Raw genomic sequence first — 144,179 nt, 5'->3', positions numbered from 1 at the left:
TTCTCAGGTTTTGTCTGCACATCTTAGGGACTAGAACACAATGGGCTCTTGTTCCCTCTGGTCCTCCTCAGCACAGCGCTGCAGTAATCGTCCTGCAGTGTAAGTTGGATCATGTTTCTTTTCTCTTTAAGACCCTGTGAATGGGTGACGGGCACTGGGTGTTATTCTGTATGTTAGTAAATTGAACACCAATAAAAAATAAATTAAAAAAAAAAATAAGACCCTGAATGGGTCCTAAAAGCCCTCGGAGTAAAAGACAACATTGTGCAAAGACCTCAAAACCTCCTTGCTCTCTCCATGGACGGTACCCAGCATACTCAGATTTTGCCCCCACCCCCCACTTTCTATCCCCCTTCTTGTCCCTAATGTTTCCTGTAGCTGTTATGACTATGTAAAATGCTATCTGTTTATTTATGTATCTCACTGTCTCTTGCACCCGTTAGGCTGTAAACTCCATGAAGGAAGAGATTTGTATCTGTTTTGTTTATGCTGTGTTACCCAATACCTAGAATTTTCACTGGCATATAATTGGTTTCAATAAATGTTTGCTGAATGCATGAACAATGTTAGTCTCTACCCTTCTTCCATGATTCCCTGAGGCAGGGCTGGCGCCCCCTCCTCTGAGTTTCCATATCATCTTGTCTGAGGTATATGTTTTTCCATCGTACCACACAGCTGTGTCTTTTTGATAAGACTTGTGGGCTCCTCCTTAATGACAGGGTGGGTATGTTCCACTTTGGTGTCCCCAGAATCACCCAATAGGTGACACAGAGGAGTGGGTCAGAACGTGATTTATCCCTTAAAGAGTTGTGATCAAGAGGTGGTAGTGAGGGGTAATGCTTGGCTAAAGGCTCTTTTCCTGTGTTCAAGCCCTGGAAGATTAGATTCAATTTAATGAATATCCACTGTGTCATTTCTATGGGTCAGACACTGGCCAAGGACATGAAAATTCATAAGACAAAGGCCTTGAGTCTACTATTGGGAGATAGAAAAAGCAGGCCATGGTGATGAATGCCACACTTGAGGTAGGCTGGGGAGGTGCAAATCACAGAAAAGGAAAATCTAACCCATTCTGTGATGGTGATGAAGGTTTCTGATCTCAAAGAGGCCTAAGGTGTTTCTGAGAGTTCTTTCACTTTGAGGAAACGGTGGAAGAAGGAGGAGTACAGAAGCACGCATGAGAAAAAAGCATGAGCAAAGGTGTAGAAGCATGGATGGTGATGTGTGCAAATACCTGTTGGGTTCTGTGTAAATCTAAGATGTGGGGCAGGGATGGAAGAGAGAGAGGAGGCCACAGAGAGGTAGGTACAGGCCAGGTAAGGAGCCATTCAAAGAAACTGGTCAAGGAAGAGGGATTCTCAGGCTGAGGGCCAACAAACTGTCTCTAATCTCTGGAGGATCATTCCAGAAGGGAGGATTGCTGCACGTGCTCCCTGAATGCAGAGCTGGCACCAAATGGCCTGAAGAACAAGCAGGATCTTTTTAATAATCAGCTAGGTCTGAGGGTTGGCTGCCTGCTGAGAAGTGAGAACCTCATACTAAAGTTTTCTAAGCACTGGCAAGGCATGGAAGCTTTAGTTAGCATTTCCTAAAATGCGTTCAGATCACCAACATTGGAATCATCTGGGGGAACTTGTGAATAAAGAAGATACTTGGGTCTGTCCTTAGATCAATTGAATTGGAATCCTTGGGGGCAGGGTTTAGGAATCTACATTCTACAAAGCTCCTCATGATTTTTGAGAACCACAGCTGTAGTCAGTACCATCTTGAATAGAGAGCTGGACTAGATAACTCAGAAGGTTCCTTCCAAGCCTTTGGCTCTTACTGTCCATGGAAGGGTGCTCAAGGAGGGAGAAAGCTAGAATGTATGGAGGAAGATGGGATGGGGGTCTACGGGGGTCCTTGCACACCTTTGTTCATAAGGCCCTTCTCTGTGTCAATAACTTTTCACTTTCCTTGTCCCCACCTTAGTCTGTTCAAGCTACTGTAGTCAGAATAGCACAGATTGTGTGGCTTAAACACAACAGAAATTCTCACAGTTCTGGAGACTAGAGAGTTCAAGTTCTGGGTGCCAGCCTAGCTGAATGAGCGGTTGGTGTCTGGTGAGAACTCGCTTCCTGGTTCATGAACTGCTGCCTTTTAATTGTGTCCTCACATGGTACAAGGGCAAAGGGGGTTCCTGGGGTCTCTCATTAGGGCACTAAGTCCTTAGCACCTCCCAAAGACCCTGCCTTCAAAAACCATCACAACATTGAGGATTAGGTTTCAACATCTCAAATTTGGGAGGACACAAGTATTCTGTCTATAGCATTCCTTTATTTATAGTCTGAATGTCTAGGTGGTCAGCCCTATAAAAAACAAAACAAAACAAGGGTGGCTCAGTCTGTTAAGCATGTCTGACTCTTGATTTCGGCTCAGGTCATGATCTCAGAGTCATGGGGCTGAACCCTGGGTAGGGCTCTGTGCTGAGCATAGAGCCTGCTTAAGATTTTCTCTCCCTCTCCCTCTGCCCCATCCCCATTCCCCCACTCAAAAAAAAAAAACCCTACTGATTTTGTCTCATTTCCCCTAAACTATTTCAATCCATTTGTGCAATGAGATCTGCTGAAATGCACCAAAAATGGAATTAGGCTAATTTGGCAGAGTGTAATTCAGAGCTCAGAACAAGAGGAAAAGAGGTTCTTCAAACACGATGACCACTCAGCCAAAACTGGTTGGTGGAACTAATCCAGTGTAACAGTATGAATGGTTGCAGGATGCCAAAAATAACCACTCATGGTGGTCCTTACCACTTTCAACTTCCTCCGGATCTGGAGGGCCAGCAAATTAAATCCTCCACCCTTCACCCAAAAGGGGGTTGTCTCACGTTAGGGCTTGAGTGCTTTGTGTATCTCCCTTAAATTTTGTTAGCTTCTCAGTGTGGATTTGAGCGATGAGTTTCTCTTATGAAGTCAAGGCACACACCTTATTACGAGAACTTCAGACTTGGTATTCAATTTGTCAACCCAAATGATACAGCCCCTGAACTTGTTTAGAAAACATTTTACAAAGACTAAATTACACTCTTGCCATCTTCTTCCCAGTCTCTGGGGAAAATAAAACCAACCTAGGTTAGCAGTCTTTGTGTGTTCGTTTTTGGTTGTGCTGCTAGATGCTACAATGGGCTCCAGCTGGGAAGCTGCACTCATTCAGTGAGAATTTATTGTTTATTTCATATTATTTTTTGCTGTCTCCATTATTGTATGGTAAACATTCTTCTCCCAGCATTGCTCCAAGACTGGAGAATGCACCACTGAAGTTTCAGTCACACCTGTTTTCTATTAGTTGCTGTCCATTATTTTAATTCTCTGCCTATTGTGTGTGTTCTGAAAATGTAAGTAAATCAATGTCTTCATTCAAAAATGAGACCCTGAGTAGCATTTCACGAGTAAAATCTGTATTATCCACATCAAATGTAATGAAGACTTCCAATGAATAACTCTTGATTATCAGGTGCACACATCCCTAGGAATCCAAGAAGTGGAATAATTAGGAGCAAAAGAAGGTTTCCAAACCACAGCTTTCACAGAGCAACCATGCTAAGTGATTGGGTAAAAGAATGAGAATTCTTCAAAAGTGCTCTCTGGAGAGTGAATGGGAAATCATCAGAAAACATATTTCTGAGAGGAAAAGCAGAGGAACAGAGAGTGCTTCCTTAGGGGGTAAGAGATTGGTTCCAGTCTCATTTGTGTGAGTAATGGGTATGATGAGGTGAGCCACTGCCCCTTCTGGAAAGCTTCCCCTCCCCATTTCTTTTTCTGTGAAAATGAAAGGCTCCCATTTGCCCATTTCAGATAAAAGAAAACATCTGCCAAAAACATCAAACCATCGAAGAGAGTAATTCATACAGCCTCATGTACATCTATGGCGATGTGATGTTTATTTTGTTAAATTAGATATTTGAACTAAGTTGTGTCTATTTGACAAACAGCTTGTTTTGTTTTTCAGAAAAAAAAAAACAAAACAAAAATAAAAGCCAGTTAGGATCCATAGAAGTAAACAGTAAGCAGTCATGTACTTATGCTCACCAGGCTCCTGATCTGAACCACAGAACACAGACACACAGGTTTGAGCGACTATTTTCTTAATTCTTCAAAGAACAGAACATAGCTAGGACCCTTCTAAATGATCAGAAGAGAGTTTAATTTGTGGCGTAGGATGGATGCCTTCAGGCGTTAGAGATGAATTCTCTTTTGGAGCCCAGGCTTAGATTTCTGCTACTTGTTCAGCAAATGTTAGAATATACCTTTGAAGTTTTTAACCTTTTGAGCATATAGATAAGTGCTTTTCGACCTTTTTCATGTCAAAGCACAGGTAGAAAGTGATGATATTGTATGGCACACTGTGGGAAAGAGCATACTGAATGGGGCCAAGGGTCAGGGGTCAGGGGCCAAGGGTCTGGGAGCCACATGGATCCCAGGTTCAGAGGACTTAAGAGACAGAATTTTGGCACACCACCGACCCTTATGCAAGATGCTAGGTACTCAGGCACCTAGGCTAGGAAGCTCTGTTATAGACTGAAAAGGGGTTTAGCACATTCAAAAAGAGAAAGTCTAGATTTTCTGGAAAAACACAGATGGAATGATCAAGAAAGTTACATTTGAGCCATGTGATATGCTGTGATCTTCTTATATGGCTGTACTTTGGGGCACTTTGGTTTGCTCCTGCCTATGGTAAAATATCCTCCAAAGACCTAGGTGAATATTTTCTACTTGGACATGAATCTGCTATATTCAACAGAATGGGCTAGAAGACACATCTGCTTCTTGGGGACTCTCAGGATTAGTGCTGCTTTTCCGAGACAGTGTGGTCCTGAATGCAAAATCTGCTGTTGCACTCTCTCCCATTCACATGTACTGGGGGCAATATCACAGGGCCAAGACTTTCTTCGATTCTTTGGAGAATTATGATTTTATTAAACCCAAGGTCTAGCATTCCCAAGTGCTTGGCGTGGTAGACTCTCGACTGGTGCAGGGAAGAGTTTCTTATTTAGCTCACCTTCTTTCATCTTAGTCTTGGCCATGGCAGCTCAGTCCCTTGAGTCCTTAAAGCTTTTTTTGTTTTAAGCCCAAGACGATATACCAGTTGAATGACAGAGTCAGGCCTAGAACCAGTGTTTCTGACTTTGAGTACAGGGCTCTTCTCACTATATTAACCACCACTTCAGAAGATAGCTTCCATGAGGGTACATGCACTCCAGGAGGTGGGGTTGTGAACACAAACAACATTAAGTCTGTGTGTGTGTGTGTGTGTGTGTGTGTATGTGTGATCATAGTGGTTGATTCTATTGATTTCTGGATGTTGAAAAAGCCAGAGACAATCTTCAACATGCATGCAAATCCTTACTATTCTTTTCTCCCCAAACTTGGTTTACACTGTGATAGATTAAATCCATTGTTCATAATTATTCATCCTTCTTAGATTTATTTATTTTTTAAAGATTTTATTTATTTATTCACGAGAGACAGAGAGAGAGGCAGAGACACAGGCAGAGGGAGAAGAAGGCTCCATGCAGGGAGCCTGATGTGGGACTCGATCCCGGGACTCCAGGATCACGCACGCCCCGGGGCCAAAAGCAGGCGCTGAACTGCTGAGCCAACCAGGGATCCCCTCATCCTTCTTAGATTTATATATTTAGGGCCTTTTCCATGTGCCTTTGCAGCAGCTCCCACTAAAGAGTAGGCCTTGCATGTTTCTGCTCATCTCCTGTGCTCTGGTGACACACATTGGAAGTATTTTCCCCAAATGGGTGCTTCCGTTTCAGCCTGGATCCTAGAAAGAACACACATCGAGTAGATATCAACCCAACTTACAGCCTGGGACAAAGCTATCTGGTTGAGACTGGCCCAAAGCAGCAAATTCATAGTTAGCCCACAGAATCCTAGATGTGAAAATAAATGTTTATTGTTTTCATTTACTGAGTTTGGGGTGGTTTGTTATGCAGCTTTATTGCAGCAATATATAGCTGACTAATCCAAACATAAAAACTTGGTGTTCATCAAATGCCTTATTTGGGAGTATCAAGAAGAAAAAAAATGGGATTTTTTTCAATGTAGACTAACATTTTGTCTTTATATTTTAAGGGAAAAGAAACTTGTGCCTGTCTCATAGAGCATAACACTTTGTCTTTAATATTCTATAACGTGTTTCTTTGCTATAAGAGAAAGGGCTGTCAGGAAATTGCAAAAGGCCTTCTCGGTAGGCCTTTACATAGCAAGAGATTTGGGGAAGGGGCAAAGGAACAAAGGTAATCTGTGAGGAGGATGCCACCATCCTTTCTTGGGCCAATATGAAGATGATGTTGATGAGTATGGCTGTAGAATGCTTTCCACCAGATGCCGGGACCAGAAGCCTGTACACTTTAAGCTAGAAAGATTTGGTTGGAGTTCTGGGCCTACCTAAAAGCATCTGCTTTATTCTGTCAGTACTTCCCTGATTCCTTCCCTTGAGCCATAAACATGATGGACTCTCCTATACTTTAAAAATGATCCTCTGGACTCCAGTGTTCATTGCTAGTTACCATCCCAATCTCTCACCTCTTTTTCACGGCTAGTGTTCTGGAAACAGTATTTTGGGCATGCTGCCTCTACTTCCTCACCTCCTATTCACTCTCTAGCTCCTCATGGCTAGAACTCAACTCCCCTTTCCCCCACCACTGACACAGCCTTTCTGAAGGCTACCTATGACTCTCTATTTCCTAGTGTTCCAATTTCCACATGACTGGTCCTCTAGGGAGTTTAAAGCTGTTTGTTATGCCTTCATTTTTATTTTATTTTATTTTTGATGAAGGATTCTTAGTTACTGTTGAGTCACAGATCTCTTTGCATTTCTGATTAAGTCTGTGGATCCTTTCTCCACAAAAATGTACTTACTGACAACTGAAACTTTGAATGTCGTTTCAGGAGAGGGCTCATGGTTAACAATTTTTTTCCTTCTCTGGCAACTCACCCCTGCCTATATACCTTCTTTCTCTTCTTCATGGGATCCCTCCTGTGCCTATATCTGAAATATGGCTTCATTCAGGGAAGAGACCATTTCCAGCCTCTTTCCTCATTCCAGAAATTCTACCTATGTAACTCCCTCTACTCTCAGGTTCTGGATGCTGAAAACCCCAAATCCATAGGTGTTTTAATTCCTAAAAGAGGGGCCCTCATCTGCTTGGTGTCTCTCCATCCTATATGAAATGCCTTCTATTATCTGGGACTACCTACCTCTTCCCTCCTTATCTCTAGATTGTTCTCTACTAGCACTGAATACTCATCAATCCCCTACTACAACCCACAAGCACAATCTCTTTGCTCTTGTGCTCACTAGTTCTTCATCCACTTTACTTCTCTGCCTAATTTTAACTAGTTCTACAAGGATTCAGACATACCTCTTAAACTCTCTGAGTGCCATGCCCAATCTGGGAAAGTACTCATTTCCATGCTCTTAAGGATTCTGTGAATATCTCTCATTATGCACTCACAGTGGTTTGAGGGGTGAAGAGGTGGCAAGGAAATGGACTCAGCACGCACAGATTACTGTTTCTAGAGGATGACTGTAATATATCTGCTTCCCTCAATAGGCAGTGAGCTTCGTGAGGATAGCTACTCATGCTTTCTTCACCTTTGTAAATTCAGTCACTGGGCAAATGAAAATGAGTCATGGATGTACCATTTGTGCTGCTGGAGCAAATCTCACCTGATACCCTCCCTCTCTGTGGGATTTTCAGTTGCATGAGCTGACATACATTCTCTCTGTCGTTTGAACAGCGTTTTGTACAAATTGCAATTGAGATCCTTCTAGCTGACAGCATATTTCAGTACCATTCTCCTGACACCTGAACACCACCCTTTCTATCCTGGGTTTGACTTGATCTCCCTTGTCTTAACAGTGGGAGGTTTAAGGTTCTTATGGTTTGTTGGGCTGATGGCTAGAAAGGTTATATTCTATATCTCAAGGTGAAAGTTCTAAAAACATATGGCTTTTATTTGCTAGCTAACTTGTAAATTATCTCTCCCACATTTCTGAATGTAAGCATAATATTTAAGCAGATAATCCTTCAAAGAAAAACAGTGTCACCAATAGTTAAAGAATAAGTCAAAGTTCTTAGTAGGCACACAAGGCAATAAAAATGTTTGGATACTAATCTAAAACTTATTTAGAAAGAAAGAGAATAATGGAGCTAGGCATTTTGGCAACTGTGTTCCAGGCTGGGTTCTGGCAAACAATGGGCTTATCTACAGAAGAGAGAGGCACTGGTTCCCATGTGTCCCTAGTACTACTGCTCCACTAATTTGGGTGACTTAGGGGATGCTACGTCCCCTACTGGGCCTTGTTTTCCTCTTCTGTGAAATGAAGGAAGAGAAGCATATGATCTCCCAGGCCTTTTCTGGCTCTAAAAGTCCATGATGTATGGTGGTTTGAATTCAATTGATTATTTTCCAGACTCATCCGTGTATGCCGGCTCAGCCCCAGCTCTCTCTATGCAGCCTTTCTGACAGTGATAAGTTGCAAAGTCATATAGAAGGGAGTTTTCTGTCTTCAATTCGAGAGACATATCTAGCTCTATTACTTGGGATAACTCAATTCAATTCACATTTGATTCAATGTTGACTGAATAGTTACTTCAGCCAAATTACAAAGGAGTCTCCTGCTTTCCCTTGTGAACCTTGGGAAGCCTGATGATTTTCCACTCTCTCTCCTTCAATCAACAAACATTTATTGATTGTCTACTGTAGCCTAGGTATTGAGCATTAAAGATAAATCAGATGGGACATTTGCCTTTTGAAGGTATACCAAATAGTGCTTTAAATAAAAGCAGGCTCTGGAGTCAGACTTACCTGGATTAGGTTCTCACCTCTCGTATTTGCTAACTGGGTGACCTAGGAAAAGCAATTCATTTATTCAAGTTTGGTTTCCTACTTCATAAAAGTCAGGATGATAGTAGTATCTATTTTGTTGTGGTGTGTTTTAAGATTCAATATAGAGAGGCTGGCCCATTGTAAGTGCTCAATATAGAGGTGGTTTAGTAGTTCAAGGGCTATAAGACATATAAGAAGGCCAATACTTGATGAAAGTTTATGTAGACATGCTTCGCTTTTGCTTAACTTATGGGGAGATGACATTTACTTCATTTTTGGAAAGATGACCAGGCTGAGATATGTTTTGGGGCCTTACAGGTAGGAAAGGGGTTGAAACTGGATTCTAGGCTAAAGACTTGGGAACATGAGGGTTGGCAGGATGCACAAAATTGGGGGTGAGTAGGTGTCAGTGATAACGGGGGCTCAGAGAATCTCTGGCACTCCTTGGAGATCAGACCAGAAATACAGGATATAGCCAGAATCTCAAGAGTTCTGAACCCCATGGCAGAGAATTCTTCAGTTGAGAGGGGGACATTGAAGATTTTTAGGAGAAGTGACATCACACCTCTATTTCAGAATTTGCATTTTGGCAGGAGAGCAGGTCTGAAGTAGGGACCAGCCAGGAAGCTCACATAGTATTCCAGATGAGACATCACGAAGGCTGTATCCAAGTTACTAAGCAGTGGGGATAGAGAATGGGGGCGGGTGGGATGTGAGATGTGTTTCAGAGGTAGAGATGATAACTTTTGGTGGTCTACCAAGTACAGGAAGTAAAAGAAGAAATGAAAATGATTCTGAGATGTTTAACTTGTACAACCTGGTGAATGGTGATACCATCAACTGAGATAGGGAATTTGAGATGCCTGGTGAGTTATAGGACGATGAGGAGAGACAAATTTCTTTTTTTTTTTTTTAAGATTTTATTTATTTATTCATGAAAGACACACAGAGAGAGAGAGAGAGAGAGGCAGAGACACAGACAGAGGGAGAAGCAGGTTCCATGCAGGGAGCCTGATATGGGACTCGATCCTGGGTCTCTAGGATCAGGCCCTGGGCTGAAGGAAGCACTAAACCACTGAGCCACCTGGGCTGCCCCGAGAGACAAATTTCTTATGTGGTCTAAATGTATTTGTGAAATCTCTCCTTTCTCCCTCCCTTCTTCCTTCCTTCCATCTTCCCTTCCTCTTTTCTTCCTTTCTTTGTTCCTTCCAGACTTTCTTTCTTCTTCCTTGCAGTTCCATAAATATTTAACACATACTCTAGGTTATGCCAGGATCTGGACATACATTGCAGGTAAAACAGTCTTAGGAACAGTGACTGGGGATCTCATCACTTAGTGGAGGAGAAAGCCATGTGGGACCATGAGGAAAGAAACAGAATAATAGCAGTAGGGAAAGAACCAACTTCCCCTACCTACCAGTGAACCAAAAAGGTGACATTGATGCCAGGACCTCAAGGACAGAAAGAGCCAGCCCTTGGAGATGAGGGAGCAGCGTCTTCTAGGCAAAGGGACCGGCATTTGTAAAAGGCTCTGAGGGTCCCAGGAAGTAGAAAGAGACCAGAGTGACAGGTGAATAGTTGGTGAAAAAGTGTGAGGTGAGTCTAAGGAAGAAGGCCAGGGACATAACATGCTGGAATACAGAGAATGTTATGAATGTTAGTATACAAATAAAAATACTTAAGCATGGACATGCCGTCACCAGGTATTTATTCATTCATTCACTCATTCATTCATTCATTTATTTACTTATTTATTTAAAGATTTTATTTATTTATTTATTTATTTATTTATTTATTTATTTATTTAAAGATTTTATTTATTTATTTATTTGAGGTGGGGGAAGAGAGAAAGAGCAAGCATGAGCAGGGGAGAGGCGAGGGAGAAGGTGACTCCCCGCTGAGCAGGGAGCCCGATGCGGAACTCCATCCCAGGACTCCGAGATCATGACCTGAGCTGAAGGCAGATGCTTAACTGACTGAGCCACCCAGGTGCCCCGCTATTGTTAGGTTTAAAATCTAAAAGAAAAGTCTATGTGCTATGTGGAGGGAAAGTGCATTCAGAGGCAGTGTTTGGAAAGCTGTTCCCTTTTAGAGATGACACCATCCTGGAGGTGGTGCTCATAGGACTTCGTCATGAAGTGGATGTGGGTGGGTGTGGGAAAGAAGGAGGAATCAAACACGACTCCTAGACTTCCAGCTGAGCAGATAGGAACGGGCACCATTTAATACTGTGATGATGGTAAAGAAGGAACAAGAAAAGAAATAAAGACTATGGGTTTAGACATGCCATGTTTGATATCTGTGAGGTATCAAAAGATGATGCCAAGTAGGCCGTTGGGCATGTGGATTTGGAGCTCAAAGAGGAGGTCAGTGTTGAATATAAAATCTGGGGAGTCATCAGCCATCACTCATGTAACAATATTTTTAAGTGCTTTACTGGTTTTTGATCGGTGCCGGGAGTAAATCAGCCTACGAGACAGACGAGCCACCAGCCCTCATGCAGTTCACCTTCTAGCAGCAATGGAGCAACAGAGATAGACAATAAGTAAGCAAATAAAATAATCACTGAATTTGATCATCAATGAGATAGAACAAGCATGGGAAGCTGTGTGACCCCCCTGAGCAGAGAAGGCCCTTATTAGGAGGTTGATACTTGAGGACAGGCGGTGAAGATTTGGGGAAGGAGCATTTTAGGAGGAGGGGACGCAAAGTTGAAAAGCCAGGAGCTGGAGAAGGACTTGGCCTACAAGGAACCTATAGAAGTCCTCTGCTGCTGGATCAGGAGAGGTGAAAAGACAGAGAACAAGCTTGGTGGCCTCTGCCACTTACATGAGATAGAAGGAGAGAGAGACCAGATGGCTCGCTGATGCCCAGTGGGCAACTGGACCCCAAGCCTGGAAACGGAATGAGGTTGTGTGCTAGAGCTGGGGACTTGGGAACACAGGTGCTACTGCGGTGGTGGTGTCTGCAGGGAAACAGACACACTTACCTTTGCAAAAAGTGTGGAGTGGAAAGAGGAAAGGACCAAGCATAGACCCTCGGGAGAGAATGAACAAGCCCTGACAGAGGCCCAGAATGAGCAGTGTGACAGGCAGGAAGTAGGGAACAGAGAGGCGGGCCATGGGAAGGGGTCACATTAGGAAGGACGAGGTGGGCAGCATCTCAGAGGTCAAGTGCAAGGCAGGGAGAGATGGAGCAGTCCGAAATGCCCTGACCTGGTTGGTTGGATGCTGGGGCTGCAGGGAGCTGGCAGGAGCTCGGAGGGCGGGAAGCAGATGCAGCATGCAGGAACTGTTGTTAGAAAACATTCGCAGTGAGAAAGATGGCCTGGGTCTAGTTGTTTAAGAAGGAGAAAGGATTGTGGGGGGTTTCTTTGTTTTGAAGAATTTCTTCCTTCCCTTCGAATGGACTGTGTGCCAAATCTGGGCCCCAATGCTGAGGCAGCAAGTTTTCTCAGCTTTTTGGATCATGGGGCTGCTGAGGTCAAGACAGGCCACTCCCCACTTGGCCCCAAACCCCTGCGTTTGGCTCATGCAAAGAACAAACAAATCAACCGGGCAAGCAAGGCTGCTCTTTGATCCAGTGTATTTTCTGAACTTTAAACCAGGGGGATCCCTGGGTGGCTCAGCGGTTTAACACCTGCCTTCAGCCTAGGGCCTGATCCTGGAGTCCCGGGATCAAGTCCCATGTCGGGCTCCCTGCATGGAGCCTGCTTCTCCCTCTGCCTGTGTCTCTGCCCCCCACCCCCCTCTGTCTCTCTCATTCTCTCTCATGAATGGATGAATAAAATCCTAAAAAAAAAAAATTAAACCATGCTTGCTCTAAGTGGGCTGGTCGGTCCCGTCACTACCTGTGTGATTTCCAATCCACATGCTGGAGATTTCCTCTTAAAACCTTATGCGCAGTAGGTGCGCGATCCATCCTTGTGGTCTGGTTGGGTGGGCGCGATGCACAGAGAACCCCGCGGCTCCCACAGCTGAGCCAGGACGGTCTCATCAGGTGACATGCGTGTTCCCTAACCACTCATGCCGTGTGCGTGGGTGCTGGGGGGTCCCCACCGGAGAGCCTCCGTGTAGGCTGGATGTGTCACCGACTGTCCTTTTCAAGCCTGAGAAATGTCCCGTGCCAACCCCTCACCCTTGTAATTGCATTTAAAAACAGATAATGCTTTAAAAAGTCAAATAGTAGCAAGTAGCAGGTACTGGGGAAGCGGAAATACAGTGTAGCCAGTGTGTGTATGTCTCCTCTGAGACTCAAGATGTCAAACTGTGTTACTTCGGTTATTGCTTTACAGTATTTCAAATCGCGTTACATTACATCACGCCACTCCGGAATATGAAGTGAGCCCCAAACTGTCGGATAATGGGCAAACACAAGGGTTGCCTGACAGTGTGAATTATCCTTGAGTGGTTTGGCACAAAGTAATCACAGCACTCTTTAGGGAGAGGGGAAACCCCCCAGAGCTAGACACTCTGGACTGAGCAGCAGTGTAATCAGATTCACTGACCCACGCCAGCCGCCGCCAGCAGGCCGGCCGGCCCAGTGGCCCTGTCGCGCTCCGCGAGCCACGGCGGGCACACCTGCATCTGCAGATAGAGAAGCTGGACCCATCGAGGTCTTTCCCGATTAATAGAGCTGTTGCTCACCCGGCAAGGGAAATTAGTGACAGGTGGAAATGACCATTTAATTCATCCTGCAAGGCTACACTTTCTTAGCAGGCTGGTAACAGCCTGATTCACCGACCCTGTCATGTCGTCACAGAAAAGTGGCACCACTTTCTGAGGACAGAATGATTCACTGCTTCGAGGAGGTGGCTTTATTTTACAAACAGGCATTGCACAAACGTGTGTGTGTGTGCGCGCGCATGTGCGCCTGTGCACATCTACTTTTTTTTTCTTTGTAAGTGCTTTTTATAATCGGAATTGCATCTCTATTAAAACTGCAAACACTGAGCATTTAGAAAGTGAGCTGTAATGGCAACGGTGGATGGTGGTGATTGGGGTGAGGATGTCGAGAGGAGAAGTCAGCTGGTAGCTGGGGGCGATTGTGTCCTAGAGGCCTGCTCTTCACTCTTGGGGGAGGATCAAGGAAAGTCTGGTGCTTTTAAGTCAAACCAGAAGGGGCACTTTTTTAAAAAAAAGATTTTATTTATTTATTCATGAGAATACACAGAGAGGAGAGAGAGAGAGAGGCAGAGACACAGGCAGAGGGAGAAGCAGGATCCATGCAGGGAGCTCGACGTGGGACTCGATCCCAGGTCTCCAGGATCATGCCCTGGCCTGAAGGAGAAGGGGCACTTTGAAGGCACGTTGAGGCCAATCAACAGTGTGAAGGACCAGGATTTTTCATTAGGAGCTGCTGGGGTTGGAGTCAGACAACATAACCAGGTCCCACGGTGAGGCTGCAGCTGGGGGATGGTCCGTAGGGTCACTCTCTGAGAGCGATCAGAATCGGGTATGAACAATGAGATGCCACCTCACACCAGTGAGAATGGAGAAAATTAATAAGACAAGAAACAACAGATGTTGGAGGGGATATGGAGAAGGGGGACCCTCTTGCATTTCCCCCTGTTAGTGGGAATGTAAACTGGTGCAGCCACTCTGGAAAACTGTGTGGAGGCTCCTCAAGAAGTTAAAAATAGAGCTACACTACGACCCAGCAATTGCCCTGCTGGGGATTTACCCCAAAGATACAGATGCAGTGAAACGCCGGGATACCTGCATCCCAGTGTTCATAGCAGCAATGTCCACAACAGCCAAACTGTGGAAGGAGCCTCAGTGCCCATCGACAGATGAATGGATAAAGAAGATGTGGTCTATGTATACAATGGAATATTCCTCAGCCATTAGAAACGACAAATACCCACCATTAGCTTCCACGTGGATGGAACTGGAGGGTATTATGCTGAGTAAAGTAAGTCAATTAGAAAAGGACAATCATCATATGATTTCACTCATATGGGGAATATAATAAATAGTGAAAGGGATTATAGGGGAAAGGAGGGGAACTGAGAGGGAAAAATTAGAGAGGGAGACACACCACGAGAGACTCCTAACTCTGGGAAACAAACAAAAGGTTGCAGAAGGGGAGGTGGGTTGGGGGATGGGGTAGCTGGACGATGGGCACTGAAGAGGGCATTTGATGGGATGAGCACTGGGTGTTATATGTTGGCAAATCGAACTTAAATAAAAACAAGTGAAGAAAAAAAAGTATTGGGTATGAATGAGGAGAGGGTCAGGGAAGGAGGTCAGAAGGATGGGAGAATCATGGATGAGTCCAAAGCTGAGATACAGTCCTCTTTTGCCTCCATATTTGTGTCCAACAACTTCCTGCCCAGTGTTCTGTCATCCAGCAGGTGTGTCTCCCCTCTGTCCTGTCCTTCCCCCACATGCTGCCATTTGTTTCCTTAAGACGTGTCCTTTACCACATTTCTTGACCACCCAAATTGGAGCTTTCTTCAAAGCAGGGCTTTGAAGTCACTATCTTGATTTCTGAGCCCACCCTGACTTCTCCATCTTGTGAGCCCCTCTCCTGAATGTTTCTTGGCTTCACACAGCAATTCTTGGTAGTCTGAGCAGTTCCCACATGTCTCAGGGGACCCTACCGAGGTTCAAAAGCCATTTGTCATGGCCTCTTCTTGAGAATCAAGATCCTGAAACCAGGAACATCCAATGGCACAGGCAGGTCCTATTCAAACAGACATCCAGCTTTGGGGGGAAGAAGAGGAGAGTATGGCAAAAGCATCATGGTTGACCAACCCAGAGGCTTCCAAAACCGAGTGTTTCAGTTTCCATCTCCAGCAAAGGGGAGTAGAGGGAACGCATGAAATTTCAGAGAGACACAGCTGTCAACAGTGGGATTTTTTTCCTTGCTCAGGGTGGCTTCTCTTTCCTCATACCACCATGCTTTTCCTGGTTCCTGAGTATTCTTTCTCACCAGACCTCCAAGTCCCTGTGGCTCAGTCAGTCCATTGAATAAGGGATCCCAGGGGATCTGTCTCTGAGCACCTTCCCCAGGGGTGGTGGCACTTAACAGTATATCTCTGGGTCCTCCAGGGACCTACTGCAGGACATTGCTTTCAGGAGAGGCCTATTTAACCTTCCTGAGAAATAAGTCCCTTGATGGTTGAACAGCCACCCATGGAAGGCCTGAAAGAACCCATGGGTTCTTCCCTCCGGCCCTGCCTCCTGGCATGTGGCTATTTCCAATCTTGGATCACCTTTGTTAGAACTCAATAACCCCAGAGGACAGCCAGACCCAGAGATCAATTGATTGATCAGTCTATCATCTAGTTATCTATCACCTTTCTATCAATGATCTATCAATGATCTATCTATCTATCTATCTATCTATCTATCTATCTATCTATGCAAATTAGCTAATGAAATCATGGAGACTAGCAAATCCAAAATCTGTAGTGCAGGCCAGCAGGCTAGAGACTTGGCTTAGAGTTGATGTTGCAGTCTTGAGTCCAAATTCAACAGGGCAGCAGTCTGGAAACTCAAGGAGAATTTCTACGTCACTGTCTCAAGGCAGTGTCCCTTCTGCTTTGAGGAAACTCACTCTCTGCTGTTAAAGCCTTCAACTGACTGCATGAGGCCCATCTACATTATAGAGGGTAATTTGCTTTACTCAAAGTCAACTGATTTAAATGTTAATCACATCAAAAAGTACCTTCAGGGCAACATCTAAACTGGTGTTTGACCCTGTAGCTGGACACTGGAAACCTAGCCACATCAACACATAAAATTGTGTATCACATAAGGGAAAGGTCATATTGGGTAGAAGCTTTTATTTATTTATTTTTATTTTTATTATTTTTTTTGGAGGGGGAGAGAGAGAGTGTGTATATGTGTGAGTAGGGACAGGAAGGAGGGGCAGTGGGAGAGAGAGAGAGAGAGAGAGAGTCTCAGCAGACTACCTGCTGAGTAGGAGCCCAAAGCAGGGCTTGATCTGACAACGTTGAGATCATGTCCTGAGCCTAAATAAAGAGTTGGATGCTCAATTGACTGAGCCCCCCAGATGCCCCCCCCCCCCTCCGGTCTATTTTTCTTAAGGGAATGTCTGCTAGTAGTTAGGGACTGCGTGTGCTCATCTTCTTTATTGACTTCTCAGAAAGCTGTGTGCTTCTCTTCCTTTGCCACCATGTGTGGCCTGGGCTGACAATATGGGAGAATTATGGATTAGTTATAGGACTATAGATTCTTAGTCATTTCTCCGATATCTCACTGCTGGATAATGTCATGTCTCAAGATGTGGCTGAGTGTGGATTAAATGTGTGTACTTGTGGCAGCCTAAGTAGATCAGAATCCGGAAGTACATCCCACCTGTTGGACGGTCATGAATCAATGAACTAGCTCAGTGACTGATTATTGAATGCCAACACTGTCTCAGCATGGTAACTGCAAGTGCTATAAAGAATTCCAGGCCAGCAGGTGAGATAAGGGTAAGATGAAAGTCAGTTGGTGGTACACCAGGGAAGCAGTCTGTATCTGTCTACCCAACACCATGTGCCAGGGCTGCTCTAATCAGGAAGAAAGGGAGAGCATGTCAAGATGCTAGGGATGGACAGAAATCAAGGCCTCTAGATGGTGAGCAGCAGAGAGATCTATAAGAAGGCGGTAGGCCTTTGGACACTGTTCTGAGTTGAATTGCATTCCCCACGAGTTCATGCTGAAGTCCTTGCCCTCAGTATCTCAGAATATGACCTTATTAAGGAAGAGGGTTGTTACAAATGGAGTTAGGATCATACTTGAGTAGAGGGGATCCAAAATCCAATATGAATAGTGTCTTTACAAAAAAGGGAAAACTTGGCCACACACACCAGATGAAAGCAAAACCTATAGCACAAGGCATGCCAGAGATTACCAGTGCACCACCAGAAGCTGGTGGAGAGACAGAACAGATATGTCCTTCATAGCCCTCAGAAGGAGCCAACCCTGCTGACACCTTGGTCTTGGACTTCGTGCCTCCAGAACTATGAGACAACAAATGCATGTTGTTTAAGCCTCTTGATTTATGGTACTTTGTTACAGCAGCCCTAGAAATAGACACCTGCCCAACCAATTCCTGCCGCTGAAGTAGGGTAGTCTGAAAATATGCTAAGAGTCTGGCTCTAGAGAGATAAGTAGTATGTCACCAAGAACCTAGACACCAGTGGTGAGGGTTCTGGTGCCTTGGGACATGTATGCTGGTCTTGAAGAGCCAAGCTTCCTGGAGTCAGAAACTGAGGCAGAGCTGAGTCTCTGAGAAGGAACCAATTGCATCTGTAGCCCGCAAGGCCGGTGCTCTGCCCATATTTCCTTTTCTGGCTCTGTGTGGCTTTCTCTAGGTTTTGCTTCACACTAGCAGCCTTTGTCTGCTGATTACCCTCAGGCAACTGGAGCTTCACCCAGAAGCCCCAGCCTAGAAAGTGTCCATTCTCCCATGGCTGCCTCTCATCAATGCCTTGAAGAAGAACAAATGCTGGCATGAATTATGCTCCAGGTGTATCAGCTCCCTACTGCTGCTATAACAAATACGTGTGAGTGTGGTGGGTTTCAAACAACAGGATCTAAATGTAACCAGCCTCCTCTTCCTCAGCTGTGTTACTGTCCCAGATAAGGTAGCCCAAGAATAGACTAGACCAGGAAGTATTTGGTGGAACACGTGCTCCCTGGGAAACTGATGAGGGAGGGGCCGAAGCAGGTAGGGAAAGGGAAGAAGCCAGGTATGGGTTAATTTCCAGTGAACTACCAATATTGTCCAAACCTCATGCGAGGCCTGGTGAGGTAGGCAGAAGAATGGCTCTCATGGGGATCTTGGCCCAACCCCTGGACCCGTGTGACCTTATTTGGAAAGAAGGTCTTTCCAGATGTGATTAAATTAAGGAATTTGAGATTATCCTGGATTATTTGGGTGAGTCACAAATGCTATCCTAACCATCCTTACAAGAGGGGGTGCTAGGGGAGAGTCAGCAAGCACTGAGGAAAAAGAGGGGAGCAGGGAGATGAATGATGTGGCCCCAAGCCAAGGAATGCTGGCAGCAACCAGAAGGTGGAAGAGGCAGGGAATGGATTCTCCTCCAGAGCCTCTGTAGGCAGCAAATCACCTTGATTTTGGCTCAGGGGTGCTGATTTTGGACTCCCGGCCTCCACAATTGTGAGAGAAAACATTTCCGTCATTTTGAGTCAGCTCATCTGTGATAATTCGTTACAGCAGCCTCCAGAAATGGGTCTAGTGTCCACACTTGGCTCTGCTTTCCTTTCCTGGAGCACAGCCAGGCTTGCCAGGGGCAGGCCCTGTGCATATATGATACATGACTCTTCAGAGCCAGAGGGGAAGCTGATTGTAATTCCACCTTTGGAAGCACAGAAATTCAATCAGAGGGTTTTGTCATTTCTATACAGACCTCTCTCTGGTGTTAAATGTACTTATTCATGGGGATCCCTGGGTGGCTTAGCGGTTTGGCGCCTGCCTTTGGCCCAGGGCACGATCCTGGAGTCCCAGGATTGAGTCCCGCGTCAGGCTCCTTCCATGGAGCCTGCTTCTCCCTCTGCCTGTGTCTCTGTGTCTCTCTCTCTCTCTCTCTGTGTGCGTCTATCATAAATAAATAAATAAATCTTAAAAAATACATACTTATTCACTAATAAGTAAAATGATAGCAGATGTTATGAGATGATTTCCCGTCCAATGGCCTTAGACACATTGTGGATTCTTGCCACTGTTTCTTTTCTCATCCACAGGAGACCCAGGCTATGTAAGTGAGGAATGTATCGGTGCCAGTTATTGGACACCCACTTGGCTTAATAGAAAAGAAATATTGTTTGATTTAAGTGTGCTTTTAGAGAATTATGCCAAAGAGAATGTTGTCAATCAACAAAACGAAATCTTTTTTTTTTCTTTTTTTTTTTTAATTAATGAACAGCATATTCCCATTTCTGGGCCCATGCTGACAAACTGTGGGTATGAGTGATAGAAAAGATCAGAGAAAAATAATATAAAGTAGCTAGCTCAGGGATCAGGGTAAAATGTGATTGTTCAAGTGCCCACTTAGTATTTAATTAACTAAATCTAGGCCACAATGTACCCAACATTGGTTTTATTCTTAGGCAAATAGTATGGTTTGAAGGGCCACAACACAGTAACAACTCTACCTTTTGCTGTGGCCCTGTTTTCAGATGTCTGTCTAACCTTGGGTGAAATCACTGCAGAATCAGGAGCTCCTTTCAGGAAGGGGAGGAAGACCCCAAACTTGACATAATCGTTTACCAGATTAATGATGTAGGTCTGGAAGTGCTCTACTAACACATCATCTCTCCTACTCAAGGTTTCCCTCCTCCAGACCAGGGAACTGGGTCTGATTCACCTTTGTTCTCTTCCAGACACACGGCCTGGCACTTAGAAAGTTCTCAGCAAACATTTGGCTTCAAATGTGGGTTCAGTTCAGTTCACTAAACACAGAGCAACCCAAAGATTCTGGTGTTGTCAGAGTAGACAGTGGTTTTGGGGTGGGTAATAATATCTACCTCTGGTCGCTGGTGTTTTGCACAAATTTGATTTGCAAATGAGCGAGAGTTTGCTTTGTGAGTTCGATCGTTTTATTGAGGACTCCGTGAAAGAAGCTCTAGCCTTTCCAGGCTAGTCAGACCTCAGCAGTATCCAGTTTCCTGGGTCTGATATCTGCCTGGAATACTTGAGAGCAGAAGCCTGCCTACTGATGGCGGGCAGGGCGGAAGGCAGAGCACTTCTTACAAGGACTCCATACACTTCATTTTTTCTGAGCTCAGGATTTTTATTCCTAAGACAATTCCTTCACATTGATTGAGTGTGTCTCAGGAGGATACCGTCCAACCTGTCTGGCTCCACTGAGTAAACTCAGCTCTCTCACATTGTGGGTGCTGGCTTTGGTGGCCAGAGTTTATCTGGAGCATCTCCAGCCGGTCTCTCTGACTTCTGTTCTCCTTTTGATAATTCAGTATCAGCTAAGCGACACTCCTGGCTCTGGCCTTTACAGCCCTAGCATGACAGGACTTGTTCTCTGGCTCCAGGAGCTCCCTATGCTATTCGCCTGAGTTTAAGAGGCCAGGTAGACAGGCTCCTCTTCTACTCATGTTATTCCCTCAAGGGGATTGGACCATTCATTAAAAATCTCTTGGGAAAAGAGAGGCATACACCAGTAGATTAAACACTTGACTTATTTTTTCTTCTCCCTTCTTTCTGTTGATTCTCTCCTTATTTTCCCAAGGTCTGCCTTCCCCAGCTCCTTACACCTGGGTTCACTGATGCTCACACACAGACTTAGCCCATCCCTTACTTGCACATGTTCTTGAGTCAAACCTGATTGACACTGGATATACTTACATGCTCTATCTCTCTATTCAAGGACTTGTCTTCGAGTTCATCTTTGGGCAGCGCTGATCCTTAGAAGGATGTCCCAGGGCTGCTCCACCTGTTCCCACCTGAAACCAGAGTCACACCACCTCCATTTTGCTAATGGAGTCCCTATGCTTGGTCTCTGCTATGCCTCATCCTAGGACTTGAGCTTCCACTTGAGTTTCTGATCCTTGGTCGTTTGGGTAACTCCAGTCCCTCAGTGAGATTTGGGGATGTTTCTGACTCTTGACAGTTCCCTTCCTGCCCTCTGACCAGAACTTACCCCAGAAAAAAAAGAAAAAACTATTGGCAATTTTTGGATTTCTCCGTCTGTGTTCTATTTATATAACCCAGAGCCATGCCTTTTCACCTTCTGGAAATATCCAATAGTACCAAAGACCCACAGGAACAACCACTTTTCTGAATCACGATGAGAAAATGCCAAGCCCATTAGCCACTGGGCCACATCTGGTTTGTTGACCTGATGGATAGCCTTCCCCCAGGATCTGGTGGATGGGTGGTTCTCAGCCGGTTCTCACTGCTCCATCTCACTCCAGAAAGCTGCCATGCCTCACCCACAGATCCAGAGATGTGACTTTTTGTTTGTTTGTTTGTTTCAAGAGCATGGAATTTTAAGTAGCCCAGCCAGCCAAAACACAGGCAGGAGCACACATTGAAATACAGAGGAAACAATTCCATGCCATATGGGTGATGATACTGAAACACATTCAGAAATATATTTAATGCCTCAGATGCTCTTGAGTGTTTTTTTAAACACTTACACTTGACTGAAATGACTTTATGCTTTTGTGTTTCTGTGTTCTCGCTGGCTGTTGTCTATAGATACATGAGTCATGACTTCTAAAAGCTATGCAACGGTGTTTTGAAACACATTTACCACATTGGCTATTACTAATTTGGATTATGCTTCATGATTTTCCAAGAACCTCCTTAGACCTTAGTAGATTTCATTAACAGGGATATACTGCTTTGAAGCAGTCAATGAGGGGTTCTGTTTCAATGTTGTGGCCACTGAAGAAACAGTTTGGAGATTTTAATTTGTGTTACCAGACATGGAAAACAAGGAGCATTATTATACTAAGTTAGAATGGCAGTGCTTAGAAACGTCAGCAAGCATTAGAATCTTGTTGAAACTGGAAAGCTTGTCAAAACAAACTGTTCTTCCAGTTTCTGATTTAGGAAGTCCGAGGTGAGGCCTGGTAATCTGCATCTCTGGCAGGTGCCTGGGTGATATAGGTGCATGCTGGTCCAAGAACTATATTTTGAGAACTCCTGCCCTGGAACATCAGTTCTTGATCTGTGTGGATGAGCAAAATAGCTGGAAAACTCTTAAAGCATATCAGTGAGATAGGAAGCATAAACAAAAATGGCAAGTATTTATGTAATTAAGACCAGTTAGAAATAAAGTAAATACCCAATAGCAGGGAAATAGATAACTAAATGTTGGTATATTCATATAGTGAACTACCAAGAAGAAGTGGAAAATGAAGTAGAGCTGTATCCATCAACATGGATAAATATTACAAATACAAGATAGAGTGAAAAAAGGAAATTGTACTAAAACGACTCTAGCACATCATTTGTTTAAGGCTCAGCTGTATACAAAATAACGCTATATTTCACTACATACAGTGTAAAAATAGTATAAAGATACGCACATGGGGAATAGAACCCTGAAATGATGAGCACTAGTGAATCTGAACGACGGTGGAAGGATGGGGTGACCCTGCCACTACAGCGTGATGTAGGGGAGGGGCTTCTAATGTATGTGTCAGCCTCTGTTTCTTTAACTAGTGGGTTCCCAAGGATATGCTAGAGCATTCTCCAAACTTTTTTTTTTTTTACAAAATGAAAGATGATGAATTACACCTCCCCACATTCCCAAAAGGGGATACTTGTTTTTTATAAGCTTCACCTGTGATTCTTATACACAGATTACTTATATACCCATCCTGAAACACATCCCATAGTTTTGACCCCATTCAGGACCACTCTGACCATCCATTTTACCAACCAGATTTGGTAATGGTTACTCTCGGGAATAGGCTTAGCTTTTTGGAAGTAGTCTAACAACAAATTTTTGCCACAATGAAGAAAGTCAAATTAAAGTATTAGCAGTTCCGAAGATGTTTTGCAAAAGGGAGGTAGCTGGGATGCAAACATGGACTATGAGCGAGATGGCTCCGAAGAGACAATATAAACATAGAGAACCTAGGGGGCTTGTTGCCAAACTGGTTGAATTTTTTTTTTTAATTTTTATTTATTTATGATAGTCACACAGAGAGAAAGAGAGAGAGGCAGAGACACAGGCAGAGGGAGAAGCAGGCTCCATGCAGGGAGCCCGACGTGGGATTCGATCCCGGGTCTCCAGGATCGCGCCCTGGGCCAAAGGCAGGCGCCAAACCGCTGCGCCACCCAGGGATCCCTGAATTTGTTTTTGATCAGTACTTGAATATAGGTAAAGTTGCCAAACAATACATTGAAAGTGAGAAACCATTCCCGTACTTCTTTGTTTCTAAGATGTTAATAAAAACCACTCTATAAAACTCCTTAAATTTGGCCCGCCAAATGCACATCACACTTCTAGAATGACTTCCTTCTAATACCAGTTCGGGTCATTTTCAGAATTCTGCTAAGCGTGAAAGTACAGAGGCTTTCTTCTGCAGCAACATGCCCCCTTTCAAGGTTCCCCCTGATGAGGGGTGCTGCCATCAGAAGAAGCCATAAATGTGTGCTATTGGCTTATGTGGGTGGCAGACTTTGAGGATCCTGGTACTGGAGACAGAACAGTGCAGATCCATGGAATGCAGCAGACACAGAAAACAATGCTGTCTGGAATGACTGGGAAGGCAAGCTGAGGGCTTCTCAGGGTGTGGCTCTGGTGGAAAAAAATTAGAAAACAGATGTTACTGGTGTGTGCTGGATTTCCTTCAGTAGAGAAGGATGGGAGGGTTTGTTCCATTATTATTATTATTGTTGTTGTTGTTACTATGCTTCTCAGGTTCCTGCCTTATCACTGCTGTGTATATTGAGTGTATGGAGGGTAGATAACTTTCTTTTTGCCTCCTGACTTACCATACCACAAAGAACTTTGTAAAAACTGTATGGAAGTGCCTGTTCTTCATTCCCATGTTTTGCACTGGATGGTATAGCAGGCAAGAGCTAAGGAGGGGGTGGGTATTTGCATGTGTGGAAGAAAGAGGGTGCGTGGATATTGGTGGCCCAAAGAAACAACAGTGGCAAGATGACTCATTGCCACCAACACCTGCTCTCCCAGGAATGAGAGTGTGACTGGGAGATGGCTGCCCAGTCCCCAGGGGCATCATGACATCTGGCCATGGACTATTTGTGAAGTCTGAAGGGGTCTAAAGGGGATTGTGTTTCTCCCACACCCACTGGTTGGCTCACAGGGTCTCTGAGGCCTGGTAGGATAGGGAAACCACAAGATAAAGGGAGCCCGAATCACCATCGGGACGGCTCCTGACCAACAGGAACGCCTGTGCTGGACCAGCGCTTAAATAAGAAATACATTCCTTTTGTGTGAAGTCACTGATAATATAAAAGTTTATTTGCTACAGCAGGTAACATAGTAAGTAATGCGGTCAGAGAAAATTTCAATAGGCTTGTTTAATGGCTACCACAGGAAGGGCAGATAGAACCCAGTTCTAACTGGTACCAAATTTAAAGACAGGAAGAGAATAATTCTTCTCTAAGATGTTTGCTTTGGAAACTTACTCTGCAGTCCTTACTTTGGGCCCCAGCTGATTGTCTTTTCAATGAAAAATCAGCTTTGCTGGGAGACGATGTGATGTCACCCTCTCATTTAAGTGCCCTGCCATGCAGATTTTTACTGAGCACTTGAGTGAACCAGAAGAGCTTTGTGTCTTGCATCAGGGAGCTCCCTATTTTTTTTTTTTTCCCTTGGAAGAAACAAGAAAATGCATTCCATTTGCCACTGGTCATGCTGTGATGACAGATAATTAGAAACTTTAATCAATCTTGTTTTGTCAGCATGACTTTCATATCAAAAAGAGACCGCGTTTTAAAATCAACCCACAAATAAATATAAAATTTAGTGCTGTGAAGCATCAATAATGAAGTATAATGATGTTAAGTAATGATATCTCACAGCCCTTCCCCAAACCTCTTGTGTGTATCAAATTCTTGTCTTCCACACCTCTCTGCATTTGCATCTGCACAGAATTTTCATTCATTTATTTGCCCTTCGAATCTTAGGGATCACTGCCCCACGTCTCGTGGACATGGGTGGACGAGAGTCTCTATGGCATAGCCTTCTCTTCCTCAGGTCACATACCCCGTCCCAGCATTTAGCATGTTAGAGCACGTTTCTGAGTCAGACAAGCCTACAATTCTGTTTCTACCATTTTCCAGCGTTGTGATCTCATCTCATTAAGTGGAATCTGTTTCACTACCTGTAAATTATGGATACATTTACCAACCTCCTGAAGCCGTTGTCACAATCAAGGGAGGTAATGCACTCGTGGCACCCAGAGTTCCTAGCCTGCGATCTGATACAGAATGCTGAGGATGTGCTCTTGAAAATGCGAAATCTGTTCTGCTTCACTTTCTAACAGAAAGTAGATTCTCCAGCTCGATGACTAGAATTCATCAGGAATATGCTCGGCACCTCTCCCCTCGCCCCGCAAAGAGTTTGCAGAGGGGCACAGAAGCAAGCCGTGACACCCATGTGTGAAAGGAAGTGCAGCCCCGGGTAGCTTGCCTACACACCTCTTCACCACTTGACTTAAAAAGTTGTTACGTCTGGATCCTACCCTTTCCAAGAGGAGAGGGCAATCCTTCCTTGGGAGACCGTGAGAGATTGAGAGGTGAGAAGGCTCGCGGTCAAGAAGGATGCTCTGCACGTGGCTGCCTGCAGACTGTCTCTGGAGGCTTGTTCCTCTGCCAGGAATTCTGGAGAGGTTCTGGCAGAGAGGCTGGGGCTGGCAGTCCTGAGCATGTGTCATTTCTGGTGTGATGAGGCATGAAGCTCAGTGAAGGGTAGAGCTAGAAGCCAAGGAGTGCTCAGGTTTCACATACTGTTTTAATTTTGTTTGGTTCCACTTGTGATGACATCCGAAGGCTGCACGGCTCCTTTCTGTTTTCTCGGTCTCTTAGTTCTCCGTGGTATCACCGCTTGCTTGCAGCTCCCTCACTGCTGACCCAAACCGTGCCCCACTTTTCAGACCCAGTTAATGTCTTCCTTCTTGCCCAAAGTGTTTCTTGGTCAAATCTGCTCCTGAAGTGATGCTTTTTTTTTTTTTTTTAATTGAAGTGCCCTTGACATAAGATATAATATCCATTTCAGGTGCACAGCACAGTGAGTTGACACATACATTATAAAGTGATCACCACATGAATCTAAAAATGATGCTTTTTAAAAAACTTTCGTCTATTTACAACATAAGCATGAAGTTTCTATTTCAGCCAGTGCATAATTTAAGGTTTTTTTCTCAATGTTTTATTTCTATTTTTCTTCATTTTCCAGCAAAATGGTATGTTTATCCACGCAAGCATTTACCCATTTAGCCACCTGATCAGCTGATATTGACAAAGGACTCACCACGTGTCAGCTTTGCGCTAATTGCTTTCACCTGTTATTTTATCTTCTTCCACAAAAAACACCAGGAGGGAGCTTTTACCCCAGCTTCACAGATTTGTTCTTTGAGCCTTAGATTTCCCAATACTTCGTCCACAAGTCTACAGCCTAAATCACACAGCTAATAAGTCGGATGCCTGGATTTTAAGCTCTGGTCTAACTGTCTATACCACAGTGAATGCTCTTGAGTTTGACTATGTTTGCTGCCTGTTTTGTATTCATCAGCGTCTCCAGTTAGGTGCTTCATGTGTAATTAAAACTTAATAAATCTTGATCAAGTCTTTGAAAAGGACATTGTAGGGACACTTTCTAAGATTGCTTCTTAATTTTTTCCCATAGTTCAAAAAAGCTGAGTAGAATTTAAGATAAGGGATTTAAGACTATGCTGTGGAACTTTGTTAATTCCATGACAGCTTTTATGATAAATACAACTGGGGGTTCACTGAGCTGTTTGTGGTTTGCTTGTATAAACTGGTGCAGGGTTTGGCCTAAACTGGTAAGAAGAAGGACAATGACAGCAGAGTCTTCATCCAGGCCATGCTGGTGCTTTTTGGAGAATTAGACATTATTCAGAAATCACTATCCATAGGTTCAATGACCAGAAAGCCTGCTTAGTAGATGGAGTAAACTTCAGGAATCCCCCAAATGTTTACAGCTGAATGTTTTCTAGCCACACAAGCTTGATTTTTAATTCAGTCAAGGGGCCTGTAACCAGGGATGCTTCCATCACTGCAGAGCGACCCAGATCATGCCCTACTTGGGAGGCCATGGGGTCTTCGTGGTGGCCTATTGATCATCAATGCACCAAAGGCCTATGTAAGTCTCGAATGATGGCTAGGGCTCAGCACCTGAATCCCTCAAACTTTTCCTGCCACCCTCCCCCAATCGCACTCTATGATGCATCTGAATGAAATACATACCCAGAGAATCCCTGGATGGCTCAGCGGTTTAGCACCTGCCTTCAGCTCAGGGCATGGTCCTGGAGTCTTGGGATCAAATCCCATGCCGGGCTCCCTACATGGAGCCTGCTTCTCCCTCTGCCTGTGTCTCTGCCTCTCTCTCTGTGTCTCTCATGAATAAATAAATAAAATCTTTTTTTAGAAAAAGAAATACATACCCAGAGTGCAGGGCTCAGCAAAATCATACTCTTTGACACCCAGAGGATTTTGATCAGAACCTCAGGGCAATCTCCAGGTGAACTAGACTGGGTCATATGGAGACTTTCTTTTTGGCCTCACAGCAGACTCAAGATACAGAGTCACGGCGGGCTGGACAGCCTCTTCCACCTCTTTCCCTCTAAGTGCACACCACTCAACTTTTGGCCCTCTGTATTCTATCTAACAATTGAAGATGGGTCAATTGAAGGAAACACTAGCAAATCACTAGAGAAAAGAATGGAGTGTTTGTCCACATGCTGAGAGCAGAGCAGACCACTCGTCCTTCCTAGAGTGAAACCCTCTCAATCTTTCTTCCATACAGAGAGAGAGGGAGAGTGAGAGGGAGGGCAAGAGCAAGTGAGAGAGAGAGATTGATTGATTGACTGAATGAAAGAACCCCCCCCCAAAAAAGCCCAGAAGATACAGAACCCCAAAAACCTCAGGGTGGGCGATTCCTGAGACCTGAATATAATCCCCTTTCCTTTTAGGCTTATGGAAGTAAGGGAGAGAAAATGAAAACCAAGAAAAAAAGAGAAGGAAAACCTATATCTCTAGCCTAATGTCCCAGTGAATGTCCCTCTACCTGACCAATGCACTTGAGAACTTGTGCTTAGAGGACAGGGTGTGTATGAGCAGGCAGAGAGAGGTGATGGGCTACACTTAGGATCCAGTCACAGGTGCTACTTTTAACCAGGTAAATGTGGCAGCAGCAAAGGTGTCATTAAAATCCAGCTTGGAGTCAGAGCTGCATTCATGAGAAGATCTGTACAGAGGGCTAAGGGTGCTTCTCTTGTTTAAAGGAAAAAATTAGCTCATCCATTCGACAGTGTGTAGGGCTCTATTCTAGGCATTGGGAAGAATCTTGGGATGGTGGGAGCACATAAAATATACTTGGGGATAACACAGCTATAGTTCAAAGAAGAGAGAAAGCATCATCAAAAAAAGAAAGGAGAAACATCAAATGTTGTGGGTCTAGCAAGACTGACAAAGAAGAAAATCAAGAAGATGCAAATCAGGAAAAAAAAGTGGGGGATATTAATTAAAAGGATAATGAAGGGATAGCCTGAACAACTCTATACCCATAAATGCTATGATGTGGATGAAATGGACCAATTCCTCAAAAAATCTCAAACTACCAAAACTCACCCAAGATATACATGATAAATTGAATTTTAATTATTCAAGAAATTGAATTCATAGTTAAAAATATCTGGAAAAAGATCTCCAGGACTGGGTAGTTTCACCAGCTGATATTACCAAAAATGTAAAGAAATAGTATCCATTTGATACAATCCCTTCTAGAAACAAGAGAAGAGGGAATACTTGCCGAATCATTTTATGAAGCAAGGATTACCATGATACAAAACCAGACAAAGTTGGTATTAAAAAAGAAAACTGAAAACCAATATCCTTCATGAGTATAGTTGTAAAATATCTCGTAAAATGTTAGTGAATCAAACTTAGCAATTTATAAAAGAAAATGTACAACAAAATCAAGTTGAGTTTCTCTAGGAGTGCAAAGCTGGTTCACGACTCAAAATCCATCAATGTAATAAAAAGAATCCACATGGTCAATATCAATCAATGCAGAAAAAGCATGTGATAAAATAAAACATTAATTTATTATAACATTTCTCAGCAAACTAAGAACAGAAGGGAGCTTCCTCAAACTGAAAAAGAGCATCTATGAAAAATTATAGAACATCCTAGTTAATGGTGAAAGATTAAATGTTTCCCTGCAAGGTCAAGAATAAGGCAAAGATGTCCACTTTCACAATATTCCACCATACTGGAAGTTCCAGCCAATGCAATAAGGCAAGAAAAAGAAATTAAAGGTATATAGATTGGAAATAAATAAATAAAACTGTCTCTATTCACAGATGACATGATTTTCTACACATAAAATCCTAAGGATTTTACTTACAAGAAACCTCCTGAAACTAATAAATGGGTTAAACACAGTCAAGGGATGCAAGATCTACTGAAATTCCAATAAAGATCCGAGCGAGAATTTTTTTTTTGTAGATATAGAAGAGTTTATTCCAACTTATATGGAAAGGCAAAGGATTCCAAATAACTCAAACAATTCTGAAAAAGAAGAATTAAGTGGAAAGAATCATAATACTCAATTAAAAAATTTGCCATAAACGTACAGTAATCAAAATAGTATATTATTGGTGGAGAGCTAGCCACATAGATCAATGGAAGAGAATAGAGAGTCTAGAAATAAATGCACACAAATATGTCCGATTGATTTTTTGATAAATATTCAAAGGAATCCAGTAAGAAAGGATAATATTTTCAATAAAAGATTTTGGGACAACTGGACATCTACGTACAAAGAGATACATCTCAATCTAAACTCTATACCTCACAAAGGGGAGGGATAATTAATTTAAAGTACAATGTAAAACTGTAATACTTTTGGAGGAAAACATAATAGAACATCTTTGTGACATGTGTTGGGCAAGAATTCATGGTCATGAAACCAAAGCATGACCCATCAGAGGAAAAAAAAAAGGTACATGTGGTTTCACTAAACTTAAAACTTTTCTCTGTACAAAATATCATGTGAAAAGACAAGCTACAGACTGGAAGAAAATATTTGTAAGTCAAAAATCTGACAAATGGTTTATATCCAGAATACATAAAGACTCTCAAAATTCAATGGTTAAAAAAAACAACAAAAGTAAATTTAAAAACTCCCCCCAAACCAAAAAGACACACAGTTAGAAAATGGGTAAGAGACTTGAACAGTCACTTCATTAAGAAGGATATGTGGAAACCAAATAAGCATATGATGTCCAAGATCATTATGCATTAAGGAAATGCAAATTAAAATCATGATGAGCTATCACCATTTACCTATCAGAATCACTAATTTTATCTATCTATCTATCTATCTATCTATCTATCTATCTATCTGAGAGAGTGGGCATTTGTGTGCAAGTGGGGTGGGGAGGGGTAGAAGGAGAGGGAGTGGGAATACCAATCAGTCTCCATGCTTAGCACAGAACTCCACTTGGGGCTTGATCCATGACCCCAAGACCATGACCTGAGCCACAATCAAGAGTTGGATGCTCAACAAACTGAGCCCCTCAGATGCCCCAGAATGGCTCATTTTCAAAAAGGGAAATAAATGGTAATATCGATTCCTCATATGGGAAACAACTGGAACTCTCACACAATACTGGTAGAAATAGGAAATGGCACAGATGCTCTGGAAAACATTGGCAACTCCTTATCAAGTTAAATATAGTCATCGTGTGACCTAACAATCTCACTTCCAGATTGACCTAGAGAAATGAAAGCGTATGCTCATACAAAAACCTGCACATGAATGTTTGTAGTAGAGCTACTACTCATCATTGCCTCAAATGAAACAACACAAATATGTTTCCATGAGTAAATGGATAAGCTGTGCTATGTCCACACTATAAATACTACTATGCGGAAAAAGGAATGAACTATTCACACAACTTGAATGTATATCAAATGCATTATGCTGAGTGAAAGAAGTCAGTCTCAAAAATTCATATATGATGTGAATCCATCTGAATGATCATGATGGTTAGTTTTATGTGTCAACCTGACTGGGCCACAGGGTGCCCAGGTATTTGATCCAACATTGTTCTGGGTGTTTCTATGAGGATATTTTTGGATGATATTAGCATCTAAATTGGTAGACTGGGTAAAGCAAATTATCCTCCCTGAAGCAGGTGGGCCTCATCCAATCAGTGGAAGGCCTGAATAGAACAAAAAGGCTGATCCTCCCTGAGTAAGGGAGAGTTCCTCCTGCCTGTCTGCTTTCCAACTATGATAGACATTTTCCTGCCTTTGGACTCAAACTAAACATCGGCTCTTCCTGAACCTGCTGGTCTTTGGACTAGAACTACACCATTGGCAGTCCTGGGTCTCTAGCTAGCTGACTCTACAAATTTGGGGACTTGCCAGCCTCCACAATTCCATGAGTCAATTCCCTATAATAGATCTCGTTCTTTATATATGTACCTACACATATACACAAACACGTATACATATGTTCATGACTCTTATGGGATAGCATGAGGGATTTTTGTGGGAGACAGAACTGTTTGTATACCATTTGTGGTGGTGGTTACATGAATCTATACACGTGTTAAAACTCAGGGGTGCCTGGAGGCTCAGTTGGTTATGTGTCTGCCTTCGGCTTAGGTCATGATCTCAGCATCCTGGGATCCAGCCCCTATTGGGCTCCCTGCTCAGTGGGGAGTCTGCTTCTTCCTTTGCCCGTTTCTGCCTCTGCCTCTGCCCCTGCTTGTGCTCGCTCTCGTTCACTCTCTCAAATAAATAAATAAAAATCTTAAAAAAATTCATAGATCTGTACAACCCCTTACCCTGGGAAGCCAATTTTACTGAATATTACTTTAAAAATAAAAATGCATTGGGAATGCAAAGTAGGGAGAGAACAGGAAATGGGTTGAAAGCCAGGAGGAATAGAGTATCAGGCAATAACAGGAGAAGAGGCAGGTGGTTGATGCTTGGAGGGGCCAGGATAAGGTGGCAGAAGGAACCAGAAAGAACGGGGGGGGGGGGGGGAGGAGGAGAGGCAGTATTCAAGGGGGCTGTGGTTGTGGAGATGCAGACGGGGAAGAGGAGGGAAGCCAGTGAGGCAGGTCAGTGCCCAATTATGATGGGCCCTGAATGTCTGAGTGAGACATCCCTGCGCTGGTTCTTTGGGGGATTTGCAGTTGCCAAATAATTTTGAGCAGTGATTCCACACCAGAAATCCAGGAGGATGGAATTCCAGGGGATTTTAAGCTTCCCAAAAGCCTCCTAAGGGGGGAAAGAGACACCAAGAAAAGGGTTTCTTAGATATTCATTTGTAAAATTCTTAAGTTTACAAACGAGACCCTCTATAAAATATCATACCCACCAGGGAAATAACTCTGGGATTGATCTAAATCCGTGAGTCTCAAAGTATTTATGTAAACATCTGTCTCAGTCAGGGTCCCGGCAGGAAACAGATGGCACACTCCAAAGGAGAAGCTGAAGAGATTTCAGGGACAGGGCTATTTACACAGATGTGGGCTGGGTGAATGGAACCAGTGGGAGGCAGTCAAGTGCCTGGGGAGGCTGGCAGGAAGCTGTCATCACCCCGGCCTGAAGGCTGGGGAGAAGGCAGTGCTTCTAGAACCCTGCAAGTGCTGATGCAGGAGGCAGAATCATCCCCTGGGAGTGTGGCCTTGGGCGGAGGACCCTGCGCTGCCCCCCGCCCACCTCGCAGGGTAGGAGCTGGGGGCTCCAGGCTCTGGCCTCTGGCTCCTCTTGCCCTGCAGCCTCTTGCCGGTGCTCCCTGTCGCTTTAGCTCAGGGGAGCCAGAGGGCCACTGCTGGAGTCCAGAGGGGCCGTCTCCGCGCTCGGGGGTGGGAGGGGGGAGAAAGACGAAGAGTGTATCTAGGGGCAGGGTCAGGGAATAGCCATTACACTGCCATCACCGATTCGGGTTGGGGTCCCAGGGTCCTGGGACCTCAGTTTACCTCCCAGCTGCAGGGAGGAAGGAGGAAGCTGGGGTGTGGAGCGGGACGACCCAGTTAGACACCAACTGGCGCTGTTCTTGATCGAGGACTCAGATGGGCTGTTCTACCCTGATCAGAAAGTTCTTCCTCCAGGGACACTTGGCTGGCTCAGATGGTTGAGCATCTGACTCTTGATTTTGGCTCAGGTCATGATCTCAGGGATGTGAGATGGAGACCCCCCCCCCACCTCGCCCCTGCCCCACCGCCCCACCGCCCCATCAGAGGCACTGGGCTTGGAGCCTGCTTAAGATTCTGTTTCTTCCTTTCCCTCCGCACCCCCTTACTAAAAAAAAAAAAAAAAAGAAAGAAAGAAAGAAAGACATTTCCTCCTCTGTGACCTTCTTTAGCAGAGTCAGGTGCTTTCAACACAATTTCCTGGATCTATGAAAGCGCTCATTGTTTCACTAATTGCTTGTTTATCATCTGGTGTCTAGTTACACATGCCAGGCCGCACAGAGGCCCTCCGCACACACAGAGGGGACGGAGGTGGGTCAAGTTCAGGACTCCAAGTGAGGGTCCAGATTCTGCTGGGAGATTTCCAGGGAGAAGGGCTCACATTTGGAAGATGGCCCTTGAGGCATTGCCTGGGGACCCAGGCTTGCTGGCTCCTCTCGCTGCATTTGTCTCTCCTCATTCCCATCCATCAGGGATAAGGAGAGCAGCCTGCACTAATGGGATGGAGTAGCAACCACAAAGAAATAGGAGTCATGAGAAATTATGAAGAGAGAGCCCTAGGGACCGAGACGCCTCTTGCCACATCTTTCCTAATTAGCAGCAGAGGTCCTTGGGGGACCCTGGGAGACCAGCTAACAACCGTTAGCTCCACAAAAGAACATTGCCATCACTGTCACTGTCCCAGGGTTGCTCCTTTAGTCCTCATGGGATGCCTGTTTCCTTGGCAGGTTTTGATTTGGGCACAGACTTGATTGGGTGCCGCGGAGAATGCCCCAAAGCTATGCCCCCAAACTGTGCTGTGACTGATGAAACTCATAGACATTCAGAATTGGAAAAAACCTCAGAAAGCCTCTGCTCCAATTTAATTCAGTCTACTGACAGGGAACTGAGGCCGAGGTGGACTTAGTTGTCTTTATTGAGCACTTACTAAGAGCCCAGCTCTGCCGAGTACTCTGCAGGTAGGACCTGCCGTAGTGGGGACAGATGCTGTCACCACAAGGCATACCTGCAAGAGCTGATGCAGTGGGAGGGAGGAAACACCCTTAGGAGCCTGGCCCTGGGTGGAGGAACCAGCACTGCCCAATGCTCAGGGCTAGAGTGAGTACTCCAATGACAGGGACAAATCCACTCTTGCCTACTAAGACACGTGTCCCCAAATGGGCCATGTCACCGAATTTGAAGGCAGAGGCCCTGGGACAAGTGTGAAACATCACTAGACATTCCAGACTGGCTTCTCTGCAAAGCCCTGCCCAGACAGCCAGGCCTTGCTGAGTTGGGGCAATAGTGGAAGCACCTGCTCGCTGGCAGTGTGGCTGATTCCAAGACATCCCGGTGGGGTTGGAAGTTATTAATTCCCTCTCAGGTCCTCCTGCAGCTGTGTGGGATGCTGTATGATGACATTTACCTTGAATCTCTCTCTGGGTCTCTTAATACCAGTGTGATGCCTTGTCACAGAGGCCTGTCTTCATCCTTCTCTCGGATTGTCCAATTCTATCAAAGATAGGCAGCATTGCCCTCCACCATGAACTTCCTACCCACCCACCCACCCACCCACCCACTGATTCATTCCTCTGTTTGTTCCATTCCAAATATTTATTGAGTGTCTACTACATGCCAGGCACTTTGGACAAGAGATGACTTGTCTTTCTCAAACTAGCTTATCAGCAAGGCAAAGTTTCTTGTAAGGATATCAGGGTGTGTCACCAAAGCAAGGGGGAAGGTGCAAGAAGCAAGGCATTAGAACCACCTTCCATCTCTGCTTCTTTCCATATGCTGGCTTTGTTCTTCTGTTTCTCACAAATGGTGGGAGATCATATTTTGCAGATCCAGCCACCCAAAGGGAGTCTGACTTTCTCTTGGGTCAAAAGCCATATACCTGGAAAGGAAACTAACTGGTTCAAAGACTGTGTACCCACATCTGGTTCACTCAGCTATGATGAGGGGATCCAGGTCATGTTAAATAAGGTGTCCGGGGGGCCAGGGAAGCCATCCGTGGGTTGGAATGATAAAGCAGTCCCTGAAAACTGGGGGTCTCAGCCGACAGCCCATTGGGGTCCCCTCCTAGTCACTGCCTTTGAGGAGCTCCCCCAAGAAGTGAGGAGGAAGTCCATAAATGCTGTGCGGGGAGGGGATCTGGAAAGGAAACTTCTTAGAGCTCAGGACCCAAGTCAGTTTGACAGGCACACGGAAGGCTCCATGAAGTACATGCCACTGGAGCTGCATCTTGAACACAGAAATGTGTGTGTGTGTGTGTGTGTGTGCATTCGAGTGTGTGTGTGGGGGCATGGAAGTTTTGGATAGGGAGGCTCTTTAGGCAGAAGGGAAAATGTGCTGAAAATAAAGCAGCCTAGAGAGCCATGGCCCTTTGGGGAACTATAGTTTTTGGAGCTGCTGAAGCATAAAATGCAAGGCAGTGAAGATTGGGAAGGTCCAGGGAAGTCAGCAAAGACTCATGCACGAAGGACCTCGTGTGCTTATATGTCACACTCAGCAGGTTAGCTTTTCTCCTGTGAGTGATGAATAGCCAGCAAAGAATCTGGGGTAAGGGGGAAACATGATCTAATTTTCTCTTTGGGAAGCTTGCTCTATTTGGGGAACATATAGGGAACTGAAACTAGAGCTGGGAAGTCAGGAAAGGTGGGTTGGTCCTGCTCCTCCGGGAAGCAGAAGTGGAGACAGGATTACACGTGCAAGGATTTTCTAGTAAAAACACCTGTGAGTTTTGGGGGAAGCAGCTGGAGAAGCCTAGGGGAGCCATCAGACCCTGAGCAAAGGAGGGAGGGAAGGAAGGTGGATGACAGCGTCCTAGATTGTATAGTCTTAGGAAGGTTTGGAAGGTTTGGTAAAGCTACCAAGAAGTCCTCTAGTTGGCCATTGGAGGACTATGTATCTCCTCCCAGGAATAGGCCTGAGTATTTACCCATCACCTCTCCTTGGACAAGGGGTTTCCGGTAGGATTGCTACACGTGTAGGCATTGGTGGGGAGCATGGATTAGGCAACAGATTTTGGAGCATTTGAGCAGCCAAGGTCCTTGGTCAGTGACAGTCCTTGCAAGGCACATTTTCATGGCTGTCACTCAAGTATAAAACAATAATCTGAGGATATTATTTAATTAGACATAAACTAGGTCACCCGCAGTGCAGCAAAAGGATATGAAAGGACTGTTACATACCATTGTGCATGTTGTGTACTGCACAACTTTATGGGTGTGGCCCAGCCTGCCCAAAGGTGTGCAGCACCTTAAAGCAACATTATATCTCATTTCTATATCATGAGTGTCTGGCCCAGTACTTGATACATCGGAATCATTTACCCAAGGCACCAAGGCATTTACCCAAGGCATATAAACAAATAGAACTCCTGCCCTCAGGGAACTCACTGTCCAAAGAGGGTTGTTGGGTAAATACACAAAATATAAAGTGGCCAGTGCTTATTCCAACAGCAAGAGGGGTTCTGAAATTCATGCAGTGGGCTAATGGATGATGGTTGACTAGAATTATATACCCTCTCTCCTGAGCCAATTGGACAACTCCCAGGCCTTGGATCAATCCACATTTGAAAAACTAAGCCAGAAGTAGAATTCTTCAAGCAACTTCGAGGTGGCAGGCATACGCATTAATGATCCCACAAATACTCCTTAGTACCCACCATGTTCTAGGTGCTGATCTTAGGTGATTGGGGTTTAGCACTGAAAGAGATAGATAAAGCCTTGCCCTCCTGGGGGAGGGGGATAGAAGGGATAAATAAAGAACAGAAGAAAGGGGCAGCCCCAGTGGCCCAGTGGTTTAGCGCCGCCTTTAGCCCAGGGTGTGGTCCTGGAGTCCCAGGATCGAGTCCAACGTCAGGTTCCCTGCGTGGAGCCTGCTTCTCTCTCTGCCTGTGTCTCTGCCTCTCTCTCTCTCTGTCTCTCTCTGTCTCTCTCTCTCTCTCTCTCTGTCTCTCTGTGTCTGTCATGAGTGAATAAATAAAATCTTAAAAAAAAAAAGAACAGAAGAATGCAGTGCTAGCTAAATGATTGGAGGGAAGAAGGAGCAATGAAGGAGGTGAGGAATGCATATGCATGCGGGCATGTGCTGGGGGTGTATGGGGTCCGGGGGGGGGAGAAGTGTGCAGGCTTAAGTAGGGTTGTTACAGAAGCTAAGGGGATATTCGTGTCCAGATCTCAATGAGGTGAGGGACTAGATGATGCTGAAACTGATGGTAGAGAGGGAATACTTCTCTGGAGAGGGGGTAGTAAACACAGAGTGTGCAGTGAGCTTGTTTTAGGATGTGCACAGAACAGGTGTAGAGAGAGGGTCAGAGACAGAGAGGAGATGAAGGAAGGGGGAGGAGGAGGGAGAGAAGGTCAGAGGTAAAGAGATGGGAGAGGACTGGTGGTCTCGGAAGTCTTAGTCGGGACTTCGGATTTTGCTTTGACTGCTAAAGGGATGCTTTGGAAAATTTTGAACACAGAGTGACTCAAGCTGTCCCACTTTTGGAAGATCATTCTGGCTGCTGGCTTGAAATAAGACTGCAGGGAGGCAGGGCCAGCGGCGGCGAGACCCACCTCTGGCGGCATTAGAAGTTTGTATTCAGAGTGAAGACTCTGAGCCCCGCCAGATTCTGGAGTGCCTTTTGAAACACCAACACGTGATTAAATGCCATGAAGAATGGTTGGGTGGCAAATGCATTTAAAAAAGGGGGCGGATGATTTGAAAATTGGTCATTAACTTCTTGCACCTGTCCACTGTCAAGACCTGGGAGGCTGTTTGGTGACAGGAGATTTCGCATTCCCCCAGCGCGCTCGGGGTAGCTGCAAGCCGCCGGCTCCCTAGTTGATTATCACAAACTATGTTTAACCATACGGTCAAAATCTTTGTTTAATTTTGGTTCTCAAACATTCTGTTCTTGCAAAGAAACAAATGCTTGCAGGAGAAGCTGGCTTCAAAGGCGCCCGGTGAAGAAGTTGTGGGCTGCGAAGTATCGCTGTTGACACACAGCTTTTCCATTTACTTATCACCTTTCCAGCTGCTGCCGCTGGAAACCCTCTCTGCTCCCGAGTTGGAGAGTGATGTTACAGCCTTATCTGTAGAAAAACTAACCGGAGGGATGTTCTTATTCGCAGCAGCATGAAAACATCGTTAGAACTTCACCTCTCTTGGGGCACCCGGGGGGCTCAGCACTTTAGCGCCTGCCTTCGGCCCAGGGTGTGATCCCGGGGTCCTGGGGTCGAGTCCCGCATCGGGCTCCCTGCATAGAGCCTCCTTCTCCCTCTGCCTGTGTCTCTGCCTCTCTCTGTGTGTCTCTCATGAATAAATAAATAAAATCTTAAAAAAAAGAAGAAAGAAAGAACTTCACCGCTCTTGTTACCAGAAAGAAAAAGTGGAAGCGGGAAGTCCTAAGGAGCCGGAATGAAGATTCTCCCCAGGTTGGCAAAGAAGTTCAAAAGTGAGCCGTTTCACGATCGCTGACAGTTTAACACAGGGGCATCTGCCCGCGTCTCCGGTGAGGGGCTGGGGACACGTCGCCGGGAGGAAGCTCCAGCACCATGATGCTCTAGAGCTTTGGACCTGCCTCAAAGGGTCTGGCGCTCAGCAGAGGGCCTGGGGGTGAACTCAAAGGGAGTGTTGGGCTGAATAAGGCCCTGGGGTTGACATCACCTCAGTCAGTGGCCCGGATAGCTGGCATTGGAGATGCTCCGGCGGATCTTGGTCGTCCCAAGGGGAAGGAATTCCAGAGAGGCTCGAGTTTGTTGCCTACCATCCCAGCATTGGGAGCCCCCAGGGAGAGTGTTTCTAGAATGACATAGAGCTCCTCCTTGCCTCCAGTTGCCGTGTAGGGCTGGCGTGCTGTGTCTGCTGCGCAGGGTGCCGCGGGCCACCTGCAGGCCTGGCCTTTTGCTTCGTTTCAGTCCACTGATTGGCAGCCTGTCTGCTTCCATGACTTGGCCACTGGCATGCCTCCTGCTCACTCCTTTCAGTTTCATGGGTTGGCCCCTGGTCCTGTCCCTTGATCCTGGCCATCGTCACCCCTGCGCAGGTCAACTGGAACAGCCGTCCCCAGTGTAAGCATGGTCTTCCTTCATTACCCAGTGGGGATCACTCAGACCATGGTTTATACTCTGAATGGTCTACCCCAAGCATTTCAAGAACATGGCAACCGGGCAGCAGTCAGGTAGCGTCGCTCGGGGAAGCAGCTGAGTTGCGTCAGTACACCCTGTGTTTGGAAGGTGACTGGGGCGAACCATTCTCCCGATTCCCAGCAACGTGAGCAGAGGCAAGGCACTTTTCTGAGCGTCTGTCCCAATGCTTGTACATCAGAGTTGTCCTAAAAATCCCATGCGGTGGAAACTATGGAAGGGTCATCGCCCATAAATGTTTTTTTTCTGTGCCTATGATCAGAGCTTGCTAACTGGACCACCAGGCTGGTTGACTCATCCAGGTCAGCTCCCGGGCCTTGCCTTCCTGTGGGGATCTGTGCTACCTCCTCTTGTCCTCTGACCTCGTGGGCTTAACAGTAAGGGGCTTTATTTCATGCAAATAAATGAAAATCGGGGTCGTTCTGACACAGGAATGATGCCTTTTCCTTGTTCGGGGTTTTGTATGTTTTCAGGAATATGCTGGATGGGCTCTGGCCCAGGCGAGCACATGCCCCGGGACTGTCGGGCGCTGTCCAGTGACCCCATCCCAGTTCCACACCCTCATACCCGAGGAGCTATCTGTGGGAAGAGACAGATGACCAGGCTCTCTCAGAGGCATCCAGTTGCCTCCCTGTGGAGACAGTGCCAACACTCAATAGAAGGTATGCTCTGTTTATTACTCTCAGTGGCCTTATCCTTGTTCCATCTCATCAGTAGCCTCCAATACAGACCTCATAATGGTAGGTTTTGTACATTCCTTGTACATTCCTTCCACACGACTGTCAGCATATTGGGCATCTATATTCACTAATTTGAAACAGACACTATTCTTGAGTGCCTTTTTGCTATGAGCAGAAGCTCAGCGTGCAAAAAAGAAATGTAAAAATGAAGCTTTTGTAAAAGATGCTCTGTCCCCCGTTCCCCTCAAACTGGGACAGAATGGAAAAGAATAAGCCATAATGACCTGTGTAGTGTTGGTCAACCTGACCTGCAAAATCTGTCTACGTTTGCCTGGAAATGATGGCTTTCTGCGACCGTGTTTAATTCCTATGCTTTACCACTTCCTTTATGGTAGTGAAAGTGCAGAGCCCATCTCAGGGATGAGTCTTGCCTCGCAGGTACTCACGTGCAATTTTCTCTTGACATCCTTGGGAATTCCCTGCCATCTGGCTGAAAGCACGCTTTTGCCCTTTGCTGGCTAGCTACTCCTCACAGTAATGATCCCATTTTCCTGAGTGAATTTAATTACAAAACAGTAAGTAATTGCCCAAGTTGGTGATACATAAAGATAAAGGCTGGTGGCTCTCTGGGGCTTTACCCCAGACTGAGGGCTTTGTGTATGGGATTATAGGGTTATGACCCTTCTATTCTGTGATTGGTCAAAACCCCTTTTTACAAGTCTTTTTGCCTATCCCTAATCCAGTCCTGGGGGTGGGGGGTAGGAATCTGGTGATGAGGATCTGGAGCCTGGGATGGGAGTGCTCACCATAACATTCCATTTGCAGAAGGAGGAGTAGAGTGAAGATTCTCAAGGTCCATGAGAGGAGCATGGGGACAAGGTCATGTTGATTCAAGTCCTTCAGTGACCCTAGATCCCTAGGAATCACAATGACTGGGATCCAGGACTATCTCTGGTTAGCTGGATTGTTTTTTTATAACCTAGTTTTTTTTTTTAATCTATGAGCTGTATTTATTAGGTCATTATAGTCATTATATAATTTGATCATATATCTTTTACAACATACTTATATTACTATGACCATATTTATGATCTTGTTCCAGCTAACTGCCCTCCTATACATGGTGGATTTTCTGAAAAGACCAGTGTCCAACTCTTAAGGTTTTCTTTTGCATCATTGGTCAGGGGGTACCAAACACATACAGAATGTTTGCTCTGCATTTACCAGTCCCTACGTCATCCTGTCAGTGGTGAGTAATGCGGACTCTGCTTCTCCCAGTCACTGTCCACTCTGGAAGAGTACCATGGGCTCCATGAATAAGTGTTGGTTGTACAAAATTGTCCTGAGAAACCCCAGTTCTGGATAAGAGAGTGGACTAGACATTTGGCTGTGGAGAGGAGGCTTTAGTTTTGGACTAAAGAAGGAGGGAGTGGTCCAACAGCCAAGAGGAAATAAATGGAGCTGGATGGGTAGGATGGGGTGAGAGAGCTGAGAGAGTGGGTGGGTGGGCAAATCCAGAGTTTCTGTTTGTGTTTGTGAGTGTGTCTTTGCCCCTGTGGGTGTCTGGGTGGGGGGTAGTTGGGGTGGGGGCTGAAAGCAGAATGCAGAGGTAAGAGGTATAGCGAGGAATGGTAACAAGCAAAGTATGAGAATCTGGGGTGGTGTTAGCACCCTCTGGGGTGGGGGGGGTCTGTGGCCTGTTTTTTGTTTTCTCTTCCTGTAACACTGAGCCAGCTTGGCTTTGCACCCATCTGTGTCAATGAGGGAGCCATGGGAAGGTCATTAACACTCAGATGTCTGACACTGAAATATTTGGAATCCCATAGCCTGCTGGGGCGGGCAGATTTCAGGGGTTGCTTCTTCTCAGGAACCCAGCTGCTCACTCTCTCTCTCTCTCTCTTTTTTTTTTTTTCTCACTCTCTTTGTGGAAAACAGAACAAGATGAGGGCTTAGAGAAGAGAAAGAAGGATTTACTTAGATTTGAAGAGGGATTTCCTGGCTGTGAAAACATAAAGGGAAATATGATCTTCAGGATAGGATGCCTGTGAGAGGTCTGAAATCTTCCTTCCTTCCTGTAATTCTGAACAAGGGGGCAAGAGGCTCCCCTCCTTCACTGTGTTGTTTCTGGAGACAGACACAGTCCACATATTCGTCCCATGGCCATCCCAACCTCCAGTTAGATGAAGAACATTGATGCCAAGAAGAATCAGGGATCCTTTTCTTACCTTTACTGTAGATATGTTGTGTAAAACCGGTCATTGGAATATTTTATTCAATGTTGGAAATAATGATGGCTAGCTTAGAGTTACTCCTGCTGGAACTTCTGAGAAAGAAGAAAGAAAAAAGGGAAGAAAGAAAGAAAGAAAGAAAGAAAGAAAGAAAGAAAGAAAGAAGAAAGAAAGAAGAAAGAAAGAAAGAGAAAGAAAGAAAGAAAGAAAGAAAGAAAGAAAGAAAGAAAGAAAGAAAGAAAGAAAGAAAGGTACCTGGGTGGCTCAGTGGTTTAGCATCTATCTGCCTTCTGCTTAGGGTTTGATCCCAGGGTCCTGGGATCAAGTCCCATATCAGGCTCCCCACAGGGAGCCTGCTTCTCCCTTTGCCTGTGTCTCTTCCTCTCTCTGTGTGTCTCTCACAAATAAATCAACAAATAAAATCTTTAGGAAGGAGGGAAGGAAGGAAGGAAGGAAGGAAGGAAGGAAGGAAGGAAGGAAGGAAGGAAGGAAGGAAGGAAGGGGAAGAAAAGGTTCCAGCTGGATGCAGGGCAGTGGTATGCTGCCTTTTATAAAAACAGGGATAACAAAAACAGCATTTGTCAAATTGGCCAAAGTATTATGATGATATCATCCCCAAACAGTTGGTAGACAGCAGGTTGTATAGAAGGTTAAAAGCCAGGAGACTTTAGTTCAAATTCCATCTCCACTCTTCCGAGCCTCATGCTATTATCATCTGAAACACAGGAATAATCATTTCTATTTTTTCTACTTTGAAGAATTTTGCAAAGATCAAATATTATACGTGGAGATGTTCTGAAAACGATAAAGCATGGGTAATATAAGGTGTACTCTTGCTTTTCTTCGAACATTGAATACACTCCTCTAAGGCAGTATTTATGAAAAACATGAAAATTGGTTAGGAGGTGGATAAATACTTAAAGAATCTGAATTTAGCCCAAGATCCTTTTTTAACACTGAATGTGATGATGTATAGCAATATTAACAGCATTTGTGGCATTGAAAGACAGTCCAGTGCGGTAGATATAAGAACAGAGGCTTGGAGCCAGACTCCCTTGGATCACTGCCTCTCTGATATGTTCTGGCTCCGTGATTTGGGACACATAACTCTCCTGGTGTCTCGTTTCCTCATTTGTAAAATAAAGATAATAATACTAGATCCAACCTCACCGGGTTGTTGAGAGAATTCCCCGCATTTCCATACAAGTGGTTCTTGGAAAAGCTCTGGACACATAGTCATGTTAATGATCTCAAAGCATGTTAATGATCACTACCAGAAGTGATAAGATGTGAGTAGGAAATGATAAGAAATGATAAACTCTCAGGGTGTATGGGTAGCTCAGTCAGTTAAGTGTCTGACTCTTGATTTCAGATCAGGTCATGATCTCAGGGTCATGAGACTGAGCCCTGCATCAGGCTCTGCACTGGACATGGAGCCTGCTTAGGATTCTCTCTCTCCCTCTGCCCTCCATCCCCCAGCTCATTCTCTTTCTCTCTTCTCTCAAGAAAAAGAAAGAAACAAACAAACAAAGAAACAAAGAAAGAAAAGAAAGAGGAAATGATAAGCTCTCAGGGCTCCCTGCCTCAAAACACTGACCATATTAATGATTTGCTAGGTTCCCATGTGCCATTTTCTTACCTTGAACACTGCTTAAAACATGTTATGACTATGAAAATGGACTCAGTGTGTTAACCCAGAGGTGTGATGGACATATTGCTAGTTTCTTAAAGATTTTTAAATAGAAATATAATTTACATGCCATAAAATTCAACATATCATAGTATATCATCAATTTTTGGGAGGCAGATATAGCCACAAGGTTGTGCAACCATCACCACTATGTAATCCTAGAACATTTTCATCACCCCAGAAGAAAATTCAAACCCATTAGCAGTCTCTATTCTCACTCCCCCAGCTCCTACAACCACTAATCTATTTTCTGCTTCTATGGTTTTGCCTCCTTTGGACATCTCATATAAGTGGAATCATATGCTACATGCCTGTTGTATCTGGTTTCTTTTATTCAGCATGGTGCTTTCAAGGGTCATCCATGCTATAGTATATATCAGTATGTTTCCTTTCTTTTTAAAAGCTAAATGATAGTCCATTGCAAAGATATACCATATTTTGTTTTCCATTCATCATTTGATGGATATTTGGGTTGTTTCCACCTTTTGGCTATTGCGAATCATACAGCCATGAACATGCCCGTGTAAATTCTTGCGTGGACATAAGTTCTCAATCTCTTGGGCATATACTCATGAGTGGAATTGCTGAGACACCGGGTATCTCTATGTTTAACTTTTTAAGGAATATATTTTGCTTGTTCATCTGAAGTTAGCATTTGATTATTATGTTTTTCAGATCATGCACACATTTTTCAAATATTAAAAAAAGAGAGAACTCTCACTCATCACAGCTGTTCAAATCATGATCAGGACATTCTGCCAAGACTGGCCTTGGAGCATGATATCTTGATGACTCCTCCCTCATGAAGTACCTAAATTTCATGCACTAGAGTCAGGTAGAAGATGGGCTTCAAACACCAAGTGGCAAAGGTCTAGAGCTGAATTTGTAATATTTCTTTTAATGGGATTACTGGGTGATGAGCATTAAGGAGCGCACATGATGAGATGAGTACTGGGTGTTATACTACTATATGTTGGCAAATTGAATTTAAATAAAACATAAAAAGTGAATCAATCATCAATCAATCAATCTTCGTTGGGAGTGGAGTTGGAGAGAAGAGGGAAACCCCTTAACTATTCCCATATGTGTGGGAGCATGAGCTGTGGGCTGCTTCTGGTTGCACACAGCCTTTCTTGGAATAAACCATGAAGAGATCAGAATTTGGCTGATTTGGAGCACGATGCTGGATCATATGGTAAGAGTATGTTTGATTTTATAAGAAACCACCAAACTGTTTTCCAAAGTGGCTGTGCCATTTCGCCTTCCCGCCAGCTGTGAATTGAAGCTCTGGTTGCTCTGCATCCTCACCAGTATTTGATGGTGTCAGTGTTCCAGACTTTGGCCATTCTAATAGGTGTATGGTGGTATCTCACTGTGGTTTCAACAAATAAATCTCCAAACTATCAAACTCCAGGCAGGAAATGAGCAAGCAAGTTTTGTGATAGAGGAGAGGGGTGAGGAAGATCTAACTTAGTGTTTCCAAGGAAGGCTTCCTGTGGAAATGTCTTAAGGCTGAGCCTGGGGGGCGCCTGGGTGGCTCAGTCAGTTGAGTGTCCAACTTGTGATTTTGGTTCAGGTTGTGACCTCAGAGTCATGGAATTGAGCCCCATGTTGGACTCACCGCTCAGCAGGGAGTCTGCTTGAGATTTTCTCTCCCTCTCCCTCTGCACCCCCCCCAGTCTGTGCTCACTCTATCTCTCTCTAAAATAAATAAGTAAATCTTAAAAAAAAAAAAAAAAAGCTGATCCTGAAGGGTAAACAGGAGTCAGCAATATGGAGGGCATTGGCTGATTTGCTCTCAAATTTATTGCCTGCTCTTCCTCAGCTCTATTCTACCTTGCAAGGGACTGACCCCTGTGAACTACAATTCCCCATCTCCTTTTCCAAATGGTTTCTGGCTTGATTTGACAAGTGAGAGGCACTGGCAGGGGTTTGGAGGGTGGGAAAAGAGACCATCAATGTGTAGTCCTCCTTCTCTCTCAACTTTAGGGGAGTATTTCTGCAGTGACCTCTATACTTCCAGTGAATATTTCTCTCCATGGTCCCACCATCTGTTGCACAGACCCTTCCTCTATACTTTCAGCTCCTGAGCCCCATAACACCACTTCCTCCCTTTGTCTCTCCCTCTTGTCCCTGATGCAGTGACTTTCTGCAGTTTGTAAATCTCTGGGTTGCCTTGCTTTCCCCATTTGTGCTTCCTGCTCTTCTAACACCATTGTAAAACTAACTGAAGTCCCTCCATTGAAGTCCTGGGTGTGTGTGGTTTTCCATGAGTGGACCCTGATTGATATACTGGAGTTCGGTATTCGAGATCAGGGGGTTATGTTTAAGAAAGAAGGAAGGGTTTGGTCAAGGTCATAGCCTGGAATGAATCTTGGGCCTTCGGAGACCCATAAGAAGTCCAGTGTGGCTGGATCCTGGGGGGTGTGATTGTCAGAGGAGAAGAGGTTGGGAATCAAGCAGAAACAGTGCATGTCAGCTCTCCTAGGCTTTTATAGAGTCTTTGGATTTTATTCCGAGTACGATGAGGCCCTTGAAGAGCTCTAAGCATGGGTATGACCCCAACAGAGTCATCACTTCCTCTTTAGTGCTAATTACACCTGTTATTTTCATACTGCATTATGATTTATTTTCTTTTTATTTTTTAAGATTTTCTTTATTTATTTGTGAGAGACACAGGGAGAGAGAGAGAGAGGCAGAGACACAGGCAGAGGGAGAAGCAGGCTCCATGTAGGGAGCCTGACGTGGGACTCGATCTGGGTCTCCAGGATCAGGCCCTGGGCTGAAGGCAGTGCTATATCGCTGAGCCACCCAGGCTGCCCTGATTTATTTTCTTATACATGCCCACTAGACTGTGTATTTCTTCTAATTTCAACTGATGATTTTTTTTTAAGAGAGAGAGAGAGCAGGGGGAGAGGCGGAAGTAGAGAGAGAGAGAATCTTAAGCAGGCCCGATCTCACGACCCTGAGATCATAACCTGAGCTAAAATCAAGGGTCGGACACGTAACCTACCGAGCCACCCAGGTGCTGCTAGACTGCGAATTTCTTACTTAGTTTGGTTTCTCTAGCAATGAGCATAATTTCTGGCACACAGTCAGTCCTTAAACATGTGTGATGACTTCAGTTTTCATTTTCTGTCCCCTGGTATTTTCCTCTGACTTAACTCGATCTTTGGAATGGTGAAATAAATCATAGTATCAATGGTCCCTCATGGATCATGACTCCCGGTACCTATGCCTTGTGTACTTCTGTATTGCCTGCCCACACTGACTGTAGGTTTGGCCACATGACTTCTTTGGCTGATAGGACTCTGCAAATATAGAACTTGCCCTCATAAAATGTGGCTGCTATCGTGTAGAAAGTTGGGCTTTCCTGTTGGAGAAGCCACATAGAGATGAACTGAATCTCCCCAGCCAACAGTCACCAGGAACCTGAGGTGTGTACGTGAGGCCATCCAGCTTTCAGTGAGCTCCTGCATGACCATGATCACAGATGCTTGAATGACCTCCTGTGAGGCCAGCACAAAAGCTTTCCAGCTGAGTTCAGCCCAAATTGCAGAACCGTGAACAGAAAGTGATTGTTGTTCTCAGCCGTTCAATTTTGGTGGCTTGTTAAACCACAACAGGTCACTAATAAAGGTGCAAATGTAGAAAGTGGAATGAAAAATATGAGAGGAAAGGGGCACCTGGGTGGCTCAGCGGTTGAGTGTCTCTGCTTTTGGCTCAGGTTGTGATTCCAGGATCCTGGGATCGAGTCCCCCACCGGGCTCCCCACAGAGAGTCTGTTTCTCCCTCTGCCTGTGTGTCTGCCTCTCTCTGTGTGTCTCTCATGAATGAATAAATAAAATCTTTTTAAAAGAAAAAAGAGAAAGATGAGCTAAGAGCAAGTTGGGGAGTGAAGACAGTCTGGGAAGAAAGGTGTTCGGGTCTCCAGGATATTTTCTGAGAGGTAGGGCCACATGTGGGGCGTCAGGGTAGAGGATGGTATAATGGCACCCTGCCCCTCTTCTCTCACACCTCAGCCCTAACCTTGGCTGATTACTAAGGTCTACTTGGCCCCAGTGTGAATTTGAGCCTGGCTGGAAGGGCATGAAGGACCAAGAATCACCTCCCAGGCTGCTGTCTTTTTCTGAGACTAGAGCTTTCCCTGCCATGTGCTGGTGGCTAGCCCTGAGCAAGAGCCTCCCTTGGTCTTGAGTGATAAAGACACAAGCCATGGTTCCAGCACAGAGTTATAAGGCCCAAGAGTGTTATGAGACCCCAAGGAGAGGGGGGCTCAGCAATATTTGGCCAACACAGGGTGGAGATGAGGCCAGCATACAGCAGAGCAGGAAACTCCCAGCCAACTAAAGGTGTTGTTGTCAAGATGTCCTTAGTGAGGAGTTAACAGACATTAAACTCATTGCATAGGTTACCATGTCATGCATATGCTTTCTAGAACATGCTACACTGTATACAGTTCTCCTTGCAGGGTAATAGTATATTCAACAAGCATTTTAATTACCTTCTTAATGTCCCCATGAAGCCTTCATAATCTATACCTCCACGCACCCTTGAAGTTACTTGGGGTGAGCGGGCATTATCAATCAGAGTGGTTTTCAGGGCCCACGAAAAATTCATTTTTAACAGGTGTTTTTATGTTATACCTGATCCTGAGATAATGAACCCCTGACCAGATTTTCAGAATAATAATCATAATAATTAGTTATTACTCCCCCCCAACTTTTTGAGGTAAAATTCACATAACCACTATTCATAATAACCATGCAAAATTAACCATTAGTATCGGTTGAATGCAAGTGAAGGGGGGCCCAGTTCAACTCATATTAATAATTAATTTTATATGGCTATTTATTCTGGATATTTCCTATAAATGACATCAGACAATGTATGACCTTTTGTGTCTGTCTCTTTTCACTTAGCATTATAGTGTTAGATTTATTGAGGATCTTCTGTTTAGCAGCAATATTACAGTTAATCTATAACCTTTGCAACAAACTTGCAAAAGAGAAATCATCTTACCACTTTTCAGATAAAGGAACTGAGGTGCAAAGAGCTGAAGACAACTTTTCTGAGATCTACAGATACCCCTGGTAGTATTTCTGACCAGCCTGGTGAATGTCCCTACAGCACCACTCCCCACCCAATGCTGTCTACTGGTCGGATAGCTCTGCACCCGTGAAAGGGGCACGTGGAAGAGACACTAGGTGTTGCCTTTCCTGCCACAGGACTCATCCTCTATGGCACCTGTGTCCTAGAGGCTAGCCCTTACCCCTCAGATCACCTGACTGCTTTGCCCTCTGGCTTCCAGTTGGCTTTGGCCAATGGGAAGTAGAGGCAGGAGATTGGAGTGGAAGGAAAGGTTGAGCTCTATCCTTCCTGCTTCTTCTCTCTACTTTTATTTTTATCAGAATAACAACTTTAGCTTCACCGTAAGCAATAATAGCCGTGAAATTATGGGTTTGATACGAAAGCTATGTATTTTTTCCTGATCTCTATTAGAATATGGATACAGCCCTTTAAAAGAAGCTGTATCTGGGAAGAACTGCAAATCATCTTGCACCGACCAGACGATCTCTCGGGCCTTTTTCATCGCAGACAAGCTGTGATTCTAGATAAATGACTGAAACTTTGGTGCTTGTCTTAAGTCAAAAGCATCTTCGTAATTTATAGATTTAAATTGTTTTCTTTCTGCCATATCGCTGCCGTAAACAGAAATGAGGAAAATAGTTCTCTTCTTTATTCTTGTGCTGATGAAAAGCTTCTAAGTGCTACCAAATGTGGAAAAATCATTTGGGCTTTCATTGTATTGTTGTGCAAAGAACGCAGATAAATCTGGTTTTGTTGCAAGATGAAATTTTCTTTCCTCTGGTGGCCCCCACTGGGAGGGATTTTGGAGGAAGAGAGAAAAATGGAAACTTGACTAATTGTGTTCGTGGCAGGGAAGGGCCCTGGATTCCACGCAGGTTGCTGGCAGAGATATGAGGTGCAGCGTGGCAGCCCTGGGCAAATCCTGCCCCACTGGGGTTTGAGGGCAGGTGGCTCCTTTAAGAAACTGGACAAGGTAGGGAGACTCCATCAAGGGTCAGTCCATAGCTGGGATGCTACTTTCCAAGCTCTCTGAAACTTTGTACCCTTGGGCCTCTCACTATGGCTCTTCCCTTTGACTTTGGCCTCAGGACTCTCAAGAACCTAGATCTAGCCCTTTCCAGCTGCATGCAGCTCCATTCACCTTTCTTAATTAAGATCAGGCTTTTCCCACACTTTTATGCATATCGGAATCTCCTGGAGGGCTTGTGAGAACATAGGTCGCTGGGCCCTGTACTCAGTGTGTCGGAATCAGGGGTTGTAGGGCAGGGCCTGGCAACTTGCATTTCTCACAAGTCCCCAGGTGAAGCTGCTGCCACTGGCCTGGGGGCCACACTTTGGGAACCCTTGAAATAATATGCCGAGGAGCTGGCACATGGCAGCCCCTTGAGTTGAAAAGATCGATGAAGCAGGATCCTTCCTTTGAATGGCTTGCTTGGCAAATAATTCAGATTCTCCGAGGGTCAGTTGCCTCTTCTGTAAAAGGAGAATAATTATCTTTACCTCACATGACTATTGTGGAAATTAAGTGATATTGAGTCACGGACCTTTGCTATTTTAGAAGGACACGTCTCGAGACCTTTGCAAGTCCCCAATTCTGTGAATACTATTAAAACATGTAATTTTCTCCATAAAATTTAGTTAAGCATAAGTGAAAATTTTAAGTGACCCTTTTAAGCCCCTAATGATTCCCTAAATATAGGATTAAAGCAATTTATAAAGCAATTAAAATAAATTCTTGCTGGAACACTCGCTGAGCAGTTTCAGAAATTTTCTCTTGATTCCTGATAGAGTATTTGATGGCTGCAAGCAACTTTCAAATGTGCTATCTTACCCTTGAATTTGCCCAACACAAATTTCCACTTTCTCCTTATTCCTATTTTTCATCTTTGCAGTTGGCTTATACATAAGGTCTTATTCTTTCCCTACAAAGACACAGAATATCTTACCCATCACGAGTGCTATGGCATATTTGATGCTTAATAGAGGGAGCATCAACGCCGCATCAGGATACAGATGCTAGGCAGTGAGTTAGGTTTGTTCACCAGGTTAGATCTCTGCAGATACACCAACCATACCATGGGGCTACCATGTTGTCCAACTCAGAAGTTGTCATCCATGTTGTAAATCATGTCTTCTTGGAGTTGGGCCAAGGGATGGTGCCATCTTGCCATGTGGAGATCTAACTTGTGACCATGCTGTGGGCCTTCCAGGTTACCCATAAGATTTTGAAACTAATATTTGGAATCCCAAGTTAACTTTGCAAATGCCAAGGCTCTGCTTGGTATGAGAGGGCCCTTCCATGTATCTGGAACATCATAGATTTTCCAGAAAGTCTCTTTTTCAGTTTATACATAAATTTTGGCATTTCTGGCGTTAGCATCACTTTTTCTAACCTTGTCTCTTAACGTGACATTTCCCTTCCCCCACCTCTAGTTTATTCTGTAGCCTTGAGTTAGTCCTCCTCATGGCCTTTGGCTGTCTTAGTCTCTAACATACCAGGAGGAGAAGCAGGTTTAAGTTTTGGTGCCAACTGTGCCATTTTCATTGGCACAGGCTCTGGCAGGACCCAGAGCAAAGGGTGCAAGTCCTTCATGCTCCGCTGTTTGGCTCTCCCATTGATTTAATCTGTCTGGGCTGCTGTCACCAAAGACCCCAGCCTGGGCAGCTGAATAACAATAGAAATCTATTTCTCCCAGTTCCAGAGGCTGGAAGTCCAAGATCAGGGTGCATGATCAAGTGAGAGCTCTCTCTCTGGTCTCAGACTTCCTTCTGCATCCCCCACACTATGGAAGGGGAAGAAAACTCTCTGGGGCCTCTTTTACGAGGGCATTAATCCATTCATGAGGACTCCACTCTTGTGACCTAAGTACCACCCAAAGGCCTCATGTTCAAATACCACCAACCTGGGGGTTGGATTTCAACATATGAGTTCTGAGGGGACACATTCAGACCATCGCTCATGAATATATTTGGGGAATAAAATAATAGAGAGTTGCAGAAAGCATGGAACTCATTTGTAGTAAGGGTTCATGTATAACATGCAGATTGGCTAACTCCTTTATTTTTGTAGTGTGCATAAAAAAATTGTCAGACTTTGATTTTCCCAGAAAAGATGAGTTTTAATGCAGTTACTATTATCATCATCACACAAAACAAAATTTGTAATATTTTTATGGAATAGCTTTAAGAGATTTCGAAGTTCTCAATCTACTGCATCATACTGTATATCATGAAAATTAACTTTAATAAAAAGTAGCTTCCTTATTCTCTCCTGACTTTAGGGGATTTTGTTCCTGTTGAACAACAGTCTGCTTTTCACATTAAGGAAAGTCCTGACTTTGCTCTGGACGGGTTTTCAGCTTGTGAAAACCAGAGTTTGTTGGGCAGCCAAGAGTTTGGGCCACGAGTTTGTTGGGCAGCCAGGCTTTTTATGTGTGAACCTCCTCCCCTCTTTACTGGTAATCATGATCATCAGGGTAAGAGCTCTGGACCCCCTTAAATCACTCACCAAGGTGGCTGACCTTTGCTACTCATACATCTGTGTCTTTGGGGTCACTTTTCTCATGTGAATTATAGAGGTAGCTTTGTACTTCTCAGGCTATCTGTTCCCAGCAAGGACCATAGGCATATTTGAGTATTCAGAAAGGGCAGTGCTGTACTATGACTGTTTAAACATGAACGCATGTGTCTTGTTAGGTAAACAGAAGCAGAGTGCTCAGTTCAAGGGGAATAGTCTGGATCCCAGTCACCTTAGATTCTCAGGGCTGGGGAGACCTCCTGGCTCAGCTCTATGCTCCAAGTTAATTCCACTACTTGAGGATCTTTCAGTAGGTATCATTGGGGCAGCTGTTTAGACATTTGTAGACAACTGTCATACTTACCCCATGGCTTTTCTTTTCCTATATGAGAATACTGGTTTCTAAAGATGATTTCTGGTATGACATGGTCCTGGTTTCCGACATCTCCCCAGACACGTTTCCCCACCACTTTGGTTTGTTGGTATTCTTCTTAAAGTGAGGTTTCCAGAAATAATCATGATGTTCCAGGTGTTGTCTAAATAGAGAGAAGCATTTTGAGGAGTATATGATCTTCCCAATCTTAAATAAAATAATCTGTTTATTTGACACTGCTGAAGGCAAACTAGAGCTGGGATTATATTCATACTTTCAGCAAGAAATTGGTAGATTAGGCTGTATATAATAGAAAACTCTAGTACTCAGAGGTCTGGGAAACCTCCTAATATCATAATGATGATTTTAGAGCCATCACTTATTTGGTACCTACATTTTATATGAGTTAGTTCATCTAATTCTCATAATCCCAAGAAGTTAGGTATAATAGATGATAATAATGCCACCAAATCCCAATTTACAGATAAAGAAACTGAGGTCAGTGGGATTCTGTAGTCTACCAGGTGGCAAGCATAGTCTACCAGGTGGCAAACATAGCATATGTTTTCTGCTACACTCCATTCTCCTTTGATGTTTGGGATGATCATGTAAAAAGAGGTGTTTAACAGAGATACTTGCTATCTTCATGGAGTGGATGGGTTATTATTTACAACAGAGAGAAGAGTAAGCCTCACTGGGTAGAATTAGGATGGAGAAAGCAGATGCGACATTTGAAACAGATGCCCTCTAAGACTCTGTGATCAATACAATTCTTTCAGGGTCTAAGCAGTGTAGACTTTCCAGATGGAAGCAAAGCCTATGGGCTTGGATCTCCCTGACATTATAGCAGCCAGAGGATCAAACAGGTTTTGTAAAAAAAAAAAAAAAAAAAAAAAAAAAATTGAATAAGTAAATACAACAAAATGAAAGTAGTCAGGTATCGTGCAGCTAAAACAGAAGATTGAATTATTTTTGTCTTTTCTGGCCCCTGTGGGTCATGGAAACAGAAGTGTTCTCCATCTGGCAGGGCAGAGGAATCACCACAGGGCATGTTTAAAGACAGATTCCCTGGGCTCTGACGCTCACCCAACAGGTTTTGGGTGGGACCTGGAGTTACCATTAATGAGGCTCTCCCAGGGCTTCTGATCTGCACGTGGAGTTGGAACTCAACTGTGGGCTTCCAACCTTGGATTACAGGATGACCAAAGTCAGTGAAACAACTGGTCCCTCAGAGAAAACCACCTGAATTGATTATCTGCTGAGCTGAACAGTTGGCTTGGCATAGTACAATTTCATACACACTTTGCACACGCATCTGACCGCGGGTCTTGAGAACAGCAGCAACGCAAACATGCATGGGCTCTCGTGCCAATAGATCGAAAGAGAGTCATGAAATTATCTTCAAGCTAAGTGGCAAATTCCATAATTATCAGTATTCTTTTTGTGTACGGTATGAGTTTGCATAATTTCCCCGTGGTAGAACGCAGAGAAATCAAAACAATAAACTAAGAGATCTACCAATTCATTGGAGCACAAAATTTAAATCCGTGTTTGCTAACAATATTTCAATTTCTGGGCAAATCTAACATGGAGAGACTGAATAATTATATTTCCATCTTTACTTTGGGAGGAGTCTGTTTATCTATTGCTTTGGTTAAGAATGCTAAAAACCCGGAACTCTCAACTGTGATATTTACCTTTGTCAGATAAATTTATTTCCTAAGATTGTATTGATTTTTGTCTCAGAAACATACTCATCAAGTGATTGCTCTAGGCCTTAGAGTGAGAGAAATTTAACATTCAATTTAGGCTTTGGGGCTGGTAAGTCCTTGTGTGAAGAAAATAAACCAAAAAGAAAAAAAAAACACATACAAATCACATACTAATAATCAGTTGTTTATGTGCCTTACAGTTGACAAAACATTTTAAAATCCTTTACCTGGTTTGATTCCTTCCCAAATCCTCAGAGTAAGGAGACCAAATTTGCAACAGAACTTATTTAGATTCTATAGCCATGATTCCATCTGTGTACACTTTTCCAACAATTTGTATTCAAATTTGTCATTGATGTGCAACTCCTGAGAATCATGTCCCTTAATAGAAAAAGCCTCTATTAACCCAAACTGAACCAGGAGAGGCTATGGTTCATATCCTATTTCCAGAGAGGGGCAAATTAAAATTAAATGAGTGAATATCAAAATGGCTAACATTTCACCTTTCAAATTCATGATTAACTTATTCATTCATTCCTCAAATATGTATTGAGCAGATATCTATTATGTAGTGGGTGTTCTTCCCATCTACAGAGAAAATCTTGAGGCCGTATCAGGATACTCATTAAGAACCCAGGCTTCAGAACTCACAGGTCTGGCTTTTCTTCTTCCATTTTGTCTTCCTTTCCTGTAAAATATGGATAATGATAGTAGGACCTGATGCCATTTTGAGACAAAACAAGAATTTGAAAAATAACGTGTAGGAGTATTTAGAACAGCACTTGGCATATAAAAGGGGCCTAAAAATTATAAACTGAAATACCACTCTACAGTGAAAGTTGCTGTTTGGAAAGTTGACCTCAGCCAACAAGGGCACTTTGGCTCTGGCTGGTGGACCACATGTTTACAGGAGGCAGTGTTACTCAGATTTTAGAAGCACTGTCTACAAAACATCCCAGAAACTAGCTCCTTATAATTAGCCATTGTGTCAATTTGTATTATTTTGGTGCAAATATTATAAGCCACAGAAAACAACTCAGGTTGGCTTATAGTAGGGTTAGCTTTAGGCAAAGCTTGATCCAGCAGCTCAAATAACTGGGAATTGGTTTCTCTTGGTCCCATGGAATGATAGCTTCCTCCTAAAGCTTCATATGGTAGCCTCACCTCAACTCACAAGTCTCTTATCAAATAAAATAAAATGAGCAATGAGCCCTAAACCTCTATGGGGCCAAGTCCAGGCTGAGGGTGTTGAGGCACTCACTTTGGATACAAAATTTAAATGGACACCCAAAGCACTCAGCAATCAACGTATAGAATACTTTCTTGCTCTATGTAAATAAATAAAAATGAGTGCAAAAATCCATGATGAACAAAATATCAAAGATTTTTTAATTTTTATAAAAACTTTATCTTAATGTCTACCCCCAATGTGGGGCTCAAACTCATGACCATAAGATCAGGAGTCACATGTGCTCCCGACTGAGCCAGCCAGCTGCCCCCCAAACATCAAAGATTTAAATAAAGGAAGAAAAATAAGAAAGAAAGAAAGAAAGAAAGAAAGAAAGAAAGAAAGAAAGAAAGAAAGAATTAGAATCAGCTGAAGAAGGATGGTTTCTTCCAGTTGGTGCAGCTAATGTCTCTTTTTTCTTCTGGGCCCTGACTGCATTCTGCTCCATCCAAGAACCAACTGCCGTGATCAGAGGAATGGGACACATCCCCTGGCTAATAAGAGCCCAGTTGTGGAGTTGGGGGTAAGGCCAGTCCTATTGCATCCAATCAACTATGAATGAAAGAACTGACTGCAGAAAGAAGGACCATAAAAATCGGGGTATCGTCACTCTAGGAAGGGAGCATGGATCTCAGGTGTCAATGAGGTATCACTTTAGTCATTACTTTAATCAACTGATTCCATATTTTCTCCAGCTCCTCCCCTCCAAATCTGTTACTTTGCTCAGCTATTACAAGTTGATATTTATCACGACTGTCAGAAACCTGGGTTCTGTCTATTTTGCCTCCCCACCATCAGTTGGTTTGGTCGGTTCTAACAAGGTCAAGAAAGAAGAGGTGACCATATGGGTAGAAGGGCTCTAGATGTTTTGGTACCCATGGATCTATGCTGTTTGAGTGCGTGTGTGTAGGGGGATCACTGATATTGCCGCCTCCAACATCTTTGGGTCTGTGTGTTGTCATCATAAGAGTAGGAGTGTGTGTGCATGCGTGCGTGTGTATGTGTGTGCAAAGCCATCAAAACAGACACTGGTTTACGCATAACAGGAAGGCTTGTGGGTGGTGGTTTTGTTAGGGGCAGGAAGTGAGCTTTTCTTAACTGAGCAATCCAGACTGTCTAGCTTGGGGAAACACCCTTGGGCATAGTGGTGATTGTCACAAGCACATTCTCAATGAGGTATTCATGAGTGTCTCTGAAGATAAAGATGCTGTTCACGCCTATGCCCTGTGTGTGCGTGTATTTCATCGATCGAAGGTGTTTTCAGGTGTAATAGCCCAGCTCCTTAGGCAAGGCTGGTGTTTTTACATCCTCTTTTAACAGAAAAAGAAAAAGACTCAGGCTTAGATATGTTGCAGAAGAATGTAACACCAAGGATGAGTAAGTAGAGAGTGGCTGAGATCAGATTCAGATCGAGATCATTCTGGCCCTGAGGCTCACACTCCTTTTGCTGTCTCTGGCCCTAGAGATATTAGACTGAGAGTCAGGAGGGCGGGTCTCCTCCCACATGTGTAACTTGCTGTCCTGCCTTGGGCAAGTTGCTTTCTCTGTCTGGGCCTTGTGTTCCAATATATATCGTGAGGGTCACTTTTAAGTTCTGCTTTAAACATTTTTTTAGAACTTTTATTTATTTATTTGAGAGTGAGGGAGAGAGAGAGAGAGAGAGAGAAAGAGAGTGGTCATGAGCAAGGAGGAGAGGCAGAGGCAGAGAGAGAAGCAGATTCTGCACTGAGCAGGGAGCCCAACCCAGGACTTGGACCCAGGACCCTGGGATCATGATCCAAGCCGAAGGCAGATGCTACAGCAGCTGAGCCACCCAGGAGCCCTAAGTTCTACTTTGGCAGGACTTTGCTTTACCAGTTCAGCAACCCTTTCCCAATGTGGGAGCTGTTGGACACCCGAGGGACTCCTGGGCCTGCCAGCGAACATGGTTTGTAGGCCACTGCCCTAGACACAAGCCTTTCCAGTTCTATCATTTCACAGCCACAGTTCTGAGTGTTCCTTGAAGGAACCAGAGAAGCAGGGAAACGAAGGAACTGGAGACATTCGGTAAATGCAGAGAGAGGAGAGAGCGCTCAGGAGCCCTGGGTGGCCGGAGCAAACACCGTGGGAAACCCAAGCCATTGGGAAGGAGGTGGAGGGCCCACCATGAACTTCAATCACAGAAACACATCTTGGCGGTCGTTTCCTGTCTTGTTCTCTGAAAGCCTTTTTTTTTCCCTTTTTTTTTTTTTTAGGATGGGGAGGGGCAGAGGGAGGGGGAGAGGCAGGCTTTATGCTCAGCTCAGAGCCCAACACAGGGCTCGACCTCCCAATCCTGAGATCATGACCTGAGCTGAAATCAAGAGTCAGTCATTTAACCAACTGAACCCACCTGGGCACGCCTGTTTTTCTCCTTTTTGCAGACACCTTTGTATTCTTCTAGAACATGTCATTGTCCTCTCTGTGAGTTCAGAACCTGTTTCAGGGAACATCAGGAAGTGTTGGTGTGATAAACGTTAAAGTTGATTCGACCGGGGAGGGGCTAATGAGGATATTAAACCAGTTTAAAAACGGGTTGGTTTCAAGAGCTGCAAGGAGTTGGTAAATAAAAATAAATAAATAAATAAATAAAAGGAAACCCTTTCTTTTTAGTTTTAAAACAAAATCCATAATGGCTTTTCTTCATAAACCGCAATTATTTTTAAATAGCGCTGATGAATAATTTAAAGACCCACTGGGCGAGGCAATTAGTTTTAAGTGTGGATTAATTGCTTTCTTTATCATACTCCGTATTCCTTTTTTTTCTTTGCATAATATGGACAGATATTTTATCTTCTTTAAAAATATTTTGTGTCTCCTAAAAAGTTCTGATAGGTAAAAAGGAAATTTTCTACAACCTTTATAAAATGTGAAGCACATGCTTCTGAATCTGTGCCCATCCTTGCTTTGGGGGCACGAACAAAATCTTAGAGTTTTCTCTTGCCCTGCTGTAACCCAGAAGGCATTCCCTGTGGCAATGACTATCAGCCTTTTGTGAATGTGACCCTCAGTGAGAAACTGGCCCAGTACAAATACCTACATAGACACAGTCACACAAGAGTTACATAGAACAGAAGTTCTTGAATAGGATACTTAAACCCTTTTGCATGCCCACTAATGTTTTCTACACCACACCACTTAAAACATGGTCCAGCATGGGAGCTTTTGGAGGAAGGAAGTAGGTTTCCGGTGTGGGTGGCTGAGTTCTATTTCTTGTCCGGGAGTGGAATTATAGGGACTTTCACCTTGTGATAATAAGTCACTAGGTGGTACAATCATTGAGTATAGTTACCTGTACTTGCGTCTGATTTTGCTATAATAAGGTTAATAATGTATGTTCTAGCAGTTTGAAAGACACCGTTCCAGGAGCGCAGAAACCTGAATGAATGGTTTTGTTCAGCTTCCTGCTGATCTTCGTTTTGTTTTCAAACCAGACAAAGAGGGCAGCCCGGGTAGCTCAGCAGTTTAGCGCCGCCTTCGGCCAGGGCTGTAATCCTGGAGACCCAGGATCGAGTCCCATGTTGGGCTCCCAGCAGGGAGCCTGCTTCTCCCTCTGCCTGTGTTTCTAGCTCTCTCTGTGTGTGTCTCTCATGAATAAATAAATAAAATCTTAAACAACAACAACAAAAAAAACAAAAAAACAAAAACAAAAACCCAGAGAAAGAACTAGAAAATCCAAGGGTGATTTTAGGGACCATAGGGAGCATAGCAGAGCAGCAGAACCTCCCCTCAGGCCCTGCTGCAGGCTGAGGGAATGGTGAGTGTGGGGAGAGCTTGAGAACCAAATCCGTGAGTCTCATTTTCTGAGCCAAGTCTATCCCCCTACTAGTGGCTTTTCTGAGTCATTGGTCAGGCCAGGTACTGAGCCAGATGGGACTCCTTCAGGTTGGGGTCTATAGTAGTTTTCTTTGGAAGGAGACATTCATACACAGAAGACCCAGCATGCACGAGTGAGAGAGAGAGAGAGAGAGAGACCAAGAGACAGAGAGGGAGCATTTTACTGTCATGGACTTCAAACTTTGTCTTTTCTCCCCTTCAGAAAGAAGTACATTCTCTTTAATCTTCTGTGTGCTAACCAGTTCCCTTTAATTGGTGCCTAGGAGTTAACATTGCATATTTATTTCCCTCATTTTATTGATCTGTCTTGAAACTGTCTTAAAGAACTAATCGACCTTTAGGATACAATGTCTGGAGCATGATGAGAGCTGAAGTCTTGGGTTCTAGCCTTGGTTCTGAGCTGCAGTAGCTTTATGGTCTTGGGTAAAGGGAAGTGGATGTCTTTTCATTAATCAGGAACAATCAATTTTACTATTTTTGTTCTCCAAGGACACAATGGCATGAGCTTTTCTCTCTCAAGTACCTTAGTTTTTTATTTAGTGTTAAGACAAATTATTCAGAACCTGCACATAAGGCGAGTGGCATGTCCTCTGAATGTCATGCACAGCCACAGCCCCACTGACGGTAGAGAAGATATTTTTGTATAACCTTCTGCTTACTATTGTTTAAAGATCCAGATATGTTAACGTGGAGCTTTTTGTCCCCAGAGAGACAAGTAATTTCTATATGATTGAATGGATAACACCAAATGTTACAGTTTATTACCTGGTTTAACTTTAAATGGTTTTGTATCTAACCCAGAAATCATATCCCAACATTTCTTTGGTAAAGTGTCTTTAAATATCTAGCCCTTGCAATGCTCTTTCAGTGAGTCTTAATGTATTACTGTTTTCTTCATTAATTAATGAATTGAGTCAAACCTTTGACATATGTTCATTTTATATTTACTCAAGAGTCAAAGTTTTATCTTTTTGAAAATTATGCTTTTTGTAGGCTGCTGTACAGAGGTGCCTAGGTGGATTAACCTGACAGAGCTGATTAAACTGTGTTGCCTGAGATGAGCATCTGAAGGGCAATGTGAGCCCAGGCTTGTCTTTTCTCGCTTCCACAATGAATCCCAAGTGACAATAGAACTCTAACTTGGCTGGCTTTCTGTTTCTCTAGATTTCTTCTTTCTTTTTTCATACTTTCAGATGCTGGATTTTTGTTTAGATTCTCATTTGTTGTTCCCATTGTGGGCACTGTAACTGGGAATTTGGTTCTACCGTGCAACCATTTGCTGGTCTCTTGTGAACAGACAGTGGGTATCTATTCTCTAGTGGTAAGACAGACATTTTCATTTGATGGTCTTTAAAAAAAAAAAAACTTGATGTTTATTTGTGAGCACAAATGACATACCAATGCCGTTTCTGAATCAAATTCAATTAAAAATTTCAATTAAGAATTTCATGTTCATTAGAAAGAAGAGTTAAGATCTGAACAGGTGGATTTTTAAAAAATAATATTTTATGCATTTATTTATTTATTTTAGAGAGAGAAAACGTGAGTGGGTAGGCAGAAGAAGAGAGACACACAAGCAGATTCCCTGCTGAGTGCGAAGCCCAATGCAGGGCTAGATCTCACAACCCTGAGATGATGACCTGAGCTGGAATTAAGAGTTGGTCCCGTAACCGACCAAGCCACCCAGGGGCCCCTGGATTTTTGTATTTTGGGGATTATTTTTCACTGGAGGCTGGGTGAAGCTGTAGCCCTGAAGCCATGAGCTCTCTCTGTGTCTGGAGGCCTATTTGTCTTTGGTTCAGAAACAGCCTTGGTATCTCATTGTTCAAGTATGAAAGCTTTTCTTACCTCCAGGTCAAATTGTTCCATCTTAAAATCAAGGAGCGGTGGTCCAGCTAGTTTTCAGAAATTGATAAATCTTATATAAATTTCGTACCTTCCAAATTTCTTTTCTAATAAAGAAACCTCACTTTCAAGTAGTAGATTTTTTTAAATGCTCCTTAATGGCAATGTTACCTCATAAATACTTTAATATAAGAACCCAAGATCACATAGTTAAGATAAATCTTTGGAAAAATTAGACTGGTTTAACAATTTTGGTTTAAAAAATAAGAAATAAGTAAAGATCTTTTCCTCAATTTTATTAGTTTGGAGATTTTGTTAAACATTCTCATGAACTTCCTAGCCTTTTAATATTGGTTTACTGATCAAATAATCTAACATCACTCCTACATGGCATTTAAGATTCTGAAGATAATAAAGTTTATTTAACTAACTCGGATGGTAATTCTGAAAAGAGTTTCTATCACAGTATGTATGCTCTGTAGTACATCAGGTTGGACATACTTTACAATGTCCTCAGGTAACTTGAAACCCTGAATTAATACTATATTGAGTTATTTGGTAATTATCATTTACCTAGATAATTTGTAAGAATGAATAATGAAACATTAATTACTAATCATAATTTTAAATTTATATGTTTGACTTATTATTTTTATATACTAAAGAGTGTTTATTTTTTTATTTTTTTTAAATTTATTTATGATAGTCACACACACACACACACAGAGAGAGAGAGAGAGAAGAGAGAGGCAGAGACACAGGCAGAGGGAGAAGCAGGCTCCATGCACCGGGAGCCCGACGTGGGATTCGATCCCGGGTCTCCAGGATCGCGCCCTGGGCCAAAGGCAGGCGCTAAACCGCTGCGCCACCCAGGGATCCCTAAAGAGTGTTTATAATTTTGGGTCATTTTAAGGCACCTGGCTCATTTTTATCACATGAAGGAGGAGCAAAGAGACATGTAAGCATAGATAGTTCAGTTATATCTATTTGTGAACTTTAATAGTTTACAAAAATGTTTATGTACAACAGTGACTTTTCAATGACCTTCCTTCCAGTTTTCTCTGTGAAATTATTTTGGTTCAAGTGAGTTATTTTGATGAAGTGTTATGATTAGCATTGGTGGTAGCTACTCTAACCCTTCCCATTCAGCATCATCCTGGAGGTGCTAGTCAGTGCAAGAAAAAAGCAAGAAGAAATAAAAAGCATACAGATTACAGAGAATTGATAAATATCTTCACTTTCAAATGGTAAGGTCTCCTACATAGAAGATCCAAAAAGGATCCTAAAACTAATAAACGAGTTATTCAAGGATGCAGGATACAAAGTCAATATATAACAATCAGTTATATTTTCATATGTATTAGTAATGAACACTTGGATTGAAGCTTAAAAAGCCTTACCATTTACATTGGCACCAAAACCCAAGAAATACAGAGGTATAAATCAAAGTAATTAAGTTAAACATTTATTTGCTGAAAATTATAGTACAAAAGAATAAGAAAAGAAATAAATAGATGTTAATGGATGGAAAAAACTCAATATTGTGAAGATGTCAATTCTTCCCAAATTGACCTATAAATTCAATGGAACTCTAATCAAACCCAGAATGACTACTGTAGAAGTTATCAAGCTAATTCTAAAATTAAAGAGAAAGGCAAAGAATATAGAAGAGCCAACGTATATTTTTAAAAATAACAAAGTTGAAAAAAATAAAATGTAAATAACACAGTTGGAAGACCCATACTCCCTCACTTCAACATTTATTTTAAAGCTACACTAATCAGAACAGGGTGCTGTTGGCAAAAGTTCAGACACATCGGTCAATGGAACAGACTAGAGAGTCCAGTTGGAGACCCTTTCTTCTACGGTTAATTGAGGCTGACAATGGTACAAAGGCAATACTAGAGAAATTTTAGTTTTTTCAACAAGTACTGTAATAACTAGACATCCACATATGAAAGAATGACTCTCAGTCCATATCTTGTGGAAAGCACAAACTACAAAACTTATAGAAGAAAACACAACAGAAAGTCTTTATGATCTTGGGTGAGAGAATAATTTCTTAGATATGATGCTTATAAACTATGGTTCCTAGAAGAACAAAAATGGTAAGTCGTACTTGATTGGAATTAAACACATTTGCTTTCAGAAGACACTATAAAAAGAATGAAAATGCAAGCCACGTATTAGCAGAAAATGTCTGCCAAATACATATCTGATAAAAGACTTGGATCTAGAATATACAAGAACTCTCTAAACTCAACAAAATGGAAAGAAACAGCTCAAATTGAAAATGGTCAAAAGATTCGAACAGACTTTACTAATGAAGATATGGAAGGCAAATACGCATATGAAAAGATGCTCATCATCATTAGTCTCTAGAGATATGCAAATTAAAGCCAGCAAAGATACCAGCGTATAATTATTAGAACAGCCGAAACACTACCACCAACAACAATGGAAGCCAACCAAGCAATAACAATAAAAACCTGACAATACCACGTGCTAGTGCAGATGTGAAGCAAATGGAAGCCTCCTATGTTGCTATAAGAATGAAAAATAGTACAGTCACATTGGAAACAGTTTGTCAGTTAAGCATTTACTTACCGTAAGACCCAGCAGCCTCACTCCTAGATATTTCTGTGTAACAGGAAAACTTAACATTTACACAAAAACCTGTATGAGAATATTTGAGTCTTTATTCATAATTGCTCAACGAAGGGAACAATCCAAGTGTCCTTCAGCTTCCAAACGGATAAACTGCTGTTCATCTATACAATGGAATACTACTTAGCAATGGAAAGGAACAAACCACGGAGGCACACAACCACACATGGAGGAGGCTCAAGTACGTTATGCTAACTGAGGGGAGCCAAACTCAAAAGGCTACATACATGCAGTAGGAGTCCATTTATAGAGCATTCTGGAATAAGCAAAAGTATAGGGACAGAAAAGATATCAGTGGTTGCCAGGGGCTGGGAGTACAATGAGGGGTTAATTGAAAAAGGGTGTGAGGGGATTTGGGGGTATCTGTAAAGAACTGTTTTATGTCTTGACTATGGTGGTGGTTACCCAATAATGTATTGGAGCTCCACAAAGAAAGGATGAATTTGATTATATAAATTATACCTCAAAAAATAATATTGGTGCTCAAAAGTATACAAGGAGCAATAGTGATAGAGAAATTGAACTATGTATGCAAGGTGATGGAATTAGGTTTTGTTTTCACAAGAAAAATAGACAGTTGTTGATTTGTCCTAAAATGTCAGTGTGTTCCAGAATACAAGAGCTTAGTGAATATGTACAGCAAGATGTAGAGGATATGAAAGCAATGGATTTTATTTGTCTAGGTTTTATAATACCAGAGTCTGAAAAGAGGATACAAAATGTGTTAAAATTTTGGCAAAGTTTGCTCAATTTTGATGGGCTTATTCACAAGATTATGTAAAAGAAAAAAAATTCATGTAAGCTTTTCTGCTGCTACTATATTAGCTCATAACTTTAATTTGGCATTCTCTCTGTGAAAATGATAAATAGGTTTTACAGCCCTTATCCATCTAGATAGCAAAGATTCTGGGTCTCACTAGAATAATTTGCTGGCCTTTATGTTGACTTTATCTCATCTTTGATTATCTAAAAACTAATAACAACAACAAAGGCCAAAATGTCTTCACTCTAAAGAAGCTTGGGTTGCTTACAATCATGTTGCCTTTAAAATATTTACAAATATTATATTGCCACCTAGATTAAATAGGTAACCATATAGTTTCCCCTCAGGCACCTGTGACCCCGCCTTAATCAAGGCATTGAATCTCCTTTGATAACCCTTGATCTGGCCATATTTGAAACCTAAATTGAGAAAAATAAAATGACATGCCCAGGATATTTTTTTACATCAGAACAATATTTTAGGGACACCTGGGTAGCTCAGGGGTTAAGCGTCTGCCTTTGGCCCAGGGCATGATCTGGGGTCCCGGGATTGAGTCCCACATGGGGCTCCTTGCATAGAGCCTGCTTCTCCTGCCTGTGTCTCTGCCCCCGCCCCCTCTCTCTCATAAACAAGTAAAATCTTTAAAAAAAGAAACAATATTTTAGATTTTCAAGAGGTCCCTTGGAAATCATAAGGGTATGTTATTTCACCCTGTAAAAAACAGGTGCTAGAAATAATTACGGTGTTTTCATTTTGCTTTACTCCATACCTTTCAGTTAATTCAACATTATCATAAGAGTTACATGGCAAAAACTGTCAAAATCAAACTGTCAAATGTTTAGCCTTCCCTAGGTTAAGTTTCCATATTTAAGAATGTTATTAATTCAAATATTTCAGAGGTTGTATAGAAATGCCCTGGAGATTGGTCAATATTCTTGCTATCCATAACATGTTCATATCCTCAGGGGAAACAGCAATCAAAGTCTGATGAGATACTTATGCACTCTACCCTAGTATAGAATTTTCTTCTCCATTCTGATATTATTGATCACTGTAATGAATTAACCATGGTCATTCAGTTTCATAATCAAAGAGGCTTCTGCTTTCTTCTGATGCTTGCCCAAAGGTTGTACAGCCTCATATTTGTGTCTTCAACAAGAAAGGTCAGCCGCAGAGCCTCCAGGAAAAAGGATCGTACCAAATACAACTCGGTTTAAGAATAGATCTTGGGTACAGGTCTCTGAGTGGATGTAGCCGAAACAACTTTCAGATTGTATCAGTAGACCGAGTCAGAATTTCAAGGACTCTAAAGAAGTCTACTGTATGAAACCAGATTGCTTACCCAGACCCAGCAAAATGAGAATTAATTACATGGGACCAAATGGACTGGTGAGGGAAATTTAATTTGTGCTCTGGTTGCAATACTGTGGATGTTTTTTAATGTTCTATATTTTATATATTTTATGGACATAGATGAAAATAGGAGAAAGTCTTTTCTCCTTTATTCTTCACTAACCCTCGGTTTGGTAGACTATTTTTAAATCAAAGGGAAACCTCTAATGGTATCGGATTCTTACCTGATTCCTCAGAGTTCAGTAATAAATACTTTTACGGAGTCTCCTTATTTTTTTATGGCAATATAGTTTCTGCCTGAGTTTGTAAGAATCTGTCCTCTTTTTTTACCAGACTATAATTGGACAGGTCAATTGTACAGCCAAGGCCATAACTGGATGTCAGATTTGTGCAGGATTCTCATTTAATTAGGTATGACAAATGCACTATTAAGGAGAATTACTGCTATGCTTATTTTATGGCTGCCCTATGGCGTACTTAGATTAAATATTATTTCTGGGTGTGTCTGTGAAGATGTTCCTGGGTGGGGTTAGCATTTAAATCAATAGACTCCATAAACTAGATTTCCTTCCCCCATGTGGGCAGCCATCATCCATTCTGTTGAGAGCCTAACTAGAGCAAAAAGGCAGAGGAAGGAAGACTTCATCCTCCTCTTGCTCCCAGGCTGCCTCCTAGAGCGAGAACATCAGCTTTCACCCTGGGACTGGGATTTGTACCATGGGCTCCCCTTTGGATTCAGACTAGAATTACACCACTAGCTTTTTTGAATATCCAGGATATAGACAGCAGATCACGGAACTTCCTTGTCTCCATAATTACATGAATCAATTCTTATAATAAATATATTTTTTTAACATATACGTACATCCTATTGGTTTTGTTTCTCTAGAGAACCCTGACTAATACAATTACTGACCTGCTAAGTGGAGCCAATGCCTACAAATCACTCCCAAGGAAACCAGTGTGATATCTGGCTTACAGTCTCAGCATCACAGCTAGTAAGGAAGACCACCTCCTGGTGGCAGGGGAGCTGCACAGATTTGGAAGCCCTCAAGAAGAGGGGAACCCACTCGCCAAATATAGGTACACATACCACCAGGTAGAAGCTGGTGGAGAGACTGCCTTGTACTTCCTTTCCTAGGCTGGGGATGAAAAAGCAAAATAATAGAGGCTTTCAAACACTCAATCCAAGATATTTTTTAAGATTTTATTTATTTATTCATAAGGGACACAGAGAGGCAGAGACACAGGCAGAGAGAGGAGCAGGCTCCCTGCAGGGAAACCAATGTGGGACTCGATTCTGGAACCCTGGGATCGCTCCCTGAGTAGACGGCGGACACTCAACTACTGAACCACCCAGGCACCCCAATCCAAGATTTTTTATTGAAAATTTCTACACAGAAGTTGCTCCATACTGAAGGGCTCTAGATTTGCAGATTTAAGAAGACATGCATTATTAATAAACACCTTTTCTGCACATATGTGAACAATCGGACCAAACATACTGACACCAGCCTTTTTTGGGGATTATTTTTGATACTAGGAGGATGGTAGAGAGACTGCTGAGTTATCCAAAATTTGGAAATAATGTCAAAAAGAGGTTGAAATGTTCTTTCAATACACTACAGGAACGCAGACCCATGCAAATATAGAGGAGTTTATCTTGTTCGATTTATTGCTTAATATTGATTAAAGTTTAGATTTAGTGAAGTTACATGTTAACTTTTATAGATTTTTGTCCAGCAGAGTTACAAATGATTTCTGTCCAATGAAACAGATAACTCCAAAGTTTATAGCTTGTCGCCTTCGTGGACATTAAAGGGTTTGTGTCTAGTCCAGAAATTCTATCCTAATAGCCATTTAATTAATTGCCCATAAAGACTTGGTGCCTTAAATGCTATTTGAACCAGTCTCAACATCTCACTTGTTCCCTTAGTAATTAATGAGTAGAGTAAAATTTTGACAAGTGTTCATTTTATAGTTGCATGAGTTATGATTTTAAAATTCTGAAAATTATAATTTAACATAAATAAAGATCTGTCTTTTCCTTCTTTGTGATCTCAGAAACAGGGGAAGGGATCCCAAAGTCAGTGTAACTGAAATGATGCAATTTCAGAAAAAAGCAAAGAAATTTAAAGCAGGTAGATTTTGCCACAGTCATTGTGTGGGTTTGGCTAAGCTTTCTGGAAAAATGTGTTAAAAAATCATTCACGGGTTCCTGGGTGGCTTGGTTGGTTAAGTGTCTGACCGCAGGTCATGATCTCAGGGTCCTGGGATCGAGTCCTGAGTTGGGCTCCACACTCAGTGGGAAGTCTGTTTGAGGTTCTCTCTCTCTCCCTCTCCCTCGCCCCTCCTCCTCAGTCGTTTTCTCTTTCCCTCTCTCTCTCTCTCATAAATAAATAAATAAATAAATAAATAAATAAATAAATAAATAATCTTTTAAACGAAAATCATTCAGGCTCACCTGGGTGGCTCAGTCAGTTAAGTGTCTGGCTCTTGATCCCAGCTCAGGTCTTAATCTCAGCGTTGAGTTCAAGCCCCATGTTGGACTCCATTCTGGATGTGGAGCCAACTTAAAAAAACAAGAATAAAAACAACTAAAAAGATAAAAAAATCATTCATAGACTACCTTCATGAACCACCTAGATGTCTCAAAATGAGGTACCTCTAATCCTCGATGAGGTATGATATCATGATATCCAAACTATTGTTTGACACAGAGATCTGAAATTATCCATAGTGGATCCTAAAAATATCTGTTGAATAAGTGTCAATACAGCATCAGTGCCCTCTAGAAGTAGAGAGTTAGTGTTCTTTATAGTTGGACCCCTTGGCCTTTATATTCACCTGTTCCAGAATTGAGTTTGCCATACCCTCCTGGACATGTTCTGTTGTTAGCCTGGCTTGTCACATGGGGCCCATTTCTCTGTCCTCACATAGTCTTGGACAGTCTTTAGTTGATTAAAATTCACTCATTTTTCCCAGGCCAGAGCTTCCAGCATGGTGTGTCATTATGATTACATTGTTTATGAACAGACAAATGCTGGCAAATCCAGGGAAGCTTAGCAAGTTATTTGGTTTATTAGGGTCAGGTAGTGGAAGCAGAGTGAAGAGGAAGTGGATTGAATGGCAGCTGGGCTCAGATTCTCCTCCAGTTTGCAAAAATGACCAAATTCACCTCATTCATACTTGTTCTACTCTTTTTTTAAAAGATTTTATTTATTTATTGATGAGAGACAGAGAGAGAGAGAGAGAGAGAGAGAGCGAGAGAGGCAGAGACACAGGCAGAGGGAGAAGCAGGCTCCATGCAGGAAGCCCGACGTGGGACTCAATCCCAGGTCTCCAGGATCACGCCCTGGGCCGAAGGTGGCGCTAAACTGCTGAGCCACCCGGGCAGCCCTTGTTCTATTCTTAATACAGGAAAATAAAATGACACCGCTTGACTATGGAGGTGAGAGCTCTTAAGCACACAGTCTTTAAGAGAAACTTAGAGTTAAAATCCAGTCACTTTGGGGGAACAAATTAAACTGCATTCAAATGCTCAAAAGAAAGGGTTAGGAGGAGGCTGCTACAGGCACCCAGGAAGTAGGTGATAGTGACTTGGACCAGGCTTGTAGCAGTGGAGCATGGTAAAAAATGTCAAGTTCAATAATGTGTATTTTGGAGGTACAGCCAAAAGAACTTACTGATGAATTCATGCAAGGTGTAAGGGAATGAGAGGAATCCAGACGATACCCAGGTTTGGTCTAAATGACTAGGTGCCACCCAATGATGGTGCCCTTTACTCCTTTACTGATGTGAGTTGGTGGGGGGTGCATGGCAATGTGAGCAGAGAGGAAATATATTTTTGTTTAGGACATGTCTGTTTGGGATGCCCTTGAGACATCCACATGGAAGCATTAGAACAACTGGAGCTCAGAGGCTAGGGACCTCCCCAGGCGGGGAGAGAAATGTGAGTTGTCAGCCCATTCAAAGCTGTAGGATGAAACATTATGCCCTAAGAAAAAGGTGTCGATGGGAAGAGAAGAATGTGAGACTAAGGCCTTGGGGATGTCCTACCTGGAAGAGTCTGAGAAAGGAGGAGGGCCTGGTGAAGGAAACTGAGAAGGAGTGATCTCTGAGGTAGTAGGAAAACCAGGAAAATGTGGCATCCTGAAGCCTAGAGAGGAAAATATTTCCAGGAAGAGTGTTCAGCAATGTCAGATGCTACTGAGAGCTTAGAGATGGGGTAAGGAGAGACAATTGACCATTCACTGGCCTTGGCCTGATGTAGGTCATCAGTGACGTTGCTAAGAATCCTATCAGAGAAGAGATAGGGAGGCAAGCTCAATTTATACCAAATGGTTAATAATACAAGTTTTGGTATTAGCCAGAAAACAGTAGTAGCCATTAATTATGACTCAATATGTACCAGGTGTTTTACAAAAATTACCTCATCTAATCATTTAAGCAACTCTGTGAGCTTGCAGTGCCATCAGACTCACTTTATAGAAAAAGAAATCGAAATTACAGTATGTAAACAAACTAGTGTCACACCCCATCAATGGCAAAGCCAGGATCCACGCAGAAGCTATTTGACTACCTTAACCATTTTGGTAAACTGCTTCCTATAGCCTGGGTGGCTCAGTGGTTGAGCATCTGCCTTTTCCTCAGGGTGTGATCCCGGGGTCCTGGGATTGAGGCCCAAATTGGGCTCCCCGCAGGGATACTGCTTCTCCCTCTGCTGTGTCTCTGCTTCTCTCTCTGTGTCTCTCATGAATAAGTAAATAAAATCTTAAAAAAAAATAGAATTCAGCTGCTCTATCAGCCCACCTGTATAATTTTGGGTGGCACTTAACTTCTCTGTAAGATTCAATTTCTTACATATTTCATAAAATGGATATATTATATAGAGAGAATGCTTGTGAGCATTAGTTGGGTTATTATATGCAAAGCCTTATCACAGAGCTTGACCCACTGTTATTATCTGGTGCAACCTCGTCATTTCACAGATAAGGAAGCCAAACCCCAGAGAGCCCAGAGTACTTGTCAGAAGTACATGGAGTGTCAGAGGAAGACTGTGCAAATATCCTGACCTGCTCCAGAGCTCTGGGCTGTAAGGACCTTTGACCAGTTATCTTTCTAGGAAGCTCCCTACCTAGGGACCAAAATACTCTTTGATATAGTTCCAATGCACTTGTGAGCTACTCAAAACAGTTCCCGCTCAGGCAACAAATAACTCACCATGTCATTCCCTGCCTGATGCCTTTTGAAACAGCACTGTTCCCATGAGTGCTCTGTCACTGGAGTGACAATCCCTCATGTTGTACATCTCCCCAAAGCTGACTCTGCTTTTGTGTTTTAAAATGCCCAAGACAGATCACAGAAAGTGCCAGTTCATTCCAGAAAGCAGACGGGTATCCTTTATGCTGCCCTGTGGCTAAGTGGGGGAAATGTCTGATAATATTTATTTATTTATTTATTTATTTCCTTTTCAATCTACCTCAGTTGTGGTTTGGTTAGGATAAAAGTTCTGAAAGATGGACTTTGATTTCATAGAGTTCTAAATCTTGGAGGTTTTCATGGTCCCTTAGACTCAGAATCATGGATGGCAACTGTAGAAGGGACTCAGAGAGTAGCTTTACTACTTGGGGTTGTGGGGGACTGTGAAACCCCTTTGGGAACTGTGTAGCAAGGTGAGGTGGGGTTAGGACTCTGGCTTCCGACCCTAGCCCTTAGTAGAATAACTTTGTCTTTATCTGCTTCATACACAAGGCTTGCTGTAGGAAAAGCGTTCTCATTTAAAAATCATTGATCTAATCTAAGTTTATTATCTTATAGAGATGGAAACTGAGGTCCATGTAGGCGAACAGAGTTGTCCAATATACAAGAGTAAGCCCATCCCAGAATTTAGACTCGAGCTCAAGTCACTGACATGCCACAGAGATTGGTTTCCCCACTCAGGAGGACTATAGGTTGGCTTTAACTTTTGACCTAAGTTCCAGCATGGGGATCAGTGATATTTTCCTGTGAAGGGTTAAATTATCAATATTTTCAGTTTTACAGGTTATGCAGCCATGGACAATATGTACATGTTTAACCATGTGTGTGTTCCAGAAAAACTTTACAAAAACAAGCATTGGACTTGGTGCTTGGCATGTAGTGGGCTGACCGCATTGTAGCACTGCGAGAAGCAAATGGGGTGTGGATCAGTAGCAAGAGATCACACACATACACAATAAGAATGGATTAAGGATTGATTGATTTCCTTGAAAGCTCAGCATGTTGGAGGGATGGACAGCAGACCCGGAAACAATGAAACAATGGACAGTTTATAACAGATGGAAGGGGAGGACCAGGTCTGCCTGAGGTCATGGGTGGGACATCTGAGAAGGCTTCACAAAGAGCACTTCGAGTCAGCCTTGGCCAATTTCGCCAGGTCTGGAAGAGGCAGACCATCTCAGAGAGAGGAAAAAGCACATGGAAAAACCTGGCAGGTGGGGGTGGGGTGCAGAGGTTAGGACTTGTTGGGGTGAGAGGCTGGGGGAAGATGGTAAAAGTTCGATGAGTCCTGTGGAGAAGGCTGAATTTTATTCTTATGGATGATTGGGAGCCATCGAAGGGGCTTTAAGCAGGGGGGTGATGTGAAAATGAGGCATTTCATAGAGATGGATGTAGCACCCTGGGGTGAATAGAATGTTGAGGTTTGGGGCAGGGAGATATTAGCAAGTTACTGGAACTATCCAGGTGAGAGATGATGGGTCAGGGTTAGCAGCAATCTGGACAGTTGCTACTTCCCCACAAACACGACTGTCTAGAAGGGTCTGTGTAACAGAACAGATGTTTTTTTTTTTTTTTTCCAAAGAAGGTACTCAAATGGCCAACCGGTACGTGAAAAGATGCTCAACATCATTCATCATCAGGGAGAGGAAAATCAAAACCACAATGAGATACTACCTCACATCTGGTAGGATGGCTGTTCTAAAAAAAAAAAAAACAAAAATAAACAACAAGAGATAACAGTGTTGGTGAGGGTGTGGGGAAGGGAACCCTTGTGCACTGTTTGTGGGAGTGTAAATTGGTGCAGCCACTGTGGAAAACGGTATGGAGTTTCCTCAAAAATTAAAAATGAGATCTACTGTATGACTAGCTGTTCTACTTCTGGGCATATATCTGAAGGAAATGGAACCACTGTCTCAAAGAGATATCAGCAGTCCCACATTCATTATAGCATTATTCACAGTAACCAAGGTATGGAAACTAAATGTCCACTGACAGATAAGTAGATCAAGAAAACGTAGTGTATGTCTACAGTGGAATACTAAAACCATAAAAAAGAAGGAATTCCTGCCATTTGTGTCAACATGAGTGAAGCTTGAGGGCATTACGCTAAAAATGAGATAAATCAGACAAAGAAGGGCAAATACTGTATGATCTCATTTATACATGGAATGCAAAAAGGCCAAATGGATAGAAACAGAGAACAGATTCTTGGTTTCCCAGAGTAGGGGGAAATGGGTGAAGGTGTACAAAGTTCCAGTTATGAGATTAGTTACTTCTGAAGAGGTAATGTACAGCATGGTGATTATTAATGATGATACAGTATATCATTGAAAGCTGCTAAGAGAGTAGTTTTATTATTTTTTCTAAAGGTTTTATTTATTTATTCATGAGAGACACACAGAGAGAGGCAGAGACACAGGCAGAGGGAGAAGCCGGCCCCATGCAGGGAGCCTGAAGTGGGACTCGATCCCGGGACTCCAGGATCACGCCCTGGGCTGAAGGCGGCGCTAAACTGCTGAGCCACCCAGGGATCCAGAGAGTAGGTTTTAAAAGTTCTCACTGCATACACACAAAAATTGTAACCTGAATTGAGGTGATGGGCCACCTTGGTGGCTCAGTATGTTAAGCATCTGCCTTCAGTTCAGATCATGATCCTGGGGTGCTGGGATGGAGCCCCGCATCAGGGTCCCTGCTTCTTCTGCTCTCTCTGACCCCTGCTTGTGCTCTGTCTCTCTCTCTATCTCAAATACATAAAAACAAAATACTTAAAAAAATAATAAAATTGAGGTGATAGATGTTCAATTAACCTCATCGTGGTAATCATTTTGCAACATGCACATGTTTAAAATCACTGCGCTGGCCACCCTAAACTTACATAATGTTACTTGCCAATTACATCTAAGCGGAGCTGGGAAAAAAAAGAAGTAAAAAAAGACAAAGGTCTGTGTATATAATAGGCGATGCATGTTTGATTGACTATTGATTGACTCAGAGCCAGGAGACTTAAATTTAATGCCTATCTACTTCTCATGAGCCATGTGAGGTTGGGAATGTCATTTAGCCTCTCTGAGCTTCAGGCACCTCATCTTTTGAGTGGTGATTATAATACCTCCTGCCAAAGATTGTTGTGAAGATTAAACAGGATAATGTATGAAAGCTCCACTTTCAATCCTGGGTTTTTTTTTAATGTACAAATACATAGCAAAGTGTTTTTCTTTTAATATAAATGGAATTCTCAAAGAGATTAAGCCTGCAGAGAGATTTATCCTTACAGTGATAGGCGCTGCTCTTGAAGTTGTAATCCACTGTGGAAATCGGGGATCATTTTGACATTTCTCATGGATCATCAGGATATCCTCGAAGGCCAGAGAATAGGTTTTAAGATGTCTCCAAGGCTGGAATTTTAATAAAATGTGCATTCCTTGTAAATTACACTGCTCACATGAAAATTTGCTATATGCTACAAATAGAGATTGCTGCTAACCTTGATGCCAAATGAGGATTGCATTATTTTAAATTTGATTGATGCCATTCTCTTGTGCATTCCTGGAAGAAATATAGTGAAGTCAGGTGACTCCCTACCAGTCTTAAGTGACACTTAGCATGATGGTTATTCAATAAAGATGTTCTTCTTAAATGTGTAGGAGGCACCCGCGCAACTAGATTCAATTGCACACTGAAGGGTGTGCATATTCATTCTTCCCAATTGTTACCGAGAGTCCAATTTTAATTTGTTTGCTATTTCTGTTATTACCAAGCCCTACTTAGTATACCCATTGAAAGTCCTTAAGAATATTAACAGGGAATCCTCCTAGAATTGCTACGGAGTTTCTAAATGTTTGTGAATTACCCTGACAAGCTTTTAGTTCTAACTCACATTAAGTAGATTTCATTATTAACAAGAATATGTGCAAATTAAAATGAGTCTATTAACATCTTAAATACACTGCATTTTTTAAAAGAAAGCAAGTGGGAAAAAAATTGAGAGAATGCATTTTGCAAAAACAAAGTTGCCAAAAATAGAGAAAAGAAACCAAATTTAACCATCCTAATAAGGACACCCTGATTGTGTTTACAACCAAGTACTGAGAAATATTATGAAGAAGAAAGTCAATTGGACCAGAAATCTGGGGCCTGAGTTCCAGTTTTAGGTCAGTTTAGAAAACAAAAACAAAAACAAAAACAAAAAACCATACACCGATCTGTCAACAGTCTAATTCACCATATAGACAATTTGCCAAATAGAAATTCAGAGAATTTCCTCAGACTGTATTTGTTTTAGTTGGAGGATTGCTTTAAAAAACATGTTTAGAAGATTTCGGTGAGGTTTTAGGTGACTGGCTTTCCTTTTGCCTCCAGAACAAGAGTTCAAGCTCTGTTCCTGTCCCAAGCTGCCTGTGGCAGGAGCTCGCGTAGCAGAATCAGAGCGGGGAGCCCCTCTGCAGGAAGAAGCGTGAGGCAAGGGGCAGCTGATAACCAGGTCTGGGCTATGCACCCCATCAAGAGCTCCTAAAGGAGCAGAAGGCAGAGGCCAGAGACGGCCGAGGGGCAGAGTCCAGAGGGTACAGATGGGGAAGTGCAGAGCCCTGAAAGGAGAGGACGAGCCTGGAGCAGACGGCGGACTGGGACTGCCCAGGGGTTCAGTACGAATTGCTGTAAATCTTATCAGTAGTGAAAACTGGAGCAAGTTCCTGATGAATTTCAAAAATGTCATTTGGTGACTTGACATTTGGTGGACTGACATTCAGTGCACTGGCTTTTATCAAACTGACCAGCAAGCTTGCCATTCGATGAACTGGTTGTTCAGGAACCAGACTCAGCCCCAGGCTGGGAGGCTGGGGGGCATGGCCCTGGCCAACGCAGCCCTCCTCCGGGGGCCTCCCCGCGGAGCGGCAGGGCCAGAGCAGGTTGGAAAAGCATGAGGAAGGCCCTTCTCCGGAGAGGTGCCCTGCGGGGAGCGGGAAGGCCCAGCAACGTAGGCTCCTGGCCTCGAACCCCCAAACCAATCAGGCCTGCCCTCTTTTACCCTATGAGGTTTTTATTTGGGGGGGGGGATATTTCACTGTTAACAACAGAAACACATTTTGACATCAAACCACTAAAAAATACCGTCATGCATTCCTGGGGAGAATTATAGTTAATACTTTTGGAGCACTGGCTAGATCTATCCCGGACAGTACGTCCTCACTCTCACTCCTGCCCTTTGAGGAAGGTGACTGTCATCCTCACCTGGCAAATGAGGAACTGGGCTCCGAGTGGCACCAAGTCAGGGTCCCTGACTTTCTGTAGAAAGCCACACATTCCCGAATGTCTCCAGGCAAGCAGCAAGTGCCCTGGTGCGGCTCTTTTGATCTCACTCATCTGGGGACTTCCTAGGGGACTTTGGGCGGCCTTTTGGAGCACTTTGCAACTTGGCCTCGAGCTGTGTTCCCCAGCGGCTACAGGTCCCCCCAGGTGAGCGTGGTCAGATCACCCACTGGGCCCTTCCTGCTCCCGAATGGGTCTCGCTGCCTCTCCTGTGTCTTTCTCGGCTGTCTAGCCTCATTCTCACCCTCGGCGGGAAACCGACCTATACTTAGGGGCACCGTGGCGGGGCAAGGAGGCGCTGGCCCCCGCACACCGATCGACAAGTCGGCGATCAGCAATCACCGGGCCACAGGGTGCCAGCGCTGAGCTCCGAGATGCAGCGCCGGGCGACAGGGACAATACCGGGGCGACACTTACAAATCTGTTAGGAGAGTGGACCTTCCGTTAACTCCTCACCGCGAGAGAACAAACACAGAAACAAACGCTGACACAGAGCTGTCCCCTGGGATCCCAGCGCTGTGCCTGGGGGTTGCTTCAACAGGTACGACCCTGGAGTTCTGGGGTCGCAGACTGGGAAACTGAGGCACGGGAGGGCAGTCACCTCCTGAGTCACACAGCTGATAACTCCCAACCACCTGTTGCTTCCCCACCTCTCGCTGCTGCACTCACCCCCGAGCCCTAGGCCACAGGACCCCCCCGCCCCGCCCCAGCACCTCTTCCAAACAGCTCATAGTCCTTTGGCTCTTGGACTCGTGTGTTTGCGATTGTTGAGTTCGCCTCTCAGAGGGTATTTCTTCCCTCTCCCGCTAGGCCGTGTGGCTCCCAAGGCACCTTCCCTCATCCTGCTCCCCCAGGGTGTCACCGCAGGACCCAGCACGTTCTTGCGCATCCTCAGCCGGGCCTGAAGGCCGTTTCTGCCCAGGAAGTTCTGTCCTTCCATTTTCTTTATTGACTTGCAGGGGGATCTGTGTGGGGTCCTGCTCCGTGAGTGCCTCACGGGGTAACCAGGGCCCTTCATCCGCCTGCTCAGCATCCAACCCAGGTGTCTCCAGCCAACAAGTCAGTGGCTCTGAGTCCCCTCTGCTTCCCTCCCAGCCCCTCCTGCCCTGGCAGGTGACCTTGCCCTTGCCCTTGCTCCTGCCTCCAAACAGGACTGGTTGTCTGGGTCCGTCTCCCTAATGCCCGACCCCACCTCCCTGTGGGCTCACCTTGTTCTAGGGGCCTCTCCTCACCACTAACCATTGCTATTTGGGGCAAAGATTGGGGAAAAGACTGTGGGTCACATTTTTTTTTTTTTTTTACCTTCATAAGGATGTACTTTAACCAAAGCCAGGATATCCAAGAGGGAGGCCAGAGGGATCCATGAGGCTGAGGGGCCGGAGGTGCTGTGCTCCTGGACACCAGAGGAGAAGTCAGAGCCGAAGCCCCACCATTCGCTTCCTCCTCAGGAACACCTGCCTTGGCTGCTCTATCCACTGTGGTAGCACAATGGCTCCCCAGAGATGCCCGCATCCTAATCTCTGGAACCTGTGGATGTATTAGTTAACAAGGCAAAGAGGAATTACGGGTGCAGATGGAATTAAGGTTGCTAATAAGGAGATTATCCTGGATGATCTGAGGGCCCCGGGTGATCAGTGTCCTTAAAAGTGGAAGAGAGGATCGGAAGAGATGTCAAGGGAAGGGCTCAGCTCAGTATTGCTGGCTTTGAGGACAGAAGAAGGGGATCATTGGGCAAGGGAAGCAGACAGCCTCTAGAAGCTTGAAAAGACAAGAAAAGGAATCCCTCCCCCTCCACTAGAGTTTCTAGAAACTAGTGTGTCCTGCCAGCACCCTGAGCTCAGCCGGGTGAGCTCTGTGGCAGACTTCTGACGGGCTGAATTGCAAGATATTAAATTTGTCTTCTTTTTAAGCCAGCGAATTGGTGATAATTTGTCACAGCAGCAGTAGAGAACTCAGACAATCTATAAGCCTTAAATACTCACAATTTGTGAACCTTTTGTCAATCAGAGGAAAATTCACATTTTAGAGTTTACCTATTGTTGGTTTTTAGATTCGAAACAGTATCCTGGACTGCAAACGTGGGTGTCTCCTATTTTTTTTTTGCCCATTGTTCGGGCTGGTGGAACTGCTTTCCAGCGGTTTTCAAATCTTGCTATGATTTTCTTAATCTGTGTAAAAAGTTAAGCTCTGGTCAATCGGTCAATTTGGTTTTGCCTCTGAAAACTCTCTCAAAAAGCAGTTTCGTATTTGTATTTGAACCAACTTTGTTACAATTGTGAAAGATAGCCCTGGTTGCTAAGAGAAGCTGCCAGGGTGTTGCCATGGGAACAATTGTTTTAAAATCAAGAATAACAAGCTCTAACCCGAATGAGCTAAGGTAGGGAAGGCAGGGGAGACAGCTACCCCTTACCTGCTCCTGATTAGGGAAAACAGCCTGGGATTTCCTGCTGATTCCAGAAGTCCTGCAGACATTGTCCTGCTACTCGGAAGGGCAATAGTAAATGCACAGCTTTCAGGTTCAGGCCGAGTCGGGTCTGAATCCCTGCTTTGCCCAAGCCACCTGCAAGACCTACAGTAAGCAACAGGACGACTCTGGGACTCCTTTGTGTTAATCATGAAATGAGGATGACAATAGTACTTACCTCCTGGAGTGGCTCTGATTACATGAGACAACACACCCAATTTGTCTAGCACAGAGCCTGGAAAGTAGTAAGGTCCTCATGGTGCTATTACAGTTAGGCAAGAGGGCATGGCTGCTGGTCTCTAGATAGTTCCTCCAAACCAAGTTGGAGGAGTTGCTTTTTAAAAGATTTGCAATCCAGCAGGCCGGGCAAGTGGTCCTCCTGCATGTTGCTGGTGGGCAACTCAGCCCCCATGAGACTCACCTTGAGTCAGCCACACCTGAACTAGTCTAGTCTCTATCCGGCACAATGAGCAAGTCCAGTGCGCTCGTGCTCTGCTCTCCTGGCATCACTGTCAAAGCTTTGACAAGCTTGCTGACAACTTTTGTCCTTCTCTCTGCAGGCCAATAACAAGCAGCTTATGTGCTGGTGGCAGCCAAGGCACCAGCTTTGAGGAATGGCTGTCTAGTCACCCTGGGCAGCAGCGGTTTGATCTCTTGATTTCACCCAGGTGATGGTCAAGAAGGACAGGAGGCAGCGTGAGACCAGGGGCAGGCTGTAAGCAGGCACAAGGACTTTGAAGACTGGCTGACCAGCTTGCAGAGGTGCCACCATGAAGGAAAGTGCTTGAAGGAGTTGGGGGAGCCAATGTATGATGTGGAGCCTGGAAAGTAGCTTCAGGCTGGATTGCACTGGGAGGACTGGGCAGGAGAGGCAGGGGAGGAGGACCAGCTGTCAGCAGAAGGACCACAAGGGGACAGGGTAGGGTAGCAAGGATGGAAGAGGTGGGCCTGGGTCAGCTCTTTCCTGGTGTGGACATGTGTCCCTGCCTCAGCAGACCCGAGGGCAGTGGTAAGATGTTGGAGAGACCCCTGGCCAGTCACCCTGGGCTACCAGAGACACCCATCTCACCACCAAGTAGAAAACCAGCCTTCCTTTAGACCTTGAGGAGAAGTTTCTGGGGCCAGAGTCAGGAGATGTTGTCCCTGTCAAGAGTAATCAGTCTATTGCTGTCTGAGGTCAGAACTGTGGAATTATGTAGGTGACTTTTCACATTGGCTGCTGAAAACCTTCAAGCCACACGTCGGCCCAAGTGGAAGAATCGTGGAGGCACGCACATTTGTTTGATTTTGATTAAGTCCTAGATTTGCTTCATATTCCTACTCTGGTCTGTCTTTCTCACTTACACCTTAAAAATGTTGGATCTTGTTTCTGAAATAAAAAGATGCTTTGAAATTCCATTTTTCTTCATTTTACAAATAAATTTTTTCTCATTGTGAAAATAGTATAAATCCACGGTGTAATTTGTGATCAAATCTATCTGCGGCTGTAGTATATCGATAGTATCCTAACTTATGCTATATCTGTAGTGTAATTTATAATCATATCTACAATCAAAATAGCACAATCCTTGCGCTAAATAAAAAATTTAGGGAAATATAAGAAAAACTCTTCTCTAGTCCTACCTCTATTAACATTTTAGAACATATGTCACCACTGAAATGGAAACCAGTCTTTGGCCTTGATGGGAACTTAATGGTCCAGCTGTTCAGGCTAGGGAGGATTCCCAACACGAGGGTTTACTGTTGGAAACGTCACTGCATTCAGGAATAATGTCAAAGGCCTGACTGTGACAGACTGTGTCCCCAGACAAGGTGGACACCCAAAAAGACCTGAGCTAAAACCCATTCAACAATGGGCTCCTTTTTTTTTTTAATGGATATTAAATACAGCCGCTGGTTATCCAATTTATTTTATTATTTAATTTTTAAATTTTTTAAGGATTTTATTTATTTATTCATGAGAGACACAGAGAGAGGCAGAGACATAGGCAGAGGGAGAAGCAGGCTCCATGCAGGGAGCCCAACATGGGACTTGATCCCGGGACACTGGGATCATGATCTGAGCTGAAGGCAGACGCTCAATGACTGAGCCACCCAGGTACCCCAGTTATTCAACTTCAATGAATTCTAGAGTTTACATGGATGAATAGCCTGATACTAGGATGGCAGCAAAGGTAAGAAAAAAAGAATATCTAGGTGCAATTTAGTATATTAGTTGTTGTGTTGTTGTGTTGCATCTCTTCATGCCCTGAAGAGGATGGGTATGAAAACTATGAATTCCTTAGTATGGCCTTGTTTCATTTATTTAAGCTTTTATTAGCATATAATTATGTAATGCTTTGGAGTCTAAAGAATGTCAGAGGAGAGGTGGCTCAGTCAGTTAAGTGTCCGACTCTCGGTTTTGGCTCAGGTCATGACCTCAGGGTCATGGGATCGAGACCTGTGTTGGTCTCTGGGTTCAGCGCAAGGTCTGCTTGAGATTCTCTTTCTCTCTCTCCTTTTGCCCCTCGCCTTTTCTCTTAAATAAATTAAAAAAAATAAATGTTTAAAAAAATAATGTCAGAGGAAACTTTTTCCTACCTCTAGACTCGTTAATAGCATTAGTTCATCTAGTCATTCTACTACTTGTATTTACTAAGCCCTGATTTTGTGGCTACCACATCAGGGAGGATGGCTTATTCATAGTCCTCACCTTCAAGGAGCAACCTTTCTGGCAGAGTGACAACCCAGTGGATGACGACTCATCTACTGCTTTGCCTCCCTGAGGTTTTGGAAGCACAGAGAAAGAAAGAATAGAGGCTGCCCAGGGAAGCAGAGGACAGGGTCCCCAGGTGACCAGAACTTCCCCAGGCCAAGAAGGGCAGTGTGGCAGTGGGCAAGGCTATTAAGGTAGTGACCAGCACATGGCGTGAAGTTCATGGTTAGAAAGATCACAGTGGGTCTGAGTTACTCTGAATGTGGTTGGAGGTTGGATGGAAAAAGCACCAACTTCCTGTTGGTGTTCACCTCTGGGATGCCTCACTCCCCCCCCCCCCCCATTTCCACACCTTAGTATCAGGCTCTCCACTCAAGCCTGCTCTTGTACTCCTGATATGGACTCTGTTTTCTCCACTGGCTGTAGCTGAGAGAGCATGCAAGGAATTCAGCAGTTAGTAAGTGCTCAATAAGCATCAGCTATTCTTATGATCAGTATCACTGGGTGCCATATTTCTATAAAGTTACAGTCACTTGAATTCGTGTGTCTCTTCGAGAGTCTGCGTAGAAGCTTAACAGCCAAAGGGAAGTATTTCCACCCTGGATTAGACCTTTTCATTGTAAACAAATCCTTAAAAACAAAAACAAAAACAAAACAAAACAAAGAGGGCACCTGAATGGGGCAGTTGGTGAGCTTCAAACTCTTGGTTTCTGCTCAGGTCATGATTTCAGGGCTGTGGATTTGAGCCCCATTGCCAGCTCTGCACTCAGCGTGGCGTCTACTTGAGTATCTCCCTCTCCCCCTGCCCCTTCCCACTACTCCCCACCTCCCTCCAAAATAAATAAATCTTAAAAAAAAAAAAAACTTTTCATTGTGATCCCAGGAAGGCTTCTCTGTGTGGTTGAGGTAAGAGAGAACACCTTCCCTCACAACAGCTTGCTACAAGAGAACCTTGGCCCCTCTCCTGTTAGGTCCAGGATCCCTGACCCTCGCTCAGTTCCTGAGTTCCTGGGACATGACCGTGAACCAGGCAGGAGGCTGCCGTGAGTTCTGACACAGGAGTTCTGATGTGTGGCATCACGTTCCACCAGAGTGTGGATTTACAGGTGAGCATGTGAAAATGGAACCATTTGGCCAGAAGGCATCCCTTCAATTGCTTCTGTGGGGAATTGCTGACGTGTCAGAAATTGATGCCCGACAGGCGTACCAGACCACAATCTGCAAACCTACAATATTTATGTTTTGAAATGTCAGACTTTAAAGAGTTTGAGAAACTGGCAATTAATCAGAACTCTGTGCACAGAATTAAAGCACAGAACGGTTTTGGTTTATTGTAGCTCCGTACACAGATGGAAATGGCTGGATATAATTATTTTCTCTCGCTGGTGCTCAAGCATCCATTCGGTTTTATAATTTACTGTTTGGCATTTGGTAGGTATAGTCCAGCATTGTAGTGGGTCTGCAAATCATTTCTTTTTCATTGGTGCTGCTGTTATATTCAGAATGAAACCCATGGCATGAGGTTCTTATTGTCTGATGGTCATTGGTTGACTCATGGACTGACAGACCCATGACCTGGATTCTGCCCCTTTGGTCTCTTGATTTCTATCTGAGCAAAGTAGAGGGGACTCTGTGCTTTAAATAGAATCTTAGAGGGGCACCTTGGTGGCTCAGTCAGTTAAGTGTCAGACACTTGGTTTCGGTTCCAGTGGTCATCTCAGGGTCATGAGATGGAGGCCCGGGTAGGGCTCTGCACTAAGGGTGGAGTCTGCTTGTGATTCTCTCTCCTTCTCCCTTTGCCCCTCCTGCTTGTGCTCTCTCTCAAATAAATAAATAATTTTTTAAAAAAATAAAATAAATAGCATCTTAGATTTCCTTGCATACTGTTCCAGTCCATGGAAATTCCATCCTGCTAAGGCCTCTCAAGGCCATTTCCTGGATAGTCAAGAAGCACTTCTTAGGGGCACCTGGGTGGCTCAGACGGTTAGGTGTCTGTCTTTAGCTCAGGTCATGATCCCAGGGTTCTGGGATCAGGTCTGTCCCGTGTTGGGCTCCCTGCTCAGCAGGGAGTCTGCTTGTCCCTTTACCCCTCACCCTGCTTGCTCTGCTCGTGCTGTCTCTTTATCTGTCAAATAAATAATTTTTTTAAAAGAAGCATTTCAATAAAAAGCTCCTACTCTGTCCTGGGCACTAAGGATGTGTATGTAGAGAAACAGGCCACTATCACTAACACCACTAACAGGAACTCACACCAGGGAGGACAGGATTCTAAGCTGTAGAGAGGCCAGTACAGCTTGCGTGGTAGAAAAGGTTGATGGGGAGACTTCAGGATTTGTCTGTTTTAGGAACTTGACCATAATCTGGTTTAAAATTCAGACAAGGGATCCCTGGGTGGCTCAGCGGTTTATCGCCTGCCTTCGGCCCAGGGCATGATCCTGGAGACCCGGGATCGAGTCCCACATCAGGCTCCCTGCATGGAGCCTGCTTCTCCCTCTGCCTGTGTCTCTGCCTCTCTCTCTCTCTCTCTCTCATTGTGTGTGTGTGTTTGTGTCTCATGAATAAATAAATAAAATCTTTAAAAAAATAAAATAAAATTCAGACAATATCATTTAAGGCAGTGGAAGTTCATTTCCTTCCATGTATGAGACCAGAGAGGAGTCAAACACACTACACGTAGTGCTATTCTGGCAGAGTGGAAAGAACCTTAAGCATTTTGGGTATCAGAGGACCTGGGTTTTTGGTTCATGTTCCACCAAATGTCTTTTTTTGCCCAAGTTTTAGGTTTTATTTATATTTAAATTAACACATAATGTATTATTAGTTTCAGGGTAGACTTCAGTGATTCATCCGTTGCATATAACACCCAGTGCTCATTACGTCACGTGCCCTCCTCAATGCCCATCACCCAGTCACCCCCACCCTTCTTCCCCTCCAGCAACCCTCAGGTTGTTTCCTGGAGTCAAGATTCTCTTATGATTTGTCACCCTCTCTGATTTTGTCTTCTTTTATTTTTTCTTTCCCTTCCCCTGTGTTCATCTGTTTTGTTTGTTAAATTCCACATAGGAGTGAAATCATATGGTATTTGTCTTTCTCTGACTCACTTATTTCACTTAGCATAATATCTTCTAGCTCCATCCACACGATTACAAATGGCAAGATTCCATTCTTTTTGATGTGTGAGTAATATTCCAGTGTGTGTGTGTACACAAGGAGTCAGCTTGAGGATTCTCTCTCCCCCTCTCCCCACTCTTGCCCTCTCTCTGTCTCTCAAAAAAAAAATAAAATCTTTTTAAAAAATTGCCTCATTCACAGGATCTGAACAGCTGTTGTCCACTTCCTCAAATAATAGCTAAAAAGTGTAAATGCTACTATTTTGGAGGAGTGGGCTCTTTGAATTTTTTTGATGGCAAAAAGGGGACCCCATACTCTGGAATGTTGGGCAACTTTTCAGATGCAGTGGGAAGTGTTATTGTTCAGTGCGGTTCTGTTCTCTGCTCCTCATGGGACATGAGCCTATTAATGATTTACTGCTCTGAAAGTCCCATCAGCTTGGAAAATGACCAAGAAATGTCTGTTTAGCTATAGCCACGTTGTGTTTTTTAACCCTGCTGCTCCAACTGGAAGGAACCAAGGCACCGAAGGACATTGGCTTTTCTCAGATCCCATTTGTCCAGTTTGCTCTGAGATGGCATGAGTAGAGAACTAGCACAGGTGTGATGGGGTGAGAAAGCCCCTGGTCAGTAGACCTCCTTAGGAGCATGTCTGTGGCCAGTCCCCATTCCAGGTTTCTGTTTCTTATCTCATTCGGGAATTGGATTTTCAAGACATTCCTTTTATGATTCTCTGTGAGTCCTAATGATATCCTAACACCTGTGCTGACACTCTTCCCAGAGTGGCAGACTGGACCTTCTGCTTGCTTGCTGACATTCTGGCACTGACCTGAATGTCTCTGGTCTTCATGAACACACAGCCCAAACCATGGCAGGTCCACCATCAACCATCCCTGGCTGGAATCTTAGATAATTCATCGACTAACAGGGATGGAGGTGTTGGGCTTTAGACTATGATATTTATCTCTCAAGACATAAATGCTGTCTGTTCTCTATCACCTTGTATTGCAACCTAATGCAGGTCATTTAGCCTCCCTGGATCTCAGTATCCTAATCCTATCCTCAGTATCCTATCCTAAGATGATACTGTACCAATTCAGGCCCTGCTGATTCCAGGAGTTTACTCATGAGAGATAAATAGGTGGAGCCAGGTAGGCCTACAGACCAGTATGTCAGGGGCAGAGGAAGCTGTCAGACCATTACCCAGGCATGATGCACATAGAAGAAGGAGGAGAAGAAGAGATAAAGGGTGGGAAGAGTGTGACACAGTGGTGCAGCTCCTGGAAAATCTTAGCCAGCTGAATGGGGAGCTCCAGTGCAGATTGCCTATGGAGAAGTCCTGTGTTGGGGCAGAACTGCCCAGGCCCTGGTGCCCCCTCCGAGCTCAGTCATTGACTGGGGACTCTCTGGGAAGACTCTGGCCTTAGCCAAACATTGCAGCTGGAAGCTGTCATCTGGTTGCACTCCTTATAGTGGAAGAGTAACTTCTTTCTTTCTTTTTTCTTTTTAAAGATTTTATGTATTTATTCAATGAGAGACACAGAGAGAGAGAGGCAGAGACATAGGCAGAGGGAGAAGCAGGCTCCCTGCGGGGAGCCAGATGTGGGACTCGATCCCTGAACCCCGGGATCATGCCCTGAGCCAAAGGCAGACACTCAACCAGTGAGCCACCCAGGCACCCCAGCAACTTCTTTCTTAAAAGAAGAATTGAGTAGTATGTCTTCATGGCTGCCTTTTTTTTTTTTTTTAAATGAAGGGCCAGAGCAAAACTGTCTCTTACTGTTTTAATTCAAGCTACATGTACCTTTTCACGAGCCTCTTAACTGTGTGAACATTTAAGTGCAAGCACAAGAGAAAACATGCCATGTTTCCTGTAGCCTAAGACACGCTTTCTCTGTGCATCTGAATGCATGTCACCAAGGTTGGCATCTCAGGCCTACACTTCACTATGAGTTGGCCAAGTTAGAGCCCCAGAGATGAGACCTGGGAGATCTCTGGACCTGCACAGATGGAGAGCAAGTTCCAGAGCCGCCTGCTGCCTCCGGAGGAGTTGTAAGTCCAGGGAGAAGCTGGCAAGGAGGCTGATTCTCACTTCCCAGGAAGGGCTTCACTCCCTCTGTATCAGTTCCTTTCTGGGCGCCCGTCCAGACCTAATAGCCGATGATGCCTTACGATCCTCACTGATTCCCGATTTGCCATTTAGGTTTTAGGAAGTCAGATTTTAGAAAAACACAATATGCTTTCACTGTTTTAGATGGTTCCATTGAAGATGGGGCTTTAGAAAGAGGCTGCATGGGTCCCAGGCCAGAAGGCACTACCCTAGAGTAGAACTGAGTCAGGTCATCCATTGATGATCCCAAGGATGGTCCACGGTCCCATAGCAGTTGTCTTGCCTTCTGCCCTGAGGCCAAACTATAAATGTCCTGCTCTGTTCATCCTCTCCTTCCAGCTCTTGGCATCCTCCATTGATCCCCCATCTTCCCACCCTGGCTTGTCTTGCCTGGTACTGCCTGGTATACAACTGCTCCCACTTCTCTGGTCTGACCTCTATGCTATCTTGGTTTCCATCATGCTGTGCTCTAGTATACTGTGTTCTGACATCCTTCACTTCTTCATCAGCTGCTAAACCTGCCATCTGCTAATCTTAGAGGGGGAATAGTAGTATTGCCTTTTCTGATTTGACAGAAAGTGTTCCCTTAGAAAGAAGATGAGACTGTGACATTCAAAATCATGGGTCGGGGGCATCGGAAAGGAAGAAAAGATAGGAAGGGAATAGTGGTGAAGAGCCATTTTGGATGCATTTGGGATCTGGGACATCTGTCATTCATCTCTGTGCAGCAGTTCCAGGTTGACTTGCTGAGTTGGTTTGTTGAAGGACAGAGGGCATTGTCTGCCTCTTTGCTGGATGATGAGAGATGCCACTCAGGTCCCCCTTGAGGGATGAAAGATTTATTCCTCTGTTGGTAGAAGTACTGCCAACGGACAACCTGTAGCCTTCAGTTTTCTATAGAAAGTACTTTGGCTGAAGAAAGACACCTCACCCAACATCACATGTCCATTCTGGGGCAACCTGCACCCAGGGATCAGCCAGTGCAAGAATTAAAAGCTCAATCTCTTTTCCTCAATTCGGGACAGCTCTGCTGTGCCAGCCCAGGTTGGTAGCTTCCCAAGTTGGCTTGAGGTTTGCTGGGACCTTCCTTCAGATTCCTTGAAGGCTCACTCCTTTCTCTGTCGATCTCATTTCCTTCCCTGGCTTTTCACAACTATGATCCCCCAGAGTGGGGGGGGGTGCCTCCTAATAAACTTGCTCTGCATTTCAGATGCTGCTTCTCAGGAAACCCAACCTCTGACACCTCTATTTACGATTCCACCATATTTTATACAAGGGATTTTAGTAGTGATGATCTCCAGCTTGTAGCCACTATTCGTCACCGTGAATTATAACTGTTAATGGTTCGAATCAAATATTCATTGAAAACCTATGCTATGTAAAGCACCGAGCTGCGTGATGTCACTAGGCATTTGCAGATTACCACAGTATATCCTACAGAGAGGGAGATGCTCTAATTAAAATGAAATATTTTGAGTCACAGCTCAGGGGAAGATGCCAGGTACAGGTAGGGCCCAGGTTAGCAGAACGAGTCCAGACGTGAGATTTGCCTCAAAGAAGTAGAAATTCTGATATTCAAAGGGCACAGTTGGCCATGTAGAGCTGATTTGGGTCAGCACTAAGTCCAAGGCAGGAAAACCTAAGTGATTGAAAAGGGAGAAAGAATAGGGAGGGAATAGTGGTGAATCGCCAGCCACTTTGGATGCATTTGGGAGCTGGGACATCTGTCATTCACCTCTGTGCAGCAGTACCAGGTTGACTTGCTGAGTTGGTTTGTTGGAGGAGAGAGGGAAAAGGAACATCAGGGTGCTTCTAGTTCATTGGGAGTGGAAGCTGAGAAACAGCTGGGGGCTCAGCCCTCTGGGAAAGAGACTGACTGCAACTAAGCAGAATGCCAAGGTCCAGCCAGCTGGTCTGGGAGTCTCAGAGGCTTCCTGCAGCAATAGAAAGGCATGTGCCCCATCTGCTAAACTAACACCTCCAAGTATACAGTAGGCAGAGTGAGGTGGGTGCTGGGGAGGCAGGCACGTGGTTCACCCTCAGAAGCATCGGGGCCCTCTCTGTGATGAAGCTGAGCTCAATCTGTAAGTAAAAACCTCAAAAGAGATGCACAAATCCTAATGAGGGCAATGACCGAAGTATCTTCCAAGTTCACTTCCCTGAGTGCTGCTGTTTGGAAGTCAAAGTTGCCTTTTCCTGTGGTGCTGACTGTGGTTTCCATGCTTCTGGAGACCCCCAGATGACTAGTGGGTTCTATGTGTTGCCTATTCAGTAGTCACTCATGGCCAAAACCCCCATGGTCACTCAGGATCACTTTGGTCAATCCCATGCAACCATCAAGTTGTCTTAGAGACAAAGTGGAGGCAGTTGCTTTAGGTTGACTGCTGATCCTTGTGCCTACAAGTGGCATTTGATGGAACCAGAAGAATGAGGACAAGTTTGCTCATGTCTGGCCATCACTACAGCTTTATCTGCCCAAGGATCTGAGGGTGCCACACAAAGTTCTTGAGGGTAAAGAAATCACGTGCACTTGCAGGCATGCTGATGAGTCATAGTTGGTGGAGCACAGGGAAAGGAGCAGCTTGGAGACTGGTGGGCCCAGAGGGAGCAGGGCCTTGGTGTATCGGGGCTGGATCCCAAGAGCAGTGGGGAACTGTGGGAGGCTGCGGAGCAGATTTACTTCTAGATCCCTCTGGCAGAAATGCAAGGAGTCAAGAGTCAAATCATTAAGAGGTTTTAAGAGTAACCCAGGTGAGGGAATGATGAGGACCTCAGTTACACCTGCATCTGTGCAAGGGGAAGGTAAATGCAGTGCTTGCACAGAGCAATGAACAAAGTGCAATGGGCACAAAGAGGCAAACCACAGTCTGTGGCCAGCTCAGACAGCAAAGCCAGCAAGGAGTCCTCAGGAAACAGGATTAGCTTCTCATTAGATCAATCCAGAAGGACCTGTTGGATCAGGACCTATTTTGACCTCTGATGCAATGGTGAGCTTCCGTTGGTTGTAAAAATTATTTTCCTGGGGCACCTGAGTGGCTCAGTGGTTGAGCGTCTGCTTTTGGCTCAGGTCGTGATCCCAGGGTCCTGGGATTGAGTCCTGCAGCCGGTTCCCCACAGGGAGCTTGCTTCTCCCTCTGCCTGTGTCTCTGCCTCTCTCTGCATGTCTCTCATGACTAAATAAATAAAAGCTTAAAAAAAAAAAAAGACTTTTTTTCCATCAGGTGTCAACGTCAGCAAGTCCAGCAGAAGGACAGGATAGAATGTGTGTTTTATGCTTAGTCAGTGAATATCAGCGAGTCTAGATGAGGCCCCTGAAATTGGATGGTTTGGTTGATTCAATCAATGATGACACTCATTGATATTTTGATATTCAGTGCATTTTGGCCCCTTGATGCTCCTTTCTTCTGCTTGTGGCACCGGCATTACACCTGTTCATCAAGGCAGTAGGCTCTGGCTGTGGCTCCGGCTCTGGCATCCAAAAGGCCAAGATAGGTTCCTTTCTCTTTCTTAGTTTCAGCTTTCACACCTGCAAACTGAATAATAGTAGTGCCTGGCTGTGGTGAAGTTCAAATGAGTCCCGGTCCCAGTGCGCAGTGCCCACCTTGCAATAAACTCCAGAATGTTAGCCTGTGTGAGGCTCATTACAAGGGCCTTCGCTTTGGAATGTTTTCATCTCCTTGTATCCAGAGGGCTCCCTGGGATGTCTGCATTTTGGCGAGCTGTGTCAATGCCCGGGTTGATGGTGGTGAGTCCCTGACCGACCAGAAAGGCAGCCACCACACCATTGCTTGGCTAGCTCCCCCTCCCCTGCCCCGCCTGCCTGCCCTTCCAATCCTTTCTCCTCTAGATCCTTGCAGAGTGTCTGGAACAATGGAAGGAACCTGTTTGATTACAGTCAAAAGTCTCTCCGGGAAGCTCCAACACTTTCAGGGTAATTTGGCATGATTTCATGGAAGTGAGCCTTGGGGAAAATTCAAATGTCAAGCATAATTTGGTACTTGAAACATGAAAGAAAAAGCCTTCTGATTTCTTTTCATCTACATTTTCCCTCCTGCTCTCTGTCCGGCCTTCCCTCTTCTCTCTCAGGGGTCATTACCCCACAGAGGGGGTTAGAGGTGAAGCAACAGCAGCAGCTGGCAATCTTTTAACTTGCTCTCTGTCGGCGTCTGGCATGGGCAGTCAGCTTCCCCACTCACCCGGGCATCTCTGCTGACCCCATTTTCTGAGGGCCGGCTGGGCAGGAAGCTCTAATGAATGTTCAAATCTCAGCAGGAAGATCAGCGATTACTTATACACGGTAGATGATGATCTACAGTTCTATTAAAATATTATCTATGTGTTTATTTTATTGAAAAGAGCACAAAACAGAGGGACCTTCTATCTTTTTCATGTTAAAGACAATGCATTGCCAGGAAGACCCTCTGTGCACCTGCCACATGACTTTGGACTACCTGGTTCACCAGACCTTGAAGGTTAGGATACCAGATCTACCATTTCTTGGCTGTGTGACCAGCAAGTTGCCTCACTGTGCCAACCAGGTGCTCCAGAGATGAGCCACACTACACTTAAGCTGAAATAGGTGCCCCAACCTAACAAGCAAAGAAGGAATATGGCAGCTGTTCAGGGGCGTCTTGTAAATCTCACACCAAATGTCTGCTCTGGTCCACACTAACCCACAACTGCAGGGAAGGAGACTCTGGGACACATAATTCCATCTTGGCTAAATTGGCACAGAAAAGTTGTGGTATGGTACAAGGACTATAAAAAAGTATATTGGTCAAGGTGCTGGGTGGTTCAGTACGTTAAGCATCCAAAGTCTTAATTTGGCTCAGGTCATGATTGCAGGGTCATAAAATTCACCCTGTGTTGGGGTCTGCATTGAACATGGAGCCTGCTTAAGATTCTCTGGCTCTGGCCCTCCCCTGACTTGCACATGTGCATTCTCTAAATACATATGTATATATATTGGTGAGGGGCCTCGCTGGGTAGGATGTTCAGTTATCATCAATTGTCATTCCTCTTATGTTTCCCTATATCAGCCATACTCAGATAACAACTGAGTCTTTGACTTTGACTAAGGGGTAGCAGTGAGGGGAGATGGAGAGCAAGATGAGGATCCTGTGTGTGTGCGTGTGCACGTGTGTGTGATACTGGAAGTGGGCAGGAGATGGGTGCACGCCATTCTGAGACTAAAGAGTATAGACTGGAGGAAACATACTTTGGATGTCCTGGGATTTTTTTTTAATCCTTTTCTCATTTTTTAGTGTGGATGATAGGAAATGTTCCCTACTTTACTGATCCCTACTTTACTAATATAAGCATCAATCCGAAGCTGGGGTGAGCTAGCCTCTGAGGGAGCTGCCACCACTCCTGCCCTCCTCATTCCTCTGGTCTTTTGTTTCCATGGGGTTCATGGCAAGAGCGTGATCTGGGATGTTTTTATCAAGCATCTCCTTTTTATTGAGGATGGTTTTCCCATCCATACTATGATGGGACATTGGCTTTGGAGCAATGAATTGCCTTAAACACTGGAACACTCAGGAACGGGGAATTGAATTTGTGTGGGAAATCTTGGGACACCATCTCATTATTTTATCCTGTTGGGAATTCTTGGTGCCCAGCCGGAGATGTGGAGAGATGTGGAGTTTGCTTTGTACTAATTCCTTCTGGGTGGGATGTGGGAGTAGATTCCAGTCTTTCAGCAGTGTGACAGAAACTCATTAGTGTGACCCTAGAGGGACAGCACAATATCTGTTATGAAAGCAGGGCTTCACTTACCTGGTTATCTTGGATCTCCCTGAGTGCTCTGCCTGTGGACCCATGCAGTTGATTTGGGCCCTAATCTGTCTGTCTTTCTACCTGCCACCTGATAAAAGGACATTACAGTTCTATTGACTACAGGACATATGACCAATACCCACTAGTTGATCAGCTTTCCAAAGACCTGAATGACAACTGTAGAATTTCTTCAAAGTAAGAATTTTTCCACTGGCACGTTTCAAGATCAGTTTCTCTTTTTTTTCTGTGTTGCTGTGGCCCCTGACTATGGTCATTATTCCCCTAGTCCATAAGGACATTTGGATGGTGAGCTACCTCAGTGGTTGGGTTTGTACCATGTTAGGTTATCACAAGTGTGCAAAGATAGTCCTTCCTGCAGTGGTATGATCTTTCTTATCTCTAGAGCAGTGGTTCTCAAAATGTCATCTGTCATTTCTGGACAAGCAGCATGAGCATGACCCAAGAACTTGTTAGAAAGGCAAATTCTTGGGCCTCATCCTGGACTCACTGAATCAGAATCTCTGGGGCCCAGGAAACTATTTTAACAAGCCCTCCAGATGATTCAAATGGCAGCTAAAGTCTGGGAAATACCACTGTGTGGCTGGGAACAGACTGACTTTCTTGACAGCTGCAACAGCTGCTCATTTTGCTCCCCCAGTGCACAGGTCGGGTGCATATGTGATGTTAGAGAGATCCAGAACATTCAGACAAGAGAAGCAAGCTTTTCTTACCACTGCATTTGTCCGGATTCTTTGTTTTTACAGATAAAAACTTGGAAAACCAGACGAGTGGCGGGAGAGAGGGGGTTGCCCCAAATCACACAGTTAGTAGCAGAAATCAGAATGGCTTCTAGTTTGCTGCATTCTCACTTCTGTGTACTTTCCATTCTAGGTGCTCACCAGGAGGGTGGATGGGTGGATGGATGGATGATAAGGAGGCTTGTTGGCAGGAAACAGTGTGTGTTGGGGTCAGGATCTCATTTAAATGCTATCATTTTGTAGGTATGACAGTGGGACAATTATTGCATCCCACCCGCAAAGTCCAAAAAATGGGAACAACAATCCATGTGCTGCCAACCTCCAATGAGATGCAAGAAGATTTGCAAATGGTAACGTGCAATCTGTCCATGAAGCAGCAGCAGCAGCAGCAGCAGCAGAGGCCACTACCACCTTTCCTCCCAGTGTCCAGCTGTTCCGGCCACCTAGCTCGGGCAGTCAGGAGGGAGAGAGCACGCCTCCGTGTTGTCAAGGGGGGCACGGGATGCTCACCGTGGGGGAAAAATGATTCTTTCCTTTCATTGACTAATTCAGATGACAGCCTTCCCCATTCTGGTTCCAGCCCTATCTAAACCAGTGAAACAACCACTTATGTGATAATCATTTTATCACTTGGCTGCTATTGTAAATAAGGGATGGAGGCCCCTGCGCTGGGCCATCTTTACAACAGGTCCATCTAAATGCAAATGCAGATCCCCTGCCAAACAGAGAGGTGAAAGCTTTCCTATTAGCAGGCAGGAGATAGGAGAGTTAATTTAATGCTAAAACATTCCCATGCAGGGAGAGCAATTTCCCCTGTAGAGCAGTCGCCTCATTTTCTCTCCATGACCACTGTGCCCATAATATGATAATTTTTACCTTTTTAAACTTTGCTGAAGGAAAAAGGACAGTCATCTATCTTTGGAAATAGCTCCTTCTGCATTCATTTTATCTACAAAAATGCAGATATTTGTCTATTTGGTGAATGAATGGCCTGGAAAGCGCTGGAAGATGAAGATGACTTTGGTCCTGTGATGTGTCAGGATTCAATGCCTGCACTTGACTCTGTGAACTCCCCGCAGGCAGGCCTGCCACGTGACGGTGTTCGCCAGGCCTACGCCAACCAGCTCTGGTTTTCTTCTGCCATTGAATCAATCTCCCTGAGCCAAGAGGGGAGGAATTGAGAAGGAAGATGGAAGGAAAGCATACGGACAGCCAAGGCCAGTCACATACCATTATTTCAGCCATGGTTGAGAGGAGTTAAAGCGGGTCCTTCTTCCTAACATTCTGGGGTCAGATGCTTTTAAGCTGTGTGACCTTGAACTCTCACTTAGCCTTGTCTTTTTTACCACTGTAGGGATTGCACACGATCCAAGTCAGTCCCTGGGTAGAGGGAGAGAAGGGAATGAATGCTCTCTGAGCCCATATCACAAAGCTTCCGTGGCCTGCTTCCCTGCATGATCATCAGCATTTCAGCCCTCTGCAATCCTGGGATAAGGCTGATGTTAGACCCATTTTACAGATGGGTAAATGGGCTCTGGTGCTTGTCTTGCTCAAGGCGACACAGCTAGTGGAGAAGCTACAGTCAAAATGATCTTCATTACTCACAAATCCCACACTTGTGAGTTTCCTTACTTGCTAGAAGTTATTTGTAATCACCAAGTCAATATTCATGGCTCTTTTGAAACTGTTTGTGACATGCACAGAAGAGCAGAAAATTTGAGTGGCCCAACATACACCTTCCCAGATGAGGTTGGATGAGGTGATGCTCTCTTTGTTCCAGTGCTCACACTGTCAACAAGTGTCCTTTTCATGGTCAGTTTGGTGCCACATTTTCACAGTTTCGTGTTCCCACATGCCAGAAGGTTGTGATGTGCTTTATGGAGAAAACACTTGTGTTAGCTAAGCTTTGTTCAGGCAGAGTTATGGTGCTATTGGCTGTGACTTCAATATTAATGAATCAACATTATATATTTATTAAGATGTCTTGAAACAGACATATGCATAAAACAAGGTCATGTATTAATGTGGTTGGTGAAAATGTTGTGACCAGAGGCTCACAGGAACCTAACTGTATTTCTCCAGGAGCCAGGGTTCAGTATTTGCCAATTCAGTGTTCATGGGGACTTTATAGAACATGATTACCATGAGTTGAGAATCTATTGTACTTTAAATCAATTCTGTTTGCCTCTTCTGTTGTCCTTGAAGAAGGAAATGGGGAGGCTGTCAGAGGAGTCTGGCCCCTGCCCCATGGTGCCCTCACCCCAGCCAGAGTTCTATTCTTCCCTGGTAGGATGAGACCTGCCCAAGCCCCCGGTCAGCTTTTCCTGTGCAGAGGATGAAAGTGAAAATTTGCTGCTTCAAGAGGCAAGGGCCTGTTTGCTTACTAGCTCAGTGATCTTGGGTAAATTACCTGCTCTGTTTCTTCCTCTATAAGGTGGGGTTCTTAATACGACTTGGCAGGGTTGCCTGAGGAATTAGGTGAAATTAACATATATAAAGGGCTTAGCACAGTGCATAGATCATCATAAAACTTAATGATTATTAAGATAATCACGAAGATCTTGGTTTGGAGTTATTTTTGGAATGCTAGAGCTCTAAGCACTGCTGAATCCTAGGGGCTGGTTATTCTGGCCCTTATCTGAGCCTCCCTGTTCCTCTCTGCCTTTCTTTCCTGCTGCTGGCCCCTTTCTGATGGCTTCTCTGAGCTTCTATGCACCTGGACCTTACACGGTCTGGGTCGTCTCTCCAGTGCCCAGGCCCTGCTGGCTTTTTGTGGGTTGAAGCAGGTTTGTAAGCCCATGCTCAGCAGACTCTACCCTCATTCTGCAGTTGTGGGCATGTGGCTGAAGCCACCTGAAGAGTGAAATCACTGCCCCTCTTTGACCATGTGCTTTGCTTGTCTGGTCTCCAATTCCAACCACTGAATAGTCGTTGCTGAAGGATTTGCCCCCTCTGAGAAGGGAGTACAGAAGCCCACCTCAGGGAACAGGAGGGAGGTTAGATGATACTAGTGTGTACACTCCACCTAACTGAAAGTGCAATAAATGCCAGATTTCTTCAATGAAAAATCTAAATAAAACTCCATGACCCCAACTGGCTGAGGTCAGTCTGATATTTGGGATGTGTCCTTTATTTGACTGTAGAAGAACTCGAAGGTTTACACAGTCTCATCAAAATCAGAATGGGATGCTCCCTGGGGGTAGCCATGACACTCTTTGGAGCGCTGTCTAGCACTGCCTAGCAATGCCCCTGAGACCTCGTATTGGTAGCAGACTTGGCGACAGGGATTAGCTTCCAGAACACCCATGTTGCTGGTGTCCCAAGGCTTGGCCTCGTGGGCTTCCTTGAAGCCACACCCTAGGTAGGTCCTGACCTCTCCAAGCACTTGTAGGTACAGGCATAGAGCTCATCCTCTAGTGGGACTCCAGATCCTGTTTCTATTCCCAGCCCTGAGGAGCAGAGGCTGGAGGTGAGTGTGGTAGAAGGCAAGACTCCAACTAATTTCTTACTCCATTATATCAAGTAACCATTTGAATGATTCCTGTAGCAGAAGCAGAGCATGAGAGTGGCTATTCTGAAATCAGGGAAGACAGCGAGGAGATCCACAATGGAGGTCATCTGGAGGGGTGTTGGGATTGGTTCATCATAGAGAACACCTCACTGCTAAGGGACCTTTCTAAAAATTCTGGACAACTGCCCTTGGACTGTCTCTTTTAGATTTAAAGAAATAATTTATTTATTATCCAACAGGTTCAGGTTGAAAAACTGTCTTGCTGCTGTCAGTTAATGAGGTTTATACCTTTCCACCTGGGCTGGGGCTATGGTTTTCCCAGTAGTGGTTGGAAGATGGGGGAATCTCCGAGTCTGGTGGTGTCAGGTAGAAGGCAGCACTCGCATTTCATCCTTGCAACGACCCGGAGTTAGGTGGTAGCGCTACTCTTATTTTACAGATGAATAAACAGTAGCTTGAGAGTTAAGAGACATGTCCAAGGTCAGATGAGTAACTTTGGTAAAGTGGCAAATCAAACTGAGGCAGGCTGAGTCTAAAACTACTGTTCCCAGCCACTAAGCCCTTGTAAGAGGTGTCAGAGATATGAATCAGGCACAGAACCTGGCCTGCCCTCAACAGGCTACCAGTCTGCTGGGACTTTACAGTCTATTTTAGTTTGCTTCTTTTTTTTTTTTTTTTTTTAGATCATGGTAAATGCCAATGAGGTGTCCTAGGATGCTGTTCGGGAAAATAGGCTACCCCCCTCACAGGGCTGGGCCTCCAGAACACCCATGATGCCACTGTGTGACACTTGCCTCCAAGCTGTGGCATATTGAAACGGGCGGGGGGGGGGGGGTCATTAAGTCTTTCTCTGGAGAGAGTGGGTGTTAGGAGCAGAATCAAATAAAATCAGGGTCCCAGAACCAAGACCAATCAACTCTTCTTTCTGAAAACCCAAGAGCTGCCCTGGCTCCCTATCTTTCTATTGGTTTGGTTGTCCAGCTTTTCATTGGATTCCCTGAAATGTCCCATCATCATCATCACCATCATTATCTACTTAAGCTCACTCAAGTTGTTTTCTACTATTGTAATCAGAGCAAGCTGGAGAAATACACAAATCCATTCTTTAATCCATTTCATCACTATTTTCTGCGTGCCTTGGCTCTGCTGAGTGTCAGCCAGACTCAAAATAGCTCCAGGATCCTTACCAATTAAATCACCCACTGCCCAGGCCCCAGGTTTTCTTGTGTCAGCCCTTTGGCTCTTTCTAAGTTTAGAATCCTTCAGAGCATGTCCAAACAATCAAGGAGGTTGCGTGTCTGAATCCAACATGTTTCAGTGTGGCTGCTATTCTGTTGAATCCACCATGTAGACATATGCAGAATGAGTGAGAATCAAAACAGAGGGCCGATGGTACAAGTTATGATCAAATTAAAGGATTTGAGAAAGACAGCAACAAAAATCATGCAAGTAAGCATAGCACTGAACACAGCATTGCCCTGAAAGGGCAGTGGACTCTCCATGAAATAAAGTTGGGTGTCTGGGACACCTGGCTGGCTCAGTTGGTAGAGCATGTGACTCTTGATCTTGGGGTTGTGAGTTCAAGCCCTATGTTGTGCGTAGATCCTACCTGAAAAAAATAAAATAGAGTTGGTTGGTTGTAATCTAGAAAATGTCTGTGAGACTCATGTTTTGGAACCACTGATCTTCATAAATATCTTTTTTTGCCCACTTAAGCCAAGAAATATGAGATGCATACCCTTTCCTCATAGTAGTTAATTTCCCTTGTTTATTAAGCTGGCAGTAGGCTCAGCAAACCTTGTTCTTTCTGACCCTAAAGCCTATGAGTTCATTCACGATACCAATATTCTTAAAACTTTAGCATGTGTAAGAATCACCCAAAGAGCTTCGAACATTTCTGGTTTGGGGTCCTCCCCCACAGAGCTTCACATTCAATAGATCTGAGAGCAGCATCCAGGAATATGCATTTTTTGATCAATACAAGGACCACGATTTGAGAAATATCTCAGTACCTTAGCTTGCCCTCAGAAAGGCAGCACTTATGAAGAAAAAAGGAGTTATGTGATAGCCTAACACACTCAGAAACCTTTTACAAATTGGGAGAGGAAATTATACAAAGACCAATTTTCCTAAAATAGTACTTGATCTTGCTTTTTGTTTCCTTTCTGAAGATTGAAAGTCTCTTTTCCCCCACCATTTTCTATGGGACTGTGACATTTTTGTCAAAGATTATTATTTCAAATAAAAAAATAAGAAGTATTTCCACTCCCACAGCAGAAATGTGAGAGTGGGATAAAGGTAGTGGCCAAGGCCTCACCAGTGAGGAACAACAGGATCCGATTTGTGCATCCAGCTTTCATCTATCAGAGGGGTTTGCAGCCATTCCAATTTATTTTACAGCGTTTCACACTTTCCGTGGAGAAACGGTATATTATTTCCAGTAAGAATTGGATGCTGGGGATGCAGGCCACATGTAAGCCTCCTCTAGAGATGCTTGGAGGTTTTCTATTTGCCTGGAGCCAGCCTGCTCTGTTTTCCACCCCACTTTTCTTGGAGGGATCAGCCACTGATCAGGCAGGAAATGGGATTTGAAGTGCCATTGATTTACTTGGCTTAGCTTTTTTTTTTTTTTCTCTCTCTCTTTTCTTCTCTGTGCCCAGGAAAAAAAATATATACACCAGGGAGTCAGGAGTTGTATAGGTTTACCTGAAAGAGTTGTTGAGGTTGAGGCAATGTAACAAATTAAAGAGATAAAAAGACAGTCTTCAACAATATGGATGACTTATAGTAACTGTTCCCTTTTGGATGTCTTTGCTCCAATTAATACTTTCTACAGCCTTAAGGTAAGATTATAAAGTAGGTAATAAGATCCTTTAAATCCTACTGTTTTGAAAGAATCCTTATTGTCTAATTCCCTTGGATTTTCTGTAATGCTTTCAAGAGGTTTCAAAGCCAAAGTTCCAGAATTAGAGGGCTTCCTCCCCTTCGGTCTGGGAGATAAGTAAAAATAATTGATTCTTCAGGGTCCTTAATTTGTCAGGATTGCAAGCAGAATCCTCAAAAGATTGGGGTCCATTTGTTACATAAATGTTTCTGGGATGAAAAAAGCTGAAGGCAGAGTAGGATTTGAGTCAGGTAGAGGAAAATTCTTAGGATTATTCACATGTGTCTATGCTCAAAATTTTAAATGGGTCTTACGCACATTAATAAAAGTATTTTTACAAAGCTCCAGCACTGCCAGTCTGGATGCTAGGCAGGCCACTTCATACTCTGGCCTCCTTATCATTTCTGTTGGATCCAACATTGAATCTGGAACCAGTGGCTTGGAAGTTAAGTTCTGGCTCTGCTCTGGACCACATGATGCTGGAGGAGTTGTTCACCCTTTGTTAAGGGGAGTTTCTCCAAGTTTAGAATGGGAAAAAGAATGCCCATATTAGAGGGCTACTGTTTACCTATGCACCCAATGGCTGTCATCCTTGAGGCCGTTCCTCTATTCCTTCATTCATCCTTAAGCCCCAAGCATGTACAGGGCTCTCAGGTATAACAGCGACTGAGCCACCAGGTCCAGCTTTAAGAAGCTCAAAGATGAATGAGTTGACGTGTAAGTGAACAGCCAATTATGACATAAAGAGTTCAGATTTCTGAGAGAGGTAACAATTGGGGGCACAGGCAGCACAAGGTCACCTAATGCAGCCTGCGAGGGGCGGAGTGGGGGTGCTTGCGGAACATAGTGTTGGTTGCCAGCCCAATACCGTCCTCTTTTTCTAGCAGACTTGATTCTGTTCCTGTAATCTGTGCTTCACTAATCCAATCATGGTAATCCCTCTCTTGCTGCTGATTGATTTAGGCATGGGTTTGTTACACAATGCTGGTCACTGAGAATTGAGAAGGTCTAATAGAGGATTCGGAGAAATGTTTTCCCACTCTTAAAGGGAGGCGTACATGCACTTACACACACACACACACACACACACACACACACACGGAGGGAGGGAGCCTTTTTCTTCCTCCGGGTGTTTGCTGTGACCTTGTGTTTTGCCTGAACCTGTAGCAGCAAACTGACCACCAAGAGGCTGAGAAAAGAGGTGAAGGATAGTAGAGCAGAAAGATGGAAAAACAGGTGTCTTTGATGCCCTTATAGAGCAGCTGAATTCACCAAACGGAGAGAACTCCTTTATCTCCAGACTTCCTGTTTTGTGAGATAACACTTCTTTGTTCTATTTTAAGTCAGTTGAGTCAAGGTTTCTGTGATTTCAGCTAAAAGAGTCCTGGCTGGTGATGCTGTGGTTGGTTTCTGAAGAAGTGGGGATACTCAGGGATGAGAGAGGGGAAGGCTATCCTGGGCGAAGGGAGGCATACAGGTAAAGGCTCTGTGGCTTTGGAAAAGAACCCAACTCACTGAAGAAACAGAAAATAAATTCTTTAATTAAAAATTTTATGTGAGGGAGAGCAAAAGATGAGCCTCGAAAGATGGACAGGGTCTAGGTTAAGAAAGTGATTGTCTGTCTTCGTAACAAAGAAGTAACTTCTCTTTGTGGAACTATGAAGAATTGTACACAAGCATGGAGTCCCTTCTGGCACTGATGATCATCTCCAAGTCAGGCCACGGGGTTGCGCAGCTCTGTGGAAATGTTCACCTATATATTCCATGTGTGTGCCAGTCCCATGAGCATAGCACATCCTGGGTTTTGCCGGGCTAGAGTGTGAAGAGTTGCCCCCACCATTCTTTTTTTTTTTTTTTTAAGATTTTATTTATTTATTCATGAAAGACATACAGAGAGAGGCAGAGACATAGGCAGAGGGAGAAGCTCTCTGCAGGGAGCCCGATGCGGGACTCTATCCCAGGACCCCGGAGTCACGACCTGAGCCAAAGGCAGACACTCAACCACTTAGCCACCCAGGTGCCCCTGCCCCCATACAGCAGCCTTAGACCCCATGAGAGATTCTGAGATGAGAGGTGGTCCTCGATGTAGTGGCTGTCGTGACAGTTCCAGGGGCCACTTCTTGCTAGCCTCGTCCTTCACTCTGGTCAGTGCTCAGCCAACCCCAGAAAGTTAATTGAGGCCATGTTCCCATAGCACATCCTTTTAACTCCCAAGGCCTCAATTCCTGTGATTTGCTAGAAACTAATAATGAGTGTGCACACATCATTACATCCAAATCCACAAAAAGGTAAATACTGCTTTCATTTATGACAAGGCAATCACACTCTGGTCCAGGATGCTAGATGCAGATGAGCTAGGTCCACTGCTCTTACAGAAAGATCTTAGCTTCCACTCTATTATTTGAATTTGGGGAAAAAATCAAAATGCTTTTCATGTTCTGTCTTTATGCTTCTGCCTGTTTTCAGAAATGGGAAATCTATATTTTTGTCCTTTGATGAATGAGACTCCGATGGTAGTGACCATTTTCTTATTTGGGAGATGTGTGTGAAGGCAAGGCACACAGATAGGCCGATTTCCATGAGGTACTTTTAGTCCACTATGGGACAAAAGTGGGTGTTAAGGGGATCATAAATAACCCTCTTAATTCTGAGAAGGTTGAATCCTGATGATGATGGAAAGCAGTGCCAGAAAGTACAAAGATCTGCCGTTAACTGGATTGAAGACAAATCACTTCACATTTCTGAGTTTGTGAGTGCATTCTGGGAAACAGCAGCTTCTGGAGTCCTGAAGTGAATAGGGCCAACCCGGGAGCAAAATGGCGGTCCCAAGACCATCCCCCTCTAACCCCCAAGGTGGTCCATTTGAGACCTTTCAGCTGTTACCAAACAGCAAAGCCACTTCATCTTCATGGCTTGGACCACTTGGCCAGCTGCCTGTCTAGCCTGTGACCAAAAGGGTTGTTGACAGCTGTGGTCAGGCACAAAGTACCCTGCTCTGTAAAAAGAGGTTGTGGAAATGGAGGTAGGGTTTTCAGACTGTTCAGAGACCTTTATCTGGTCACTTTGCCGTTATTGCTCCCCTCTCTCCACAAGTTCAGCTGATCCTCATGATTTGTAGATTCCGTATTTGGAAATTCGCCTACTCATTAGTATTTACTTGTGACCCCAAAATAAATACTTATGAACCCCTGACAGTCATAGACATGTGCAAAGTGGTGAAAACTTGAGTTGCCTGCTACACACATTTCCAACTAAGTTCAAATAAGATGACCCTTGGCCTTCGTGTTTTAGCTCTCATGTTGTAAGCAAGTGTCCTTTTCCCCATCTATCTGGTGCCACTTTGCGCGTGTGTGTGTTTGTGCTTTTTGTTGGTGGTTTCCTTGACGTCCAAGCAGAATGCTAAAGATGTCTAGGGTTTTGTTGGTGATTTCCTTGACCTCCAAGCAGAATGCTAAAAATGTCTAGGGTTCTTCTAAGTGCAAGAAGGCCGTGATGTGCCTTAAGAAGAAAATATGTATGTTAGATAAGCCTTGTTTAGGCATGAGTTATAGTGCCATTGGCCATGAGTTCAATGTGAATGAATCAACAGTATATATTAAACGTGCTTCTTCAAACAGAAACACACATAAAACAAGGTTATGTATTGATTATTTGATGAAAATGTTGCAACCAGAGGTTCACAGGCACTGAACCCTGTTTTCCCTTAGGAGTTATGGTTTACTATTTAATTCAGTATTCACTAATTCAGTGTTCACAGAGAGTTTAGAGCATAATAAACTGTATGGACTGTATGTTTTTTGTTACTTTGTATGTTTCTGTTACTTTACCATAGGAATGTTCTGTTCATGTGGAATCTCTGAGTTTCTAGAGCAGTCTTTTTGAGAAGACCCAGGATGAGAGGTGACCCAGCCTCTGCTTGGTTAATTCTGATGGGGTGCTTATTATTATTATTATTATTATTATTATTATTATTATTATTATTTTAGAGAGAGAGAGGGCAAGTGGGAAGTGGGGGAAAGGCAGAGGGAGAGGGAGAGAAAGAGAATCCCAAGCAGGCTCCACTCCACATGGAGCCCAAGGTGGGGCTTGATCTCATGACCCTGAGATCATGACCTGAGCTGAATCAAGAGTTGGATGCTTAACTGACTGAGCTACCCAGGCACCCCTGAGAGGGCGCTCATTTTTATAGAATGATATTAGCACTGATAATTAGAAAATACTGTCTTATATAGAGCCAAAAAATCTCTTTGAAACTGTTCCTCTTACTCCTAATTCTGCTTTCTGGGGCCTCATGGGTTAATTTGGCTTTGCTGTCTAATATATTACATCCTACAAATATTCAAGATGGTGTCCTTCTTCTTCCTTCTGTCTCTTTTCTCTTCCAACTCTGTATTCTTCTTCTTCCTTCCCATCTTACCTCTTCTTGACTCCTAGACTCTGGCTTTTTATATCTACTCCTTATTCTGAGCCCACCACCTCCCTACTCTCTCATCTGTTCCATGTGTGACATGGCTCTGTTCATTGCCCATTGTTCAAAAGTGTAGAGCGCAATCACTTTTCCATCTTGGTTGCATCCAAATATACCTTAAATTCCCCATCAAGTCTCACTTTAATGTATTTGTAGTTGCCTTTCCTATTCAAATATGTCACTTGATTCCATTTACTAATTCATGTGAAGTTGGTGCCATTTAAACCAAACTCTTTTAAATATACCTGCTTCGGAAATGGGCCACCCATACCCTCAGGGCTGAAGAATGACTATGATAACTGTGGAAATTATCTGTGCTCATAAGGGATCAGCTGTGGCATTTTTATGCTCTGGTTACATGTGTAAGATTATTGAGACTGGGTTCCCATTAATGAGGTACTATTTATAATTTTCCAAAAAAAAAAAAAACTCTAAAATTGTTATTTAAATTCCACTTAGTTGGGCAGCCCAGGTGGCTCAGTGGTTTAGCACTGCCTTCGGCCCAGGGCATGACCCTGGAGACCGGGATCAAGTCCCATGTTGGGCTCCCTGCATGGAGCCTGCTTCTCCCTCTGCCTGTGTCTCTGTCTCTCTGTCTCTCTGTCTCTGTCTCTCTCTCTCTCTCTGTGTCTCTCATGAATAAATAACTAAAATCTTAAGAAAAAAATTCTACTTAGTTAACATACAATGTGATGTTAGTTTCAGGTGTGCAGTATAGTGATTCAACATTTCCATTCAACACCCAGTGCTCATTAGGACATGTGCCCTCCTTAATCCCTCTCCATCTATTTCACTCATCCTGCCACCCTGTCCCCTCTGGTGACCATCCGTGTGTTCTGTACTTAAGAGTCTGTTTCTTGGTTTGAAAAAAACCCCATAATTATTCAATATTTGTATGTAGAACAAAATGATTGCTACAATAAATCCAGTTAACAAAAAAAATAGCTCTAAAAAAAGGAATTTTGTTATGGAATGAGGTATGTAAAGAAGGCTTCCTTGTGTTGTTCAAGAAAGGAGGGATTATTTAGAATGGATATGTGTGCATGTGTATATGTCACTAAAGGGATTACCGAGCTGAGGGTAGGGAGAAGGATTAGAAGGTATGACATATAACAGCAGATTGAAAGAATACCAAATGTGTATTATGGGCTCTCCCTTACTCCGCATGATATTTCAGTGCAGCTTCCACTGAATAATTCAAGACTAGAATTTAACCGATATCTTACCTAGAAAGGTTTATGAATGGGATAAAATAGAATTAGAAGCCTTGATCCCACCGGGGACTATGTATTCTCATTCATAATCATCAGAATTGTTCTTTCTGTTTAAAACAAGAAGGAGAACAAGAAGGAAGACGTGGATGGGGGAAAAAACCCACTTATCAAGACTGAAAGAAACATGGCAAAATCAAATAATTAGACTATGCCTCAAAACTAGCACATTATTAGATTTTTACCTTAGGAGTTTGTCCTTCTATCTTTCTAGATGCTGGGACTCATATGTCAGTAAGTCCTCAAATACATGGTAGTGAGTATTTCACATCCAGGGAACTAGGAACTACACTGAATATGTAATTTCTGAACCCAATAGCTGTCTGAGGGCTGCCCTGCCTTCATACTAAATGACAAGAAGCCAACTTCTCAGCAGCACCGATACAATCTGTTTATCCCATACTCCGGTGGGACAGCTCCCCTCTCAACCTGACTGGCTGGAAGCATATTCTTTGCCTGCAGAAGCAGAAATGAAGTGGGACTGAAGACCAACTGTTCTAGTCAATCAAACAATAAGGAGGAGTGTTCTATGAGTACCTGGGTGGCTCAGTCTTTTAAGCATCCAACTCTTGGTTTCAGCTCAAGTCATGATCTCAGGGCCCTGGAATGGAGCCCCCGAGTTGGGCTCTACTCTCAGCGTGGAGTCTGCTTGAAATTCTCTCTCTCTTTCTCCCTCTGCCCCTCCCCCCCTGCTCATGCACACACACTCTCCCTCTCTCAGAAAATAAGTAGATTTATCTCTACAAAAAAGAAGTGTTCTAAACCTTCTGGTGAAAAATAATAATTAATAGTGTACCTGATTCAAACTCCCTCACTTCTCTCCTACTGAATTCCAAGCTCTTGTATTCATTCATTTTTTTCCTCCCACTCATTTCTTAATTCCTTGGTTGATTGATCAGTTTGTCCACTCAATTTTCAGAACCATTTATTGGTATTGCATTGTTCCTAGTCCTCTTAAAAATTCTGGGTGCACTTACATCCTTGGGTGCAGGTTTCTGTGTTTGGCTCTGAGTGTATGTTGGAAAATTGAAAGAGGTGAGGACATTTGCAAATTAATAGCCACTTAATGGTAGCCACTTAATGGTAGGATGACAGAAATAATTCAGCTAATTATTCAGATAATTCAAATTATCACTTGATAATTGAATTGTGGTTTGTTTGTTTTTTTTTTTTTTTTTTTTGGTGGGGACAGAGAATAGGTAGTTTGCATAGAGGAAAGCAGAAAAGTTTTATTTTTTAATATTTTTTTGATGGTCACAAATCAGAGAAAAATTTTTATTGCTATCGTTCAAGGTAATGTGTTGTAAAAGATTTCATACTGGCTTATTTCAGACCAAAACATTTGCTTACTCTGGTCCAGGGCATAACATGGCAATAAGTTTGTTGTCTAGAACACTTGTCTATGATGAGAATTTATTAACAGTTGTAAGATTTTATTGGTATTACATTCCAACAGTGTAATGTGATCTACAGCCCATATTTCTCTCTTATGTATATAATTGCTCATATTTATGGGGCCGAGCTAATGAGTAGCTCACCAATCCAAGGGGTCAGTCCTCTCTTGATGGCCTTTGGATTAATTCACAAACATTTGTTTCCCAGCCCCTGTGCACCATAGGATTGTACACTTGATGCCAGCAACCGGCCGTTTATTTCTTCCTCTACTGGTGCTCTTCACAGAGCCTACCATATGCCTCTGCCATGCAAAGTCTAGAAACTTTAAGAGTGAATTTCAATGGACAGCCAGTTCAGCCCCAGTCTAGGCTCATCTGCTCTCTCTGTCTTCTTTCTCTCTCACCCGCTCATTTCTCTTCCCTTCTCTCCCTCCTTGTTCTTTTTTTTGTCTTTATCTCTTTCCTTTCTTCATATATAGATGCTGACAATGGAATTACCCCTCATACATTGCTTTATTGCCTTTTAAGAATGAGCTTGGTTGCCCTTAAAATGTACCAAAGGAGACATCTCGAATGCACTTTCCTTTGACATTTACGAACTTTGCTTGTATCAAGTCCCTATGAATAGATGAGTATTGAACCCCTAGGAATCCTCTTCCTGAGGAACACTTAGCAGATACTCTACAGGCGATCCAGGTGCCGAATTCCTATAATAAGTTGCCTGAAAGCCCACCAGATGTTAAGGCATCTTTCCTCAGGTTTCTACTAATTGTGAAGAAAAATTAGTCGGTTGACAAGTGTGCAGGTGTATGAGCCAGGCAAGCTTAATGTCAGGGGTGGCACATTAGGATGTAATTTCTCATGGAGATAGGAACACGGATGTGTGTATTTTCACTTTCAGATCAAAAGAACTGAACTGTGGGTTTTTCTAAAGACAAAAGCATTCTAAAATGGGACATTTGCCAACTAATGTTTTGTGGAAATAGGAAGAAAAAAAATCCGGAGGGAAGCTATGGAGGAATAGAATAGATGTCAGTTGTAAAAATGTGCCAAGTAAATCTAAGCCTTGCAAGGTAATACTCTCCCAGGCGCATGGCACTGAGTGACCAAATGATAAGGAATCCTAGACTAACACTGGGTTCAGGACAGGACAGAAGTTAAAGTTGCCCAAAGTCAGACTAGGCAGGCATCTGGAGAGTTTGTTTACAATCAGATAGGAGAGAAATGATCAGGTGAAGTTAGCATGGATTAACCAAGAACATGTTGGGTAATTTCCCTTTACTAGCACTAGCTGTAGACCAGTGGGAAAAAGAAAGGATACACAAGTAGATGTAGGTTATTTTTAATTTCCCATTTGGGATTCAATTGTGGGTTCACGAAAATCGCTATATTTTCAAAAATAAATGAATCATTATAGAAGTAAATATTATTAAAATCAGAAGAGGACTACTCTAGGGGAGCCTGGGTGGCTCAGTCAGTTAAGTGTCCAACTCTTGGTTTCGGCTTAGGTCATGATCTCAGGGTCATGAGATCAAGTCCCACGTCAGGCTCTGCACCCAGTGGGACATCTGCTTAAGATTCTCTGCCCCTCCCCCTGCTCCTGCTCCGTCTCTCTGTGAGATAAATACATAAACTTTTTTAAAAAAGAAGAGGACTCTATATTCACTATTAATAGTGTGCCATTAACAAAGGATTATAATTAATCCAATTTTGTGACTGTTCTAAAAATAAGTTACTAAAGATTATATGTAGGTACAGTGAGTTCAATGTTCAGACATAGGATCAGGGATCTTTGCATCTTGAAAAGTGTTCATGTAAACATCTGGGCATTCTGTTCACCCAACGTTTCTCCTGAGCCCACAGCGAAGAAAGGGTCCAACTTTCTTCTGAATTGGGTTATGTTCAGTGGGAAGGTCAACCACACGAATCATCCCAGGAGGGTCCCATAGGCCAGGTTGATCTAGGCTGGGGTGTTTCACTTGCAGGAAGCAGCCATAATTCAAGGAACAAGTGAAAATCATGGCCTGAAAATAGAGCCAAAGGTCATATCAGAAGAGCATAGTGGGTCACTCTGAGACCCGGAGCGGAGGGAATCTGCAGAAGTCTGGAAGCAGAATGCAATAAACACTGAAGGGAAAGGTTCATAATGTGGGTGTTACAATGCTTGGGAGGGAGCAGGAGTCATGGGGTTGCTAGCAGTGCCAAATGCCAGGTGGATGGGCTCATTGAAAAGCACAAAACAGAGAAAAGAACCAGTGAAATTTCAGCTTGCATTAGTAGCAGTTGAAAGTCAGAAAAAACAGATACTAGGCCCTTTGCATCCTGCCCTTGTGAGAAACCACTTAGACTCTTGTGTTCAGCTTTGGACACCACGTCTCAGAAGACATAAGGTCAAAAGTGGAGTTCCTGGGCTGGAATGAGCCATGTCCAAGTGACTGAGACACTCGCTAAGTTGTGGCTTGCAAACTGGCCAGTCCTGGCATAAGACAACTTGGGAAATTCCAGCAAGACAAGAGAGTCACAGGTAAATGTCACAGATTCAAAATTTTTTGGCCATGGCCATATTCAGAGGCTCAAGTTTGCAGGGTTTCAAGGGTATGATAGGAGCTGGTAGAGGTAGACTCACAGGGACCAGAGCTCAGGAGAAGGACTCTGGCCCCTAGAACAAGGTAGGGCATAAGGCCAGAAGCTAAAAAAAAAAAAAAAAAAAAAAAAAAAAAAAAAGCTGGCATTTTGATCAGAGAAAGCAGACAGCGACTGGAAATTTTGAGGCAGGAAGTGAGCTAAGGCAGGGAAGCAAACCCAGTCCATGAGGATAAGGAGGACTCTGGGTCTTAGAATCAGGCATGGAGTCTTAGTGGGTCCACAGCCCTCTGAACCACAGGTGCAAAAGCCTTTCTGGTTCCCCGAGTGGAGCTGTTTCCAAGCATAGTTAAGGATACTCAGAAATATTAATAATCCATGTGAGGCCAAAGTCGAAATTTGATTCTTGCTCTACAGGCTTCATTAGACTCTGCACCTCTCAATTTTATCTCTAATATTTACCCTTCCGAGGCTACCTGCCTCTGAATTTCTGGACTCTGCATTTCTCTTCATTCCTGGATGCAAACTGGCTACTTGTTTCCCAAGCTGCTTTATTTTTTTGGTATTTCTGGCCACTGGAAGCCACTGACAACCAATATACACATTTTGTCTTGCCATTTGTTTCTCTAGAGCTGCAAGATTTTAACCTGGATTGTAGGTTACAGTAGGCAACAATGGTAACCACCTGTTTCCTATGGTAAACATAACAGGGGTGCTTTCTTCCTGCCTAAAATAGTGGCTTCCTCCCTGCAGGCTTCCTAGATTCCAAGCTAATTCCATGTCTTGGAAGTTTGTGTGATAGCAGCATCGGGTTTTTAGGTATTAGTTTGTGTTCGTGTTTTTAGGTATTAGTTCAGTCAGAAGAGACTAGATGATGTTGCAGTAGCAAATGAATACAAAACTTCAGTGGAAATTTCTTTCCACAGCACAGGTTCACCCACTATGGGCTAAGACTTTGGCTCCCTAACCGCCCCCACCCTGGCTCATACTCAAGGAGGCTCCATCTCTGTGTCGCCAAATTTTCCAGTCACTAAAAAAGGAAGTTGGAAAACTGCATCCCAGCTCTTAAGAGTTTCTGTCTAGAAATGACATGTGAATGAAATGTAGTTCTGCCTACATTTCTTTGACAAAAACAAGCCACATGGCTAATTTACATTTTAAGGGAAATCCTACCACGTGACATGTCCTCGGGAGGCAGAGGGCCAGAAATATTTGGTGAACAGCATTAATGAGCACCACCGTGATAGTAGCCGAGGTCTACCAGTTGTCTTTTTACAATACTCTACGTGTATTAACTAATTTAATTCTCACAACTCTCTGACCTAAGTACTCTAATAAATCTCCTTTTTTTTTTTTTCATACAGGAGGCAGATGAGGTACAGAAAGGTTAAAAAATTTGCCTAAGATCACACTGCTACTGAGTGAGAATTATACTTTTAACTCATGCTCTTAGCCCTTATAATCCACCGCCGCTTTAGGTGCTGCTGTTGATTTGAGGCCATATTTCCTATAATTCACCTGAGTACCAAAAAGTTAGCTCCTTCTGTCCTGCAAGTAGGAGGTCAATGACCCCACTCAGAGGCCCTGGGGGTGGAGGGTTGGCTGAAAGGAGGAAGGCAACTATTATCTGGGCTCCTGTGATCCAACGGGGGCATCTGTCCTGTTCAGCGGAGGGCTCCGTGCCCAACGGGGGCATCTGTCCTGTTCAGCGGAGGTCAGCCTCGAGATGTTTCTGAAGCTGTGGGACTGAGGGCAGGGGCTGGCCCTGCTGGCGGAGGTGAGGATGTCATTCATTTCACAGGCTCGCTGCAGTGGTTCCCAGCCGACCAGGTGATGCCAGCAATTCCCCGTGCAAACGTCAGCGCGAGGGGGCTCCTTGATTCGGCAAGACCTCTGCTGCCCGGCTTTGCCTGTGGTAATTGAGGCTCCATGGGAGCCTCCCTCCTCGTACTTCAAGGAAGGGAATTGATTTGTCAAACATATATCCACATTTCTCCAGCTGGGCAGATTCATTCTCTCTGCGAGCTGCACATCATACTTTCAAAGTCAAGCAATGAATCCTGCCACGGGTAATACCAAGAACTCCCTCTTTCTTCTCTTTTTGACATCTCTGGAATGTCAAGATTTAAGTAAGCCACTTATTTATTTAACTGAAGTTTGGTTATAAAGACCATATATTATCAGATAAGCCTAGAACCTCTGTTAGCGCTCAGGACCCCCAACATAAATAGACTTAAGTTTCTTTGTTAAGGGCCACAACCCAGTTCCAATCAAATCCCCGGAGCCTGCAGAGTGTATATTGTGCAGAATAACCCCCTCCCCACCACCGTTGATTCGTACATTGCATCCTGCCCTACAGAGAGCAACCCCTCAAATTCCACCTCATTGGACGCCAGGTGCCATGAATATGCCCACTTTTGAAAAAATATTTTAACAAAGAAAAATAGGTGGATAGAAGTCTGCACAGATCATAAGCGAACATCTTGAATTGTCACCATCTGAGTATACCTGTTAAATCAGCACCCAGCTCAAGAAATGGAATCACCAGCAGTCCAGAATCCCCCCAGAATTCTCCATCAAATATAATCACAATCTTGACTTTTAATAGAACTACACTGGTGTTGGAAGCTGGAACAATGTTGGCCCATGTCACATCTGTTTATTTTACCGTGATGTATTCTTCATGTGACAGTTTAGAAGGAGGGTTTGTTTTCCCTTCTTGGCCTATGAAACTGTCACAAGAAACACACTGGTGAGAGCGTTCAGACCACAGTGCCACTCTGGCCCCTGTGAAAGAGTAGAGGAGTGGAAGGAGGATGTACTTAACTTGGAGAGGCCTTGGACCACAGATAGATTGTCCACCAGCAGATACCTGCCCCATCAGGTAGGAACAGCTGGCTTTAGGATCTCTGACTGTGGACAGTGTGTCTTCAGAGCAAATGCTGCAGAGGAGCTCACAGTGTTGATGCAGGACTCCTCCCTCTGGGTTCTTGCAAAGCAGGATCTGAGCAATGCACTTCCATGACCACCCAAAGTGGCTTCTTCTCTGGGGTATGTGTTGACCTCTTTGTTTGTGGAGTAGTCCTTCTAAAGCTGAGTCTCATTGTCATGGCCATGGTCAGAGAGTGGAAAGTCAAAAGACCTTTGTTGAAGTTGGGTTTAGTTCCTTCATTCCCCAGCAGTGTGAATACACTTCCTGAGCCATGTTTACCCACCTGTAAAATAGGAGAAATTGTTCTCACCTCACGAGGTTATTATTAGGATGACATGAGGTTATTTTCAGTAATGTACAGTCTGTAATGTGAAGTCAGTACTCCATAAAATTAGTCTTTTTATTTCTTGTCTTGAAGGAGTTTCTGTCCTCACCATGGTGCAGAGTGTAGACTCTTCCTTAGTAATTAAGTTTTCTCATGGGTGGAGCATGTTCTGTAATGCCAGGTCCTCACGCTTTGGTTCTTAGGCAGTAGGTTCATTACACTCAACTTGTGCCCAGGACCCTTGACTATCTGGAGAGCCCTACAGTCCCCTTCTCAGAAGACCATTCCTAAAGAATATAATAGGGGCTCCTAGGTGGCTCAGTCAAGCATCTAACTCCTGATTTCAGCTTGGGTCACGACATCAGGGTCCTGGGATAGAGCCCCTCCACAGGCTCTGAGCTCAGCATGGAGTCCGCTTGAAGATTGTCTCTCTCCCTCTCCCTCTGCCCTCCACCCCACCCCCGCTTACACTTTTTTCTCTCTCTCTCTAAAAGAAATAAATAAAATCTTTTATAAAAAAAGAATAAAATAAAATAAATTGGATTAAAGAAGAAACCAGTTATGCTTAAACCATTTATCACAATATTACCAAAACAAATTTGTGACATAGTAACAGATCTGCTTCTTTATTGACATGTTAGGTAACAAGTTCTAGCTGCGGGACTAATCATGAGGCTAATTTGAAGTCACGATGCATATAATTGATATTTTGTGATAGTTGCACAAGTACGATGTGATATGGAAATATCTGTGATTTTGTGAGGGGTAACATCTCAGGTAATGCACATTCTGTTGCAGTTTGTCATCCGCATCTGTAATCGAAGGAAATGCTACATTTCAGTTAGTGGTAAGGGAAAATTAAAGATGTAATGTTTTTCTCCATCTGGATTTATGATTACAAACCCCAGGTAAAGACCTCCTGCCTGAGATGAATGGCACCTGCTCACTCACTTTTGGAGCACTTAATTCCCAGGAGTGGAGAAGCCCCCAGGTGTTCCCATTCAGACCCTGCCCTCCCCTGACAGGTGTTCCTTGGAGTACATACAAATATAAAGGAGTCTGCAGTGAGTTAACAAGGCAGCCTGATGCCCTTTCTTGTGGATGTGGGCACATTCAGTCATATTATTTTGTTCCTACAAGTTGATAGGAGCAAAGGAACCCTGTGCATGTCTGGGTAATTCAAATGCCCCAGAATCACTTTCCTATTTTTATTTATTTATTTATTTATTTATTTATTTATTTATTTATTTATTTATTTAAAGATTTACTTATTTATTTGAGAGAGAAAGACCGAGCGGGGTGGGGGGGGGGAGATGGAGAGGGAGAGAGAAAATCTCAAGCAGGCTCCCCACCCAGCGAGGAGCCCGACATGGGGCTCAATCTCACAACCTTGAGATCATGATCTGAGCAGAAATCAAGAGTCTGATGCTTAACCGACTGAACCACCCAGGTCTCTGCCATTTGTCTTCAAAATGGAGCATTCATATTTATTCAGTTTCTCCTTCCTTCTTCCCTCTATTTCATCAACAAAGGCAGCACTATGTGTTGCCTGCCATTCCAACTCAACTGAAAGCTCCAGATCAGGTCTGCCTTTGGAATCTACACAGTAGTTCTAGTGTGAGTGCAGAGGTTTATTCACCCCAAAACATATCCCCCAACTTGCCTGTAAGATATCTGAGAATCCTATAATTGGGGAAAGCTTTCACCCCAATGTGAAATGCAGTAGTGTAGGCTGATCACATTGGCAAGTACCTAGTGGATTGTATCAAAGGCAGGGTGCTAGGTTCATCTCACATGTTTTATCACTGAATCTTACTCTGTGAAGAATCAATTTTTCTCATGTTTTGAAGAACAAACTGGAGTCAGAGAATTCAATAACACTCTTTAGAATTTTTTATTTTTAAGTAAATTCTACATCCAACATGACGCTTGAACCCAGAACCATTGGGTTGTGGGTCACAGGTTCCACTGAATGAGCCAGCCAGGCACCCCTGATAACACTCTTTTTTGCTTGAAATTTTTTTGTTTTATTTTTTTCCCTAACACTTTTTTCTTTTCTTTTCTTTTTTTCTTTTTTTTTTTTGAAAGATTTATTTATTTATTTGAGAGAGACAAAGAATGCCCACACGAGTCAGGGCAGAAGGAGAAGGAGAGGGCTCAGCCACTATCTTCAGAAAAACTAGTTCCTCTATGGGGCAGACACATGGCCCTTCCACACAGATGGTCTCACAACTGACCACCAGGATGGAATTTAACCCAAGGTTAAATTGTAGTCAAGATGTATTTATCTGGAAAAATAATTTTCAAAGTGTTAAAAACCTGATCCTCCTATGAATATAGAACCAACATGTGTCGAAGACTTGTCCACTCATTTAATGAGGGATCCAGTAAAATGGTAAAGCTGGCCAAAGTGCATCTTCAGGAGCTAGATATTTAGAGGCATTCCAAACGGAATGTGAGAAGACTGCTGAGTCAGATACGAAAGTGCTTACTGTCCTATAGCGCAATTAAAACCCACGGCCTTGGAGGTCGTCTTTTCTAATGGATCAGAAACTAGGAGTTACATATAACTTACTAGTGGCTGGGATCTAATGTATAATACATAGCAAATCCAACCAGAACTACATTCCCCTAAATAATGGGTTGCCTGCTGAATAATGCCTCTGTATAATACTGAAAGGTCTTGCTCTTTCTTTGCTTGACTTCCAAGTTTTGGATATTTTTTCTTAGCATCCTTTGATATATACACATATATATACATGTGATATATATATATATATATAATTTCATGTATATTTCATTTGAATATATATTTGAGAACCACGGTTCTCAACATTTAGTCAGCATCAGGACCACCCAGGGGCACATTGAAACACAGATGGCCCGTCTCCAGCACCTGAGTTTTTAATTTATTAGGTCTGGGTGAGACTTGGGAATTTTGCATTTCTTACAAGTTCCCAGGTGATACTGCAGCTGCTGCCAGTCTGGGGACATCTTTGCAAACCTAGTGAACCCTGGTGTAGTGCATTATTATTTAGTCCCTGAGATGTAGGGGAACCTCCCTACTTTACCCTCCCTGTGAGAAGCTTCCCAAATGCTCCCAGAACACTTGGAATCCCACTATAGCTCAGATCTGCCCAGATCCCAAGGAGCTGCAGGGATCTGCTGGGATCTGAAGGATCCTGCTAGCATGTCAAGCTCTGCTACATTTTGTGTTCTTGAACTCTTTCTTTTGAACACTCGGATGAAAAGCAATTATCCCCTCACTCTGCACTTTTTGTGTCCACTTATTCTCCCCTGTTTTGTTTCTGACATGTCCAGAAATCAGACTCTGACATCGCCCCCAGATACAGCAGTCACAGCCCTTGCAATCAGCTCCTGACAGGTGCATGTTTATTTGCTGTGTCCTTACACACTCAAGATACTGGGCTTGGCTCTGGAGTGGCATGAGAAAGAAAAGATGCTGCTGGGGCTCCTGGGTGGCTCAGTTAAACGTCTGCCTTCAGCTCAGGTCATGATCTCAGGGTCCTGGGATGTCGGGCTTCCTGCTAAGCGGAGAGTCTGCTTCTCCCTCTCCCTCTGCCTCTCCCTCCTGCTGGTGCTCACTCTCTCAAATAAAAAAATAAAACCTTTTAAAAAAGATGTTTCTAAGGGCTCCAATCTGCATTTCTTTGTCTCTTTCTCACTTATCAAATGTCTGCAGATAACTCAAAGAGCAACTGGAGGCATCTCAGTGATGTTTATGTGGCAGAGAGACAATCTGAGAGAATTTAGCTTGGACAGGGCTAAACTCAAAACCATGACCAAACCAAACTGGGCACCTAGCCTTGAGCAAGCCTGAGCTGGTCCTAATGTCCTTACTTTTAAAGGCTCGCACATATTCATCTCCTTTATAATAGTAACAGTCTCATTTACTGAGTATGGACTCATTTACTGCTAAGGACTTCATGGGCCATATTTAAATGAATCTTCATAGGAATGCTATTATTGTGCACGTATGACAGGTGAAAAAAACCAAGATATTTCACGTAGCCACTAAAGAGGGACCTGGAGTACAGATTTTACCCTAGGTGATTCCAAAGTTCATGTTCTTAAATCAGTATTAGCAGACAGTGTAGACAATGACAAACTCTTTTATTTTCTTATTGAAAATGGCTGCTTATTTCCTTCCAAGTAAGAGATTGAGGCATAATTTGGTCGTGGGGCGGGGGGCAGTGGGGGGTATGAGGAAGAGAGAGAGAGAGAGAGAGAGAGAGAGAGAAACAGACACACACACATACACAGAGGTGGGAGAGAGGGGTTGGTAGGAGGTAGGAGGAGGGGTTGGTATTCATTTATTAAGCTTAATACAACCATATACAATGATGTGTGCCAAAGACGATGCTATATTATACTTTGCAGTCTTAAGTGTCTGTAGATGAGGATAAAAGTAATTACAATCCTAAGAATTGTTTTTGAAAAGTCCATGAAGTTCCAAAGTGGATCTAATTAAGAACAGAGAAAGTCATAGAAGGCAGAAAAAGGTAAATGGGTCTGTTTAAAGTGGGTTGGTGGGTGGAACAGTTCCTTGGGGCCGGCTTGCTGAGCTCGTCCTGCCTTCTGCCTTCGGGGAAGCCCACTGCCCCACCACCACCACCAAGAGCTGTCCCAGAGAGTGCTGCATTCATTTCCCAGTGTTGGGGAATCACTGCAAATCAAGTGGTAGAAAGCAATACCCACGTGTTAGCTTGCAGCATTTTAGGTTAAAAGTTGGGGTGGGCTCAGGTATGCTCTCTGTTTAGGGTCTCACAAGACTAAAACGAAGATGGTGGCCAGGCTAGGCTTTTACTCTGAGAGTCTGAAGAGGAATCTGCTTCTAGATGTCTTCAGATTGTTGGCAGAATTTAGTGGGGTCATTCTCACTCCGAGAGGCTGATCTCTGGTTTTTGCAGGTCGCCTCTTCATCTTCAAAGCCAACAAGAGCACACCGGATCCTTCTCTTGCTTCCACTTTTTCTGACTCCCACTTCTGCTACAAGCAGGGGGAAAAAAGACTCCCCTTCCTAAGCACTCACCTGATTGGGTCAGGCCCAACCAGATAATCTACATATTTTAAGGTTAACTGAGTTGGGGCTTTAATCGCAGCGGCAAAACCCTTCCCAGCAGTCCTTGGACTAACGTTTGATTTTATAACCAAGGGTCAGGAATCTTGGGGAGTCAGCTCTAAAATTCTGCCTTTTGCAGCTACCTTCTTCATGCATGACAGCATCTTTCTTCTCACAGGAATTGTCACCTGACCCAAAGCCAGTTCGATTCATTTATTTCCTGAGACCCTTGAATGTACCCAACTCGGCCTTGGGATATTGGAGAAGGTTACTTTTAGAAGCAATGGGGGAGGCTTGGTACAGTTTTTAAGCAGGAGGATGACATGATCACATGCATGTTTTAAAAAGCAATGAAGAAAACAGAATGCGGGAGCTAAACGATGGAGGGGATTGGGAGCTCAGTAGAATCTAGATCATAACTTAAGATCGGAAAGTGGAAGGAAGATGTGTCTGGGGGGAGGAGGAGTTCTCTGTGGGGTCGTGGGGGCACATTTCCAGTGGGCAAGTGGCAGCATGAATCTGAAGCTAAGTGGAAAGGTGGAGGAATCTGGAGATCTTGCCTGGGGCTCCTGGGGGGCAGCTGAGCTGTTGGTGGGGAATGACCTTAATGGTAGAGGAAGGGGAGAGCAGAGACCTCCCAGGCTCCGAGGACACCCCGAAGTGAGCAGAGTGCAGGGAGCAAGGAAAGGATTGAGAAAGCAAGGGGAGAAGCGGAGAAGACACATCTCCCTTAGGTTTTCCTCAGGGCTGACCAAGCAGAACAGTCTGGTACCTCTTTTTCTCCTACAGACTCCTTGATGCTTTTTATTTAAAACTGTGGCAAAATACACATAACATAAAATTTATCATCCTATTTTTAAGTGTACAGTTCAGTGGTGTTTAAATACATTTACTTATTTTATTTTTACATTTTATCATCACAACCATCACCGCCATCCATCCCTGGAATGCTTCATCCTAGAAAAATGAAACTTTGTCCCCATTAAACACGAACTCCCCACCCTGTTCCCCTTAGCCAATGGTAACCACCATTCTACTTCCTGTCTCTATGAATTTGTGGCAACTCTAGGTGTCTCACGGGAGTGGAATCATACACTATTTGTCTTTTCATGACTGGCTTACGTCACTTAACATAATGTCCTCAAGGCTCATCCATGTTGTAGCAGGTGTCAGGATTTCCTTCTTTCCGAAGGCTGGATCATATTCTATCGAACAGATAGACCATGTTTTGCTTATGTATTCAATCGTCAGTGGACATCTGGGTTGTTTCCATCTTTTGAGTATTGTGAATGATGCTGCTCTGAATATGGGTGTTCAGACATCTCTTTGAGAACCTGCTTCCAATGCTTTGGGATATATACCCAGAAGTGGTATTTCTGGATTGTATAGTAGTTCTTGTATTTAAAAAAATATTTTTGAGAAGCTACCACACTGTTTTCCACTGGGGTGACACCATTTTACATTCTCACCAACAGTGCACAAGGGTCCTGATTTCTCCACATCCTCACCAACCCTTGTTCTTTTCTGTTGTTGCTGTTTTAAAGTAGCTATCCTAAAGGGTGCAAGGTGGTGCATAGATGCTTTTTGGCTGAACCATTCTGTGTGATCAAGCTGTGGGAGTCATGATCCAGGGGGACAAGAATCCAGGAGGCATCTCGGGGCCCCCAGACTCCTGGGTGTTAATGAATGTGTTTGAACCCAGTGGAAAGGAAAGGGAGGCATTGGTTAATATTCGTGGAGTTCCTTGAATATGAGACTTATGTCAGCATCAGCTTGAAAACCCTGTATGCAGATTTACTCAAGGAACTTTCTTTTTCTTCTTATAGAAGGTTAACAGGCAGGATGGAAAGGGAATGAACCCATAATGCACAATTCAGCATAAACACATACACTGACTAGCTTGGCATATGGCGCATGGTTTCCTTTGCTGAATTTATTCCCACCAGAACAATTGCCACACCTGGAGAAAACCTACTTCTCACCAGACTCCAAAGTGAACAGTGAAAGCTCAGGAAAGGTTGGTGTTTTTGTTGTTTTTGAATAAGGTAACAAAGTGCTTGATAACTCGGGCTCCATGTGTTATCTATCTGCTTAACTTTTGTTCTGCATCTATAGCATTTCCAAAAATACATTTCCCAAATTACACACCTCCCCTGTCAGTAAACGGCTGTAAGATCAGCTAAAAGTCCAGGTGTGTGAGGCATCGCACCCATCCCAGCCACCATTTCTGATGGAGAATGATGGCTCACTCCTCTGAGTAGTGTGAGGTAGGAATGGTTCAATAACACTTTCCAGTTCTTTTAAGAAGTACTTAAAAGAAAAGGCAGAAAGTGGGATAAAAAAAATCCCCTCGCTTTTTGTGCCCAAGATTGCGAATCCGAGACACCACCAAGGAGCCGACACCGACGCAAACACACGAGGGTTTCTTTACAAGCTGGAGCTTGGGTCCAAGTGTACCCGACACAGCGGAGCAGGGACTTGGACCCCGAGACTAAGAGGCGTGGCAGCTTTATTGGGGCCAGTGGCCCATGGGATACGCAGAAAGTTGCACAGTCATGTCGGTCCACACACAGGTGGCCGATTGAATTGCATCTTACCCTATAGTATCCCCTTGAGCTGGCCTATTACTTTGGTCAGAATCGGCGCGCAGTTTTGGGGGCACAAAGCAGGGTTACATGGTTATGAGCCGATTTCCGATTAGGGTGTGCCCAGCAGCTCGCCTAGGGTGGGGCAGCGCCTTAAGCAATAAGCAGGTCATGTGGGGGTCATAGGGGAGGTGGCAGGTGTAGCACAAAATGGAATCAGTCCTGCTCTGCTTGTCCAGGGGTAGGGGATTTTTGTTAACTTTCCTGGGTCCCACATCGCTCTGATGGTTAACTCTAGAAACCAGGGTGGCCCTCATCCAGAAATGCAATTGATAAGTTCATACAGTCATTCCTCCCGTCCCTCGTTCACTCAGAATGCCAGAGTAACCAGCGACACCATTCTGATTTGTCGGCTTTCCAGCTCCTGACACAGCCCGGGAGACCTGTGGAGAGACCACTGGAGGTGTCTCAGGGAGATGGTCTAAGAGGCACTGAGCTAACTGCTAATTTTCTGATGCTCTGCTCCAGTACAAGTGGGATCCCAGCAATCTGTACACTTGGCCTCTGTTCCTCTGGATGCATGCAGAGATGCCTGCAATTTAACACTAGGTTTTTGGCTTTCACTGGGGAACGAAATAAGAACTGGCCAGAACATTGCTGTACTTTTTTTGGTAAGGCAATGTTCCTCTCTATTCAAGACACCGTTATTTTTTGATTATATTATTTCAACAGGCTCCTCCTTGGTTACTGCACCATGATCCTTTGGCCCCTCTTCCACTGCCTGTTCTCCACATGCAACAATCCTTCTAATCATTCTAGAATGCATATTTCATCACGTTGAGCTCATGATGACAATGCTTCAGCAGTCCTCCCTTGGTTACAGGGTAGATTCGAGGCTCTGCTTCATATCCCTTGAAGTCCTCTGTGGCCTGCTTCTGGCCCACTGTGTCCCCTCACACTCTGGGCTCCAATAAGACCACAGTATGACCTGCGCTTGCCCAGACATGCTCCGCCTTCTTCCCTCCACGTTCCAGCCTGCTTTCCCCACTGCTTTGCCTGATTCCTATTCTGCTTCTAGGCTGGACTCGCCGTGGAGACGATCCCTACTGCCTCTTCCTCCTCATTCCCCGCCCCACCTGTCTAGACTACAAGCTACCCCTGTGCGGTCCTGTAACTCCCACCCATCTGTTTACCTTGGGTCATCAACTTGTGCCCTTCCCTCCAGGCTGCGAGTACGAGGCAGGCTGGTTAGCTCTGCATCCTGTGTCCCCAGTGTATTCAGTAGACTTGTAATAGATGCTGAACAAATTGAGCCTCAAATCCTCTTCTGTGCACAGAGGCCTGTGTATCCCACTGCTAGAGTCACCTAGAGATGAAGGTGGTGTTGTCCCTACTTGGCAGTCAGAGATCCCGGCACTCAGAATCACAACTGCACTGACTCCTGCCGCTGCCGCAGTCCCAGATGCCGTATGCTGGTCAACAGAAGCATGGGGATTGGGAGGTTTGGGGGTGGACCTTGGTTGCCACTGCTCCTATTTCCCTTTGGGGTTTTATCTTTCACTCCTGAAGGTGGGATCAATTTAGGAGTCCCTAGGGGCTCCTTCCTCCTGATTCAATGTCCCTCATCCCTGGTGAAGACAGGGTAGGTACCCAATATAAACTCAAATAAGTGGAAAATCTATCACACAAATTTGAATCTTTGACATGAACGAGGGGGAGAAGAAATGATCTGAGGTTATTCAGTTGAGCTGGCCCTTGACCTGATGCAGAGGAGAAAAGTGGAGAAATCAGGCACACCATTTAGAGTTTACCTGTCTATAACAGAAAACTCCCAAATAACTTGTGGGCTTGCATGAGATCAAAGTGTATTTACCTCTCATATAAAAGAATTCCCAGAATAAGCAGCCAGTGAATGATAAAGCCATATAAAGAGATGTCAGAGATCCAGGCTCCTCCTACTGCGTGTCCATAGGCTGTGAGTCTATCCTCATAAGCTAAGATCGCTGCTAGAGCACCAGTCCTCACATAAATGTTCCAGGCAACAAGAAAGAGGAAGTTGAAGGAAAGAGGAGGGCACGCCTCCTCTTTTAACAACTATTTCCTGGAAATTTCACACCACTTTAATTTATATCTTACAGGCCAGAACTTAATCGTGTCTGCGCATAAGCTGCAAGGGAGATTGTAGAATGTACTCTTTCAACAGGGTGATAACATTGCCAGCGGGAAGTCAGGATTATGTTGCGGAAGCAGAGAGTCATATACATTGGAAATTAACCAGTAGCCTCTCTGCACCATTTGCTGCTGTTACTGTTTTGAGAGGGGGATCAGGAGTGGGACGAGGGTTTCAAGATAAGGTGGAAGTATTGGAGCTTCTATACTTGGCCGATGACTGAGCTGGACTCTAACAGGAGCAGGGGCAGCATGTAAATAACAGGCTCTGTGCTGGAGCTTTGTGTATGCACAGTATTCACCCTACATCCCACTGACGGTCCTGTTGTCATCCCCGTTACCCAGTGATGGAGAAGAGCTTGATCACACAGTGCTAGAGCTGGGTTAGGAGCCAGGCCTGACTTGAAATCTCACGTCTCTTTCCCTTCCTTGCCTTCACACCCTGCCTGTGACCTCAGAGCAAAATCTCTGTGGTTTGTGTGATGTTCAGAGGGACTGGTTGCATGGACACCAGCAGACAAGGGTCCTAGGTAGGGAGGAGGCCCCTGGAGGGAGGAGCTCCTAGTCCTGATGTGGAGGACAGGCAATTTCATAATCATTCTTCTTTTTTTTTTTTTTTTAAGATTTTATTTATTTGAGAGAGACAGAGACAGAGACAGAGACAGCAGTGGGGAGTGGGAAGAGCAGGCTCTTGACTGAGCAGGGAGTCCATCATGGGATGACCCTGGGATCATGACCTGAGCTGAAGGCAGATGCTTAACCTGCTGAGCCACCCAGAGGCCCCTCATGATCGCTTTCTCATGAGATATGTGAAATCCTCACATCATCTCAGGAATTATAATGAAACAGGAAGGAGCTTTTCTCTGAAACCCACTTTTGGACCCTCTGCTTTGCCTCTCACAATGATGACTGATATCCATGAACTTATCATGGTGCCTGGTTTGGAAATCTAAGGACTCAATGTTTGTTGAATGGGTAATGATTTAGTTATTTAACATTATCAGGAATCCAGGACTTTCCTTTGGACAGGAGTGAAGCTACTCCAAGGAGAAACTGCGTATGAAAAGTCATAGGAAAATAAATCAATATGTGTACATACACGCGCTCCCTGCTGAGAAGAAATAACCAGTTCAGTGATACTGGGTGAGGTGAGTGTGTATGTGTGTGTGTGCGCGCGCGCACGCACGCGTGTGTGTAGAGGGGGATGTTGGGCAGAATGAAATAGAAATCTTGTGGGTAGAACTTACTGAGTTAATGCAGTTTAGAAATGTACTGACTCAAGCTGGTTGGAATTGATAGTAATAATTAAAGGGACCCAGCAGCTAAAAGCAAGGTCATGGCTTAGATTTGCCAAGCCAGGCAGAAATGCATTGAAAATCCATATGACAAGAAAGGCACGTGATAGGGATGAAATGATTCTGATATTGGCAGGTTTCCATTTCTCAGTCTAAGTTACCCAGCTGAGACATGTGGGCGCCACACAGTGACAGCTGACAAAATAAATGTATTGATGGAATGATCGGCCCGGTCCCTGCTGAGTGACAGAGGGATACCAGCAAGATTAGAGGTCTATGGCCAATTATCTGAATTGGTCATCATCCAAGCTAGTCATCATTTTCACCATTGAACCACACTTTCTTCTACTGCAGCTTTTTAAGAGTTCTTGGAGAACTGAACACAAATCTCCAAGTCCATTAGTTTTTACACTGTTAAGGAAATACCAGAAAATGTACGTTGAGAAGAGCATCCTGTAATATATAGGTGTCATGCACAAGGGGTGAGGTTCAGAGGGCTGAGCAGAAAGGATGTCCTGGTGAAATTTAAAGGAGGGGGGGACCTAGGGGTGTCTGAATCTTGGTTTTGGCTCAGGTCATAATCTCAGGGTCGTGAGCTCGAGCCCTGCATCAGGCTCCACACTCCACATGGAGTCTGCTTAAGACTCTCTCTCTCTCCCTCTCCTTCTGCTCCTCCCTCCCATGCTCGCTGTCTCTCCCTCTCTCTCAAATAAACCGAAGTAGGGAAAGCCGAATACGAGGCAGCCAGGAAACCAGATAGCTGTGGCTGTGGCTTCCTTTTCTGCTGGCACCAACGGACTGCCATTGACCTTGCCCATGGCAAAGTGAGTGGGCATGAGTGGGATTCGAAGGCTGTAGCTGGACATTGAAGGGCTGGGGGAGGACAGATGGCAGATTGACCACAAGGGAAACTGGCAGGATCTTCCTTACAGCTGCAGCGCCCGGGCACTCGGTGGGGATAGAGACCCGGCACAGCCCAGAGGCTGGGCGCAGAAGCAAATGCACAGCCATGTCTTGCCCGTGAACCTGCCAAGTCCCCTGCATCTGTGTGCATTTCATTCACTTGACGCTCAATTAACAGAAACACTGTATGACACGTGTCACAATTCTTAATAAAAACTCTGGAGCAAGAGCAACTTTTTTCCAAAATTCAGATACTCTCAGTAGTACCAATAAAGATTTATGCCGCTTGGTGAGAGTTCATGAAGCTAATTATACAGAGGAGTTTAAACACATCATGTGGAGTCGGTGCTATAAAAATAGAGCCATCTCCTCCTATACCTGGCATCATTCATTCGTTCAGTCAGTCATCAAATAACCATTGAATAAAATTCTCCTCAGCATGGACCTGTGGCCAATTCATTGGAGCTGGTTTGAAATTGAAATCTAAGCATGTTCTGGACTTAAGAAGCATATGCGAGCAGGAGATGACTTACAAGAGGAATTTGCCATACAATTTCTCCATGTTGGAAACTTCCCTTGGTGAAGTTAGTTGTCCTGTGTGCCTGCACAATACTTTACAGTTTATAAATGACTTTCCAGAATGCTCGCTTGGGTTCTATAGCTGCCCTGCTAGTCGGAAAGGCAAAAGTCATGACTTGCCATTTCACAGATGGAGAGAGAGTCCCTTGAAATGTTAAGTGATATGCCTTGCAAAAGGCACAAGAATTAAACTCCCAGTCCGGTGTTTACTCCATTCTGTCATATAGTCTGTTAGATAGGCTGCATCAATTCAGCACTTCACAGTTTGCATTTTCATATACCTTACCTTGCTTATCTGCACAGCAAACTTAGGGTATAGGTCCATCATCACCAGTGAGAGCATCACCCTAAATAATTATCCCCATCTTATAATTGAGATATTTGAGGCTCTCGGAGGGAAGGATCTTCCTCCAAATGGAACCAGTATAAAGCAGCACACAGTGGATGGAATTAGCTGCAGATGCATTCTATTCCAAGAACCTTTGCAAACGTGTTGCTAAGGAGATTTAGGGACCACCAGACAATCCCATCAGACTGGCACATCAGTCAGTCTAATTGGGATGGCCAGAGTGTGCCCAGGATGAGTGTGCAAAGGAAAGCCAGTCTTCACTTGACCCATCATCCCTCGTTTGTCTAAGCAAAGACTCTAATAATAGACAGTGTTTGCATCCAGTGTAGAAAAGAAAAATCAGTGTACAAGAACTCATCAGAACTGCTCTGTCTGTCCAGTAACAAGAATTCTGTTGGCTGGCTGACAAATTCCTTGTTACAGGGAAGTTAGGAAACCCAGGCTGCCAAACTGGGTGACTTTGGCCTTCAGATTATCCCAGTTTCTGATCAGTTCTAGGGTGCTCTACATGGCCCCAGGTGGAAGGATGGCTTCCCTTGGGCCTGAGCTCTAGGAGACAGAACTGGACGACTCCTAATTGGCAGGGAACTTGTGTGATGTCCCTCAAAAGACTAAGGGACCCTTAGCTTATCTGCTGACCCTATTAATTTGATCCAGCGGTTATTAGGACTTCTGGAAAGCCTAATAAAATAGAAGTCTTTTTTGTCCTCAAATAGACAGGCTCTAAACTCTGCTGGCCCTGCCACGTGCCATCACGGGGATGGGCAAGGGGTCTACACTGTCAGCTGGTCCCACTTGGATGTCTTTGCTGCATGGCGGTTAAGAGTATGGGCTTTGGAATAAAGACATCTGAGTCTGAATCTCCATCCTGCCACTTAGTACCAATGGAACCTGGGCAAATCATTCATCATTTACGATTGCCTCATCTAAGAAATGGAAATGAAAATACTAATACTTTGTAGGGGTCTAGTGAAAATTAAGTGAATTAATGCACTATGTATTTAGCACATGGCACTCAAATGAAGGTTATAATTTATGCAAAGTCATCTACATGTCATGTGACTTTCAAAGACTATATCATTGAGAGGCACATAGCTACTTTAAAATCTCCATTTGAGTTTGTTTGTTTTTTTAATTTTTATTTATTTATGATAGTCACACACAGAGAGAGAGAGAGGCAGAGACACAGGCAGAGGGAGAAGCAGGCTCCACGCACCGGGAGCCCGACGTGGGATTCGATCCCGGGTCTCCAGGATCGCGCCCTGGGCCAAAGGCAGGTGCTAAACTGCTGCGCCACCCAGGGATCCCAGTTTGTTTGTTTTTTTTTTTAAATTAAACTTTGCAAATATAAACAGTAGTTGTCTATCAGAGAGTCTCACTGTAAGGTATATATCAGAAAGTCTTGCTAGGTACTACTAAAAGAGGCCTCCCTGGAACTCTGATATCCCTGAGGCTGGCTTCCTTTCTGCTCCTCAGTCCTCTCAAGGAATGACTGGAGTGAAAGAAAAATATAGTTCACAGAAGGACTTGCATAGTATCACTGCCTTCTCAAAGGGTTGGGAGCCCCTGGTAGTGTTATCTGCTGTGCTGTATAGAAGAGTAGGCAGGGAGTTCATCTGGTCATCAGTGGCCACAGGGGCAATGAATGGAGAATTTCTTTGAGGACCAAGCAGGTCGAAGTGACCAAATGGTTCCACACGAAGGGAGATTATTGGTGCATGTTTGCACCTGGGTTTACTGGAGAGGCTGCTCACGAATAGCAAGGGACCTTGGGCTTAGCTGGAGCATTAGCCTGCAACCAGGGTCTAGGTGCCAGAGTCTAGCCCCATGCCTGACCCCACAGACCCCTGAGATGTTCCTGGGGCAAGAACAGAGAGCTAGAACTAACTCATGGCAGTGCTATGGCAAGGTCTTGGGCAAGATCCAAGAGTTGATCAAAATAAGCTAGAAAGTAAGAGGGGAGTGGTTCACATGGAATCAGAGGACATTCACAGATTTAGGAGCCCGAGACTAAGGCAAGAGTGAGCTGCCTCTGAGACCAGGTTCCAGAGAAATGATCGGGAGGGTACTAAGGAAGGCTGAACCCAAGTGCTATAGACTATGTGTATCCCCCAAAACTGATGCATTGAGACCTAATCCCAAATGTGATGGTACTTAGGGGTGGAGCCTTTGGGAGTGATTAGGTCATGAGGACGGAGCCCCCATGAATATAAAAGGCTCCAGAGAGCTCCCTTGCCCCCTCCACTATGTGAGGACGTAGTGAGAAGACTGCCATCTACAGACCAGGACTTGGGCTGTCACCAAGACAGCAGATTTACTGGGGCCTTCATTTGGACTCCCCAGACTCCAGAACTGTGAGGAATACATTTTTGTTGTTTATAAGCCACCCCTGCCGTGGGACTTCATTACAGCAGCCCAAACTGGCCAAGACACAAAGACACAAGGGGAGTCCTCAAATTATAAACAGTTGCCAGGAGAGGACATGTGGGAGCCAGGCAGAGTCTGGTGGGACACCCCAACCTGCCCCCTCCCATTTTTATCCTTGTTTCCTCCACAGAGGGATATTTCGGGTCCCCCAAGTATTCTAATATTTGATATTAGATATTGATCACCTTCCGGCAGGAGGCATAGCTCTGATGTCTATGAGGGTGTGCGTGGGTCTGCCACATTTACAGTACCCTACCTGCAGCTCCATTCCTGACCCTTTAGAGCTGGGGCACCTGCAGGTAAAGACCAGAGCCAGAGATTCTTCCCATTTCTGTGGCAGGTGTAAAAGGGGGCTCAGGTCGCTCACACGGTGCTGCTCACCACCTGGGTGGAGTCGGGAGGACAGAGGGGGAGGCAGTGTGTACGTGTGTGCTGATGGAAATTACTAGGGGGGGGAAGGTGGTGAGCACAGGACCAGAAGGATGGAAAATTAGAAAGTAACAAACTAAATGTGGCATCAATATGCAGAAATGGGAGTGTGCCTGGCGGAGGAAATTACAGGCCTAACAGCTTAATATTCATCGCGTATAGGAGGATGCAAGCTTCCTATTGTACACAGGAGTGTAATTAAATCAAGGAGTTGGACTAAATTTGGCTGCAGGAGAGGCTCGAGGATGAATGGCCAGTCCCGCGGTGCCTTCCGTCCAAGCGGGGCGCCTGGAGCCCATGCAGATGCCATCTCACGGTCACGGGCAGGGGGGCCGGCCTCCCACGGAGCCAAGATTTTTCCTTTGCTACTCTTTCTCTTCTCTTCTTCATCTAACACACAAGCCCAGTTGTCCCCAGGCTATTTGAGGACAGACACACATGAAAAGCATAGATTCAGGCTTCCAGGAAAAAAAAGGGGGGGCCTGTTTTTGTCACTGGAAATGGAGAAATCCCGTGAATGAGGCATGAGCTGGATTCCAGCTCATCACCACCGTCTCTGTTTGTGCGGTGACGTGAGGCTGTAGGAAGTCACGTTGCAGAGACCCAGGCGCCGAGACTCAGCTGGCGGATGGCAGGGGAAGCCAGCATTTTCTAGGTTAGAGGCTCGGGCCTCCTTGCTTTACGGGCAGCAGTGACCTTGGACCCCGGGCAAATTGTACCTCTGTCCAAGAGCTCGAAGGCACCGGGAAGGCTTGGTTAACATGGTTCCTTTGGGGTCAGCACCTGTTCCTGGTGCATCTTTCACATCCCTGGCTACATCTCCCCTGCCTCTAAACCCTGAGGTCTGGAAATGCCTGACCCGACTCTCACTTTAGAGAGTGACTATATTGCTCAGTGCAGTGGCCAATAGCTTGCATTATTAAGTTCCGATTCCATTCTACCTCCAGTTACCCACTGGGTCACTCACCAGCCCCCTATTCTGCAAGTCTCCACCAAGCAGCTTACCCTGTGCCAGGTCCTGATTGAGGATCTGGAGATTGAGAATTAAGTGGGACACAGTCCCTGCTGCTCAGGCGATGGGGGAGACAGGCAATCGAGGAAGGATAAACATGAGTTAGGTGCTGCAGTAAGGGGTCTCAGTGTCACGGGCATCCCTGACGGCTTCCTGGGTGCCCCCCTACACAGGCATTCTGAGCACTTAACCCATCTCATCCCATTCAATCGTCCAGAGAAACTGCCAGGCAGCTGCAATTATTATTCCCATTTTACCCACAAGGAAAGTGAGGCTCAGAAAGGTCAAGAATTTGTTCAGAACCTGGTAGGGCTGGGACTTGGGCCTAATCCTGGAGATTCCAGGACACTGTGCTCTTGGCTTTTATTCCTACCTCACTGGCTTTGCGGGATTCCCATCTTGCCCAGCCAGCCAGGTCTCAAGTGCCACAGACTCTGCTTCCACCTTAGGAATTCTGTATCGGCTCTTCTAGATAACCATGTGGCTAACTCTTCACCTCTGTTAAGGCTTGCTGGACTGCCACCTTTTCACTGGGGCCCTGTCTCCACCGCCAGCATTCCCAAGCCACCTCATCCCAACCTTATGTTGTAGAACACGTGTCCCCTTCCAATATAGCCTTACCTGTTTGTTAATTTTCTTGCTCAATGTCTCTCTCTCTCTCTTCACTAAAATGTAAACTCCATGAAGGCAGGGATTTCTATCACTTATAGCTGTGCCTGGTATGCAGCAGGTACTCCATAAATGCTTACTTGCTGAGTTGTGGCATCTTCACTTATACCCCGGTTCAAAGTTTGTGTCAAGAATTGGATCTTTACTGTGCTGGCATTGGGGGAACGTGGCTTCCCACCAAGACACTTGGCACACTGCTGGCTCCCTGCCCAGCTCCAGGGCAGACATTCAGCCACTGGACGCCCACCAACCACAGTGGGGGCCCACGGCCAGCATCCAGCCCAGCTGTCCAAGATTTTGGTTAGGACTTCAATTAACCACTCCGGGAAGGGACCCATTAGCGTATCGGCTCTGCATCCCTTCTAGTTGACCTCATCCTCTGGATCTTGGATGTTGGAGGCTCAGCCACTGGCTAAAGTTGATTGTATTACAGAAACCCTTCTGTGCCTTGCGCTTCTCATCTGTGGAACCAAGATGCCATTTTCACCCACCTCATGGGGATCACATGAGATAATGAGCAGAGAGTGCTCAGGGCCGTGCCTGGCATGTAGTACACACCCGGTAAATGTTAGCGATCAGAATTATCACCTGTGTTCTTTCCATATGGGGCCATGGGATCCATGCTTTATTCCATTCGGCTGGCTGTGGAACTTCCTGGTTGATGTCCTAAGTGAAAATGGATTTCCTCGCTGGGCAGGAACAAAACTGCCATGATTCTTCCCGGGTAATGCCATTAAATAACCCTCTTGATAGCATTAGCTCAGGGGTTGTTAATGTGCAATCAATTTTGTATGGGCTTTCAAAGGACCTAGCTCCGGCTCAGGCAAGTCATATGTCCTTTCCTACCTGGCTCCCTTCGGCCCATCTCAGCCACTGTGCTCCCCTCTCCAGGGGCTCTGCCCTGAAGGAATACACATTTCAGCCCCTGTGGCATCTGTTTTAAATAGCAGGGAGCAGGTGGTGCAGACTGCCTCCCTTCTCCCTGGTGGATACCACTCCACACTGGCAGTCTCTACACGCTTTAATGCAAAACATCAAACTCCTGCTTTGGAGGTTTTCTCATGTGATGCTGTCATTGATTAAATGAGCCAATGCATGGAAGGCACTTAAAACAGTGTCTGGCAATTGGGCATCTATTTTTGGACAGAGCCCATGCATACCAGCCCTGTACCATACCAGCAGGACAGACCTACCTGGGTACTTCCCTTAGGGACACGAGAGTGTTTTCCCAGTCACTAGGGTTGCGATCTTCAGGTTCCTGGTATTAGCATCTAGAGTTGCAAAGTCCACCAGTTCCCCATGTCCAGTGGGAGGCAAACAGTCCCGTTATGCATAGGAGTGAGTGTGTGGGGGGGGGGCGCGTTTCCCGACAGATGTGTGTGGGGGGCTGAGGTACCAGACCTCCTATCTGTCGTTGCGCCAGCTTGGACAACGGCTTGGGCTTCCTACCCTCAGTCTTCTCATCTCTAAAGTGAGGATAGAACACTGAACCCAGTGGGCTCTAGGTAGCCTATGCACCAGGCTTGAAATGCAAACATTATTCATCCCTGTACACTATAAAAGTGTCTCATTAGCTTTGAAGTATAAATAGTTCCAGGTAATTATAAAAGTATACTCAAACAGATCTCCTTATGGTCACCTTCCCAACTCCCTCCCCTTTCTCTTGCATGCTCCCATGGTAGCTAGTTATCTTTGTCGACACAAAGGAACAAACCTTTTAGAATTTTGAAAAAAAGAGAGTTTTGTTTGAGCCCAAGTTAGGACAGCTGCCCTGGATACATAATCTTCACAAAGAAGGGAGGGTTCCATGAAGGAACATTTGGTGTTTATACATATCACTATATATAAATATATACATAGTTTTTTTTACATAAAAAGTCACAAATTATTAGACAAAGGACATTCCAGAAAGTTGCAAACCTTATCTGAAGTTTCTAGTATATGCAGCTGCTGTCTCTCTGACTTTAATCTTATGGGAGCCAGGTGGTTTCATTCTTTTTCTTATCTTTTGTGTTCAGAATGCTCCTTTTTGGTTATTTTCTTTGATGAAGCAGACATATAGGGTGTGTTCGGGGCAGAAAGAGAGCCGGTGCCTTGAAATCTTGCCGAGTCATTTTGACCTTGGTAAATGTCATGGTGTAGCTTCCCTGGGAGCCCGGGAGCAGGGCCCACCAACTTTCCACTGTATTGTCTTTCTAACTCATCACATCACTTGTCTGCTTGAAACCTCATTACTCTCCTGATCTGAGTTCCCAAATTGCGCATCCTCTTATGTTCCCGTCCTCACACAGCACTATCTCACGGCTTCCCTTCCCTATACTCATGGTAGCCTGTGGCTCGGGCTGCTGCCTCAGCCTACTGTGTGGTTTCTCCACTTGCAACACTCCCCCACCCCCCACCAGGGCACTCCTGTGATTCCACTAAAACTTGATCTAAAATGTCATTCCACATGGGGTGCTTGGGTGGCTGGCTCAGTTGTTTGAGCAACTGACTTTTGGTTTTCACTCAAGTCATGATCTAAGTCACAGGATTGAGCCCTACGTTGGGCTCCGTACTCAGTGTGGAGTTTGCTTGGGATTCTCTCTCACTTTCTCTCTCCCTCTGCTCCTCCCCCACTTGTGCATGGTCTCTCTCTGAAATAAATAAATAGATCTTTTAAAAAAATGTCATTCCAAAAAAAAAAAAAATGTCATTCCATGGAAGAAGTATGTCCTATCAAGGAAGAAGTATGATCTCCCTTGACCTTTCCCACCCTAAAAGTAGTTACCCTTTTCTCTGTAACTTATATACATCTTTAGCTCTGATCCCATACCTGCTGGGAATAGATATGGCTATACAAATAATGGAAAACCTGATGAAGAATGGTCTAAAGAAAAAAAAAAAGTATTTTTTTCCTTATTTAATAAAACATCCAGATTTTGGTGAAATTGGTATTGACTCAGCTTCTCGGTGTTGCTATCAGGAAGCCAGGCCTTTTCTGTCCTGTGCTTTGCCATTCTTTTCATGTTAGCTCTTATTTCCATGCTTGTCACCTCATGGCTGCCAGATGGCTGCTCCTGCACCAGACATCACATCTATGTTCAATGAAAAAGGTGGAAGTTAGGGCAGCACTGGCCATGTCTGTCCTCTCTATTCAAGAAAGCAAAAGCTATTCCAGAATCTCCCACTAGGTTTCTGCTTATATTTTATTGTTTAGTATTCTCTTACTAGCCTAATCCAAGCTAACTGCAAAGGAAGCTGATGAGATGGGTATATAGTTGGGTATGTCACTCTGCCAAACACAATTATTGGCCCCTGCTGGCAAGAAAAACAGGAAAAGGGATTGAATATCGAGGCCATGATAATGATAACAGCATCTGCCACATGCCTATGGTATTATGATGCTTTGTTGCCTGATTTTCTCCTTACTAGACGGTGGGCTTCTCGAAGGCTGAGGGCGTTATCTCAGCCTGTCTCGGGGACCCACAGTGCCTGGCATAGAAGCGGCTCATTTAGACATTTAATTGAGCAAAAAGATGGAATCTATAAAGGTCTTCAATATCTCACCGGTTTATACACCGTATCAAGGCCAGTTTTTTCTTGTCCAGGAAAGAGCTGGGTGTGTGGTTCAATTCCTATAATCTCACTGTTTCGACATTATGTGGTCGCAGCCAAAGCTCACGTTGGGTCTTATACACTCTCCTCTTGGGCCAAGCAAGTATGGAACAAAGTCTCCAGGTTGTCAGGCCCAGAAGTCAGGGTTTGGTTCCAATAATAAAATACTGCGAAGTCTTTAACTCACAAGAAGCTGCCAGCTGACACGATAGCATTATTTTAATTTTCTGTTTAACAAAGCATCTTAGAACCCTCAACAGGGGCTGAGTGTGCCTGCCTGGGGATAGAAGAAACACGAGGCATCATTTCACTTAAGGCAGGACGTGCTAGATAAAGGGAATCTAATTGAAGTGTACAATATGCTTACCATGTAACTGCTGATAAAACATTGCCGCCTTTTTTTTTTCTTTGCACAGTACAAAAGATAAAATCAGAGCCACTAAATCAAAATCATATTTAACAGTATCCTTTAGTCTGGGCTGTGTCCCTCTGTGGTTTGTAAGGGATCACCCTTTGAAAGGGGAGCTTTGCTGAGCTTTTTCCTGAACGGGCTGCAAAGAGGGCATAATTGTGGGCTCACAGGAGGCAGGGATGTTTAAACATGACTCCTGGCAAGAGGAAGGTGAGAATTTCTAATTTGTATGAAGGCTGAGGTTCAAAGCGTATTTGCTGGAACTCTAAGGAACCTGTAATTTGGGTTAAAGAGTACATAGACAGTCTTCTTCCTGTAGCCGGCTGTAACAGACCACAGCGAGCTGACACACCCACGCTCTACCTATTTAGATCTTCCGCCACGAACCTGAAACCATGGATTCTTGCTTTTCTTTCTTTTTTAATGGCATTCCTAATCAGTACCCGACCTGAGAGAGCAGGGTGGTGGTTAGAAGGCATCTTTTATTCCTGACACCGTCATTGTCACCTTTTCCCTCTGCTGATGGAACATAAAAAGACAGCTCTGTCCACCCAGACCCAACAGGATGTGGGCAAAACCCTGGCATGCTCTTCCCCACGGGGCACCTCCCCTGGGGTCAGACACAGCCCAGCGACATCTCCCCCAAGACCCTGTTTCTGAGGGTTAAGAGGTTAATTACAAGTGTCACAGTTAGTGATCGAGGCTGGATGGGGTATCTTTTTTTATATATATATATTTTTAATTTTTATTTATTTATGATAGTCACAGAGAGAGAGAGAGAGAGAGAGAGAGAGAGAGAGAGAGGCAGAGACATAGGCAGAGGGAGAAGCAGGCTCCATGCACCGGGAGCCCGACGTGGGATTTGATCCCGGGTCTCCGGGATCATGCCCTGGGCCAAAGGCAGGCGCCAAACCGCTGCGCCACCCAGGGATCCCATGGATGGAGTATCTTCGTGATGGCAGGAAGCTTCACTGTGTCCTGACCTTGGTTTGGGGTGTTGGTCAACTGTATTTGTTGCAGGAAATGAATATCCTATGCCCTTTCCTGCAGTTTGGGTAGATTATTCAAAGCCTCCTCATGGCCCTGTGGCTGACAAACAGAAAATGTAATATTCAGCATTTTTGTGAGAATTGGTCAGCCTATTTATCCCCCCCACCCAAGAAGTAAAAGAAAAAAGGAGATTTTTAATTGCTAAAAAATTACTTAACTTTCTTTTTTTTAATTTAAGATTTTATTTATTTATTTATTCACGAGAGAGAGAGAGAGAGAGAGGCAGAGACAGGCAGAGGGAGAAGCAGGCTCCACGCAGGGAGCCCGACGTGGGACTCGATCCCGGAACTCCAGGGTCATGCCCTAGGCGGAAGGCAGGCACTAAACCGCTGAGTCACCCAGGGATCCCCCAAATTACTTAACTTTCAAATTAACAAGTAGTGACTCTAAATACCAGGAGATTTTACTCTGCATTAAACATTTTTATTTTATTATTAGTCTTTTGAGGAGGGTTGTGGAGGGAGAAGGAAAGAACCTTTTTTTTTTTAAGATTTTATTTATCCTTTCACGAGGGACACACAGGGAGAGGCAGAGACACAGGCAGAACAGAGAAGCAGACTCCCTGTGGGGAGCCCGATGCGAGACTCGATCCCAGGACCCCAGGATCATGATCTGAGCTGAAGGCAGACGCTCAACTGCTGAGCCGCCCAGGAGTCCCGAGGAGACAGAGAACCTTCAGCTGACTCCCCACCCAGCGCAGAGCCTGCCTCGGAGCTCCATCTCACCACCCTGAGATCATGACCTGAGCCCAGATCAAGAGTCCAACCCCTAACCGAGGCAGCCACCCAGATGCTTCCCAAAATTTTACTATAAACTAAAAGGCTGTAATGTTTGCCTACCTGATGAGTGGGAGGGGAGAACAGGAAGAGGGGGAATGCAATAGCAGGGCATTTAAGATGGTTTTTCTCCTTGCAGAAAATAGTCTGTGGCCAGAGATACAATGTGACTCCCACTGCTCATCATTTCTTTCCTACCCAAGCAAAGCCTCAGAACTGTTACTTTTTACTTTGCGGTGAATGAAGATTAGTCTAGAAGGGGCCAGCTTTTCCCAGGTTCCCCGAATTAGCAATTTTCAATAGCAGCTGTGATTTCAGAGCCAGGGCAAGTTTCTTTTATTTGGAGGTGCAGCTCAGTTTTTATTGCTAAGATTTGTGCATAGCCTCTCTCCTTTGGAATCAGGTTATAACTCTTATGCTTAGCTCCTGGAGGCAGGGACCACTTTTTAATATGCTTTCGGATAAAACCTATTTTATTTAGTTAACAAACTTATATATAACGAAAGCATACAGTGCTTGCCTCCATGCCAGGGAATTTTGCAGGTGCTTAAGAATAATAAGGCACCGAGGGAGGTGCCATTATTATCTGCAAGTCCGAGGAAGAAACAGAAGAGGTTAATTGCAAGTGTCACGGCTAGTAAACTGGGTTGCTGGCACTTGGACCGATGCTGGGGACACAGCGATCTTAGCCATTGTGCTGTGCAGCCTTGACGTGGAACCTGTCACGGCATCTCGTGTGAGGGCTGTGGACATTGGTGTCTGTTAAATGAGCCCAGCGCCCTCGCTCCCGAACCGGGACTTGCTGGGTGGCGGCCCATACATTCTTTAAAATCAGCTTTGGATCACTTAGTGAAGTTGTATCAGTGGCAAGATGCTTGCATATGGGTAGGACATCCAGTAGGTGCTCATTAAGTGCTTCCCAGATGTAGTTTTCAGAATAGAAGTCTCTGTCATTTGTTTTATTATTTTTTTAAAGTATTGTTTCTTTCCCTCTGCTGTTTTGATCTCCTTGGACTTTGGAGGTATATGTGTTGCCCTCGGCATGGCAAGCTCGGCATGACATGTCCCGCTGCACGTCCTCTTCCCGCTGCTTGGATTGCCTTGTACCAAGCTCGTTACCCAGAAACTCCTCCTCAGCCTTCCGGACACGGCTCAGAGTCGATGCTTTCACCTTGTGTTCCTACGGCCTTGTGTTCTGATGCCCCTGCCCTATGATCTTACATCTGCATCAATCACTAGCTGCGTTTGCAGACCCACCTTCCCTTCGACTTGAGTGCAGAGTCTGGACCCCAATTCACGTTAGTACACCTGGTCCACTGCACCGGCTTCACAAGTGATGCACGATGATTCAGTGAACGGAGAGAAGGAAGACAGAAGGCGAGACCCCTGACATTTCACTATGATTCTCAGAAGTCGGAAGGAATTTAGGATTCTTCACAGCATTAAAATGTCAATAAAGAAAACATCAAAGATCCTGGAAGCCAAGACAAAAGGTTACACCTGGGTGAAATTTGCAGGGTCAACTTATTTCATGGAAGATGGCCACATCTGTGTTTCAAACAAATGAACCACCATCAGTTAGTTTCCAGCTCCCACATTCTGTTGGAAGATGACACCCTTCTCCTCAGCGACCAGGTAAATAGGTAAATATCTTTCCTCTTAAATGGTACCACAGAAAAGATTATGCAGAGCAAGACCATTTCTAATATATTTTCTCCCCTGCAAGATGCAATCCACAAACTACTTGCTATTATGGTTTGGAATAAGATATGTTATTAAGTGAATGACAGAAAAATAAGAGGACATCCATCAATGTGTCTATTTCATTGCTGTGTGTGTGTGTGTGTGTGTGTGTGTGTGTACAGATTTCCTACATCCAGAGGGTTTCAAGGCACAAATCATGGTTAACAATGTCTCAAGTAGAAAGAACAAGAAATATACAAGGGAAGACTGATATAAAATGTGTCCTCTTGCTCTTAAGCTAATTGTTTCTCTGTTGGTATTGTCTTTCCAGGGAGAAAATGGATGGTTGCTAGTTGCAGAGAGAGAATGAGGCATTTGGAGGCTGCTGCTCAGCATTGTACAGAGGAGCAGCTAGCAGGCGGCTGGCTCCAGGCAGGTCACGATCGAGGGGTCCTCCCCTAGCCCTGCTGCCCCCCACCCCCCAGAAGGAAATGCAATGGTTGGGGCGGGAGGAGTAGGCATCCTATTTCAAGACTGGGGCAAAAGCCGGGAGACACATGGAAGCCAAACTGAATCTAGTGAACATCTATTGAAAAGATGAGCGGCCGGCCTCAGGTGGAAGAGAGAAGAAAAGCAAACGTATAAATGAAAATTTCCATCTTATATCATTAAGACGGTGAAAAAAGGCAGATTTCAGAATAGGCCAGGGAGCCACACTTGTCTCTGGAGGACATCCCAGGATGGTAAACCTGCCTGCAGCCGTCCCAACGTGAGGCCCATATTAGTGGCAGGTAAGAGCTAGGATCCCAGGGTACCTCCAGCCATGTGGAGTGAGGGCAAGGGCAGCTGTGGTTCAGGGTTCTGGTTTGCTTGGGAAATAGAGCTTCCTTATGCCATTGGCTGACTTAACACAGTTTCTGTGAAGAAAACATTTTTCGATAACCTCATGGCAAGTATCCCATCAAACTCATGAAGAAGGTCCCCTTGATTTATGGGTAGGGCATTGCTGGGATCGTGGGGCTGAGTGTCAGGAGTGGAGGGGATATGTGTACAGGAGACAGGGGCATGCCAGCAAAGGCAGGATTACTTGACAGTAATTACCGGGGAAGTCATGGCAAGTGGCATCACAGGGGTGACACAATTTAAATTTTAATTCCTGCCTCTTTCCAGAGCGAACCTGAGAGTTACTGTCAGTGGTGGCCATTTGTTGAGTGTTTATGGCATGCTGGAGTATAGACCAAGTCCTTCATAGATAGTTTTCTGTAAACCTACGAGGTAGGTGTTGTCGACTTCATTGTCTTAGATGAGGAGACAGGCTGAGTCCTTGCTTCCAGTTGTGCCTTAAACCCAGGCTGGCTTGTCTCCACTGCCTGATAGGGGGGAAGGGCCAGGCCTCTAGGTTTATAATCAAATTGTACACATAGACATAGCTAAGAAATACCAGATCATGTAAATGGTGGACGAAGGAATGATTCATTCCTTCAAAATGAATTTCATATTTGAGGGACACTTGGAAATTGAAAGACTAGAAGGACTTCTTTATATTGCCAATCCCAGGGTGAAAGAATCCCAGAAATAGAGGTAACATGAGGGACAGTGCGTTTGCTTTGGTCCCAGAGTAAATGGATATTGGGAAGCGATTCCGGGCAAACCCATAGGCAACATTGAGTGCCATGCCAAGCAGTGTGAGATTTATTTTGCAAACATCAAGGGCTTCTGAAGGTGGGAGATGAAGTATCTGCTTTTTGTTTTAAGAACTTGATTCTTAGTGAAGGGAGAGGTGTCAGAGGCAAGACATTGCAGGCAGAGAGACCACTCAGAGCCCATCGTAATAGACCTCGTGGCAGAGAAGATGAAGGTTGAGCCTTGAAGTGGCAATAGTGGGTCCAGGAGGGAGGAGTTGATCCAAAAGATGTCACTCAAGGAAAATCAGCAGTGCTTGACCATTGAGAACAGGTTGGTTAAAATATACCATGGTTCAAATACAGTAGATTACTTCTTCCTTATGAAGTAATGTGCCGGACAGATGAACCTTTTCCACACTGGCGTTTGAGACATCCCACTAACAAGAAACTATGCTGTCTTCAACACATAGCCTCCAAGGTTGATCTAGGGATCATTTTAATTCCCTGCAGCCTAAAGGTATAGAGGAACTTGGGTGGACGTTTCCAGGCCTCAGCATGACACACATCCCTTCCATTCAGCTCTACAGCCCATCCACACAACTATATTTAACTTCAGGGAGGCCTGGGAAATGTGGTCTAGCTGTGTGTCCATGAAGAGGAGGGGACTATGGATCTTGCAAGCTGGCAGTCCTGGCCACAGGCTGAACAAAGACAGACATGATAGAATTGAAGAGCCTTACAATAGAATAAGTATTAAACTAGAAATTTCAGGTGATTGAAGCCAGGATATTAGGTTCTTAACAAGGATTTCGAAATCGTCCAGTCTGATGGGAGGTAGAAGCGAAGAGGAAGATTGTGAGCCTGTGCTCCAGGGACAGGTGTGACAACGCTGCAAGCTCATGATGCTGGGAGCGTGAAGAATTATCTCGAGGCTGGTAAAAACAGGTGGCAAGAGCTGCAAAGTGTAGAGGTTTGTTGTTCTGGAACAATTGTCTGGATGTGGTGGTGGTGTGTTGGCAGATTGTCTCCTTCTTTCACACTACAATGGGGAGCATGGGGTAAGGGAAGTATCCCTCATTCAAGAAGGTTGGGGCAGGAATGGGTCCTTAGGTTCCAATTAGGGCAAAGAAGCGGAACAATCCAGGAAAAAGTGATTTATACAACAGGTCTCTTGACAGTAAGATGAGAGCTTCAGAGGGTACAGGGCTGGGAGTTGGGGTGGTGCTGATGAGTGTGGGCCAAGAGAGGGCAAGGGCCAAGCTGGTTGGACATCAGGTTGGGGGGTACAGAAACAGAAAATATGTGGACGCCGGGCAAAGAGTTGCATGTCCCTAAGTCCTTGTGGAATGCATGTTAATGGGAGTACTGCATACCAAAAAGGAAGATTCCTGGTGTTTCTTTTTTTTTTTTTACTTTTTATTTATTTATTCATGAGAGACACAGAAAGAGAGGCAGAGACACAGGCAGAGGGAGAAGCAGGCTCCTGGTGAGGAGCTCATTGTGGGACTCGATCCCAGGACCCCAGGATCATGATCTGAACCAAAGGCAGATGCTCAACCACTGAGTGGCCCAGACACCCTTGATTCCTGGCATTTCAATCACTTAGGGTAAGGAAACCATAAGATGGCATTTGGTTGTGAGCTAAAGGAACCTCTTCAACTTTCTACATCATTAAAGCCTAACTCTGTGTTGAGATTGCTTTCAAGATACGATCCCTGCTTTAGCAGGAGCTATTCTGAAATGTCCCATGACCAAAGAGGATGCTCATAAAAGTTATAGCCTGGGCCCTGTGAGGCGCCAGGCTTGAGCACCAAACAAGAAAATCACAGTGCACACAAGGAGGAGGAATGCGAAGGTGTCAGTGTGCCGGAAGAGACGACAGAGGATCACAGTGCTGGGTGGGTGTCAGCAGTCACTAGAAGTTGGCCAGGTGAATGACAGGAAAAGGCAAGCGGGGAAGCCAGGTGAGAGTGTGAACAAAGGCACAGCTACGTGCAACCGGCCAGCATGCTCTTTCCTGGGCTCTGGGCTTGGACATGGTGGAGTGGGAGTCCGGGGTGAACCCCAACACTCTCAGCTATTTGCTCCTGTTTCTGCATTCAGTGTCATGTTGTAATGTTAGAGACATTTTTAGATTCTTTTTTTTTAAAGATTGTATTTATTTATTCATGAGAGACACAGAGAGGGGCGGAGACACAGGCAGAGGGAGAAGCAGGCTCCCTGCAGGACTCGATCCTCTGACCCTGGGATCATGCCCTGAGCCAAAGGCAGACACTCAACCGCTGAGCCACCCAGGTACCCCACATTTTTAGACTCGAATATGCTTTTTAAAAATTGAGATATAACTGACATATAACATTGTGTAAGTTCAAGATATATGACGTATTGATTTGATACGTTTATATTGCAATAGGACAGATAAAGCTCACAACTCTATCATGTCACAAAATTTTCATCTCTTCTTGTATTGGGAACAATAACAATCTAGTCTCTTAGCAAGTGTAATGTTTACAAAACAGTATTGTTGTCTGTAATCACTGAACTGTGTATTAGATCTCCAGATCTCATTTTATCAGCTAGTTACGAGAATGTACTTTTAGCAACTCCTCTTCCCCATCTCCTGAGTTTCTGGTATTTATTATTCCACTTTGGGTTTGGCTTTTCAAGTTTGTATTTTTTTTTTAATTTCACACACAAGGGATTTCATACAGTTATTTGTCTCTCTCTGCCTTATCTCACTTAGCATAATGTCTCAAGGTCCATCTATGTGGTTACAAATGCCAGGATTTTCTATTTTTTCTCTATGGCTGAATAATATTGCATTGTAAATATATCCTACCTTTATCCATTCATCCATTGATGGACACCTGTTGTTTCCATGCAGTGGCTGTTGTAAATAATGCTGCAATGAACATGGGAGTGCACATATCTTTTTGGTATCCTGTTTTCAGTTTCCTTTGGCTATGTACCTAGAAGCGGGATTGCTAGGTTATATGATAAATAGTTCTATTTTTAATCTTTTGAAGGGATTCTTCTCCATCCTGTTCTCTGTAGTGGCCGAACCAGTTTATGATCCCACCAACAGCACACAAGGGCTCCCCTGTCTCCATATCCTTACAAATACTTGTCTTCTTGATGACCGCCATTCTGATAGGTATGAGGTGATCTCATTGTGGTTTTGATTTGCATTTTCCTGATGATCAGTCATGTCGAGCACCACATATGCTAATATATTTTTTTAGGTTTAGTGTATTTTTGTAGGGTTGAGAGCGTATATGTGTGAGAAATCAAAGGAGGAGCACTCCCACCACCTAGAAACCTTGGGGGAAAAGGGACTGAAGCTTTCCTACAGGACTTGTTTGAAGTGAAAGAAAATAGGAAATAAAGAAGAGCTTAAGTAATGTATTTTATGAAGTTTCCAAGCCCACCCTTTGTAGATCTCTGTGCTGAGAAGAACAAAACTCTTCATCAGAGCTGAATTTCCATCAGAGAAGTAGACAGCTCTGCCTCAGACTAGTGAGTGGTGAGAGTGGACTCAGTGTGAATATTGCTTTGGTCTAGGATGCAATGTCTGGGGTCTTCCCCTGGGGGAGGCCAGTGTGACTGAGTGTGTCTCGAAGTCCACCAACTAAGTTGGTAGCAGTTGACTGCTGTTTTCCATCGAGAAGATGCCAGATGACCCATTTACCCCAATTTTTCACTTTCCAGCACCATCTTGTATATTGGTTACGACCTGGAGTTGGTTTGTGTGTCAAATAATTAGCAAATACTGTCAGGATTATGACCCGATATCTATTGAC

At 44.3% G+C, this 144,179-nt stretch overlaps 4 long non-coding RNA genes across 6 annotated transcripts; 1 reads left to right on the top strand and 3 right to left on the bottom strand.

Annotated features, from left to right (window-relative positions):
- Positions 1-43,368: 43,368 nt before the first annotated feature.
- LOC144319750 (uncharacterized) lies at positions 43,369-79,770 on the bottom strand. Of its 3 annotated transcripts, none has more exons than XR_013385477.1 (7): positions 79,490-79,770; positions 78,759-78,983; positions 75,634-75,695; positions 75,422-75,544; positions 55,828-55,864; positions 53,456-53,627; positions 43,369-43,508 (listed from the first exon to the last, which is right to left on the bottom strand). It is a non-coding gene; the product is annotated as an uncharacterized LOC144319750 (long non-coding RNA). The 3 variants fall into 3 exon arrangements; XR_013385476.1 differs by lacking the exon at positions 43,369-43,508 and adding an exon at positions 49,531-51,047; XR_013385475.1 differs by lacking the exons at positions 43,369-43,508; positions 53,456-53,627; positions 55,828-55,864 and having other exon boundaries at positions 75,302-75,544.
- Positions 79,771-79,839: 69 nt separating this feature from the next.
- LOC144319751 (uncharacterized) lies at positions 79,840-81,369 on the top strand. The gene is made up of 2 exons (XR_013385478.1): positions 79,840-80,030; positions 80,481-81,369. It is a non-coding gene; the product is annotated as an uncharacterized LOC144319751 (long non-coding RNA).
- A 17,598-nt stretch (positions 81,370-98,967) lies between these two features.
- On the bottom strand, positions 98,968-101,475 carry LOC144319749 (uncharacterized). Its single transcript, XR_013385474.1, has 2 exons — positions 101,335-101,475; positions 98,968-99,491 (listed from the first exon to the last, which is right to left on the bottom strand). It is a non-coding gene; the product is annotated as an uncharacterized LOC144319749 (long non-coding RNA).
- Positions 101,476-114,337: 12,862 nt separating this feature from the next.
- LOC144318200 (uncharacterized) lies at positions 114,338-126,810 on the bottom strand. The gene is made up of 2 exons (XR_013384018.1): positions 126,640-126,810; positions 114,338-114,551 (listed from the first exon to the last, which is right to left on the bottom strand). It is a non-coding gene; the product is annotated as an uncharacterized LOC144318200 (long non-coding RNA).
- Positions 126,811-144,179: the final 17,369 nt, after the last annotated feature.

This window comes from Canis aureus, chromosome 8 (assembly GCF_053574225.1).
Source record: "Canis aureus isolate CA01 chromosome 8, VMU_Caureus_v.1.0, whole genome shotgun sequence".
NCBI classification, from domain to species: Eukaryota; Metazoa; Chordata; class Mammalia; order Carnivora; family Canidae; genus Canis; species Canis aureus.
The sequence above is the reverse complement of the archived record's forward strand: the minus strand, read 5'-3'. Positions and strand labels throughout refer to the sequence as shown.